We start from the raw sequence: 143857 nt of genomic DNA on the forward strand, positions 1-143857 counted from the left end.
TTGAAACGCTTCTTCTGAGCGTCAGTCATTTCAGAACGAGGAATCTTCACTCCTGAAGCATCTACTGGATCAGTATAGCCTTCAATGACCATATCCCAGAGATCTGGGTCAGTGCCAAGGAAATAACATTCTATTCTATCTTTCCAGTACTCAAACTTTTCACCATCAAAGATTGGTGCCCTGAGTTGATTGTTGTTGTTGTTGTCAGCGGAAGTATTGGCTTGGGCCATTGCTTGTTTTTCACACGAGGTTCTGGATCACTGAACACTGTTAGGTGTTAAAATCAGAACCGGAGCTCTGATACCAATTGAAGGTGCGAAAAACACTAGAAAGGGGGGGTTTGAATAGAGTTTTTGAATCTTGGGTATATTTTTGTAGCTTTTTCAAAACTCAAGGATAACAACTAAGTGCTGAATAATAGGAAGTAAAGCACACGAGTATTTTATCCTGGTTCACTTGAGATAAAAGCTCAAGCTAATCCAGTCCACCTGTGAAGGTGATTTCTTCCTTCTTCTGATGAAGGCAATTCACTAAGATCAATGAGTGTTACAACTGCACTTGCAACCTACAAGTGACTAACAATACAAAGACCTTCTCACTAGTATCCTCTCAAGAAGCTGATCTACTAATCCTCTCAAGACTAGCTTATCACTGAATCAACCTTGATTCAGTCCTCTCAAGATCTGACCAACCTTGGTCTCTTAAGGAATTACAATAAGATTGTAGTAGGTTTGTGTTTACAAATGAATGCTTCTGATAAGCAGGGTAAACTTAGAATTGTAAGCGTATGAAGAATATTGCTTGGGAGCTTTGTAAGTATGTTTGCTAAATTCGTGCAATGCTTCTTACTTTCTTCATCTTGATGCAGCGTTCTTATACTTCTGGATTCGAAGAATGTTACCGTTGTAGGATCTGCTTTTGCAGAGACCGGTTGTAGTGGAATACAGAGAATAAGGAATATTGTGCTGCCCAAGGTAGGAGCGTCATCGAGAATAAACATCCATGTCCAGGATATTCTATTCTATGACCACTTGTCTTAGTGCCCGACAATACCAGTGGTCACTTAATCATTATCTAAGACTTTAGATGTTCACGCGTGAAGACAAATGATTAGTGAGTTTCTGAAAGCTTGTAGCTGCTGATGATAGCTTCCAGTGGATCTTCTGAACTATGTACAGTAGCTTCTGAACCGTTCCTCAAAACTTCTGGTCTTCAGAACTTCTGACCTTGGTTCTTCTGAGCCAACTTCTTGAGTCTTCAGAACTTTGAGTCCTCTGCTTCTGGACCGTTCCATCTGAACTATCTGGTCCTCAGAACTTCTGACTCCGGTTCTTCATAACTTCAAGTTGTCTTGATCCATATCAATGCTTTCTTGTAGCTTCAGATCTTCTGAAGGATTTGTCACTGTTCTGAACGAACATGATAGGTTGATAAACTCTCATTTTAGTAACCCTTGATTCTTCTTCTTCTGAACGAGTAGGCTTGGGTCAGATTCAGAACCTGTTTGTCACATCTTTAAAAGACAAACGTTAGGGTACCACAATTGTTCATCATCACACACCTTAATTGTAATCATCAAAACATAGAGATGCAACCACTGATCAAATCTTGATCTTACAACTTTTTCCTCAGATCTTGTATCTCAGAACGCTTCAGCTCATGGCACTTCAGAATGCTAATGAGTTCCTCTAAACTCATATTCTCGACATCTCTTGTGAGCTCAATTAATGTCACTAAAGGCATCCAGCTTTCAGGAAGACACCTGATAACCCTTATGACATGATCTTTTGTTGTGTAGCTCTTGTTGAGAGGTCGTATGCCAGCTACAAGCAATTGAAATCTGGAGAACATTTCTTCAATGGACTCATTTGGCTCCATGATGAAGGATTCATACTTTTGGATCAAAGACAATGCCTTTGATTCTTTGACTTTCTTGTTTCCTTCATGAGACATCTTCAGAGATTCAAAAATGCCTTTTGCAAACTCACGATCTGTAATCTTCTGGTACTCTTCATATGAAATAGCACTTAGAAGAATTGCTCTTGCTTTGTGATGTTGTGAGTACAGCTTCTTTTGATCTGCAGTCATCTCTGACCTTGGGATTTTCTTGCCATCTGCATCAACTGGACGCTCATAGCCATCCACGATAATATCCCAGAGATCTGCATCAAAACCCAGAAAGAAACTTTCGAGTCTATCTTTCCAATACTCGAACCTTTGACCATCGAACATAGGAGGCTTTGCGTTGTATCCATCTTTCTGTGGTTCATTGGTGGTAGCCATTGTTTTTCACACCGGCCCGGATCACTGAACACTGTTAGGTGTGGTAATCAGAACTTGCGCTCTGATACCAATTGAAGGTATGAAAAACGGTAGAAAGGGGGGGTTTGAATAACGTTTTCAAGATAAAACTTCCACCTTAAAGATTTAGACAAATCTTTCGAGAACTTAAGTGCTAAGATGAAGAGATGGAAAAGCACACAAGGATTTTTATCCTGGTTCACTTGATAAATCACTCAAGCTACTCCAGTCCACCCGTTAAGGTGATTTCTTCCTTCTTAGAATGAAGGCAATCCACTAATCAGGTAAAGTGTTACAACTGCACTTGAAACCTACAAGTGACTAATAATTACACTGACTTAGCTCACACTAAGATTCACTCTCTTAGTCTTCTCTAGGATCCGATCAACCTTGATCTCCTAAAGGAACTAAACAAACTGTTTATCAAAGAAATGTTTACAAGAGATTTGCTTCTGAAAAGCTAATAGTAAACACAATGAATTTCAAGTGAAAGAAAGCTTAGAAGAATTTGAATATGTCTTGCGCGTATGTAATGCTTCTAGCCGCTTCTTTCAATCTTCAGCCTCTATTTATACTCCAAGGATTAGGGTTGAACGTTGCATGGGAAATGCTACCGTTGGAGGGCAGTTCTGGAAATTCCAGCTTCTGTTGTGGCTGAGAACATTAGGTAGGTCGTCAGGAAGGTACAGTTGCTTTTGTACTTGGATAGTGACTTGACCTTTAAACCTAGGAGACTTCTGATCAGGGTTATGCTTCATGTTGGAACTTGTGAAGGCGGTTGATCAGAGTCAGAGGGAAAGCACAGATCCTCTGACCGTTGTATCTTCTGATTCTGAACTCAGAGGGAAGTACATGGTCTTCAGAGTTTCTTGCTTCTGGACATCAGAGTTTCCACTATTCAGCTTCTGGATCTTCAGAGTCTTCTACACCATCAGAACATCTGAACCTTCAGTGTTTCTTGGTTATCAGACTTTTCGGATCTTCAGAACTTCTAGTGACTGAGTCCACATCAGAGTTTGTATAACTTCAGAACTTCTGAAGCTTTTCCACTGTTCATACTGAACATGGTGAATGCGAAAGCGTTGCTTGGGACACTCTTTAAGCACAGTGCTTCTGATTTGTGTGAGATTGAATAGAGGTCAGAGCCTGTAAATAGCACACTCAGAAAAACACGTTAGAGTACCACAATTGTTCATATCAAAAGGTTAACTTGTAATCATCAAAACATAGAGTTGTACTACTAGATCAAAACTTGATCTTACATGGTCATATAAAGCCCTTCTGTTACAGGTTATATGGTTATCCTCAGATGCACGATAAAAAGCCTGATCAGATGAGGAAGCAATGGAAGCCCAAGGGTGAAGTCAGATGTCAGGTAGCCTACACGTCTTTCAGAGCATCATCAAAGGAAGATTGGTATTTTGATAGTGACTGCTCAAAGCACATGACAGGAAACAAGAGCTTCTTGCAAGACATCAGAAGTCACTCCACCAACTATGTTACTTTTGGAGATGGAGCTAAAGGAAAGATCAAGGGAGTAGGAAGGCTTGTTAGCACAAAATATCCTAACTTGAACAATGTGTTACTTGTAAATGGTTTAACTGCCAACCTAATCAGCATAAGCCAACTGTGTGATCAAGGGTATGATGTGAAGTTCAATAAGATAGAATGTGTGGTGACTACTGATGATGAGAGAGTTGTGATGAGAGGAGTCAGATCAAAAGACAACTATTATATGTGGACATCAAAAGAAAAAGCTCATGTTTCCAGATGTTTGTTAACTAAAGAGGATGAAGTGAATGTATGGCATCAAAGACTAGGACATCTCAACTACAGGAGCATGCAAAAGATTATTGCAGATGAAGCAATAAGGGGATTGCCCAATTTGAGCTTGGGAGAAGGAAAACTATGTGGAGAATGTCAGATTGGTAAGCAAACCAAGGTGCCACACAAGATGCTCCAGCATCAGACCACGACAAAGGTTCTGGAATTGCTTCACATGGATCTCATGGGTCCCATGCAGGTTGAAAGCTTGGGAGGAAAAAGGTATGTGTTTGTCTGTGTAGATGATTTTTCAAGGTATACATGGGTTGAATTTATGAGAGAAAAATCAGAGACTTTTGAAATATTCAAGAATCTATGTATGAGACTTCATAATGAGAAGGACTGTGTGATTGTTAGAATCAGAAGTGATCATGGAAGGGAGTTTGAGAATTCAAAATTCTTGGAGTTCTGTGGAATAGAAGGTATTAGCCATGAATTTTCTGCCCCCGTCACTCCACAGCAGAATGGAATTGTTGAAAGGAAAAATAGAACTCTCCAGGAATCAGCTAGAGTAATGTTACATGCTAAGAAGATTCCACACCAGTTCTGGGCTGAAGCTATGAGTACTGCCTGTTACATACATAATAGAGTCACCATCAGGGCAGGGACATCCTCTACACAGTATGAGCTATGGAAAGGTAGAAAGCCGTCTGTAAAATACTTTCACATATTCGGAAGTAAATGTTATATCCTTGGAAATCGTGATCCTAAGAGGAAGCTTGATCCTAGAAGTGATGAAAGAATTTTCATGGGGTATTCTATGAACAGCAAAGCTTATAGAGTTTTTAACTCTCGCACAAGGACCATGATGGAATCTGTGAATGTGACTGTGGATGATGAACCAAGCAAGAAGGAAGAAACAGTTTTGAATGAAGATGATAATGGTGCTGATGTTCCAGCCGATGCTCCAGCAACCGCCCTCGACAATGAGTCAGAAACAAGTGCTGACGAAAAGGAAGACAAAGATATCACATCAAACAAAGCTCCATCAATCAGGGTTCAGAAGAATCATCCTCAAGAAAACATTATTGGGAATCTTCAAGAAGGGGTGACTACCAGATCCAGAAGTATGATTGCTCACAGTTGTTTCATCTCTATGATAGAACCCAATAATGTAAATGAAGCTCTCACTGATGAATACTGGATAAATGCTATGCAAGAGGAGCTAGAGCAGTTCAGGAGAAATGAAGTATGGGAGTTAGTGCCTAGGCCTGAAGAAGTAAACATCATTGGCACTAAGTGGATATTCAAGAACAAATCAGATGAAACTAGAACAGTCGCAAGGAATAAAGCAAGGCTAGTTGCTCAAGGATATACTCAGATAGAAGGAGTTGATTTTGATGAAACCTTTGCTCCAGTAGCTAGACTGGAATCTATAAGACTCTTGTTAGGTGTTGCTTGTCTCTTGAAGTTCAGAATTTATCAGATGGATGTGAAGAGTGCTTTTCTGAATGACTATTTGAGTGAAGAAGTATATGTTGAACAACCTAAAGGGTTTATAGGTCCACACCATCCAGATCATGTGTACAAACTGAGGAAAGCATTGTATGGCTTGAAGCAAGCACCTAGGGCTTGGTATGAAAGGTTAACTGAGTTTCTTGTAGGCAATGGTTACTGCAAGGGAGGAATTGATAAAACTCTGTTCGTGAAGAATGACAAAGGAAAGCTCATGATAGCACAGATCTATGTGGATGACATTGTGTTTGGAGGAATGTCGAACTCAATGGTGGAGCATTTCGTTCAACAAATGAAATTTGAATTTGAGATGAGCTTAGTTGGTGAATTGAATTATTTTCTAGGACTACAAGTCAAGCAAATGGAGGATTCTATGTTCATATCTCAGAGTAAGTATGCTAAAGGTTTAGTCAAGAAATTTGGCCTTGAAAAGGCTGGTCACAAGAGAACTCCTGCTGCTACACACATCAAAATGTCCAAGGATGAGCAAGGAGAAGATGTTGATCAAAGTCTCTATAGAAGTATGATTGGAAGCTTGTTATACCTTACTGCTAGCAGACCAAACATCACCTTTGTTGTCGGTGTATGTGCAAGATATCAAGCAGCTCCTAAGGCTAGTCATCTGCTACAAGTCAAGAGAATTATCAAGTACATCAATGGCACGAGTGACTATGGTATTCTCTAAACTCATGATACAAATTCTTCTTTAGTTGGTTTCTGTGATGCAGATTGGGCAGGTAGTGCAGATGATAGAAAGAGCACATCTGGTGGATGTTTCTTCCTGGGGAATAATCTGATTTCATGGTTTAGCAAGAAGCAGAATTGTGTCTCATTGTCTACAGCTGAAGCAGAGTATATTGCAGCTGGAAGTAGTTGTACTCAACTCATGTGGATGAAGCAAATGTTGAAGGAGTATGATGTTGAACAGGATGTCATGACATTGTACTGCGACAATCTCAGTGCAATCAATATTTCCAAGAATCCCATACAGCATAGCAGGACCAAGCATATTGACATTAGACATCATTTTATTAGAGACTTGGTGGAGGATAAAATTGTCAATTTGGAGCATGTTACAACTGACAAGCAATTGGCTGATATTTTCACAAAACCCCTTGATGCAATCACTTTTGAAAAATTAAGAGGCAGTCTAGGGATTTGTTTTTCTGATGCATAGCAATCAGCGTGTCCCCTTGTGTTATCGTGTCCCCTTGTTTTAACGGCTAGTTTATTTTTGGTCATCATTAACTGCCGTTGTGACATCAGCAGAGAAAAGGTTGCCTTATGGTTCACTCATCCTATAACTACCTCCAACGGGCAGATTGTGTTCTCTCAACCGCTTGTGCATCTATCTTCTTCAAGACTCATTCTCTCTCGTGTATAATTTTTCTTCATTGATCTGTGCTCTGGTTGTGTTTGCTCTCGATTCATCATGTCTCAAAGTTCAGGAAAGAAGGAATCTGTCAAGGCCAAGATTGAAAGAACTGCTAAAGGTGTCAAGTGTATGGGTTTGAAGAGTGATTCTTCTCAACCATCTTCTGTGTCCAAGAAAGCTCCCAAGAAGATGAGATCAAGAAACCCAACGTGTAAGGTCTACAAATCACAGGTCAAGAACAACAAACCCACAAATGTTCCTATCCTTGAAGAAGTTACTGATGAAGAGAAAATCAATGATGAAGATTCTCCTGTGAAATCGCCCCCTGATGTTGTGCCTGATGTTGAGACATCTGGGTCTAAGGAAAGTTCTGCTCAAGAAAATCCTGGAAAGGATTCCACTTCTCATGAAGATTCAGGCGATGCTACCCAGCCTGATATCTCTGTTTCATCCTCTTCGAAGGATGCTGATCCAAAGAATGATAACTCTGAGGGTATCAATTCTGAAGAGCCAATCCAGGCTCCAGCCTCTGTTCAGGACATCTCTGATGATGGTTCTGATGATGTTCCTCTGACTGAGTCCTTTGTTGATAGTGTTGCTGCGAGGATGAAGAAGAAAAGAAGGGGTTCTTCTTCTGAAGTCACTCCTACTCCATCAAAGAAATCTAAGTCTTCACCTATAACCTACAAGTCACGACAGGCCAGTGTGAAGAGTAAGGGAAAGCAAAAGGAAGACAAGACTCCCAGTGAGAAGAAGAAGAGGAAGATTCCATTTGAAGACTCTGAGTCAGATGTTGAAGTCGATGTCCAGGACATTCGATCTTCTGAGAAAAGGAAGTTTTCTGGTAAGCGTATTCCTCAGAATGTTCCTGCTGTTCCTATTGATAGAGTATCTTTTCACTTAGAAGAGAATGTTCAGAAGTGGAAGTATGTTTGCAAGAGGAGAATGGCCAAGGAAAGGGAAGTTGGCTCTGATGTTCTTGAATGCAGAGATGTTATTGCACTTATTGAGAAAGCAGGTCTGATGAAAACTATTCAGAATATTGGTAGGTGCTATGAGAAGCTTGTGAGAGAGTTCTTGGTGAATCTCTCTGTTGATGTGGGACTTCCTGATAGTGCAGAATTCAGGAAAGTCTATGTGAGGGCTGAATGTGTTGTGTTCTCACCTGCTGTGATCAATCAAGCACTTGGAAGAGGTGCTATTGAATTTGTTGATGAAGAAGTGTCCATGGATGATGTCGCCAAGGAGCTTACTACAGGTCATGTGAAGAAGTGGCCCAGCAAGAAGTTGTTGTCTACAGGAAATCTCAGTGTGAAGTATGCTATCCTTAACAGGATTGGTGCTGTGAATTGGGTTCCTACTCAGCATACCTCTGGTGTTTCTGCAACACTTGCCAAATTGATTTATAGGATTGGCAAGTCTATTGCTTTTGATTTTGGAACTTTTGTGTTTGAGCAGACATTGAAGCATGCTGATACCTGTGCTGTGAAGCTGCCTGTTTCATTTCCTTTACTTCTTACTGAGATCATTCTAAAGCAGCATCCTCAGATACTTAGGGCTGATGATGCGGTTGTGTCTCGTGGAGTTCCAATCACCTTATATCAACGCTTGTTTATGGAACCACATGTTCTAGACATTGCCTTGCCAACCAGCAGAACATCTGCCCCTCCTGTGACTGAAGCTGGAACTCAGGCCATAATTGCTGAACTACAGGAAGTCTCCAAGGCTTTGCAGGAGACCATCAGGGTGAGCACTGCTAGGAAGCTCAAGGTTGATGCTTTGTTAATCAAGCTGCAGGAAGCAGAACGCCAAGAAGGTGAGCAAAGTGCTGCTGCTACAGCTGCTCAGGAGGAAGGATCTGACGATAGTGCAGAGGAAAGTGCAGATGGGTCTGGGGAGGAGTCCGGTTCTGAAGACTAGTTTGCTATGTTCTTTTGCTCTTTTCGTTTGTTTATGGATGTATTCGTGCACCCTTTGCAAATTTGTGCTAAAAAGGGGGAGTAGTTTGAGATTGAAGATTCTTTTGATATTGAAGATTCTATCTGCTATGTGGTCTGTAATATTTTGTGGTACTGCTGTGAAGACCTATGTTACTACTGTGAAGTTGCTTTGCTTCTGTGAAGATTATGTGTGTTTTGCTAGTGTTAGCTTTGTTCTGAAGACAAGTTCAAGACAATGGCTTTGTTTGTTTGAAGTTGCATCTTCTGGTTTTATGTGGCTAGCTTAGCTTAGCATTATGAGGCTAGCTTATGTGCAAGTAACTTCTGTTAGTTTTCTGGTTTGTTGAAGTTCAGCTGATCAACTGTGAAGTCATCATATGCTAAGGATTGATAGTACTTCTGTTAGTGTTTTTGTTGCTAAGTGTTTTGTTCCGAGTATGCTAAGTTGTTGGTATGGATACATCATGTGAGGGGGAGCAATGTTTAAGGGGGAGAATTGATTCTCGAGTTTTTATCCTCTCTGGTTGTGAGTTGTTTTAGACAAAATTTGACAAAGGAGGAGATTGTTGGAACATGTTGCCATGCATTTTGTCAAAACAACCGATTGTCGAAGCAGATGTCGTGGCATCTGATTCCGTGAAGCTAGGGCATCAGTCCTCAGCTTGTGTTTATGATGTGGGCCCTCTGAAGATTTACTGAAGATATGTTTTTGAGTTACTTGAGGAGCAAGTAGCTATTCCAGAAGGGTTTTATTTGTTGGGTTGTTATTTGTTGAAACAATCTTTGTTAAAAGATTGATTTCTATCTTTACTTGTGCAATAAGAAACCAAATCTATCAAGATTGCGTTTTGAATTGCTGTTACTGCAATCTGTTTCTTCAGCCCGTGCCAACCCTAAAGCCCATGCTACCGCTGCTGAAGTCTATAAAAGGATGAAGACCTAAAACATGAAGACGGCTGAAGCTAATAGAGAGAGATCAAGTGTTTTAGGATTTGTGTTTGTGCTTTGTCCTTTGTTTAGTTGTGAATCTGTCTTTGCTCACTAATTCTATAAAGCAAAGAGAGATTGTGTGTTTGATTGCGTTCAAACTCTACTTGTTCATTGTGTTCACCAATCACTGTGGCAGTGATTGAGAGAAAGTGAGAGGGGCTCTCATACTTAGGTTGAGATTCTAAGTAGAAATACACTGGGTAGATTAGGAAGTGAACTATGAACTGAGTTGTTCATGAGTGTCTGTAATTCCTGAATCTTGAGATAGTGGATTTCCTTTCTTTGGGTGCAAACCCTCCAGACGTATGTGAAAGTTTTTCACTGAACTGGGTTAACAATTACTGTGTGTTATTGTCTCTGTTGTTAAGTTTTGTTTTACTGTTAAGTGGTTGTCAAACCTCTTGTTTCAGCATCGTGCAGGACAATCGTATCAGAGGGAACCTGAATTACATTTTTGTTTGAATAAAGCGTTATTCTTTACATTTGCTATTTACCCTTTTATTTCTTTTAATATTTGGGTATCAGTGTGATTGATTTCCTTCCTTTATAAGCTAAGCTAACTTAGCAAATTATTGTACGTTAACTAAATTGATATATCTTCATTGTTATTGATTTCCTAAGCACAGATTTCTCTAAAGTATGATTGTTATATAATTCTCTTCCTTGCCCCAAATATTCATAAGTCATGGATTCTAATTTTTAAATTGTTTGAAATCAATCTTATTTAACCACAAGTGTGCTAATAATATCCTTAAGAGTTCATGTTTAATAATATACTATGAGTTTAAATTTAAATCACCGGTAGAAAAAACTTTTACGACCGTGTAATGGGACCTGGTTGAGAGTCACTCATCTTAGTCAGTATATAATTGCTGCGACTGTTTTATCAGGAATCAGACTGAGTAAAACTCAGTACATTCCAAGGATAACCTTAACGCCTTCTGACTCTGGTCTTCCCTTCAAGTTCTCTCGAAGGCAATTCCCGGTGACTTTATGCTTTGCGATGACTATAAACAAGAGTCAAGGCCAGTCCCTTTCTCATGTCGGTTTTCCAAGGCCTGTGTTTACTCATGGACAGCTGTATGTCGCTCTCTCAAGGGTGAAGTCTAGAAAGGGCTGAAGGTGCTCATTGTGGATGAGCAAGGGGTGGTTTCGAGCTCCACGCGCAATGTTGTATACAAAATCTTTTTTGACAACGTATGAGCAGAAACTAACGCGCATAATCGCGGTCACTGCAGATTCACTCAACTACTGTTTATTAGACACTGTAAAACCGTCCCCTTATATGTTTGGGAGAATTTGAGGTTTCGTTAACCAATCTTCTTAATTATTAGTTAATCAATCATTTGCTTCATATTTCAGACACTTCTATTTCATCTTTGTTTATTATTTATTCAACCGCATGAATTTCAAACAAGTGTTTCAATTTAAAACTTTTCCGCCACTATGCTCAGCGTATCAGACACTTCAATTTCATTTGTTGTTTAATATATTTTAAATAATCAACGTATTGACTTACGTATAAAAAAAACCGTATTGATTGATGTATCAAATACAATAAATTTGTCCCCTTATATGTTTTGTAGAATTTGAGATTTCGGTAACCAATCTTTTTATTAGTTAATCAATCGTTTACATCGCATTTTAGACTCTTATATTTCATCTTTGTTTATTATATTTTAAAAAATCAACGTATTAATTTACGTATAAAATACGACATATGTATTCCCCGTGCATCGCACGGGTAAAAAAAACACTAGTATATTAGTAAAGAGGAACTTCCATCAGACAGATTTAGTGACGTGTCGTTCTCACGTTAATTCTTAGTGACGTGTCATTCTCACGTTAATTCTCATAAAAAAAATTCACGTGTCATTCTCAGGTTAATTCTCATAAAAAAAATACATTTTTAAATTTAAGATTTGATTAGGATTTAGATTTTTTATTTCTTGATTTTATCTTAATTTATTTTTGATTTATTTTTAGAGTATTAATTAATTTTTATGGTATTTTTTATTGAATTTTTGGATTTTTAATTAATTCAGGATTTTATGAGTTTTGATTGTGATTTGATAGTTTTTATCTATATTTATTTAGCACATTTTTAAATTTTAGATTTGATTAGGATTTATGTTGTTTATTTCTTGATTTCATCTTAATTTATCTTATTATTTATTTTTAGAATATTGATTAATTTTTATGGTATTTTTATTGAATTTTCGGATTTTTAATTAATTCATGATTTTATGAGTTTTTATTGTAATTTGCTAGATTTTGATAGTTTTTATCTATATTTATTTAGTACATTTTTAAATTTTAGATTTGATTATGGTTTATGTTGTTTATTTCATGATTTTATGTTAATATAAAATCTGTGATAAGTGATTTAAATCAATAATACATCTCATCAGGAAAAAACCTCTTAAAACCCTGCCTACCTCCACCATCTCCTCCATGGAATTCATCTCCTCTATGCAATTCTCATCCCATCTCTCCACCGAACGGAACCACCCCCACAAAATTGTCTCATCCTTGGACTGATTGGGAAGGTTACAGATGGAGGTTTCAAATTATTTTCTTCCTTTACTTGCATAATATGTTATGGTTTTTTTGCAATTTTATTTTACGTTACCTTTAACTTTCATTCACTCATGTTTGACTTCAAGGTCAATTTCGTTCATCACTTGCCATGCTAATTTAAATTCTTTTCTTCAGGTTTTTTTTTATAGATATTCCACCAAAAGAGATTCTTTGGAAGCCATGGATGGTGAGTCCATTTTATATTCTATATGGAATTTTGCAATATTTTGATTTGTTTTTTATGTTTTCTGATTCTCCTTTGTATGTGATTCTATTTTATTCGTTTTTCTTAATTTGCATCTAAAATTTGTGTTCTATGTTATAGGAGGTGAAACATTGATATGTGTATGTTTTGATTAACCTAATCATTGTCAGTGAAGTGGATTGAGGGAGTGAAAGAATTGAGGGGAGTGAAAGGAGAAGTTGTAGATTTTTTTCCTCGCTACTTTTTTATTTGGTAATTTTTTCTTTTTGCCTGCTTCTTGCACCGAGGAAATAAATTATTATTGTTGGTGCTTGTCGTTACAACCACAGAACTACATATCATGGATGAGATTTTACGGCTTATCTTTGTTCGCTCAAGCTATACTATTGAGGTTAGGCTTTTAAAACTGGTGCTATCCTTTCTAATATGCTAAACGCCTAAACCAATGTTCTAACAATAAATTGATTTTCTTGGCTTCCCTAGAAACATTTGACATGAATTTATCCGTAGGTACAGAACGGCAATGAGGTGCATACCTCTTTCTGACTACACTCTCTGATGCTCAGCTAGCTGACGATGAAACACGATTGATGACTCAAGATCTTATCTTGCTCTCATTTCAAGTAAGTCACGATACATGTGAGACCAGTACTCATGGAGGTTTTTCTCGGTCCATTATATGTATATATTCACCAGATACGAGATAGAGATGTGTGTTTGGTGTTGCACTACTGTGATGCATATGTATATATTCACCAGATAAGAGATAGAGATGTGTGTTTGATGTTGCACTACTGTGATGCATATATAGTTTTGCTGACTTAGTTCATCAATTCTACATCTATCTATCATCATTACATATATTAAAAGTCACTTTTCAAAGGAAATATTAGATTTTATAATTAATCATTGTTCTACTATGGTTCAATTAATCAAACTTTAGTGTGATTGGAAGTCTTGCTTGCATGAGTGTGTAATTATCACATTACGATTTAGTATCAGCATATTGATGACCCAGGATTTAGAGCTATTTTCCTAGTTTATTGTCATTTAGTTTAAATATTTTTTAGGATATTTCAATCATTTTATGACACTTTAGGCTTATTTCATGCATTTTATTATTTTTGCTTGGTTTTAGTATTTTTCTACATTTTATATTATTTTTCAAGATATTATTAGGTTTTATTATTTTAATTTAGAATTAGATAAGTTTATTTTAAGTTTTTATCTTATTTTATCTTCTATTGATTTTATTTTATTATCTTTTAATTATTTTTTCCTATTTTTATTGTTATTTTAGGAGAAGATTTGGAAAAGATGGAGAAAATATGGAATTTAATTAAAAATTATGAGTCTGTGATCATGTACCGCGCGACCGCGCGAGTTTTCCATGCACCTGCCGCCCGATCGCGCCACTTGTCAGCTCACTGGAAAAGGACGCACCAGATTCCGCACCATTTAGGCTTACCGCGCGTACAACCGCACCAGATTATTCCCAACGGAGAAAAGGACAAAACGTGGCTCTGATTCCCTGCTGCGCGCACATGCTGTTACGGTGTACGTAACCCATGTGCACCACCAGATTGGAATCAACGCCAGGAATTGCGAGGGTGCATGTTCTTACGCTGCACCCTGCCACACTGGATCTCAGCCCCACCAGAACGTAAAAAAACACTATAAATAGTGTTTTAAACCTAATTTTTCATGTTCTTTGCACCCTTGGACGAATTTGAGCAAGCCAGAGACCCAATTTTGGTTCTTGAAGGAATTTTTCTAGGTTTTCTTTGATCTTCTATGTGTTTCTTTTTAGATTCTGAATTATTCCTCATGTCTATGAGGAACTAATTCTCTTTTAGCACTTGGGATGCCTAGTCCTTTGGATCTTATGCTTTAATTTGTACTTTGGTTGTGTGATGGATTTCTATTATGATTTATGAATTTTGTTTCAGTTATAATTTTATTTGATTGCAAGCAATTACCTTACTAATTTCTGTGAGACTTGGAAGAGTGATTAGAAATTAAGGATTTAAGGAAACAGAATTTATTAACTTTTCTCTACGACCTTAGGAATGAGGGTAGGAGTTAATAGTGGTGGTCGGAATTATAATTTTATCTTTAATCTGTTGGTTTAGGTGCCCGTAACACAGACTTAATATTCAGATTAAAAGTCTTTCTTGTTTAAGGAATTAGCAAGTTCAGAACTTAGGCTAGATCACCATAGAGAGTAATTTTTATTTCACACAAACAAGGTTGATTAGGCATAAGTGATAATTGGCGAAGCTAATCCAGGTGCTATTTTTCCAAATTAAGTTTCACAAATTCTATTAACTTTCTCATATTTCCTTGCAATTGAAAAATTAAATCAAATCCCCCAATCTTATTTTACTTTTGCTTACTAAATCATAGAACTAGTCTTAATCAATAATTGAACACAATCCCTTGGGTACGATATCTTTTATATTACTACGGGCAAATCTGTATACTTGCAGATTGGCTTATCACATATGTTTTTGATTTGGTTATTGTACTTTCAACAACAGTGCTACATAAAGCACAGAGTTGTTTTAGTCATTCAACAAATATAATGGGTCTAAAATTTCTAGAGGGGTTTTCTTTCATTCATCTTCTTTAGTAGCATGTGATTAGTTTCCCCTCACCAATAGATGTGATTGGTTATGGAAACCACTGGAAGGCCATAGTCAAAAAGTGGCTTCAATTCATTCTTTGGCTTTCATATCTGTCTGTAAATTTGATTGCTATCTTTGCACTATCATAGCTAGATTGATGTTGCACATATTCCTATTATGTTTGGTGGTCTTTAGTCTATCCTACTCTAACATGTCTATCAATCTCACTTCATGAGTTCTTGATTTTCTGTGACTTAGAATGCAGAGACGGCTGGAAGCTGCTGATTTGGAAGCAAGTTTCATTTGAATTAGCATGAGTTCATATTAATTCATGTTAAAGTTGGACAACAATCAGGAATAGCACCTAGGATTGCTGCTGATTTGGAAGCAAGTTTCATTTGATTTTTTTATTAGAAATAAATATTTTAATGATTTAAATTCAAAATGTGATACCTTCCTATTTTATGAAGTACTTTTTTATGCCAAAGAACAGACTCCGGTTCCAGTGAAAACAAAATTTGCATATGATGTTAGGTACTGTGTGAAATTTGTGAGTGTGTTTGTGGATAATTTATAAGAAAAGCGGTGGTGATAGTGAGGTAGAGAAATCTGAGAGAGATTTTGATGTAAATGGAGATTTTTCTTTCTTATGAGATTGGACTTTTAATCCTTATCCACACCATTCGAAATTTTCATTATTAATACTATTACTTTTGACACTTATGTCACTGACAAATAATAATTAGGTTCTGATGTAATGTATATTCTTCGTAATGGAGAATTAAGTAGTTGTTTTTAAGAGTCTTTTATATATAATTCAGATGCAAACAGTATGCACTCAGCTATCACTTGAGCACTAGATCAAGTAAAGGGAGCATACTACGACTGCTTTACTATTCTGAATTTTTTTATTTGTGACAGCGTGTTACTTCTTTGAGACTTGACAATGTTGGTATTTCAATGTCCATTTGGGTAACAGTTGATGAGTTAAGTTTTTCCTGTTGGTGGCTAAATGTATTAGAAAGAGCCTAAAAGCTTTTATATATAGGAGGAATATTTTACATGAAAATAGTTCTACATAAAAATAAATGTCAATAAGATTTCATCGGAATTTTTTTTGTTACAAGAAAAACATAATATAATATAGTTTGATGTTAATTTTTACTACATAATAATATAGTCCACTTTAATTTTTTTGTACAAATTATTATAGGAGTTAAATTCTCCTACGGGAAGAAATATATTTTAACAAGAAAGTACCTTCATTAAGTATTATTTAATGTATCAAATACAATAACAAATTTCACGGTACATTCTTTTTTTTTCTAAGATTAATATGTGTTCTGAATGCTTTATTGGTGATTCTTCATATCTATAATTTGTGTTATTGTCTTTAGGCTCATGAAAAATGTGAAACGACTTCATGTTGATATGGGTCAAACTTAGTTTATTTTATTGTGTAAAAAATGAACTCGCATATTCACGTACATAAAGAATCTTTTCTCTTTTTTTCATTGTAGATTAAATTAGATATTGTTTATTAGCATCATTAAACCACATCCCATAATATGTTTTGCATAATTTGAGATTTGGTTAACCAATCTTTTTATTAGTTATTCAATTGTACGAATTTCAATCTATGCAACAAGGGTTTTAATTTAAGACTTTTTGTCCACTTTGCTCATCATTTCATACTCTTCTATTTCATCTGTTGTTTATTATATTTTTAATGATCAAGGTATTAATTGACCTATCAAATATAATAGATGCATTCCCCGTGCAACGCGCAGGTAAAAACACTAGTATAAATTATCCCGATAAAAATAAATCCCTAGTTAAACTGTTAGCACAAAAATCCAAAATTCAAAATAATATCAACGTACGAAAATAAGGTATAAAATTATTTAGTAAAGTTCGCTCTGCACGCTTTCCATCTTTGTCGCCTCAAAGCCTCGTCACCTAGCACAAGTCATCGCTCATCCACTCTTGTCGTCAAGGACAATCAGACTTCACCACTAAACGACTCGTCATCTAAAGCGTTAAACGCCCACATAAACAAGTAGCAAACACTAAGGGTTAGCTTCGAAAAACAAAACAACCAAAAACTCGAATTCAAAATCAAGATAAGATATCCAATTTTGAATTCGAATCTCAAGACAAGATAACGACTTTTAAGTTCATCTTAAGATAACAACAAAAAAATAACAACATTAAAATTTTCATCTCTATCACTTAGCAACAACTTCACCATTTAATTTAAAGGATAGAAAATAAACAACTTATCAACAATTCAAATATGTTCATATCCCAAAATCAAAACAAGTGACCCACGACCACCCCATTGCCAAACAACATGTCGTTCTCAATTCATATGATAAGATCAAATACGACATCTTCAAGGTATATTCAACACTCAAAACATTTAAAGCATGCCATAAAACAATAATACATCAACATGACAAATTTAAGAGAATCACATAGAGATCATAAGTATCATACAACTACATTAAATCTCAACAAAGAGAGATTAGTCATCCATTTTCATGGATAACTTTACAAATAGAGATGAAGATCACGAAGAAACGAAACTGTCGTGATTCCTGGCCGCCGAATCCGACCTCCGAAGCTTCTTCTCTAGCCTCCTAAGCCTCTCCCATTGTCTCTCTTGTGTTTCTCTCAGTTTCCAAGTGATGGGTCGAAGTATATGTTGCCCAGCACCATCTGAAGGCCGCCCAGCGCCCCCTGTTTCTTCACAGGTGGGTTTCTTGAACCGCCTTGGCCTCCCGACACTCTTTGAGGGCCGCCCGACGACCTGTACACTTTTGAAACTTCATTTTCTCACCAAAACATGTATTATTTTCCGATCCAACCGTTCAAATTGAAGTTCCATGTGCTATGAACCACATATCCAAATTTTAGCTCGATCTGACAGTTAACGAATACGGGATTTCAATTTTTCTCGGACAACTTTTAACTTTATGCATCAAAAAGTTTCAAGAATTCTACTGCCCCAGGTGCATTTTCCTTTCTCATCACTCCATTTGACTTCAAAGTTTCAATCTTTTTGTGATTTCACCATGATAGAGATAAGTAAACGTGGTAAACATATATTTGTGTGAATGAGATTATAGATTGATAGTTAAGATTTAAGGTAAGATTAAGTTAAGCATATATTTGGTCTGAGAATTGCTAGTGTCATGATAAAGAGCACTGGAAAAACTGGTAAAGAAGCCGGTGGCACCTTGAGGGAACCTAGCTTGGTGTTCATTGTAGCAGCTTGTTCAACAGAGAATGTGGACAGCTGAGCCAGGCAACAGTTAAGCATAATGGTGCAGCCAAATACAGGCAGTACCTTCAATACTATCTTGACATCTTCTACTTGCTGTACAGTACATTCTAGTGATGAAAATACAGGCTTGTTTACAGCTGCTCCATTAAGAAAACTGAGGGACTCTGATGGGGTTTCAGCTGATGTGCTTGCTTTGTTAGTTTCTTCCACTGATTCTTTTCTACCTGAGTGTGGACCAAAAGGGCTTGACACCATATTCACAACAGCATTGCTAGAGTTTTTATTGGTGCAGTAGCAATTCAGTATAGCAGCAATAAGAACCTGCTCAATTTTAAAACAGGTAGTATAAATCATACTAAATTAGTCAAGTAATTGAAAATTAAGAAAGAAAGAGAATGCTGCATTTGTTTCACAATTCTTAAAAAAGGGTGGCCACTCACTCAGGCCTAGTTGATGATGCTACCAAACCACTACCTATCTCATTCCTTTGGATTGCTTTTCAGTACTTATTCCTTGGCTGGAGGAACCAGCATTTACTTAGATAAAATAATAGTGGGGTGGGAAATCTAACCCCCTTTTCTTGTTTAGGTTGTTTTTTTTATGAGAAAGGTTGTTTAAGGTTATGATATTAATAACTCATTATTATGATAAATATTTTGATTGAAATAGTTGAATTATAGTACAGTAGAAACTCTTTAAATTAATAATGTCAGGACCGGAGAAATTTATTAATTTAGAGAGTTATTAATTTATCGATATTAATTTAAAAAGTTTTTCAGTAATTATATTGTAAATACCAAACAAAAAGGCAAATTAGTCTATGCCTCTTAGAATTACGTTGCAGCGAACCTTGAGACTCAACGTAAATTAGTAACTACTGTATTCATATGCATTGGAAATCAATAATGACTTTTGAAGTACAGTAAATGTAAACAAGAGGAACAAATGTTAGAGATGAGCTCCAAATAGACTTGAACTTTAAAGAAAAACAGACAACTATTGAATCACATTTCAATTGAGTGTAATTTTTTTTTCAGTTTCTATGAATTATTAATTTATGATTTTCTTGGGACCGAAAATTATAAAGGGATCTTCCGAAAAATTATTATCTTATTATTTTATCGAGTTTTTCAATTTTTTACATTGGTCCAAGTCGGGACCGGACAAATTTATTATTTTAGAGAGTTTATTAATTTACCGAGTATTAATTTAAAGAGTTTCTACTGTACTAAGGAGAAAAAAATTTGTGACTTTTTTTTTCGAACACACAAAAAAATTGTGATTATTGGTTAAGTCCAAGTTTTGATAGGTTAACTTTTTTTTTAAGTTATGATAGGTTAAATTTGAAGGTGATAGATAAGGGATATAATATTAAATTAAGGTATAAAAAAAGTGATAAAAAAATTTTGAGTTTGTAAAACAACATACTATATTAATTTTTTTTTAAAGGACAACATACTATATTAATATATGAACTGAATGTGCTTTTTAAAAAATATTAACCATACTATTTATTAATTCGAAATATTTGAGGGTTTGCAACTTAATCGATTCGCAGCTTAACCTACTTTCATCCCTAATAATAATAATAAGAATAGTGATGCTATTATAGTGTGCAAGTTTATTGGGCTAAGCATAGCTAGCCCGATTGCTATTAATATTGAGAAACTTTACACAGACCGGGCCCATTTTGACATAATGGAAATGGAAGCTTAGTGATGATGCTGCTCGCTAAATTGTGATGTTTGGTCTTATCCTAGCCCGTTGTCCAAAAAAAAGGTCTTATCTTAGCCATTTTTATTATATGTATCTTGTTCTTATCTTAGCTCTCGAATCTCAAGCAAGAATTTTAATCACACACTCAAATGTGTATCTTAGACACACTCATATTAGATGAGGGGACGACATAAAGAGGAGTATATATTTGGGCTTGTCTCTTAATTCGTACTACTGGTCAACGTTTATTTAACTCGCACCTCATTGGACTTCTTGAAATTTACGGACGGATTTGAGTTTAAAAAAATTAGTCGGGTGAAATATTTTGGGTTGGGTGAAAGACAAGTATAACTCGTCCCAACTCATCTGACGAATACTTTTACTATGAGTGCATTTTATTGATTGTATCATGCAAATTTTAGTACAAATAGCCAAATATATGTATAGCTCAACACCGACACCGCTAAATTCTGTCACAAAATATTAAAGCGCATGGATTTTCCTTTTTTAAGAGTTGAAACAATATGCTATACTGGATAAAGCATAAAATCAAGTCCATGTTATCTATTTGAACACAACCTCTTTATGTAAACTTTGAAATTCAACATAGCGATGAATGGGGCACTTTGTGTTTAAAACTGTGATACACGAAACACGACTTCTGCTCGTCCTCTTCAATCCGAACAAACGGTTGGTAATAGGCGATTTTTAATCCAAAGAGATCATTCATGGAAAAGCCCAATGTTACGCTTGAGATGTACCAGGAAGAGGAAGATGGAGAAGAAAGAGAAACATAAATAAGTGCTAAATGAAGAGTGATAAAATTAAATTTTTTGAAATAAATAAAAATAAAATTACATAAATACCTATATTTTGAACTATTTTTAAGGAGAGAGTTGAAGTTTTTAGTCCAAATCAAAAGGTGTTGGTTGCTAACTTACTTCTTCACAAAATTAAGTGAGAGTTAGTTAGCATTCCCCTTCATTGATAAGATTAAAAGTTAGTGTTTTTACATAATAAGAAATATTTATAATTCTTTAATACTACTTGAAATTGGCATTCAGCTTGTCTTTCTGACCAATCTAAACTCATCCTTTGAAGTCCTGCCTTTTTTTTTTTGGTCCATGTCCTACCTTTCTTAAATCCACACTTCATCGAGTTTCTGAATTTAGAAACATGTTTGGGCTTAAAATTGACCAATCAATATTTAGGGTCTGATGAAAATCAAGCATAAGCTAGTCCAACCCAATCCAAAAACACCCCTAACAGTAAACGTTAGTTCAGTTAATAAAGACATATCACTTCTCATCGTAAGGTTGTATCACCAATTCCTCATACTAATGTGAGTTTTATGTTGTGGGTGATTTATAAGTACCAAGCAATCTGAGGTTCATGTCATGGCCCATGATAGTGATTGATCCAAACCCTCCAAACTTTCTAAATATAGGAAGAAGAATAATTTTGAAAAAAAAAAAAGAAAAATAGATGAGGGGAGCAGAAGCATAAGTGGTACAATTTTATCTGATAAATGGATTTTTTTTCAAGAATTAAGAAAAAAAAACATTGAGAATGCTAAAGAAGAGGTGGAGGTTGGTCGTTGTCTTATCGCAAGGAAAGATGAGGAGGGTAGTTAGTTATTTGTGTGAAGGAAACACACTTCAAATTTTCAGCTTCATACAACACCAACACTCTCTGTGGAGTGTGGAGTCATACCTCACAAGAAGCATGGCAAGACTGGTGGTACCCCAACAGAACCAACTTTCTTTCTCTCCTTTAGCTTCCTCTCTTTCTGATTTCAGCGGAATCAGACTTCAAACTCAAATACAGGTTCTTCACTTCACTCTTTCTCTATCTGTGTATATAGTTGTAACTTATAAGCATCATGACTGTGGTTTCGTGGACTAATTGTCTCTCATTTAATTTCAAAGTTAATCCCATGTGGGTGTTTGTAGAGTTATCTCCCTTAACATTTGTGTATTAAGAAGGTGGTTGTTTGTCAATGACATTGTATTCTGTATTACTAGTACCGAATTCTTGTATTTGTTCTGTTGAGTTGACTGAATTATACATTTTACACAAGCTGAGTTAACAAGTGCAAGAATATAGTACTGGTACAATAGCATGTTTGTATGGACTTCTCTATTGAGTGGTTATATTACCTACGTTATGAGTGGGCACCTGAGTCCATGATCCATTGAGTGGTTATATTACCTATGTTATTAGAAATAACATTGCTCACAAGATTGGTAGAGTGTGCTCATGCCACTGGCTTAGAAGTAGAATGAGATACTGCAGTAGGCTTCGATGCAGGAAGCAATGCAAGGAGACTCTGAAACTTTTCTGTACTCAGCTCTAGACTTGAAGTTGAAGGATCATCTTGATCATGAGAAGGAGCAGCACCTTCTGAAGTCATAGTATATGCCTTATTTGGCTTATAGCCATTTGGAAATCCAGGTGGATAGCCATGCTTAAGAAAGCATGTCTCAACAGTATGGTTTAGCCTTCCACAGTGTGTGCATTGCCTATGCACATTTGCTTTGTTTGAATTGTGCTGATAATTTGGCTTCCCCTTGTGAAATGTGGATTGCTGAGAGTGAGAACCAAAAAGGCAAAAGTGAATGAAGACGCTTCTGGGGACATAAGTGCACTGCAGTGGCAAATTCAACAGTTGAAGGTAGGATTAAGATTTTTAAAATTGTAGGATGTTTTTCTAGGCATTGTACTACAGCTTAGGGCTGACATTGATGAGGCATATATGGAATTTGCACAGGAGCAACTTTCATTTCTGATGAGAAGTAATTCTTTCTTAAGTCCGCCATCAAATTTGGAGCCAAATTCTGAAAGTTGTAGATTGCGTGAAGTGTCAGAAGTATATGACTCTCTGGGAGAAAGAGCAACAGCAGGCCACAAGCCACTCATTCCAAACAAAGAGGTAAGGCAACTATGTTCAGAACTCAGAAGTATATGTCCTTGTATTATGGCTTGTGTGAGATCGTCAGGGGATTTTATCCAATAATAATCATTATAAGTCACTGAAAGTAGGAGCTGTTACTTCTGGGCAGGTCAAATGCATGAAATCCGCTTTGGTTGGTGCCTTGAGGAGAGAAAAAATGGCTGAGACTACAATCCAGAATTTTAAGGCTGAAATTGAACGCATGAACTGCTTGGTATGTATGGTTTTGACAAAAAATTTAGCTTTCAGGATCCCACCATTTTAAGCACTATAATAAATTAGGTATAGCAGTTATATATACCCAAACAAATTTCTGGTTTGTTATGTGAGTAAGCTATGGCGTTTTCAATATCATGATCTCAAAATGCTTATATGGTATTCTCGACAGGCTCGACAAAGGGAAGATGATGCTCAAAATACGTCAATTATGCTGAGGCACTGTGAGGAAAAAGTTAACAACTTGAATTATTGGTAGAAGGTCAGCTGTCAGCTGAAAAGTATCTCATGGATGGAAACAGAACTTTACAGGAAGAGATTCAGTTGCTTAAAGCAAATATTGACAAAAATTCAGAATCATCCAGACTTGCTTTGGAGAATGATAGGCTTTTGCAATAACTGCAACAGTATGTTGAGTGGGCAGTTAATATTCTTAAATCCTAATATAGTTCTGAATGTCAATGACTCACTTTCCATCAGTGCTTAACCCAGATGCCAAAACTTCTATGAGCATGGAGAACGAGAAAGATTGCTGGCTGAAACCTCTGAATTGCGTGATCAGGTTGGCTAGATCCCAGAATTCATCCTACCTCTCCCAAAACATAAAACCTTACTTTAATGCTGTCCAGATTATGTATATTTACTATTTTGTTTTCTCTTGTGCAGCTCCTCGTCCATCTGCAAGAAAAATATACAATCTCCATGACAAATGAAAATCAGGTCAAGTTATGCTCAGTTTTTAGGGAAGCAAGTTACATGTGTATGCTTCATTGTTTTACAATCAAGTTCATCACAATCAGTTGAGACAATGTCCGTAAGAAGTGATTCTGGAGATGATATGCCATCCTGGGTGTGGGAAACTGATGATGCTTTAACAAATATAATTGAAGGAAATACTATGGGTGACTCAGTAGTGGTTGCTAAAGGTAATGAATATATCAACAACAAAGAGTTAGAGGCCAGATTGGAAAAAGTGAGCAATAATCTTGAGGAAGTGTGGTTGCTTAATGATGAATATAAAGAGAAATGGGCACCACAGTTATCTCAGAAACAGCAGATTGAAACAGTCTGTCAAGAAGTTGAGATGGAGACAACCAGCACAATTCTTCATTTGCAGGAAGAGGTTGCTAGTCTTCAGTCAGTTAGATGGGAGGCTATCCTCCATTTCTCAAGAAAATACCGAACCAAGAAATATGGTTGCAGAAAAAGAAGAGGAAATTAAGTCACACTGTATGGACTGGGAAAAGGCAATCTTGGAACTGACAACCTTCCTTCTAGAAGGATCCAGATCTCTCAATGATACCTGTGGACAAGTGAAAAACATTTCTTGTTCATTTCCTCAGGTCAATGCTTGGATTAGTGAACATGTTGGCTTGGCTGTCAAAAAGCATATTCAGAAAGAGGAAATAATTCAGCATCTACAAAGTAGTTTGGAGGATGCACAAAAGATGATATTGGACATGGAGTTGAAAATAAATTCCTTACAGGAAGCAACTGTAACGTTAAGTGCATTTCAACAGCTAGATAACCATAAAGGGACTGAAGAGATAGCTCAGTTAAGAGTGTTGTTAAATGAGAAGTCCAATATGATAATGATGCTGGAAAATGAGATAATGTTTACAAACAATCAACTTTGTATAGCATCCAAACAAGCTGATGCTGCATTCCTTGTTGCAAAATGGCTCTGTGATAGTCATAATGTAGCTCACATGAATAGTGATGTTGAAGATATTTCTGTCCCTGAACTAGATACGCAAGGCAGAGTTGGAAGTTGTACTACTTCTGAGAATCAAGACGTGGGGTATAATTTGATACTAAATAATCGTTTGGGTCAAGTTGAGTTAACAAAGCTAGAAGTAGGGGAGATGGAAAGTACTGTAAAAGCCTTTTTGGTCGATATGGAAACACAGATAGAAACTTCCCAAACTGGTGTATTGGGTCTTTCTTCTACTTACAGGTACTTCATTCAGGGCCTAGTTTAAGAAACAAAAGACATGAGGAGTTTGAAGATGCATCATAGAAGTTGTGACGGTTATACTGTTGACTCCCTGACATCAATTACAAACAAATATCAGGTGTTCACAGATCAGCATCACACCCTGCATCAGATAAAAGAGCAACTTGTTGAAAGGACTAAAAGATTGAATATCATAGAGAATTGTATTAGCACAGAAGTAGACGTGTCTAGATTTCAACTGGTGGATGAAGATCTCTTAGATTCTGATGAATTGAGCACTGATAGTTCTGATTTATCAACTGAGACTGAGAGTGTTGCTTCTGAAAGGAACTCTCATATACTTTCTCTAAGGAAAGTTCGATATGAGCTAGAGATTAAGTCAAGTCAGCTTGATGATCTACTGGTTCAAAATATAAAACTTGAAGGTTCTCTTGCTGACAATGAGAAGGCCTTAAATGCATCAAACTATGAGCTTAAGCTTGCTAAAGAATCAATTGACAATCTTTCTCATCAAAATGTAGACTTAAGGGAGCTTCCGAAAGGATTATATGCGAACAAAACCGAAGCTATAGGGAAATTGGACGAGCATAAAGTGGTGATACAAGGCTTGGAAAAAGAAATTGCTAATCTGACAGCTTCACTGGAAAACCAATCAATTTCCTTGTTTGAAAGCATTGACGATGAGCTAAATCAGATGATCATAGAGAGAGACCAACTTCTTGAAGAAGTTCGTGTCGTGAATGATAAGTTTGAGATGGCTTATTCCTTGGTTTATGAAAAGGAAACTATTGCCATGGAAGCTCGTCAGGTATCTATATGCTGACAATTGTGGTTCTTTCTTCTTTAAAATAATTATTATTAGGGGAACCACTTTTTATGGAACTGAAATTCATTTGCAGGAGTCAGAGTCTAGTAAGCTCTAAGATTCTGGAACATTCTATTGAAGAGCTCGAATCTACCCTAAATGTTTTAGAGAAAAAGGTTAGTTGCATGCATGATCCATTTGTTGTATCAGAAAACTTAGGAAGGTTATTGAAAGTGTGGTGATGTAGGGACTAGGGAATATTATTAATGCTCAGTAGTCGGTACCTCTACCGGCATGCTTGCTTGTTAAGATGGCTCAGTTAGATAATTGCACTTTTCTTTACTTTTTTGTTTTTTACTGACTAGACTGCATTGTTCATAGGGATGTATGAAATGGATGAGGAGGTAGGAAGACATCTTTCAATTAACGATTCACTAAAAAATGGAACTCCAACCTTTCAAAGGGAGGTTATCGTTAGTTGAGAATCTACCAAAAAATGCAGATTCAGAAAGTACAATTGATCAAACTGACAAGCAGATATCTTGGTTTGGGATGCTATCCTTTCCTTGATTTGTATGACTATTTATTCTTGATCAACTATATTCGTCACCGATGTCTTAGATTTAATGTAAAAATAATTTTCACACTTATAGTTGGTCAAAATTATTTTCCATGTATTGTTGATTTCTGATTTATCCACATACAGACATTTTTATTGGGGAAAAGGCTTTATGCTGTTTTTATTGTAATTGGTTTCTGATAAATTTTCTCCACTTGCCATTATATAAAAAACCCTGATGCAGGAAACAATCTATCAAAATACAGGAACTTCATGAGGCACTGAATCGTATAAAGCTTCTTGAGAAGGAAAAGGCAGAACAGGATAAGGAGGTATTGTTCTCAACTGCCAAGAGACATTTTATTATAATAAAGTCGCACTCATTTTTTCAGTCTTGAAGTCTGGCATTTTGTATATATTTTGGAAGATTAAAAAGGGCAGAGTTACATCTCTGAAATAGTATTGCACGCTGAAGCCCAAGCATTGCAGTACCAACAGAAGGTTTGATTTTTTATTTGAAAACAAAACTGTATTATCTGTTATTCTTACCATCTCTTTTGCTTCCCTATACTTGGTTAGGACAAGTGCTTGGAGTCCATGTTCCGTGAAGTCAAAACAGAAATGTCATATTCAACATCAGCAGTACCAACATCAGAGAAAATTGAGAAAAACTCAACAAGGACTAGAGGTTCGAGCTAACCATTCAGATACATTTCAACTATAGTTCAGCAGATGAATCATGAGAAAGATCAAGAATTGTCAGCGGCACGGCTTCGTGTGGAAGAAGTAGAAGCTCTTGCAGCTAGCCGACAAAAGGAGGTCTTTAATCTTTTATGGTCTGTGTCCTAGGTGTAGAACTGGAGATGCTTGGAGAGTAAAACATTGATATCATTTTCATGTCATGTTCATAAGGGTTTTGGTTAATTCATCAAAAGAAAGAGAAAAATTGAAAATGATAGCCTCAAGTATTTCATCCAAACGAAAACTAATATCTCCATTTGCTTTAACTGGAATATCTCAATTTGCTTTAAGTTGAAACTTATTGTTGTGAAATATGTGGACGAGACTATATTCAAAGTGGATCTAGCAAAAAATTAAAGTGTAGGCTACGTTTAGAATTTTAGGTGTAGGAATAGCATTCACTTCCCATATAGATTCTTTAACAGTGATGAGAAGAATTAGCACAAAAATTAGTTAATACATAATGTCCTTAAAACTTATATATTGTATCAGGTATGCATGCTACAAACAAGGCTGGCTGCTACTGAAAGCATGACTCATGATGTCATTCGGGACTTTCTTGGTGTCAAATTGGACATTACAAGCTATGCAGTAAGTTTCTGATTCATTTTCAAATTGTGAAATTTCATTGTGCTGGTTTTCTCGCGATTTTCTCATTGCCATGCATGCTTTGGTATGTTTTAGAATTTGATAGACCAAAACCAAATTGTGAAGTTAGTGGAGGAAGCTAATCGACAAAGAGAAGAGTTCTTCGCAAAGGTACTCGGAGCCAAAATGATGCCAAAGTTTCAGTGGACTATATAATGTTATAATGTGTCTATCTTATTTACCGTTTCTTTCTCATCAGGAAAAAGAGAATATCGACCTGAGAGTGCAGCTAAGTAATCTCATTGATGAAAGAGAAAGGTTAGTATACTTCCAAATCAGTCTGTTTTCCATGCGTTATTATATGTTCTAATTAATTTGTCTTCAATTGTAATTGCAATATGTCATGATTTCGTCAGTCTTTATTCTATTTTAACTACTTCTGTTAACCGTGTGTCTGGGATATTGAAAAAGATTTGAGACTTGCGTAAACAGCTGTTATATATGTTGGTTTTGTATCTTTCAATAAAATGGTTCCTCAACTGTCAGCACAATGTTGATAACAAGATATTTCAGATGGGATTCAATGTTAATAATAAGAAGAGTTATGTTCACTTTGTCTTTATGTGCGTGTAAACGTCTGTTTGCACTAACGAAACATAACCATAATAGCGTATAATCCTTCACAACTTTCATTTCTATTATTCTAACTACATTTAAGTTGATTCAGCTGCATGTTAGAACTGAAAACAAAAGAGGAAGACGTGCTACTACTCAGATAGCAGAGCAGCAACTCCAAGAGCGAGATCAGTTGCTTTCTGCACAAAATGAAATGTTGAAGGTAGGGCATTAACACATAATTGTTATCCGAGTTTCCACATCAGAATTCAAAATTTGCTGCGCTAATGGTTTGTGCTGCCTCTTCTTGTAGATGGATAAGACCAATCTCATGAAGAAAGTTGCAGAATTGGATGACATGGTGAAAACAGTACTCGGTACACGACATACTACTCGGTACACAACATACTCAAAACATCCAGCAGTCGTCAAATACTAAGGCATGTCTCTATCTTCCAATATCCATCTCTACTACAGTGAGAAAGAAATAAAAGAGAGAAAAGTGAAAGATATAATGAGAGATGTGATGGAAAAAGAAGGGATAGAATTGAGATAAAAGAGAAAAAAGACAAGGTGTGTTATTTTCCTCCTCACCTAATACCTTTATATTTTGTGGATTACAGGATAATGGCGCTGTAAATTCGGGTAACGTTGGATTCAGTAGGAGGTTGTCTCAAGCTGAACGGCTTTCTCGTGTTAATAACGAGCTTGCTCAGTATCGCAAAGCTGCTGGCAATAATTCACACGGCTAACAAGAAACAACCAAGTTTTTTGGTGTCTGATGCAGTGTGTGATTTGATGTAAACTGTACAGATACCCTTCAATTGTATAATTGATTCCACGTCTTGTACTTAAAAAGAAAATGCAAGCATAAATGTCTCCAAAAAAAAATGGTGGCATATGCCAATTTGTGGTTATTTTAAGACAACCATTTGGCATTTGCCATGATTTGATTTGAGTTTTCAGTTCATATGTGTGAGGTTTCCATCGTTTAACATCTTAGTGTGTGTTTGAGAAACACTCTAGTTAAATATACACTGACGTTAGCCCACTGGAAAAATAGCAAAAGTAAAACAAAGATAAGGCGATGAATTATTGAATGCAAATTAAGCTTCAGTAGCACTAAAAAAGGTGAAATTGTTTTATTGTTCAAATTTGATATAACAGGTTCAAATTATATTGCTGTGCTTTGCATGCTTCTAAGTTTTAACAAGTTGTGTGTATTCAGTGAGTGACAGTGATTAAAGGATTATGAAATTTGGTTCATTGTCATTATTTATAATTTGAGGATAAAAGTTTATCAAATGAATTATTTTCTTTAAGCGTCTTAGAACCCTTTTGACGAACCTACCCCGTCTCATATTAGCTCGGTTTTACCTAGACTCGAACATTATCGGATTGCTTCGTGTATAAGGACGGGTTAGAGTCAATATATTGATCCAACCAATATTCAGGGTCGGGTAAGAGTCAATCAAGACTCATCCCTTATGCACCTCTTGAACATGCTGAAATTGTAAAATAACATTAAACGACATTCTTATATATATTTTTTATATTTAACATTATTTTTTTACACATGAATACATATGCGATATTAATATTAAAAGCGTAGTATTTTAATCCAAATTATTTATCATCTTAAGAGTATAATATTATTATTTTTTATTAATTAATTAGCTCTATATTTTAATTAAATAAAATAAGCTTATATATTTTTTTTAGAATTATATATTAAAAATTGAATAGTAATTATTTCTAAATAAAAATGATTAAAAGATAATCTAAGTTTAGTGTTTTTTTTATAAACATATAAAATGACTTTAAAAAAAATATAAAATAAGTAATGATGGAATTTTGGTAAAATGATATGGATAAACAAAATAATAAATTTAATAAGCTCTAAGCTAGAAGCAACATCAGGTAGCTTATTAAGTAAAACTTTAAACTACTAAAGTAAACTCATTTACCAAAGACTTTTAAAAAGTTATTCAAATAAGTTTTAAGCTAGTCAAATAAGCAACTTAATTAAATGCTTATAACCACAAAAGCTTACGACATAAGCGCTTATTAATAAGCTATTTTAAGAAATTAATTGAAATAAATATAAAATAAGCTATATATAAGCATACGCTTTTTTTCATAACTTACTTTGGATAGCCTATAAAAATAAGCTCAAAATAGTTTATAGGTAGGTCATATGCTACTTACATAAGCTCTTCCAAACATTAGTATAAATGTTTATGCTATAAGATAAACTCAAATAAGTTGTTCAAACGGGAAAATGCATAGATAATTCCTCAATGCTTTAGGAATATTAGAATTTATAACTTTAAATTGAATTGAAACGTACATGTTTTTTTAAAAATTGAATTCATATATACTAAAACTGAATTCAATTGTAATTAGACGTTAACACCAAAAGAAAAAAAATCAGAACTTATTAAATAAAGTAAAATAATACAATAAGATTAGAGGTTCCCACTAGGGTGGACCTTTTAAAAATTGGTCCACCGGTGCACCCAAGGCTATATCAGTAATTCATAATATATTAAAATATATCCAAAAAATTAAAGATGTTGATTCTAGTGGTAGAGCAGCTTTGTCTTCATCGCACCACCGCGACAACCTTCATGCGCGGCCGCCGCCGAGGTACGACTGTGTCGCTATGCCTTCAATCTCTCTTACCTTCATCTCTCTCCCTCTTTCTCTCGTATGTTTCCCCCTTTCAGAGTTCGGGGTCCTTTTATTATTTTTTTATTTCTGGAACTTCAAGCTGTCACCAGTCATCACCGTTCTTAGCTTCAAGATGCAGATCCATCAACAAAATCAAATCTCTCATTTTACACAAATTTGAAATCCAGAGGTAGGCATGCGTGGACCACATCTTCCATATTTCAAATATATGAACTTGGATGTCAACTCCAGATTTATCATGCTGTGGAAACCAAAGCTTCGATCTCATCCTTTTCCTTTTTATGGTGGACTCAAAGGACAATCAAATGAATTTGCAGATCCATTAAATTTAAGAACATCACGTGCAAAGCTTTCAACATGCAAGTAGTGACGCACTGAAGCAGAGCGGTGGGAGTAGATCTCGATTGAGTGATTCAAACCCAGTTCTGAAGGGAGGAGTTAATCAAACACAGATCTGAAACCACCGATGCAGTTCCTTTTCCTTGAACATGTTCAGTTTTTGAGGGTGTAGGACGATTCTCTTGTTGCAATAGAACTTGTCGACGTGGTTGATGCCGAAGAGGAAGATGAACGAGAGCTGCAGCAAGAATGGGTGTGGAAGAGGATGGTCAATTTACATTTGTACCCTTTTCTTGTTCACTCAATCTTAACCATCAATTTGAAGAATATTCTAAGAATCTTAGATCTAACGGTATTGAATCAATGGTGCACCGGTGGATCATTTTGATACTTGCCCACCCTAGTGGGCACCAAGATTAGAGACAATCTTCCAATGGTAAACATGCTATGGTGATGTGGCTACCAATCGTAAGAAATGTTAGATAAAACAGTCTGAACATCTTTTTAGGGGACAAGTCAGCTTGAAATCCGAGCAAGAAAGCTATCAATCACATCACATTCGTGTGTATAACATTTCAATTGCAAAATTATCACAAACATAACACCCACAAACACCCTAATTTTCTCTCTATTTGTCACTATCAATCACATCACATTGAATATTTTAAATTTCACATTCATTATTTCTCTCTTTTTTCTTCTTTTTTTCTATTTAAGTGTCTACTAGATGTGTATGAATCATAACTATATCACAAAAACACAAATGCCAAGAATCATGAATTGGAGAGAACATTTGCAGAATGTAACTGAAAATGACTGATATAATCCAAAAACCGTAGGATAGGAGTACACTGAAGTGCACCAACATACATGAAGAAACATCATGTCAGAAACATATTTAAATGACAATGGACCATATTAAAATTCTCCAGAGAAGAGAATTCCACAACAGTTAGTTATGTCTCACAACATCCATATCGAAAAAGACTATAAAAGCTATATACTATTGTATTCCTTTCAATTTTTTCAGTAAAGGGTAATCACTTGAGAATGGTATTATGTACTGTTGCAGAGTGAACCCTGCCACGGATCTGCCTTGCTGAACCCCAATCGCACGCCACTCAATCTGTAAGATTAAATCAAAAGAAAGAACTTAGTTAGGCAATCAATTAACAAACAATTAGTGAAAATAATTGCATAAGAGAACATGAAAACAAATACCTCCATGCTGCTCTGCCTCTCCAATTGCTGCAGGCCCTGTCTTCTTATGCCATTCTCTAGGTTTAACTCGGTACTCGTCCCCATTTGCATCAGTTTTAAGAATCTCTTCAATCTTAGAAGGAGGCTGAATCTGCGGGACTAAATAATAGGGATCCATAGCCAAATGTAAACTCCAATCTTTTGAAGCTTTAGAACCAGCAAAATGTGGTGATTCTTCTGAATCTCTAGCCCAATCTGCCAGTTGATCACTGGCTTGATTTCCTTCCCTTAGTGTATGAGCAACAAAGAAATTATCAAAGTAATCTTTGTTGTTCATAAGCTCTCTTATCTCCTTGATTTCTTTGACAAACCTTGACTTCTCCAAGGTTTTTGGGTTTTTTCCATTGATTAAGCCCGAAACTCTGTCGTTGTCGGTATAGGATGCAACATTCTTTATTCCTAAATCCCTAGCAATTCTGGCAATCTCTACTTGAACCATTACTTCACCTTTAAAGCTATCATAGGGTGGTTCTATTTTCTTTGTGAAGCCAAGAATATATTTGCCATCATAATCCCTTATTATAATAGAAACAAAACCGTCCTTGTTGGCATCCCCATTCACACACATGTATCCCGGAGGTGGTTTGATCCAAGGGGTGTATCTAGCAGCATTCCCATGACAAAGTCTTCCAAAACTAAAGCTATTAGTGTGAGCCAAATAGTGTAAACTACACCCAACGTTAAATCTCGGATTGATTGAAAACCTATTCCGAATCACATCTACAAAATGTATAAGCCAAAAAATATATCAAAGGGGAAGAAAAACAACAGTAGTACTGTGAATCCAAACCCCACAGAACCACAACCCACCCTCAACAATACACAATACAAATATTGATTGCAGTAACAAGAACCTCAACAATACACAATAAGCAAGGGATAACAGTGAAGCAAATATTGAATGCAGTTACAAGAACCTCAACAATACACAATAAGCAAGGGATAACAGTGAAGCAAATGTTGAATCCAGTAACAACAACCTCAACAATACACAATAAGCAAGGGATCACAGTGAAGCAAATATTGAATCCAGTAACAAGAACCTCAACAATACACAATAAGCAAGGGATCACAGTGAAGCAAATATTGAATCCAGTAACAAGAACCTCAACAATGCACAATAAGCAAGGGATAACAGTGAAGCAAATGTTGAATCCAGTAACAACAACCTCAACAATGCACAATACACTAGGGATAACTTGAATCAGTATAAATTGCACAGTTGTCTTGATCATAAACCTAATTTTGAACCGATTCTATTCTGTAAATTCCAGTGGTTTTTGAAATGTTGAATCACTCGCACATTCAAGTAGAAAATCAAAAGGAGCGAGAGAGGATATACCTCTTATGAGAGCAACAACGTTGAAGCCAGCATTCACCATCTTCAACCTTCTTCTGCTCTGCTCAGCTCAGATGGGAACGAAGGTGCTCAGAGCCTCAGACTCAGAAAATGCGTGAACGAAGAAGAAGAATGGAACGACGCTGTTTATAGAGTTTCTAATTATGAATTTTTTTAAGTAATAAATTAAAAAGCCAGCTCAGCGAAGCTTTCCCGCGTTTTCCCCCTCTTCCCATCGTCCCGTTCCATCGCTTCCCTTAAAAAATGTGAAAGCAAACTCTTATTGTTAACATACTAATATTTGAGGCATAAAAATATTTGCACACTTTGTTTTATCACACTCTTGATGGAGCCATGGAGGATATGGAATTCATAATTTTACTTGTAGATACATATCTTCACATTGATGGAAACCCAATACCTTTTTTTAGAAGTGACTGAATCAATATCATATTGTATGGTATGAATTATGATACATATCTCATATCTATATCTGACATTTTTCCTTTTTTTAATCAAGTTTCATATATTATTCTTATAATTTAAAAAAATTCCAACATTTTTCGCATATCTCATTTATATTATAGATTTCATACTACCACTACAATAAAAAAAAGTGAGTGTCATATATTATGATTTAACTATGACATCAATTACTATAATTATTAATATAGAATGGAACTCCAATTGTATAACTTATGCCCTTTTACAATTCACTTGCAAACTTCACCCAAATACCATGTAAATGACATTGTTTCAGGTTCTATGACTCATATAAATTCAAAAAGGTTCCTCCATACTTTACCTTTGGAGCAACTAATATATATTGAACGATGAAAATATTCATGAACTAAGTTGTGGCCTAGAGGTTGTTTGTCCTTACAATAATTGAGGCGTAGCGGGTTCAACTCCTACTAATCCCTTTTTTTGAAAGTTTCTAATTCTTTTACGACTTAATAGCTCTGAAGGCCCCTGAAATTGTACCCCGTACGAAAATAAGTCCCCAAAAAAAATTTCTGATTCTGGGTCCTTGAATTTTTTTTTTAATTTAAATAGGTCACTGCGCGTGTTTTAAGCCTATGTGTCACAAATTTTACCATGTCATCATGTCCAGGTGGCTTTTTATATATCCTAGTCATTTTTTTAATTCCACAACTTACTAAATACTCAAAAATTAAAAATTAAAAATTCAGAACATTCTTCATCTTCTTCTAACATCTTCATCATCATCTTAACAAAAAAATTCAGAAAAAACCAAAAAATAAAAAACCAATCCCCTCTTCCCATTTCTTAACAGCATCCCCATTTGATGCTTTAATTCTCCTCTCTTCCATTCTCCATTCATCAACCTCTCTCCCTCGAATCCCTCTCCCTTCCTTCCAAAGTAAATCCTTTTCTTTGCTCATTACAACACAAAAGCGGAAAACCAGAGAAAGAGAGGAAGACAAGAACAAGATCTGCAAAGGGGAAGATAAACCCTCCAACCAGAAATCTGCAAGATGGGTGTGGGTTGTGGGAGCACTGCGGAAGCCGCCACCACCAGAGCCTCCTGGACCCCCAAACCCGTCACCGTCGCACACCACCACCGAACCCATACTCAGTTTGGTCGCTCTGCATGTTCTCATTTTTCTTCTTATGTGATGCTGCAGCTTTTTCTTTAAGGAAGAACTGCTTCAACTTCTCATCACTCCACTCGTCCATCATCTCCATCAAGAATGCATCATTCTTCTCAATTTGCTTTGGCTTCAGGTCAAATATGGTGAAAGTGATTTTCTCATCAGCTACCCTTAAAGATATTGTTCCTTTTCCCACATTTATTTTCGCTTGTGAAGTGGCTTGGAACGGTCTTCCCAGAATCAATGGTATTTTAGAGTCCTCGTCCATATCAATTATTACAAAATCCACCGGGAACTCAAACTCTCCTACTCTCACTAGCACATCTTCAACAACTCACCAAGGAGTCACCATGGAGCGGTCTGCTAGTTGAAGCATCATCATTTTTTGCTTCAGCTCTCCAATATTAAGTCGCTCGAACATTGATAGGGGCATTAAGTTGGCGCTTGCCCCTAAATCACATAAAGCTCTTACTTCCTTTGAAGCCCCAAAATTAACAGGCAGAGTGAAACTACCTGGATCCTTTTGTTTAGGTGGAAGTTTCTTTTGCAGAATAGCGCTACACTCCTTAGTAAGCTCAACGATGTCATTCTCTTCACTCAACTTCCTTTTCTTAGAAAGCATCTCCTTCATGAACTTGGCATATTGAGGCATCTTTTCTAAAACTTCAGAGAATGGGAGATTACACGCAACTTTTTAAACATCGAAACAAACTTGGAGAATTGCTTCTCCAACCTTCTCTTTGCTATGTTAGTGGGGGAAGGGGGAAAATGAACTTTTGTAAACTTATTATTTTTTAACTCTACTTTTCTCTCTTCCTTTTCTTTCTCTTTCTGCTCTTTCTTTTCCTCAATGCTCTCTTTTTTCTCTTTTTCATTATTCTCATCCCCTTTTTCTTTTCTCTCGCTCAAAGTTGTTCCACTCTTTAATGTAATAGGAGAACAATTTTCCTTGGGGTTAGGCACAATGTTACTAGGAAACAATGCTTGGAGGTCTTTCAACGAGTTGTTGGGAGATTTGACCGACCTGGTTCTCTAGATTTTTAATTGAAGCCTCTTGGTTCTTGAAATTATTGCGAGACTCATTAATGAAACTCTTGGTGGTTTGAGCCAATTCCCCCACAATGTCTTCCAAACTCTTGTTTCCAGCTCATTCATCTTGTTGAGGTGGTTGCCTTTGCTCTTGATATTGACCCCGCTGGTTGGAACATTGTCTTGAATCTCCTGATTGAGTCGACTTATTTTGCCCCCCCAAGAGGACTTGGGGTGATTCCTCCAACCTGCATTATAAGTATTGGAATATGGATTATTTTGGGGGTTAGTCAGTATTTTTACCTCCTCATTGAATTTTGCGTCATCATTGCCCACATGGCAGTCATCCAAACGCTTCACTGTGGCATCTATTTTCTGAGACAACTTATTTGAGGCTAGAACGACATCATATGTCTCTACTTCTTGAACACTTTTCCTGTTCTGCCTGTCGTTGTTGGAATGCATAGCTCTGGTTGTCAGATTATTAATTATCTCTAAAGCTTCACTAGTGGGCAAAACATCAAAAACTCCACCTAGAGCTGCAGTATCTAATTTGTCCCTGGAATAGTCATTCAATGAGGTATAAAAAATTACTACCTGATCAGTGAGAGAAATATTATGGCTTGGGCATTTCCTTAGAAGCTCATTGAACCGTTCCCATGCCTCATATAAGTTCTCTTGATCCATTTGGAGGAAGGAGTTGATCTGTTGCTTTAACTTCCTCGTGCGGGTTGCTGGAAAAAACTTTGACGTAAATTTCTTGGCTAGGTCATCCCATGATACAATACTGTGTGGAGGTTGAGACCTCAACCAAGATGCAGCAGAATCCCTTAAGGAAAAAGGAAACAACAACAACCTTACTATGACTAGACTGATTCCCTGTTTCTTCAATGGGGTGCACTGCTCTGTGAATGTAGCCATATGAGCATAGGGGTCTTCGAGTATACTCCCTCCAAATTGGTGCTGGCTTACTAGGTGCATGAAGTGAGTTGGAATCTGGAAATTTTCTAGAACATCAGTAGGTGGAACAATACTTCCCTCAAATTCAAAGCTTATGTCAGGGGTAGTTATTTCCCTAATGGATCTCCTGGCATTATGTTCTTCTAACTCTCTGTCTCGCTGAATTCTCCGGGTTTCATAATTTGCATCATATCGCCCTTTAAATTCAGCTCGAATCCTCACCTCAATCTGTTCCGGTGTCTCAGCCACTGTTTTTGCTTTCTCTGTTGAGCTTGATTCTTCCGAGCAGTCTTCTCGATCTCAGGATCAAAAAGAAGGGAATTACAATCAACGGTACCTCGCATACACTAGCAAACCAATATTAGTAACACCAGCACAATAAAAGTAAACAAAAAAATAAAAATAAAGTAAAGTCTTAAAAGTAAGAAATAAGTTCTATTATTTTAGACTAAAGCGCAATCCCCGGCAACAGCGCCAAAAACTTGATAACTCCTAGGAAAGTGTACCTATTCGTTAAGAAGTAATAAATTATTGAACTCAAGGAATGCGGTCCCTAAATCAACTTAACCTATTAAACAACTAAAAAGACTAAGGAAAAAGGTTTGGGGGTGAATAATTGTTGTTGAGACGAACTTAATTAATTGCAAAGTAAAGTGAAAAACAAACACTGGTATTAAAAATAATAAAAAAGGGAAGTACTTGGGGTAGAATTTCATCAATTCAACTTATGTTCTTAATAAACTAATTAACTCATGAATTTTCTAACTTATTTATGGTGCTTGGGTTAACTCCAGGGAAGAAGGCTCAAGCTGCTCTCAATATTCCAGTCCAATTTCACGTCCCCCTTGTTGTTATTTGTTATACTAGTGTTTTTGTACCCGTGCGATGCACGGGGAATATGTCTGCCTTCGAGAGAATTTGAAGGGAAAACCTGAGTCAGAAGGTGTTAAGGTTATCCTTAGAATGTACTCTGTTTTACCCAACCTGATTTCTGATAAAACAGTTTCAACAATTATATATTGAGTAAGATGAGTGACTCTCAACCGGGTTCCATTACACAAACCAGTTGCTTGGTCTATGTTTCGAAGAAGCCTCATCAGAACTCCAACTTTCAATATCAGTCTGTGGTTTGGAATTTCCGAGCACTTAACGTCGTTTAAAAACTTAGAGGTGAACCATTCTGCATCAACCTCAAAATCTTCATCGAATTTACATGGGGTATCATAGCTCAAATACTCTCTCTCTCAACACCAGGAAGCTTTGAGAACATGTAGTTGTTGACTTGCTCAACACTCTCGAGGGTTGCGGTGAGAATTGCTCTTTCTTGGAATTATGAATCATTTTCCAAGTTCGCCACTAAGTTCAAATAAAACAAATTAATCAATTCAAGAAGAGGATCAGGATCTTGTCTAATCAACAAATCTGACGGAATCTCAATTGTGGTTTCAACCTCGTCAATGGTGTTAAATGTTCTGTCGCCCACCTTAATTAAGAATCCAAAGAAAAAAATTGAGGTTCGAGTAAAACTTATTCTAAAATTTATTCTCCGCTTAGTTCTAAAACTGAAAGATTTTTATGTAAAAATTCCATCCCGTGTCAGTTTCTATAATTATTGTCGGTTTGAATGACTGTATGAATGATTTATTTGTGATTTCTTATATCTATGCTTTGTGTTATTGTCTTCATGTTCATGAAGAATGTGAAACGATTTTCTATTAATCTAGATCAAGCTTAGTTTATTTTACTGTGTGAAAATGAACTTGCATAATCACATTCATAAAGAATATTTATCTTTTTTTCATTGTAAACTTTTTAACATAGAGTTCTAGATTGCAAGGTAGTTAAAAGAGAAAACAAATGTGGAAACTAATCAAAAGCCTAAACCATATAGGCTACGTTCATATCCATGATTCATGTTTTCAATTAATATTATCAACATGTTCAAAAAATAAAAATAAAATGAAATACTACCTATCTTGGACGAATTATCAAAGGAAGGTAGAGTCTAAATCTTTGTCGTGCATGATCATGTTGCTTTTGAAAGACAAATATCTGGTATGAGATCTGTCATGGTTGGTGGAAGGGAGAAGTAAAGTTGTGATAGTATGAGAGAATATTTGAGTTGGAAATGTAAGAGTGATATTTTTAGACTGTAAATTTTTTAAAAAACATTTATGGAAATATTAGATTTTGAATTTGGCTATGTTTTTTAGAGTTGAAGATGGACCCATATATGACCGCATTAAAAAATTTGATATTTATTTCTCAAAAACTTTGGTATAACCTAATTCTTAACTTAAAAAGTAAAACAAAAAGCTGCGTGGGAATGGAATTATTAAATTAGTTTAAAAATTCATTTCAAATTAACAAATTTAACTAACATATTTAAAAAAAAATTCCTAAAATGATTGTGCGTGAGTTTAAATTGATGTTTTACTATTTTGTGAGTTCTCTGTTAATTTTAACATGAAATTATTTGTGTTTCAGAAAAAAAAAATGAAATTATTTATAAAGTAAATATTAAAAGAATATAACAAACTTGGTTGATAAATAGTCTTATGAGAATTTCTATCTAATTTGTTTTCCGAGGCTCAAAAAAAAAAAAGAATTTCTATCTAATTTTTTATTGAATATGTACAAATAAAATAAAATTAAGTTAGACAACAATTTAAATATTAATATGATAATGATTTGTTTTAAATTTTTGTGGCTTAGATATGTTGGAGGTCCCTTTAAAATAGGGGTCCTTTGGTTAAGACCCCTACGGATTTTTTTGGGTGGAATAAGCCCCTAATGTGAAAATAATATATAGTGATAAGCCCCTGCCGTGAGGTTCCGTTTAATTTCTAATGATTCTGCAAACGGCGCTGATATGGATTATATTTTGTGAAAATTATTCAATTAAAGAGGGTGTCACGTAACTAAATGAGGGTTGAAAAAAATAAAATTAAAATAAAAACCCAAAGTAAAAAACCCAAGTACGTTTGGGGATTTTACTTGGGTTTTTTACTTTGTGTTTTTATTTTTTCAACCCTAATTTACTTACGTGACATCCTAATAATTTTCAAAAAATATAATCCACTTCGCCGCCATTTGCAGAATCATCAAAAATTAAACGGAACCTCACGGCAGGGACTTATCACTATATATTATTTTCACATTAGGGGCTTATTCCACCCAAAAAATTTTGTAGGAGCCTTAACCAAATGACCCCTATTTTAGAGGGACCTCCAACATATTTAAGCCAATTTTTGTACATATGTGATCATTATTGACCTTTTATACTTTATAAAGTAATAAATTTTCAATAGAAACTTATTCAACCTCCATTTGTTGGTTTTTTTTTTTTTTTAAATCAGAGAGATAAATTACACTTGCTCATAATTGATCCCTGACCTTCCCTTCCTCAATCTATATGTCACCCAACTCTTACCACTTAGCTATCCTATGTGACTTGTTGGTTTTTCTAAATGTGAAGATGAAAGATGAGAGAAAAAGCTAATGAAAGGCTTTTTATTGATAGAATTTTTCTTTTAAAATACAACAGTTGACTAACAAACTAATCTAAAAATATGTTCAGAATCTGTAAAAAATTTAAACTAACAGAAATGTAGCTCTAAACAGATTTAAACATAATCTGATTAACATTCTAACAAATTTCATCAATATTCTATCTTAATAAGGCTTGAGACAATTTAAATTTGAAATTAAATTGGCTACAAATTACAAAACTTGACACTCACTTATCTTGTCTTCCATAGCATGTGTTTGACGCACCATTATCAAACCTCAATATGTAAATTTAGTAGTATATTAGCAAATTAAATTGAAATCATAATACAAAGTTACACTAAATCTAGAAGATAGAAATGAATACAAAATATACTCATAGATTTATGTGAAATATTTTTCTGATATGAAAACGAATTCAGGTGAGATCCTTTTTCTCAATACTGGCCCCGACAATTATCCTCTTGTAAACAAAAAAAAAATACCGGCCCCAACAACAAAAAGCTTAAAACTATCCCTAAATTCATTCATAGAAGAAGAGACATTAGGCAATAGACATACAAATTTGTAAAATGAAAGAACACATTACCGTTGATAAAAGCTGTATTGTTAAAATAAGAATTGGTATCACAAAAAAATAATCATGAATGCAATAAAATACATACTGAAAGGATTCAATAGGAAGAAATAAAAATTACCTAATATCTTCATTATAAATTTATCATAAAAGGAATCGACCTTCAAATAAGCTCTTATCTTCGTCTACCTGTAAAAGAAATGCAGATAAATATTGTTGAAATAACAAACATAACAATGGGAAAAATAAATATGATGTTCATCTCTCAATATTAATTTTTTTATCAACAAACACATCAATACATGAACATTACAAATCAATAATGAAACATAGAATGGGTTAAAACATGCTTTTGCGAACAAAAGACACTAAATTCTACTTCTAGAATTACATGAAAGAATCATTAAAATTGAAGAAAAAGGACTACCAGAGATATGAGGAAATGATATGTCTTTGGGTTATAACAATTCTTAGTCTACAAAGCCACAAAGCATTGTTTTTGACATACCTGGAACAAAGAGGCTGAAGCAAGAAGTAGAAACTCGTTTTTGAGTTTGAAGAACATGCACTCTCAAATCTCAATTGTGATTTCCCTTTGTAACAAAAAAAAAATCTCAATTGTGATGGGGATAAATTTATAATGGAAAATTTAACTGAAGTGAAGGACCATGTTGCTTTTGAAGCATTTCTGATATTAATGTTTCAGGCAAGTTAGAAGCCAACAATGATCCTTCAATTCAAACAGGGCTAATGCTTCTGATATTAACTCCTTTGGTACAGTTATTAACATTGAGCCTGTGTGAATCTGATTAATGCTCCTTCATAAAAAGGTTATGCAGATGTGCAACTCTTGGAACGCTACCTTCACTCCGTGGGAAATTCTAATATGGACTCACATGCATTGTATATAACAAAAAATAGAACACTAACTTACATTGAAGTCTTCAGTCTTAGTGCGACTTTTTCTCATTAGAACAATCCAATGTGCAGAGTTTACTCACTATATATAGTACCAAGGGAAGTTAAATTATTCATTTAGATTATAACTCCACCACCATGATCATAATTGAGATGAGAATATATTATGCATTGAGTATAAGAGAATTATAAACCAAGAGTTGCAGCAACAACAAAGTAGATGGGAAAGAAATAACCACCTGATCATATTAGCATTCAACGACATAAACAAAACTCTACAAATCCTTTAAATTGACTTGGTCTGAAGTTCAAATTAAGTGATACTTGCCTCTGCAATTTCACATCATGTGCAAGTTATGCAGTTAAAATATTTGCTTAAATAGGCACCAGAGAAGGCTATATTCATAGACAATAGTGTGTAAAGAGGATGAACATAATTTCCAATCGCATAACCATAATAAGCAGGGCTGGTCCCGACATTTTGGAGGCCCTGGACAAATAATAAAAATAGACCCCTAATAATATTTTTTTAAAGAACATTATCTATTTAAATTGTAAATATCATCAACAACTTAAAAAATGTGACTAACATAAACAAAACGTCATATCCACTTATCTAGTGAATTAGGTAGAAGATCCCAAGGAAACCTTCACACCTTCAATAGAGAAGTACAGAACTGGTCTTAAATGCAACTACTTTTTTTTTTTGGAAAACTTAAGATTTTTTTTCTGAATAATGTAAAAAAATATATTTATTTAGCAAAAAGGGGTGGGAAAAAAATTATTTAGCAAAATATGCTAGTTTTTGGAGAAAAGGCCACGGGCGCGGTGCCCCAGTCAAAAAACTGTGGCCAGAAGTCTGAAAAGGCAACGTTCCCTCTTATTGTGGTGGAACCCATATCTCATGAAAAGCTACAGTTTTTAAACTGTTGCCTAAAGGTTTTAGGCAACAATTTAGAAACCGTAGCCTTTGGAATTTTTTTTTTATGGGCCCCTCTTTTTGGAGGCCATATTTTTAGAGAAGCTAACATAGTGGCGGATTCCTTTGGAAAAAAATGGACTCTCCTTGCTCATGAATATGAGGATTTATGATGTTCTTCCTTCTTTTTGTATTGTTCCTTATATCTCTAATGCTTGTAATACTCTCTATGTGAGAGTATAGTTTTAGGTTTAGACCCTGTATGTAATATAAAAAAATTAAAATCTTGGCTTCGAGTAGGAATGAGCTTGGGTTGATTCTCGGGTCACCCAACCCAATCCATCCCAAATAAATAAATTAAAAATAATAAATACTAATATTATGTCGTCCACGTTAAAAATAGTAATGATTTCATTACTATCTGTAGCCTAATTTTCTTTTTTAAGATTTTTTTAATTTCTTTGTTGTAGATACATAGTGCTTAGTTCTCGTAGGATAGCTCAAGTGGTAGGAGCTGGGGGGACATATGGGTTGGGTAGGGGTCCAGAAATCGATCTCTGGAGAATGAAATTTATCTTTCCGATGTACCAAAAAGATACATAGTGCTTATTACATTTTATTACAATTCAAGGTCAAAGATACTGTCATGACAACATGGCAAACTAAGTGTATGTTGAGAAAACTCAACAAGTAGCAATTAAAATTTTAAGCAAAACTGATTCTACTTCGATTTAAGGAGGACCATTTGACTTGTTTCCATGAAGATGCATAAATATGAACAACCCCATCTCTTCTTTTATCAACTTGTACCACACCGCAAGTTGCATTTAATTCACCGGTTTTAGTCCTAAGGAAAAATAGCAAAAGTGAAATTTGTGTTTGTTTTGGTAGATGTTTTAGCAAATAATCAGAGCATTGAGCTTTTTAAAAATTGCATCCCTCAAATATGTCAATCTTGAAAATTTTCAGTTATTGTTAAAATATTTAGTGTCCTTCAGGTCAATCCGGTCCTGTCTTATATAGACCCGAGCATTATCGGGTCTAAGGAGGGTTATTGTCCATAAACTGGCCCGGTCCATATTTAAGGCCGGGTGAGGGACAACTATAACTCGTCTCGCGTACACCCCTAAGCAAGATTTTGGGTTCGAGTCTTGTGGATGGAAAAAAACTTTGTTGAGAGAGTTAGCCCCACTATAATATGAATGTTCCCGGCTCGAACAAGATTGATTCCGAATGAGGACACCTATCTTACACACAAAAAAAATCAATGGGTGATAACTTTTTCTGACGTATGTAGAGGCCAAAGAGCCGGTAACTTGAGATCAGCCTAAGATCGAGGTAAAAACTGAGATTGAGAAAGTGTACGGTGGTGGAATACCACTACCAGGACATTAAATCTAGCCACTAATGACGGTGAACAATACTAATATTACATGAAAACTTTTGTTTGTTAACTGTTTCCAAAACAGTTTTCAGTTTTTAAAAAAACTTGTTTGGTAAGACCTGTTTTCAAAAACAGTTTTTGAAAACAGTTCTCATTTTCAGTTTTTAAAACTAAAAAACTAAAACAACTAAAAGATGTTTTCAATTTCAGTTTTTAGTTTTCAGATATTAGTTTTTTAAATGTTTGAAAACATGTCATTCAAACTGTTTTCTTCTTCTGAAAACTGTTTTTAAGAATTGTTTCTGAAAACTGTTTTAAAAACTGAAAACTAGAACTGTCATCAAACATGCCCTTAATCTCGAATCTTTTCATAGATCAACCACTGATCCATGTTAGACTTTCAACTAAGTTGGTGCTCTGTGCCTCCATCTTCACTTTCTTAGCAAACTAGGATTTTTTTTTCAACAAGCCCGACTCTACAAGACATTGATCGACTTCCGTAATAGCACTTTTAGACCCTGGCTAAGGGTAGTTTCATGATTTATACAATGTAACCGGTCTTTGACCAGAGGCCCTTACCTATTGAAGGAAAAAGTGCAAGTCAAGCACTTTGCTTTGCTTTGTCCCCCTCAGCTCACATTTGTAGTTGCTTGTAGTTCACTTTTTTCTGAGATTGACTTGGTCTTAAGTGTACTGCTTGTGTAGCTAATGCGAAACGAACAAGCACAGGATTGAGTTGTGGGATCTTTGGAACATAGTTTTATTAGTTGCGTCCTCACCATCTAATTAAAACTCATTACTGAATGCAACAACCATTTCCGGGAAAGAAGAAGGAACCAAACCTTCTAAATTTTTCCAATCTTGAGGGCAACCCATTTCTGAAGGAATCTGTACCTTGTACCTTGTACCTTGTCGTATGGAGCCACCTTCTTCGCCTGCATGCTTCTCTCAGGGATTTTACTATCCTCGAGGGAGAATTCCTGTCGATCCTCCAAGTGACCCTCTCAATGGAAGTCCATAACCAACTCCCAAAAGAAGGCAGTTAAACACTACCACTTTCTTCTGGCCTGATTGGCTCTCCTAGCGGGGATCCCAACCATCATCCATATTCGTTTACTCTACGTGCTATTGGTAGTCCTTCCACATACTACTAACTTTGTTGAGGGAGATGGAGGTATTGTGCTTGTACTATCAAAGCCAAAAAATGACTACTTTCAAGCGGTATTCTTTGAAATGAAAAGAACTGAATAGTAATGCCGCATTCATATATGTGTGGGTTAATAAACAATGCTTCTTCTAGATCGTCTAAGGCACTAAGATCTATATCTATCATACCACCAGGAAGCCTGGCAGCTTTTTTTTATCAGTGACAAAACACTATGAAAATAAAATTTTGCCTATCAATTCTTTTTCACAGCTTCAGTAAACTATCTTTGATCTAGCCCAGAGTCTGGAAAAGCAAAAATCGATCTACTATACGATAGTGGAAAGGAAATTCTTGATAAATCTAAAGTCTTTGTTCCCTTTTGTTAAGTGCAACGTGCCAGGAGTGGAGATAATTTTACTTAAGAAAATAAAAAAGATAACCATAACATCAGTGTATGTATTATATATATCAAGACAAGAAAAATGAGAGGTCATTCCAACTTCTCTTCTGAATCGCATTTGCTTCAACCACTTCATTGGACAACTAGAGCGACATCAAAATGGTTAATCATACATACTATGTTCCTTATGTACATGATGAGTAGGCTACGTACTTCGCCAGATACAGATTTTCACCACATATAGATTTTCAGGCACAGTATACAAAGGAGTTTAAACACAATAACTAACAACTCAGGGAAGCTCGAGTAGATGGCAAAATATCATGCCGGTAACAGAAGACAGATTTTCTACCGGCATGAATATCCAAAGTAGCCTATAGCACACATAGACAATATATATAATAGTCTTCCCCACCAGTGAAACATCATATGAAGTTCATAGCACACCAATCTAAGTCATCATCTTCGTCCTCCTCCTCTTCATCTTGGCGGTCCTCCTGTACAATCAGAAAATGGTAAGGAAACCAAAGTCATCAAATTGAGAGTGAATGGCGATGTTAATTTTTGAATCGTGGATCGATTCAAAATTCAAAAGCACAAGAAAAAAATAGTTCAAATATATCATATAAATGATTAATAGTGCTTGGTGTAGTAATTTTAAGTTATGTTATTGACAAAGCAAGTTAACCATAAGCCTCAAAATCAAATTCTGTTATGTCACAAGTCAATGAAAAATGGAGCAAAAGTAATCAAATAAGGTCTGTAATCACGTGATGCTCCTATGTGAGCAAGTGATTGAATGGCTATGTGAAGCTCCTGTTTTACAAGAATGAGAACAAAGAAATGAAATAACTAAATAAGTGCATTCAGTAGTATTTTTTTAGTTTCTCGTCATTTGACAATTTGAGCGTATTTGACATCATTTGACAATTTCAGCTTATTAAACATCATTTGATCTATGTGCCTTACTCCAGTCAGTGGAAAAAAATACCTTGCTTGTTAGATGAGAAAAAACAGCAATCATCAAATATCATTTAGTCAATTATGAGAGTTTTCCTTCACATTTTCCATTTGAGGTAGATGTAGAACCCAAAGAAACCAAACCACCTCCATATGTAGCAATTGTCAACAATATTCCAAGCCTTTTCTATGATGATCAAAGTTATTACATGGTAACATCAAAATAAAAGTACAAGAAACAGGGAAGTGCGAGATTACCGTTCCCCTGGCTTCATCCTCTTCAACATTTATTTCAGATTTGGACTTGTTGATTCCTCGTCTCCATCATCTGATGGACTTGCCTGGAAATATTATATCATATGAAGCATATAAACAAGAAAATCAATGCACAAGACAACAGAACAACTAGTACAGGGTGCTTACCTGTTTATTATAAGCATTAATAAGTTTTTCATATTCAGCTTTCCTTTTTACAGCCTTCGCTTCATATGGAGCTTTCTCCTTTCCAGTTGAAACAGAAGAGATAGAATAAGTAACAGAATAAAGCCCTTCTTCAATACAATGGGTAAATGCAAATATATTGATATAGTGGAATTCAGTAGAAGTAACATTTTCTTACAGTAGATAAACGACTTTTACTTATAACATTCCTGCTTATATTTATTTTTTTCGAAAGCAAAAGGATATATATATATATATATATATATATATATATATATATATATATATAGTGTTGAGAACAATCCCTCTCAACATGGGTATAACATAAAGTTGATAAAAACCTGCCGCTATAGCAAAAACCTCGAGAAAACCCTGAAGCATGAAAACATGCTTAAAACCAATCCAAATACCTAGCATCTGCCCCTAGGAAAAAATTCAAATTGAAATCGAAAAACGACGGAACAAGTCGCTCGATACCCGCAAACATGGACCCAATCGAATCAAGCAGATTAAAGATCCAAAAAAAAACCCAAACTAAGCGCTATACGGCAGGGACCCAGGAACTAAGCAAAAAACATAAAGATAAACAACGGAAGAAGCCAACGACAGCCGCCAACAACGACAACGCCTTTAGATCCTCAACGAAACCATCAGAACTGCAAACGCCCCATCAAAGATCTCAGGGAGAAGAAAAAATACGGCTAGAGCTCCTTCCAAGCTTTCCAGAATTGCAATGCTTACAGCCTTAGTCAAGGATTTCCATTTTTCTCCTCCAGTCCAGCTTTCCCAATCTTCAATCAATGTTATATAAAAAGAACTTTGATGCATATTCAAAAAGGATACATCAGCACACAGAGCGGAACAGTTTAATATGTAACTTACAGCTGAACCAGCCTTCACATTAGGATTTTCAGCATTAAAAGTCTTTCTGAACTCCTCGCTATGACAGAGTAGGAGATAAGTCAGCTAATTATATAAAGGAACTATAACAGAAAGGGACAAAGGCAGATATACAAACATAGGAACTAACCAGTCATCAACTGGTTTCAATACTTCCTTTGAAGCCCTTCCAGCTTTCTTGCCCTTTGTCATGTTCTAATAATTTCCCTACGGTTTGAAGAAAACAAAAAAAGACAAAGGAATCAGCAAATTCACTATTAAGAGAGAGAAGCCAAGATTAGCCCAATCCATGACACAAGATTAGATCCCAGACAAAAATGGGATAAATGCATCGATTAGGGATCCCAGACAAAAGTGTGACATATCCACCTAGCTTAGCTACACACAACCTATATCAATTTTTCGTGTTTTGGTATTTGTGGTCACATCATAAATCATAAATTCATACAAACACATCACACACTTTTCACATGACTTTCCCTTCAAAATTCATATATCAGAATATTGAGGTCATAATCACAAAAAAGAGGTATTATTCTGAATAACTACATGAATAGACATCACATAATCCTCAACTCAGATATTTGACCAATAAATAAACCCTTCCCTTGACAAACACACACAAACAGAGAATCCTGGTAACAGCAGATACCAATTACAGCCAGTTTTTTTTCATATATTCCTAACTTATCAATATTTCATTTTGATGTCCTAAAAAACATAATCCAAACACACACACAAAAAAACCAACAGAGTTGATATGTTGGGATTTTCTGATTAACCAAACAGATATTGAAGCAGAGAAAAACTAGAGGAAAAGGGTTTACCTTCCGAAGGATGAAGGAAGGAGCAGAGAAGAACTTCAACACGCATGCGAAGCAGAACCAAACACATGCTCTGGAGAATCCAAGCGAGAAATGGTAGGAACAGAACAAGAGGATTCAAGTACAACCGAGTGCGACCGGACAAGCCGGTAAGGTATGGAGATAGACTTTGCCGCAACATGAGTCAACCGAGCCCAAAGGGATTTTTACCTGCAATAGCAAGTTGCCATTGAAGAAAGATACTGTTTTGAAGATCTCCATTGTCCTATTCCCTCTTTATTAATATATATATATATATATATATATATTTATTTGGACTTCCAAAAAAAATAATGATTTTAATTACAACTTTCCAATAATTAGGTAAATAATAATGATAATAATAATATTTTTGCAAAGACAACCTGATCAGGATTAATTCACAGGCACTTGGCATTGGTGCGCGTGTGAATGAAACGATCAGAGAGAGTGTGAGCTGCGATCGAATGTCACCTACATCCGTCAGGTATCACCGTGAAATATGTAACGTTACGTGAGTGGGTGTACGTTGAAAAAAATCTACAGAATCAAAAATAATAACCCTGTACTCGTGGCAATATGACGACGAGCTGACACGTGTTTTTTTCATTATTGATTATTAATTAAAAAGGGATACTCGAGTACTTGGATCACATTGGAAAAGTTTGGTCCAGCTTATTAGGATTTTTATACAAGTTTTGATTCAATTCACACTCCTGTTTCTCTCTCATCTCATTTTTCACTCATTTTCTTTTTCTATCACATCAACAATTATATCTCTCATTTCTTAATCTCTATGGTGGAGGTGATATTGAAGTGTTAAAATAAGTTTTTCATTTTCGCAGCTGCTTAAAATATTCAAAAGATTGAATGAAACATCTAGATATTACCACTCTTTCTATTTGCTAGTAGATTTACTGGTGCGATGCACCCGTCAAAATTTTGTTAGACAATATTTTAATGTAATGTATTTTATGATGATAATATCATTTGTTATTATTATTATGAAAAATAAACAATCCAATAATAGTATTACTTTAGTAATGAGAGCAACAACAAAAGCCTTATCCCACCAAGTGAGGTCGGCCATATGGATCACACTAAGCCATTGAGCTCGATCAAAAACTAAGTTATGAGGGATGCTATTGATAATGAGATTTTCCGTCAACTTTTCCACGATAGGCGTCATTCCAATATCTTCTCTAATCCGCTTATTGACTTTAGATATGAGAAGTTGTAACAAAAAAAAAAAAAGTCTTGGTCGGATGTTCCTACCCGTTTTCCAACGGTAGCTATCCTTCCCAACAAATATATTTCCCATGGATCGAACTTGAGTCCTTACGGGGGCCTAGCTTGCTTACCACTAGACCAACACTTTGTTGGTAAAAAGAAAAGGGGGCTAATCAGAGGGTTCTCGAAAGGATATGGATTGTTGGGAGTTCAAGTTACCCCTTGCGAACCCAAGGGTATAAGCGCAATAACTCCCAATGGTAAATAGCCACCTGTAACCTCCAAAGAGCAATTATTACCGCATTTAACATGTAATAAGACACATAATGTTAGAGAAACACCAAACAACCCAAGAGACAAGAAAATAGTCTATAAGAAGACAGAAAGAACTTGAGAAATACATCTCCACTAACGCTAATCCTGGACTTGAGCTTAAAGATTTACCCTCTAAGCTTGGGACCCCAGGAGTTTATGGAGAACAGATTCAACTTTTATCATTCAAGTGAAATAATAAATGGCAGATCATGTCAGATAAATACTTTCTTGATTTAAGCAACCCTCACTCAAAATTATTGAAATTCATAAAACATGATTCCCAACAACCTCAAAGTAAATTATAAACAGTAAGAATTTGATTTAAAAAACACAGAGAAAACAATTTCTACTTATGATTGAAAGCACGTTACTTCATACTTGACAATTTAAATAATGATCTAAATGACCTGGTCTAGAAGGTGGTCTTTGATAGCCGTAGAGTTCCACTTAAAGATGATAATCTGCTTTCCTAGCAAGGGAGAGCTTTCCATGTTGCAAGTCTCCAAGCCAAAGCAAGCTAGATGCAAGCCGGAAGGGTCAGCTCAAGGTTTATGGTAACAGAGTTCAACAAGCAAAACCGAAGATATTAGGTTCTTGCTGAGGCATATGAACACTTTCCACCATCAAGTAACAGGCCATCCATGGCAATTTCAGCTAGTACATCCAAAAGAGCATTAATTTTACATTTCGGGAAGTCAATTTCATTAAGTACTTTAGGTAGCTCAAACTCATTGAGATTACAGCTCCTCAATGTGTTTTGAATTACCCAACTCATCTCATTCTGCCTTCCGCAATAATGTAGAGCCTTAATAAGAGCAAGTGCAGAGAACATATGAGGAACAAAACCATAATGCACCATCTCCATGTACATATTATAGGCCTTACGAACATTAAGGCATCTACAATGATCAAATATTAATAAATTATAAACTGCTCCATCTGGCTTATAATTCCCTTCGAGCATTGTGTCATGAGCTCTGGCTGCTTTACTCACTAAACCCCTCTTGCTGAAGCCTTTGACAAGCCCTACCACGCTCTTAAATTCATCATTACTGCAGTTCTCTATCAGGGTATCATATATTATATAAGTTGGAAATCGCGAACACCAATCAAAAATCTTGCGCAGAAGAATCCACTTAGCTTCGCTTGTCCTAGCTTTCTTGTTAAGTCCATTCAAAAACACACTCATGGTAACACAAGGTAGCATGTAACGATCGTGATCCACTTCAACTTCCAACTGATAAGCCTTTTCCAAGTTACCTTGAGCAAAATATTCATTCATCAAACTAGAATAAGTATCCTCATCCGACAGTTGTTCCATAAGTGATTCATTGGTGTCTTCATCCAACGGACCGATGCTCTTTTCATCCATCTCAAACTTCAAATCAAAGGCCTTCCCCGGCTCCCGGATTCGGCATAACGCGGATATAACAGGGTTATAACTAACACCATCAGGGGACAATCCCATCTGAGGCATGCCCCTCAAAATCCCCAGCGCCTCCTGAAGCCTCCCGAGAAAGCAATAGCCATGAATAAGTGCATTGTATGTAACAAGAGATGGCGAAAAGGCAGAAACAAAATCAGCATTGTGTAGTAACAGTTGATGATGGATTTGAAAAGCCTTACTGAATTGTCCTTGAAGACAATAAGCATTGATCAAAGTATTATAAGTGCGGTCACGCGGCAACAGACCCCTGCGCAGCATCTCGCAGAAGAGATGAAAGGCTTGAGACAGTCTTTGAAGCGGGCACAGGGCGTGAATAAGCGTCTCATACGTGTAAAGATTAGGCAAGATGCCATTGTTGAGCATCTCCGCCTTGATTTGAAAGGCCTTGTCGAGGTCGTGGAGTTTGCAAAACTGATGAATTATAATGTCATAAGTAAGAGCATCAGGTGTGTGAGGCATGGTTCTCAAAATCCCCAGAGCCTCATGAACCCTCTTATGAGCGCAATAGCCATGAATGATGTGGTTGTATGTAGCAACCGAGGGAGAAACCCCAGTATCAATCATTTGACTCAAAATCCCCAGAGCCTCATGAAACCTGTTATCACGGCAATAGCCATGAATAATGTGGTTGTATGTATCAACCGAGGGAGAAAACCCAGTATCAATCATTTGACTCAAAACCTTATGAGCCTCATCTACACGCTCCTGGCTGCATCTCCATAGAATCCGAGCCGCGTAAGCCTTCGATTCTGATTCTGATTCTGAGTTCCCAGAGAAGCCGCGGATCATTACGACGTTGTAAGTGTTAACGCTCGGCCGCCGCAACACGCCGTTGAATGAAAGACGGAGGAGGAGCTTCATGCTTCGCAACAAGGGTTTTCTTTTTCTTTTTCTTTTAATTAACTAGTTCCACTTTTCCTTCCTTGTGAAGCTAGTTTGTTAGTTACTTGTACTTGTACAACTACAACCTGCGGCCTTCATTTAGTCAACATGTTGACCCGTTGAATTGGGCTGAATGGGACTTTTTTGGGTTTAGGCATGATTACCCATATTTTAATTTCTAACCCAATGCTCACTGCCACCTTCTCCTTCTCCTTGCCGAGGCTTGGCCATAAAAGAGATGGATGAAGAAGCTTGCTGGGAACCGAGGAAAGACCCCGTTTGGAATAATTTAATCAACTCAATTTGTGAAGATTTTACTTAGAAAATTATAATTTGAGAATTTTAAGCTTGATAAGATTGATTAGCTGACTTAGTTGTAATGATTTAAGAACTTAAGGGGCTAAATTTGCTCTAAAAAATTCCTAATATGGACCAAAATCACACAATCACTTAAGTGTGTCCATGTGGTGATTTACATTTTGTGACTTAGTCTACTGCTTAAGGTGATGTTCACTTTGGAAATGATGTCTCGTTCAAGCTCGTTGGTGGGTCGATTGATTCAGGTGTATCGATCAAGCCATGTGACTTAGGGAAAACCCCTCGATCAAGGTATGTGGTGAGTCGTTTGTGAGGGTACAACATGCCAAATTAATGGGTCGAGGAGAATCTCAAAGAAAAGTACAAACCTAGTTGTGATCAATCAATGATATCTCTTGTCAGAAACATGAAAGGTTTACGAGGATGGAATATGTTAGAGTATCCATAACAATGGACAATGGTCCCTAGTTGTTGCTTTTCAACGAAGTTGTGGGTTGGAGCTACATTAAGTGTCTAAGGGATGAACCCTTCGAAGATATCTGAAATAATAGTCTCTTAGTTGTGGCTCATCATCAAAGTCATTTGTGAGAGCTATGAAAAGGATCTAAAGTGTGAATCCATAAGAGATGTTAGGAATCATAAAAGATGTCAGGAATAGTAGTACCTTACTCATGGTTGGAGCTGCATAAAGTGTCTAAGGGATGAATCTGTCGGAGATATGTAATATATGACGTGATATGATTAAAGAAATTGGAGAAAAATGTAGTATGTGAAAGATATCAAACTCTATTATTAGAAATTAGAAATATCCTAGCAAGTCAACTTCCTGAATTTATTACATTTCCGTACGAAATCGACAAGCAAAAATAATGTCCCCAAATTGATTGGAACTTTCTAGTTTCTACTATTTTTATTCGGTCACTGCACTCACTCCTGCTCTGTTTCTGATCACAACCACATTCACACCTTGAGCAGCTGCAAGTTGTTCAAGAAAGCAAGAGCAATCCAGTCCATCCCCACCGGGGACCAACGCACGTGATTGATTTCCGCCGGCGACCCATACCACATCGCGGGCTCCACCACCTCACCACCGATCACCGTTGATCCGTACCCCGGGGGGTCCACCACCTCCCATATCAGAGCCGTAGCATCATCACTGACAGAACACAGATTCCGACCATAACCTGGGGACCACGACACTGCATTAACACACGTCCTATGTTTGCTTAGCTCCATCAATGGCGTGGTTGGTAGCCTAATATCCAAGATTACCACCTTGTTGCTGTTTATCCCCACGGTAGCCATAAACCTTGCATCGCTTTTATTCCATTCCAGTCGAAGCAGAGGACAATCCTGGACTGGATTCTCATAGATTATAGTAGATTTTTCCTTGTCCCGTAAATCAAAAACTCTGACAGAACCATCGCCGGAGACAGAAGCAAACACATTGAATCCACCCCATGAGATATCATACACTTCTTTATCATGAGCAACCAACTGTGCATTCATGACTTCCCTTTCAATATCCCAGATGGTGCAAGTTGTGTCCACGCTAGAAGAAGCAATGAGATTGGTGTCAAATTCAGCCCAATCGAATGATGTTATGGCAGAGTGGTCACTCACTTTGTTGCCGATTAACGAGGACTTTAGTTGAATCTTGTCTTCTTGGATTTCCCATAGTCTTATGATGTCTCCTGATGTGGCGATGAGGTCTGGATTTGTGGTGTCTTCGGAGGGGAAGAACATTGTGTTTGTTGGTGCGTAAGGGTGGTCGAGAATCAGACGAGGGTCGGTGGTGAAATTGGATGTTGTATCGTCGTGGTTGAAGTGGACTAGTTCTACCTTGTTGGCGTAGTCTTCTAAGTAGCTTCCGATGGCGAGTCGCGGGGTTTTGTCGCGGCGGAGTGACCATGCTATGGAGAAAATTGGCCACTGAGCTGCATAAGTGTGGATGCCTTCTTGGCTTTTCTCTGTTTGGCTTTGCATGCTGAAGGTTGCTTCCATGGATTCCATCTGCATTGGATTGCAGGGTCAAAAACTCTGTTTTGATTGTATAAAAGTTTCTCTTTGAATATCCGTTAAACTCAACGTTAATCAATATGGCAAAATCTTATTTATGGTATCATTGAAAAATGTTATAGACATACACACATATGTCAGGTAGCCTATTTTCATGCACAATCAATGTGTTGACGGTTGTGTAAGGAAACCCTGAAATTTCTTATCCGGCTCGATGGAATCTAATAAAGCATTTAGTGCTTGTTTGGAAATTTTTCTATAATTGATTCTAAAACTAGAATCGATAATGATTTTGGAGGGAAGTTTCTTGAGTAGGTAATGAGTTTCATAATTGATTATGAAGACATAAAAGCCAATCCAAACATATAAAAAACCTTTGTCTCATCGAGTCTCTAGACTTTCTGTGATAGAATTTTTGAAGAAGATATCAATATAAGGAACTAATGAATTTTGCAATATATGAGAATTTCTAATAGATGATTCTTTTGAGTTTTGACTGGATGATAACAGAAACTGAGGTACACATATGGCTGAAAAGGTGATTAGTTGTATAGAACTATAAAGGATATAGATGATCATGTATATGTATTTATGTATATGTATATGCATAGAGGAGACAGAAAGATTGAAACAAGTGTAGGTGTGAATATGTCTCTCTTAAAAGAGAATTTAGAAAGGGGGCTTACATTACTGAGATTCCAAAGCCTCCGGTGTTATCTTCGTGCAGTGCAGAGTACAATTAGAATGGCCCTGTGATGAAGGGTCAATGGCAAAGGAAATAAATATGAGAGGGCAAAGCATGCACCACCAGTTTTTTTCCCAAGAGTAAGGAAAAGGAAGGGAAGGTGAAACTAATGGTCAATCATTTTTTCTCTTCATAGTTCGCTCAGCTTTTTTTGGATTTTTTTTTTCTATTCACAACCATTCATAATTCACAATCATATTGGAACTTCAGTCACGTTGTTAAAATCAATTGACCCTGTCTGAGGATACATCTAGAGCTGTGGGACATAAAGAATATCTGAGGTTTTTTTGGGCCAGGTATCTGAGGTTAAAAGCTACAAAGCAGTATGTTATTTTTGTGAAGCAGTAAATTTGGGTGCTGAAATGTGTAATATCATATGTTATTCATTAATGATTTGATTTATCTGTGATGGAAAATTGTTTTTTGGTAGATATCTGTGATGGAAATTAGAAGAGATGGTTGACTAGGAACAATTCTTAATTTATCCTAGTTACTAGCTACCAGTCTGTATTTATATTCCTCAGAAAATGTTATTGCTGAACTGCAAGACCAAAATCTAGAAGCTAAATTTTCTTATATACAGTGTTCTATTCAAAAGTTGACACGTGCTAATTTTGAATCTTGACAAGGTATATAAAATCTTTCATCTCTTCTATTTTTGTTTTGAACTTTTGATAGTACATGAATTAGGTATATGTCTTTCGTCGTCACAGTACACTCCATTGTTTGTCTTCAATCTCAACGTATTTATGCAGTGCTAAATTTTTAGCTATCAAGAGTCACATACTGTCACTGACATGTATCGTTCACAACATGTGAATCTTTATACATGGGAATTCCAAGTGTCACCATGGTTGGTTATGTACAACATGCACAAATTGTTTGTATCACTCTTCTTAGAAAGCTGGTAAGAACTCTAAAACACTTGCGTCAAAGTGAATTATATAATGGATACCACCAGCCAGTCAGCCACATAACGTTCAAATCCTGTAGCATGGCTGCATTATAATGCAAAAATGACACTGAAAAAACAATTGACTCAATATTCATAATTCTTATAGGGCTCACATGCTGGAAGGCAGAAACACTTCTCTAAGGATTTTACATTTTGCAATCAAAAGTAAAATAGCACCACAGCTCAACCAAATACATATCAGATTCAAGTTTCTTTCATTGCAAGAAATATAGTCCCAAAATGCCAAAAAAATTAAGGTCAAGAACATGGTTTAATGTCTTCAGTGTGTCAGTGACTAGTACAGAAAAATACAGTTCTTATGCTTTAACCATGAAGCCTGATTAAGCCTTGACATTCGGTAATAACTCTGTCAGGAATTGATAATAAAACTACATTTTCTCCACATCGTAGATATCATGCAGCTGATCTCAATCCTTGACTGATGTCCGTAGTATCTTCACATCATGGATGGGTCTGAATAAATGGAAAATGAAGCAATGCTTGATAAGTTTTCAATAAGATCATAAGAGAAGATCAAAGAAGTTTTTGTTTAAGTTTAATATGTCAATTAGACGTTTTTCATAAAATTCTGTTTCATGGAAGCCCCGTCATAACATAATCTTATAGTAAAAACTACACAGATGGTCATTTTATGTTTTCAATTCATATACCCTAATAGGTGTTCATTTGCCAAAACCATTCCCTGCAACTGTAATAACTTATTTAAGGAAAACCATGGAAACAAATTGTGACAATGCAGGGGCAATCCCTAATTGCTTATAGCTATTCCACATATGACAGAAAAATAAGATGTAAATTGTATCATTCTTCAGGACACCTAGCATATCACTAACCCAATATCAGCAGGTTTATGATCCTAGTGCCCCAAGTCATCGTTGCTTAGGTTTGGTGCTAATTTCGGAATCATTATTATAGACTAAGAAATTTGAGACAAGATTGTTGGTTTATGTATAATATCTGTTTTCAATGGTTATCTTGAAAGATATTTGACATACCTATCATTGTTATCTGTTTGGACACTGCCAAGCCTCTTGATTATTTCCATCCCCCGACAAACTCTTCCAAATATTGTGTGTTTTCCTGGTAGAAACAGAAATTGAGCATCATTAGGAATGCCAGAAATTTCATGATATGAATTAGAATGGTTGATCATAAACATATCAACCCAACTTGATCAATTTAACCATTCTAATACTAAGGCTATGACTAACGATTTAGTTGAGTTGAATATAGTAATTAATGAAAAAATAATAACTTTGCTAATTGGATGTAAATATGCCCGTTAATATCATCAGTTGATCATCTAATCTTTTTGCGTTCAGTGACCTGAAACTTCATGGTATAATGATAAAAGCTACACTAGCAGAATATTTTAGATTAATTAGTGGTCATGTGGATCAATGTCTCACCCAAAAGTCAAGAGATGAAAAGAAAACAGGAGATGAACTTCTTCCAATTACCAAACCAATTCTCTTTTTCATAGCTCACCAACCAGAAAAAAGATGACATTTCCTTATTCTGAGACAGTTTAAGTACAATGAGCATGGTGCAGTGTCACTTAACAAAGCTACATACGGCAACATGTATATACTTCCCAAGTTACTTGATTGAAAAAGTGACGGCTTAGAATCCTAACAATGCAAGCAGGCGACACAAAGCAGAACAAAATTATCTAAGCAATAATAAATTTTAACAGTGAAGGAAACACGAACTCACCATCCAGAGAAGGGCATGGTGCCAGAGTAATAAAGAACTGACTGCCATTAGTATTTGGGCCAGCATTTGCCATGGATAAGATACCAGCTCCAGTGTGCTTCAACTCTTGCCTGATCTCATCTTCAAACTTTGCACTGTGATAAAAAAATAAAATGACACAAAGTGACTAATCATCAAGTGAACTAAAAAAAGCAGGGACAAAAATATAAAGATATGATAATGCTCTTCAACTCATTATCTAAACAAGATTAAGAACCCTAAACAAGAAGAAGAAGAAGCTTAAGCATGATAGATACCCATAAATTGACTCTCCACCCCTTCCTGTTCCAGTAGGATCCCCACCTTGCACTATGAAATCCTACACAACAAACCACACAAATCTAGGTAAGAACATTGATTAATTAATACTTAATAGCAATAGGTAACGATGAAATTGGAGATAGTAACCTTGATGATCCTGTGGAATTTAACATTGTCATAGTAACCTCTGCGAGATAGTTCAATGAAGTTCCTGCTAGTTCTTGGTGCATGCTTGTAGTACAGCTAAACCCAACAAACAAAAAAATTCAAATATTTTTAGCACCCAAATTTTCATCTCATCTAGGGTTTATAGCCAGCAAGCAAAGAACACCGGAAAATTACCTCAACGGTGAAGGAACCCATGGAAGTTTCTAGAGTAACCTCCGGCGAACCACCTTCCGCCGTCGCCCACATCTTTGCTCTGAGTCTCTGAGTCTGACACCAAACCAAACAATGAAGTGAAATAAAAAGCCAAACGACTTTAACTTGGGCCGAACCGGGTCGGGTCGGACCGGGCCTCACTCACATAAGAGCTTTTGTTTCTTCTCCCTCACTTCATTTTCTCTTCCGATTTGAATGGAAACGATGCTAGACGGTGCAATCCGGCGAGCGGTTATAATCGGAAACGGCTTCGCCGGAGCTGAAAATCAGAGCATTGGTTTGATCCGTGCTCTCGGCCTCTCCAACCACCACTCGTTATACGTAACCGTTTTTCTGTTCCTCATTCCTTTCCCTTTTTCATTCAATTCGATTCTCTTCTCTGCTAATGCTGATGGATTTTGATTTTGATTTTGCTTCAGCGCGTGACGAGGCCCCGTGGAGGAATCAATCGATGGCTTCAGTGGCTACCGGTTTCTATCCACAGAAAATTGGACTCCGTTCTCAGAAGATTGTGTGGTAAACCGAATCATGTTTCTCCGTTTCACTCTCACAACATTGGTAATGCATTACTCGCTGCTTCTATTTCAATCACATTGACGTGGTGATGTGATGGTTGTTTGAATGTTTGTTGTTCTGTTCAGGTATATCTAATGTCTTGGAAGCTGATGCTCACCACATTGCAACAATGGCTCGTGAAACGTTTCACAAGTATGTATGTTGTGATTGTTTTTGCGGTTCGGAGTGATGGTTAATTGAATTGTGTATGAGCACTATTACTTTGTGTTTTTATCCATATAGCAGGGATGGCCCCTTGTTGGTGGTTGCGTCTGGACGAGACACCATTTCTGTTGCCAGCTCCATTAAACGGTTAGCTTCAGACAATGTTTTTCTTGTTCAGGTTAAACTTTTCACTTTATTTTTTCTCATGTTTTGGTCCCCTTGAAGCATATAACTTTATATCATGATTGACTGCCATAGTGCTACCAAAGTGTTGCGTCAACTCTAATAAGTCATGATTCCCACATTAAATGATCAATTTCCTCATTATTTCTCCCCATTACGTTTGATTGCCTCAGAACCTGATCAGACTTTAGGGCCTTAGTGCTAGCTACACTATGCTAACATTGGGCTAAAGATATTGGATGTTGCTTGCTTTGAAGATCTGTGATCATAAACCACAATTTCTTAATAACTCACTTGTAGGGCATTTTACTTCTTTTGAGGTTTAACATGACTTGCCTATTTCATTTTGGTGTATGTTTTAATGATTTGTCCTTTTCAATTCCATATGTGGATGGATTATGTATAATAGATGAAGGTATGCATTATTTGTATTGCAGTCTGACTTTCTTAGATGTCCAATTCAGATACAACATCCAAGATTGTACCTGAATAGGTTTGATCTTGTAATTACTCCCCGCCATGATTATTATCCCCAGACTCCTGAAGCTCAGCGGCAGATACCTTGGTTTCTTCGGAGGTGGGTCACTCCATGGGAACCTCCTGGCCGCAATGTGGTAGGTACTGTGGTTGTGCGGTAGCTCTTGATGACTCTGTCTATGGAAAAACATTTTTATTGTTCCCATATTTAAGTTGAAATGTTCTAACTAATTCTTGTCCTGTTTTGAATGTCTCTGATTTTACATTTTTCCAGGTCCTCACTGTTGGAGCACTTCATCAAGCTGATTCTGCTGCTCTAAGGGTTGCCGCTTCTGCTTGGCATGATAAGTTAGCAGCTTTGCCAAAGCCCTTGCTTGTGGTTAATGTTGGAGGACCTACAGGTATTTTCTTTTGCATTAAGGAACTTGTAATTCTTTTCCTATTGTATTTTTTAAGGTTCTATCACCTTAATTATTATGTATGTTGTTCGATATATCTAGAAAGTCAGTATCAATATATGCTTATGCACCTGATGATTGTATAACCTTTGCCTTAAAAGGGTAAAATGTGCAGTAGTCTGGGCCCATAGGTCTCCAACTGTTTGTTTTGGTGTTTATCTTTGATTGATAAGTGTTGTGTTGTCAATGTCTTTAAGCAAAATCTGGTCAATCGTACATCATTTATGTAACACTGAAAACTCCTCTTTTCTTCTGTCTTAATTTTGATGATGCCTTCTTTATTGGACACTTTTTAATGACGCAAAAGCCTAATCTTTAAAGGTGAGAAAGGAATTGCATACCCTACATCTAATGTTAGGCTCGTTTTGAACTTTCAAATTTTTGTATTACACGGGACATAGTTGAAAAGTTAGCAAAGCTGATTAGGTCAATTTTGCATCAGTTAATGCTTATTCGATTGGAACGTTACGAAGCTGAGTTCAAAATTTAAATTTTCAAATATTTGTATTCCCTACGCTCCTACGCCTGATATTTTCTTCTTGATACTTTTAAAAGGTTTTTCAAGTCTGACTTGTATGACACCCTGTATTGTACCTTCTGTCTTGATCTTTCATATTTATTTTGTTCAGGCAATTGTCCCTACGATTTGGATCTTGTAAATAAGTTAGTGGTTATGCTTCAGAATGTTCTTTGGAGCTGTGGGACAATCAGAATATCCTGCTCTAGAAGAACTCCTGGGAAGGTATAAAAGGTTATGCTATATGTGAGAATCTTTTTGCCTTGTGCACATGGTTATAATCAGTTTTGGCTTCTACGATGAGTATCCTTATGTTTGGTGATTTGTCTGTATAACTCTGGTAGTTGATCTAGTTTTGGCTTCTATGATGTTGCTCTTCAGTTTATGTATCTTTTAATAACTTACTTTGTCTGTTTAACAAACTCAATTTCTCCATTCTTATTGCAGATCTCCAAAATTTTGGTCAAAGAATTTGCAACAAATCCTAAGGTCCAAATATGGGATGGTGAAGGTAAATTGGTTGTCATATTCTTAGATCTAGGGAGAGGAAATTCATACATGTCTAGATATTGGAGAAGTGGAGATTGATTAGTGTGATGATATTTCATTTATTAAATTTAGGTCCAAATCCACATATGGGACATCTGGCATGGGCTGATGCTTTTGTTATCACAGCTGATTCAGTTAGTATGATGAGTGAGGCCTGTAGTACCGGGTATGTATGATCAATGATGATGAGCTTACATCTCATAATAATATAAAAATCCTTGTTTATAAAAATTCCTTAAAGTGAAACCCATAGTGTCTGACTCTATATCTTTTACTACAGGAAGCCTGTGTATGTAATTGGAGCAGAACTGTGTACATGGAAATTTGCTGACTTCCAAAATTCTTTGCAGAAGCTAGGAGTTGCTCGACCATTCACTGGAATGGAGAATGTGAGTTGCCAGCTGTAATGTTGTGTTATCTTTTTTGTTGGTGTAAATTCATATCATTTTAATTCAGAATGCACTAACCATGACTCGTTTTCTCTTGATCATTATGGATAAATACACCAACCATTATTCTCTATCCAGTGTAGTTACTTTCTTTCTCTTTAATCAATTATACAAAAGTCTTTATCGCATGAATAGATCGCAAAGTTGGGTGTATAAATATTTTTCTTATGTCATGATACAATTCCAAAAGTAAACACATAGTAAAGGCTAGAAGTACTATCCAGTACCTTATCAGAATTATTATGTGGTCTGTTTTTTCTCTAGCCTCTCTGCACTGCCAGACCATGTGCATAGATGTTTTGATGAACAAATGTTGAATTTTACTTATTTGTATTTTGAAAATTCAGATAACTGAAAGCTGGAGCTATCCTCCTCTGAATGACACTGCTGAAGCTGCTAATCAAGTAATTGCTGCACTTGCTCAGCGAGGATGGACTATTCCAGCATAATGGTTTCTTAAGCCTCCCACCATTCCTTTGTAACTCTTGGAATTCATTAATGATGTGTGTGATTGAAGAGGAAACACTGTCCAATAGCGGCTGGAGTTGTGCTCAGATTCAGCGTGCTTGCTAGCTGGGGCAGTTTCCTTCTCTTGAAGAAGTCACTAGAAATACTTCTACTTTATATAGGTGAAGCTGTGAAGCAGAAGTGGGCAATGGCGGTCTCACCAATTTTGGCTTATAAAAATCTGTTTTTCCCCCCCACAATGTAGTTGTTGTAGGATTTAGTTAGGCTAAATCACACATCCCAAATCATATATTTTTTAATCTGCCAAGGAACTGTGTCATAATGAAAGTGAATTGTACTAATAAGATAAGTTTTCCCTGAAATGTGTTATTCCGGTCTCTCCTTGAGTCATTGTTTGTATATATGTTAACGATAGTCAAATTGCTTGTGCAATGTACCCAATGGCCAAAAGTAAGAATATTGGGCTGAACAAGTTATCTGTTGAGTCTGATGCACGGTACATAGGGAAGCATGGATTAGGTAAAAGATGATATTTATTGACTAATTAATTAATTTGCCCATTTTATGTTTCTTTCTATTTGAAGCAGTTCCGTTTTTCTTTTCCTTTTCATTGGACCTATTACATCAACCAAGCAAATGGCACAAGTCGTATATGCACGATACCTAAAATTAGTTTGTACATTGGTTTTAAACTCTAATTTTTTAATTTTGGTGTGCATGATTGAGTTGGATCCGCATGCTTGCTTTCACGTTTATATGTAATTTTGGTTAATTTTTAGGTGTTTGGATGTTTTCTTTCACAACGATTCTAGCTCCAAAATCTGTTCGGAATGTTCCGATGGTCCTTTCTAGGGGCCAAGGAATGTTGTGGCTTGTGGAGGAGTAGTTAGAGACCATCTTGAAGCTTTTGTTTTTGCCTTTTCAAGAAAGTCGGGTGTTTGTTCTGCACTACAAAATTATGATATGCGGGTATTCATAAGGCTGAGCTTGCTAAGGGAAAGATGTTTTACAAAAAATTGTCATTAAATCTGATTCTTCGTGTGTGATTCAGTTGTTGGATATTAGATGTTGGAGGAACCATTCTTGTACTAATATCGCTTATATTATTTGGAGATTGATCACTAGAGATACTCAAGTTTCTTAGAAACATTCGTTGAGATTTTAGATAATCAAATTTTGTGGCATAGATACTCAGGCATTATATGAGTTAACCTTGGAGAATCATGTGAGAATGTTTGGAGTTCTTCCTCTTTTTATTCAGGTCTTTTTACTTTAGATAGTGCCTAAACAATTTCTTTGTTCGCCTTTTAGCCATGTTGATTCATAAAAAATCTAATCTTGAAAACTCATATTTTCAATCCATCCACTCCTACAACCTTATATAAATCCCTCTTTGCTTTTCTTCAAATCACATGTACATTATTTAGAGTATGACCGTATTTCTATAAGAGCGCAAGTTCCCAGGATAAAAAAAAGAACTAAATAAGTAGGATAGGATAAGAGAGAAGGATGGGAAAATGCAAGGAGAGGTGATGATGAAACTTATGTGAACAATTCTGAAAATAACACAATTGCAAAATGTTGCATTAGAATTTGAGAGGAGTTGACACGTACCTTAAAATTGTTATGAAATAGATTGTGGATTACCAAATCTAACAAGTGTCTGACAAAAATGAAACAACTGTTTCAGCTGAGATTGACTATCTTGCAATATATTATTCAAAGGATCAACTATTATATTCTATTGGACCAACAAACACTAAATTAAAACAAGATATGTCCTATCTTATCACCAAATGCCCCCTAACTCTACAAATCAACTAATTTTTGCAATATAATTTTGTAATCTAGCAAATTGCTCATAGCTAGAAGCCTCCAATTTATTACTAGTCTTTCGTGAAGCCTTGAAATACCTATGGAAATCTTTTTCTAAATCTCAGGACTCGGTAGTTTAAGCTTTAAAAAGTGATTTATTAGAGAAAAAATTACAAATTAAAAAAAATCACGAATTATTTATTGTACTAATAATTTTCTTCAAAGAGAAAAAAAAGCCCACCTCCAAGTCCAAATTGTAAATAGAGTATTTTGGTCTTGTTGAATCGGGTCGACATTGAAATTTGAATTCATTGTCGTCGATTGTTCAAGTCAAGTAGATTCTTCAGAGAAGAGTGAAGAGTGAGTAAGACTCACGATTCAACTCAACTCAACTCAAGTCTTTGATCTGCGTCGGAACGAAACAACAAGCAAGTCGAAAATCTCCAGTTTTGAGGGTTCATCTGAAGAAATGTCTCAGAAGAAATTGACGCCGAATCTGGATCGCCAAAGCACCAAGGTGCTCAATCTCACGGTGCTCCGGCGAATGGATCCGTTCATCGACGAGATCCTCTTCACCGCCGCACATGTCTCTCTGTACGACTTCAACATCGAAAGCAACCAGTGGGTTCGTTCTTCGTTCTTTGTTCTTTGTTCTTTCCCTCCCTTTCTTTTCACTCTTCACTTCACCCTCTTATATTCACTTCTTCTCGTTTGCAGAGTCGCAAGAATGTTGAAGGATCTCTCTTCGTTGTCCAAAGGTAAATCAACAATACTCTCTCTCTCTCTCTGTAATCAACAATACATACATTTGGATCTTTAACCGATTTTCAAGATTTGATTTGATTTGATTTTTCAGGAACCCGCAAGTGAAACCAGAGTTTCAGTTTATCGTCATGAATCGAAGAAATACAGGTTCTGATTTGTATGTTTACTAGTAGATTGCCAGTTAGGTATAATTTATTGACAAATCTGAAGGTATAGTTTGCTACACATCTGGAAATATATATATATATATATATATATATATATATTGTATGTATGTATATATATATAATGTACTCTAGTAATGTAAATGGAAGGAAATTAGTGAAAAATACGAGCCGATAAGGAGGAGAAACCCCGAGGCATTACCCGAAAAACAGAAAGATGATATGGTGCCCTCCCTATGTGATTCTCCTCCCTTCTCTGTGTTATGAAATATCCGCCATGCCGCTGCCATGGCGGCTTTTTGGCCTTACGCCATGGCCGATATCGCACCATTTCCGCCATTATTTGTCATGTATGGTGGGATTTCGGCTTTCCACCATGACCCACCATCCGTGATTAACAACTAAAATGAGGAAGTTACTTTAGATGGTAAAGTAAGATATCACAATCATTGATTTAGATTTTTGTTGAAATTTTAAAAACACTATATTGTTATACATATGCAAGTATATGATCACAATGTCAACTGTTGATTTAAAATCAATGGTTGGTGATGATTTACTTTACCATCTAAAGTAACTTTCTCATTTTGGAGAAGTCAAACCCCTCTATTTTTGTTCATTTCCCCTTTTTCTCTTTTATGTTACTAACTCCCTTTGCTTATCCCCCCACTCCCCACTCACACTAGCCCCTTTTCCTACTTAGGACGTAGGGGAGTAAACTTGTAAGACTTAGTGGTTGGGGTAACCCTTCAATGAAAGCACATCAACTTCTTCTAAAGTACATCCACCATGCAATTTGTCTGTGATGTTATTTACTTATTTTCTTCAAATGCCTCCCTTCTTCATAATTCAAATAAGTTTTACGGGTAGTTTTTTTAATTGTTTGGAGCTAATTGTTGCTGTAAGTAACATATGCCGTTCTTGGAGATGATAAATTAATTATTGCGATATTGAAAACAGATTTATTATTTAGAGTGAGAGTGTCATGAATAACTTTCTCAAAAACTTAACTGTTATGCTTCACACATAATGGGGTTTTATAATTCTGACATATTTCTTGACAGATAACCTAAAGGAGAACCTATTGGATTTTGAGTACGAACTTAAAAAACCATACTTGTTATATAGGAATGCAAAGCAAGAAGTTAATGGTATATGGTTTTACAACCCAGATGAATGTGAAGAAGTTGGAAATCTCTTTAATAGGTATGGTGATTTTCTCCAGTCAAGTTATTTATGCAGTGTTTTTAAATGCTTGATTATGTTCAAACTTTTAGTGGCTAGATGCTTATATCTAATCTGGACTAAGACTTCCTCCTGCTTGTTTTCATGTTTTTTAGTAATGTACCGTATGTAGTTGATATTCAGGCTGCTTATCCGCAAGTAATATGTGTTCATTTTTTCCCTTCAATTTTCAGGATAATTGATGAATACCCAAAGGCACCTCCAAGTACAATAATGCCTTCTAGCAATAGGTAAGGATTTTTAGAAAGCTTATAAAATCATTTGACTTTATAAAATCTCAAAATCTTTTTTTAAAAAGCTTATAAAATCTAAATTTGTTTCTATTGTTATCTCTTTTCATGCCTTTTCGGATAACTTCTCTTTGTAAATGTTACTTTCTATCGTAGTGTGCTCTCTACATATTAATGATTCTAAACAGCGTTGCTTTTAGTATTCTGTTTGCGAAGAAACTTGTGATATCAAACTAAGATATAACCTTCTTTGATGAAGTGTTTCATTTTAAGGCCTATAACTCTCTCTCTCTCTCTCTCTCTCTCTCTCTCTATATATATATATATATATATATATATATATATATATATATCACCTTCCCCTGGTTGTAATTGCCTGTTGAGTGTGCTTGTTCAGAATTTAAACTATTTATTTTGTTATCTTATTATTCCCACTTAATTACCTCTTCTTTTTTATTAATAAGTGATTATTGTTGTGTGGCGGCATGGCTTATGCCTGATGTTTTTATGTACTGTAGTGAGTTTGAGGAGCTTGAGCCAGTGTCAATTATAAGAGAAAGCCTCCTAGAGTCATCGTCAGCTGCTGCTTCTGCAAATACTCCTGAAGATTATGTTTTCATTAACTCCTTGAACGTATGTAATTTAGTTTTATGCCACTTTTCTCTACTTTTTGATAAATACTTCTATAATGTCAATTCTGTGTTTTTGTTTCTATTGTATGATATATGTGGCTTTACAATTTTCTGAATTCAATTGTTGCAGGCATCCAAGGTTACTGGAAATTATGCTTCGAGTGTAGAAAGTTTTGGACGGCCCTACCATTCTGCAACTGTCACTTCTACTGTCCCCAATGGTTTATTCACTCCTGCACCTTCTGTACAAATACCATCTGCCTCTCATTTAGCTTCATCTGCCTCTCTTGAAACAATCAACATTGGCAATCAAGTCACTAAACTTGTTAACCCTTCTACTTTTCTTGCATCCAACTCTTCATCTTCACTGATAAGTTCTCGTATACTTTCGTCTGTGCCACCTAATGCAGCTGTTCATCATCCCCTGATACTGCCAAACCAATACGGCACTCCAGTTTTTCAACACTTTCCACCACCTAATCCTCCTCTATCTCTTAACCCTATCCCTAGTCCCACACCTAATAGACCTGTTATCAGCAGAGATAAAGTCCGTGATGCACTTCTATCACTGGTTCAGGTACTTCTTGATTTTACCATCTTTTGTTTTGTTCACTTAAGTTTATTCGCAATTAATAATTTAATTATATATTTTTTATTCAGTTTTTTTACTATTTTTGGAGGGGGTAAAATAAAGGAAAAGACAGAAGTAAAGGCTAATATGTTCTAGTGTTACCGTCAATGAGTGTTTAACATTAGCTGGTTTTATAATTCCAATATAAAATGAATCTCTACTTTGTTGGAGTGATGGCATAGCAATCTTATCACTTTAGTTTGAATTTTAAATTTGAATTTATTTGCATTTAAACTCTTTCGTATTGCTTTAAATATATGTTTATGTACATTGGATGTGTGTGGTTAAAAGTAGAACATAATTTAATACATTATTAAAACTCTTTATGGTACTGGATATTTGGAAGTCCTATTGATTCACTAGATCTTTGAAATGAGTGAGAAGTGAATTCATTTGACATTGCCTGTTTCCATTTTTGGCTCTATAGAGCTTGTGATACACATGTAGGTTCAATAAAAATTTTAAGAGGATATTTCCTGATTGTTTTAAGCTGTTTGGATTTGAATCAGCAAATATTCTCTTCAAAATTTGGTGCTGTAGCTTGATATAAGATTGCTTTGCACCCAATGAATTGGGAAGTTAAGTTCTTTGGGGAATGGGGAGAGGAGGGGATATTGTTGGAGACTTGATTTGAGGAATTTAGATTTGTAAAAATCTGAAGGAGAGAAAGTTGGATGAGATAAGGTGCATGGGTTTGGGGATGTAATTTGTGTTGATAGGTGAAAAGGTTGTTTAGATGGATGGTAGTTATTAGGTACCAGAAATTACAGAGAAAAGTGATTTTGGAGAAAAGAAAATATGTTGTATTGAATGACCAAGGATCCTGGAAATCATCAGATCCTGGAATTGAAACAATTACAAAGAGCAAAGTAAACAGCAGTAGTCAATTTCAAGAGTGCCTATTCTCTCCCAATTTTAACCCAGTTCACCTTTCCCTCTCCCCTTTTCCCATATTTATACACCCCCATTCTCTCTCAATCACAACCAATTCAGTTACAACAGGGCCTACTCTCCTGCTGCCTCCTCATCCATGTGCTGATTCAGTGCATCACACCTCTTCCTCCTTACATAAACCTTATAGTGATCTTGGGCCTTGCAATAGTGCCCATAACAGTAGTAACAAGTAAGTTAAGTAGGAAAGGTGGAAGTGGTAGATGAGATAAAGTTAAAAAAGAGTAAGGATTTGGTTTGGTCCCATGAAAGTTGACTGTTGTGAGACGAATTAAAAATTGAATTTTGAGATGCATATTGATGTGCCTTAGCCGAGAGTTCTAGAGATTTTGTAGAATGTGTCAAAGATGAGGTAGGGGAGAGGAAAAATATCTTCAACAAAAGCAATGAGAGCTGTGAGGGTGTGAAGAGAGCTTGAAAGTCGTGATACAAATAGGCACTTTGGGTTATGCTTTGCTATAGCCTACAAAATTGTATGTTGGGATTTTTTTTTTTTTAAAGTTGTGTATAGATGGCTAACAAGGGTAACAAAGATAACAAAAAATTAGGTGCACAGTAAAAGTGCCTATTAGGTGCACATTAATAAGAATTCCGTAAGCTGTCTTTATATTTATGATGAAGAAGACATCTGCAGTTTCAACTGTGTTGATATTTCCGTCCAGACTTCATAGAAACCATTATGTTCAAGAGTGTGAGGTAGAGCTGTGAAGTCTGAAATACTGTGGGTCTAAAATATGAACGCTGCTGAATGAGAGAGAGAGAGAGAGAGAGTGTGTTGTGTTTGTGTGTGTGTGTGTGTAACCCCTTCAACGTTAGATCTCTTTATACTTTACAATAGAATTGAAGATTTGAAGTAACCGAATATAACAGATAGTGAAGTGATGAATGTGTGCTTTTCATTTTTACCATTTGTGTAATGCTTGCTATTTTTAACTTTCATTATTATTAATTTGACCTTCTAAATATTTCTCTACTAATGGAATTTTCCTGTGCCAGGATGATCAATTCATTGACATGGTGTTCCAAAAGTTACTGAAGGTGAATCTTTCGTGAACAATGGAATTTCGAAGGTTGGGTGAAAAAACTGCATGTAAAATTAGTTCTGTGTATAGTAGTTACGCTTTGACACAACTAACAGGACCACAACATCACTTTTGCAACTTAGTATAGACAATCTGGCCCCTCTTGAGATCTGGCCACAACTTTACTTTATGTAGCTGTTAGCTGAGATCACTCTCAAGTGATGTCACTGGAGAGGATTTGAACCTGGTGAAATCCACAGTATACTATCAAATTACAGAGTGCATTAATACACAATATTATCTTCCACCATCGAATTCATGCATGTATATGTGGACAGTTATCAAAGAAAGCAATGATGAAGTTGATGTATTGATAACTGTCCATTTGTACACAAAATTTTATGGTGAAAACATTGTGTATTCTTACACTGCAACTCCAGTGTTGAAGAAGTAGCCATCTGTAATGGTTGAATGGCCTTGAATAAGTGCGTTGAATGTCAGTTTCCCCTTCCGCTTGAATAAGAGATTGTGTTTTTTGTACTAAGAACATGGAGGTTCAATCGATTTTCTTCGGATCAAATCTTTTATTTTGGTATTAGCTAGTGATGTTATCAGTATTGTGTGAAACTCATGCTCGGCAATCGGCATGCATTCGGATACAAATGAATGGAATTTACCTCTGATAAATTTCTTTGCTTTCTAAAACTAAATTAAGGTGGTAGGCAGTAATAATTTAAGTACTGTACCTGTGGTGGCAGTAACTTGGTTTTACTCAGATCACCTTCGAATTATGTTTTTCTAGCTTGCAAAACTAAACTACTGTGCTACCTGTATATTATACTTTATCAGAGTGGGGAAATTTTGGAAAGTGCACACAGTCAATTCTCTAGATTTTCCCCTCACAATTTGACAGGATATAAAAAATTCAAATGTGAATTTAAAGTTTCAGATTGGTTACAAGTTGACAAAATATACATGACATGAGGAAAAAAGAAAACTCACCATAAGATCTTAAGTTTTTAGATGAATTTTACTTATTTACTTATATAAACATTTAAGTTGCCTATGCTACACATGTGACATGACAATCTACGAATTTTGTGGATTAACCACATTAATAAAAATATATTATTTGTCATAACCTTTTTTTTTTTTTTGTCAAATGTTCATAGTTCATTCATAACCCAAGGGTTGCCTAACGGCACCTACAACATGCGAGAATAAATCTCAACGAGCGATATCGCAATGCAAAACATGAGCAATTTAAGTACAAGAAGCATGCACACTCAAACATAAAGCTGAAACATCCAGCATAAAACATGATGTAAAACCCTAAGGGCCATTCAAAAGTCCCTAAACCCCAAAATACCAAAGAGCCTGATTGACTTCTGAGCGGGGAGAAGTATCAATCTTCAGTTTTAACCGGCGCTCCTCAAACACAACTCACTCGGCTCTGCCGTAGTTGCAAACAGTCCGCTATCGGGAAAGCCCAAGAACGGCTTCAGCGGCACCAACAGGGGGACAATCCAGCATCTCTGAGAAGTGAGGGGATAATAGGGAAGCTTTTGTAGATCTGGAACAGGGAGTTGAAGGAGCCAACAACAAGAGTGTGAAAACAGCAAGCCAACCAGTGGAGTAAAGGAAGAGCACGCAGAGGACGACCCAAACCCTACTTCCACTTCCTCTTCAAAACAAAACAAAACCAAAGCTTTCACCTTTCAACCCAAGCTTTCACCTTACTGCCCAGATCTCTGCCTGAAAAAACGAAGAAGAGGATGGCCTCAGATCTGGGTTGCGGCGGCAGCCTGTGTTGCAGTGGCTCTTACGGCATCTGAGACATTGAGGTGGTGGTCGAACCTTCTCAGCACTGGATCTGCAGCAAGGCAAACGTTGGCAGATGGAGGTGGGAGAGGCGGCCAAGGTGGAGGGAGGGATGGCAAGGGCGGAGGCTATGGTGGCCAAGAGGATCCAAACAAAAACTAAGCAAAAACCCACTTATTTGGGTAAGCAAATCCACCTAATGTGGAGAAACACCCACCTGTTGTGGGAGAAAGACCTACCTAAAGCAGGAAAAGAGCCTCCCTAGAGGAGGAGAAGCCCCCCAAAGGGGAGAAACGGCGCACTGTTCAGTTGCAAACCCTAGCAGACAATTGCACGATCATAGGGATTTTCCGATGTAAAAAAAAAACCTGTCATAGGGCCCCGTACAGACCACAAGGCCAAATAGGCCTGGGCCTTGTCCCCAGAAAAAAAATTAGTTTCTATACTTTTTTTAAATTTTTTTATAAAAGATACAACCCAGATTTTGTTTTCAGATAAATGTAGCTCACAATTATTGAACAAAAAATATGGTTGGCCATATATTGGGCCTTGGAAAAGTTAAAAGGTTAACCCAAGACAATTCATTAATAAGACGATGCTATTATTGACCCAAAAATAAAAAAGATCGCTGCCTGCTACTTTTTTTTTAACATCCATTGCTCGTTGCTATTTGATATTCAATATTTTGGAAAGAAAAAATTTGAAGTAATTTGGAAAGTTAGAAATTCTAACGGTAATATCCAATCGCATAACAATAAATAGAACAATTTTTTTGCTTATATATAGGATTGTGAAGTTTATTATTTTTTTCATTGTTTGATTGTTCTTCTGTAAAAAAAATTAACATTTTTTCTACAATGAAGTGAATTAAAAGGAGATATTTGATATCAAAGTCGTGCAAAATCTCATTGTTTCATTTCTTGGCTTCTTGCTTTCTAGGTTCTATTGTTCGTCAATTTTATTTATTTGTAGTATTATTTTATTTTCATTTATTTATTATTTTGTTTATACATTTATATTTTTATTCTTTCCAAGAGAAATTAACAAATAAAAAGTATGAATCTGATTTTAAAAAATTGAATAAAAAAAAGTTGAAAAACTAATTGAATCTCAACGTGGTGCTCTTGATAAATTTGTTACTTTAACAGTTTTACCTTAGGCCTAAAAATACCTATACACGACCCTGACCTGTCACTTGGGATGTGCACTTCCACTTGGTCTTTAGAGAAGCCAAGAAATGTGCTGATCTTGGGCATAATATACGGCGTTTTGATTTTAGTGGTGAAAATGCTCCTCACTCTATGTTTTCTCTTTTATGAGATGATGTGAATGGAGTCTCTTACCCTAGGCTTTATTTTTCTGGGCTTGGCCCCTTAATCTATCATGAAAAAAAAAACATCAAAACTCAATAAAAATAATTTTTTTTTCTTTCATCGGAAAACTAGAGAAACTACTAATTAACTAAAGGGCAGAAAATATATATCTCAACAATAATCTGGTCAGGCCTAGTTAAACTACTACTAGAATTTACGAGCCAATCAACAACTCTATTGCAATCCCTAGGAATACATCTAACAGAAACATGTCAATCCCGTCGGAGGAAGCTTTTAATTTTTCTTACTATGGCAAGAAATCTATCTAATCCTACCTCATCCAAAGCAGCAACAAACTCTGCGTAGTCAGTTTCACACACTACCTGTCGGAAACCAAGAGCCCAAGCTTGTGAGAGACCATGGAAGAGAGCTAGAGCCTCCGCCAAGAATGGCAACCCCCTCCCCTTCCCCCCCCCCCCCTTCTCATGACCAACAAGGCTGCAAATCTAGGAACCCTTCTCATCTCTGAGCACGCAACCAAAACCCATGCTGGCAACACTCTCAAGGCGGTGACTGCCATCAATATTAAGCTTAACGTGGGAGGGGGGAGGTAGTGTCCAGCAAGAGCTCAACCGCTCCCCATCATCCGCAAATGTGTTAGCTTGAAGGAACTCAACTATCTCATCATGGTCATGACATGTACGCAGGGCCGGTCCCGACATTTTGGAGGCCCTAGGCAAATAATAAAAATAGACCCCTAATAATTTTAACGTAATTAATTAACAAATAACATGTCAAAAGCCAAAAAGTGGGATTCGAACTTGGTATATAAAAGTAACATACACAGTTACTAACCACTAGACCAACTCAAGTCATTAATAACATTTTGAACATTAATTATTATAACTAAATTTTATTTTAGGGGAAAGTTTAATGAAATTCTTTTTTGGGCCCCTTCTTTTTGGAGGCTCTGGGATGTGGGCCTGCTTGCACAGGCCCAAGATCGGCCCTACATGTACGATGTCAAGCTTCCATAGCTAACCAACAGTCATCATCGAGAGTCATGTTATTACGCCACTTCCAAGTACCCCAGAGACAAGCTATGAATATGAAATTGTTCGGAGAACCAACTTGTTCTTCCAACCACAACACCAAATTGTGAAATCTGAAGTTCTACCAGCTTAATGTACCCATCTTCATCCAAAATTCAAGGGAGTGATGGTAGTCACAACAAGCAATGGAAGGCATCTTCTATGGGAGCTAAACACGGCGAGCACATAAAAATTACTGTAAAATGATTATATCAGTTTTCAAAATTAAATGAAAAAAATAAATTCAATCAAAAATTTAATTTTTTTAATTTAATATCTATTGTAAATAATTTTTTCTCACCCGACCTATATAAATTCCAACCCTCCACTTTTACCTCCCAGGATGTTAAAGGAGTGCCAAAAATGTTGGTTGGGTGACAAATTAAACCCCTTTTTTCTACGAGCATAAATTTGTCCAATGGAAGACCGACCCACATCAAAAGAATAGTTGCTTCCAATAGAAATCTCTTCATATCTTCTCACTTTCACCCGGGGAATCGTCTTCAAACTCTTCGTTGGAGGTCTCTTTCTCTCTCTCTCTGAAACTATTAAGCATTGGGCAATTGTGATTAATGAGTGTGTGTATTCCTGGTGGATAAAATGAAATGTTTGTTTATGATTATTGAATATAATTAAATGTGAAAAATGGGAAATAAGAAAGATTGTTTTTTTCCCATGACCTGAACATGCCCTTATGTGTTTGTATTATGTGTAATTTCATTTACTTATTGGTGACTTTGTTAACTCTTTCAAGTTTCAATATCCACTCAATTTCTATGTTGCTTATATAAAAACAATCGGGTTTACCCAAAAAAGTCCCATTCAGCCCAATTCAACGGGTCAACATGTTGACTAAATGAAGGCCGCAGGTTGTAGTTGTACAAGTACAAGTAACTAACAAATTAGCTTCACAAGGAAGGAAAAGTGGAACTAGTTAATTAAAAGAAAAAGAAAAAGAAAACCCTTGTTGCGAAGCATGAAGCTCCTCCTCCGTCTTTCATTCAACGGCGTGTTGCGGCGGCCGAGCGTTAACACTTACAACGTCGTAATGATCCGCGGCTTCTCTGGGAACTCAGAATCAGAATCAGAATCGAAGGCTTACGCGGCTCGGATTCTATGGAGATGCAGCCAGGAGCGTGTAGATGAGGCTCATAAGGTTTTGAGTCAAATGATTGATACTGGGTTTTCTCCCTCGGTTGATACATACAACCACATTATTCATGGCTATTGCCGTGATAACAGGTTTCATGAGGCTCTGGGGATCTTGAGTCAAATGATTCATACTGGGGTTTCTCCCTCGGTTGCTACATACAACCACATCATTCATGGCTATTGCGCTCATAAGAGGGTTCATGAGGCTCTGGGGATTTTGAGAACCATGCCTCACACACCTGATGCTCTTACTTATAACATTATAATTCATGAGTTTTGCAAACTCCACCACCTCGACAAGGCCTTTCAAATCAAGGCGGAGATGCTCAACAATGGCATCTTGCCTAATCTTTACACGTATGAGACGCTTATTCACGCCCTGTGCCCGCTTCAAAGACTGTCTCAAGCCTTTCATCTCTTCTGCGAGATGCTGCGCAGGGGTCTGTTGCCGCGTGACCGCACTTATAATACTTTGATCAATGCTTATTGTCTTCAAGGACAATTCAGTAAGGCTTTTCAAATCCATCATCAACTGTTACTACACAATGCTGATTTTGTTTCTGCCTTTTCGCCATCTCTTGTTACATACAATGCACTTATTCATGGCTATTGCTTTCTCGGGAGGCTTCAGGAGGCGCTGGGGATTTTGAGGGGCATGCCTCAGATGGGATTGTCCCCTGATGGTGTTAGTTATAACGCTGTTATATCCGCGTTATGCCGAATCCGGGAGCTGGGGAAGGCCTTTGATTTGAAGTTTGAGATGGATGAAAAGAGCATCGGTCCGTTGGATGAAGACACCAATGAATCACTTATGGAACCACTGTCGGATGAGGATACTTATTCTAGTTTGATGAATGAATATTTTGCTCAAGGTAACTTGGAAAAGGCTTATGCGTTGGAATTTGATATGGATCACGATCGTTACATGCTACCTTGTGTTACCATGAGTGTGTTTTTGAATGGACTTAACAAGAAAGCTAGGACAAGCGAAGCTAAGTGGATTCTTCTGCGCAAGATTTTTGATTGGTGTTCGCGATTTCCAACTTATATAATATATGATACCCTGATAGAGAACTGCAGTAATGATGAATTTAAGAGCGTGGTAGGGCTTGTCAAAGGCTTCAGCAAGAGGGGTTTAGTGAGTAAAGCAGCCAGAGCTCATGACACAATGCTCGAAGGGAATTATAAGCCAGATGGAGCAGTTTATAATTTATTAATATTTGATCATTGTAGATGCCTTAATGTTCGTAAGGCCTATAATATGTACATGGAGATGGTGCATTATGGTTTTGTTCCTCATATGTTCTCTGCACTTGCTCTTATTAAGGCTCTACATTATTGCGGAAGGCAGAATGAGATGAGTTGGGTAATTCAAAACACATTGAGGAGCTGTAATCTCAATGAGTTTGAGCTACCTAAAGTACTTAATGAAATTGACTTCCCGAAATGTCAAATTAATGCTCTTTTGGATGTACTAGCTGAAATTGCCATGGATGGCCTGTTACTTGATGGTGGAAAGTGTTCATATGCCTCAGCAAGAACCTAATATCTTCGGTTTTGCTTGTTGAACTCTGTTACCATAAACCTTGAGCTGACTCTTCCAGCTTGCATCTAGCTTGCTTTGGCTTGGAGACTTGCAACATGGAAAGCTCTCCCTTGCTAGGAAAGCAGATTATCATCTTTAAGTGGAACTCTACGGCTATCAAAGACCACCTTCTAGACCAGGTCATTTAGATCATTATTTAAATTGTCAAGTATGAAGTAACGTGCTTTCAATCATAAGTAGAAATTGTTTTCTCTGTGTTTTTTAAATCAAATTCTTACTGTTTATAATTTACTTTGAGGTTGTTGGGAATCATGTTCTTTAAGTGGAACTCTACTGTTTTGCCTGATGTTTTTATGTACTGTAGTGAGTTTGAGGAGCTTGAACCAGTGTCAATTATAAGAGAAAGCCTCCTAGAGACTAGAGTCATCGTGTGCTGCTGCTTCTGCAAATACACCTGAAGATCATGTTTTTACTAAACTCCTTGAACATATATAATTTAGTTTCATGCCACTTTTCTCTACTTTCTGATGAATGCTTCAATAATGTCAATTGTAAGTTGATTTTTATTATATGATGTATGTGGCTGTACAATTTTATGAATTCAATTGTTGCAGGCATCCAAGGTTACTGGAAATTATGCGTCAAGTGTATAAAGTTTTGGACAGCCCTACCATTCTGAATTAAATTCCTTTTGCTTTCTAAAACTTCATTGAAGTGGAAGGTAGTAATGATTTAAGTACCTGTGATGGCAGTAACTTGGTTTCACTCAGATCAGATCACCTTCAAATTTTGTTTTTCTAGCTTGTAAAATTAACTTATCTCTGATGCCACTGTACATTATACTTTGTCCAGAATGGGGAAATTTTGGAAAGTGCAGTCAATTCTCTATATTTTCTCCTCATAATTTGACACGGTATTAAAAAAATGTAAGTGTGAATTTAAAATTTCAGATTGGCTACAAATTGATAAAATATGCATCACATGAGAGAAAAAACTCGTATCATCACATGAGTTCACTCTTGTGATAAGTTTGCTTATGCATTTGAATTTTACATACACGTGACAGTTTACAATTTTTCTAGATTCAAATATATTTTAAATTTCTTTTTTATTTCAATATATCTTTTTTATACATCAGAAAACTAACGACAATAAAAACGACTAAAGAACAATAATACAATCTCTCAAAATGAGGATCTCTAAGTCCATGGGCGGCGTCTCCAGCAAACACCAAGCCACAAACGGTGAAGAAGCTCCTCTCCTTGCCAACCCATCCACCGGCTTGTTGCACTCTCTCTCGATCCTACTCAACAAGACCGACCATCTTCTCACCAACAACCGGCGAATCTCATCCAAAACAAGGAGGAATTGCTTACTTTGTACATCCTCCAAGGCCTACGATAGATAGCTCGTTGCATTCGACATTGCAGACAACGTACGATCTCACAACAATTGCACAGTAATAAAAAATATATTATTTTTCATAATTTTACGATTATTTTCCTTGTCTCTTGAAATGTAATAAATAAAGAAATAATGAATCCGTCAAAACTTGATAAAAATATGATTTGAAAAAAGTCTTAATTTTTTAATTTTAATATTAAAAACTGTAAATAGGTTTATTTTTCTACTCCATTGGCAGGCCAGCCCTTATTGGGGTTTGAGCTTGGCCCATCGGTATTGTGTTGAGCCCATTTACTGCCTGACGAGGAAGTTGATCGCCCTTGTTTGCTTCATCGTCTCTGCTTCATCCATGGCGGCTATCAGAAGAATAATTGCTTCCAACAAAACCCTCTCTCCATATCTTCTCACTTTCACCAGGGGAATCGCCTTCAAACTTTTCGTTGGAGGTAACTCTCTCTCTCCCTGACCAATAGTGATTAGTGTGTGTGTGTGTATTTAGTGAATATAGTTTTCATCATTCTGTGGAAAATAAGTAGTGAACAATTGAATATGAAAATGGGAAATAAGAAATATTGCTTTTTCCCCCATGATCTGAACATGAATGAATATGCCCTCATGTTTTGTACTTTTGTATTATGTGTTATACATTTACTTCTTGGTCACTTTGTTAATTGTTAACTTTTTCTATGTTTTTCTGCTCATACCAACACTTTGCTTATACATACTTTGAATGCATTAATCCTATCCCTTTTAAGTTATTGACCATTGGAAAGGGTTTATTGATTGTTTCTTATAAAGAAAAGCGGGTTTATTCATGGTTGGAGCTGCTGTGTTTCTAATTGTTTTGCAGGACTGTCCTTCCACACCAATGAAACAACATTGTCAGATGCATTTTCCAATTACGGACAAGTTATTGATGGTAGCTTTAGCTTCTAAATGATAAATTACACTTAACAATAAGTGAATGTTTGGAAACTCGCTTGAAAACCATGATGAAGCCAAATTCACAGTAGACACAACTTCCCTTAGCTTTTGCATCTGTCCACTATGATTTTAGTTTCACCGTGGTTTGTTTTCAAACATGCACGCTGCTTTCTGTTTCATCTCCTAATCTTGTTTTCTAGCCTTTGACAATATTACTTTTCCAGCCAAAGTTGTGACAGATAGGGTGTCAGCTAGGTCTAAAGGGTTTGGTTTTGTCACCTTTGCTTCACAAGATGAGGCTGAGAATGCCATGGCAGAGATGAATGGAAAGGTCAAATTATCAAAAACTTGCAACTTTCCTGTTTGCTGTGTTATTACAAGTGATGACTGACAGAACTCTTTGCAGGCACTAAATGGACGTGTTATCTTTGTTGATTATGCAAAACCTGATACCAAAACTGGTTTTGAAATGCCAATTGCCAGAGGACCTCCTGAAGACCAGAACCAAACACAGACAGTTGATTCACCTCAGGCCATGTGATGTTAGATATAGCTCATGTTTGCTTGAGCATTGGATACCCCGGAATCACTTAAATTCCTAAGAAGCTACACCTATTAGATTTATACTTTAGTGTGGTTTCAGGTAGCATATGTGGGTTGTGGATTTTGTATCCATACATGATGCATACATGTAATGTTTTATGTAGCAAATGATGTGTTAAAAATAGCTAGAATTTCGCTTTCACCAGGTCTCCATCGCATATGGAGAACTGAGTTTTTTTGGGGATTATGATGCATACAAAAATTAGAAGCATTGCTTAGTGATAATTGAAGGATATATGTATTTGAATACTGGCATATGGAGGATTCTGTGGCTGTTAGTATATGAAAGTTTCTGCTAATAGTGATTAAAATGCTGGTTTATTCATGCCATATCCTTAACTCTAGCATTTCTCTATTTTTCACACCCTGTGATTTAACTAATATTGAAATAAAAAGAGGTGATAATAAAGCACAGCTTGTAAGAAGGAAATTCTCAACATTTGTGCAAAGAGATGTCACCGTAGAGAAACTGACTTGTGAAGGAACAACTCTTTGTTCTTGTCAATTAAAGATGAAAATGGAGTAATTTATGTCTTTCTGCTACAAAAGTTTATGGATAATTTTTTCAAGGGGAAGGAACGAAATGGCATTGTTGTTGCCACAATATAAATTAAGGGTTTAGTACACCTACAGAGCAGTTTTCTAAGTAATATTTTTGCCAGTTTGAAGCATATTTCTACCACTAGATGTGTAAAGGAAGTTCTTAATGTTAACATATAATTGAGCAAAATGTCATGGAAAAGTTATTCTTGTATTTTCTTATACTTCATAAAGTTAGACAGAGCAAGTGTGACAAACCATTTGGAATATGATGCTTGATAAGGTGGACAAATGTGCCAAGCTCTGGATTCTGGAATAACATTCTTACTCATCATTCTGGAATAACATTCTTACTCATCATTCTGGAATAACATTCTCAACATTCCTACTCAATTAAAGAAAAATCTATAGATGCTAGTTTGCAACTGCAATTCTTGCAAATGATGAAATCTCTTCAAGCAAATTCAAGGCAATTTCTTGTCTCCTAAACCTTGATAAACTATCAATCAAAACTTTGCTCAAACTAATCAACAAAAACTTATTCTTCTCACTCGCCTCATCTAAAAGTCCAGTCCTATCTAGGCTATAAATTATGGGTTAAAAGTTGAAATCCTCAGTATATTTAGGGTTACAAAAAAAAAGTTAAAAGTCTCAATTCGTTACGTTTTATATTTATTTATTTCAATGTGGAGTTCTAGACTAGAAAGTAGCAGATTACTTCCCTCTTGTAGGAAAAACAAAAGAAAACGCCGTCTGTGGGGATCGAACCCACGACCACGTGGTTAAAAGCCACGCGCTCTACCACTGAGCTAAGAAGGCAGCTGATAGAAAGTTTCAAAAGTATTTATTTATTGAATAGAATTCTGATCGAAAGGCAATTTTCCCTATTTGTCCAAGAATTTCACTACCAGTATCAAAAGTGTAGTTAACGATTTTAGTCTCTTAATATTTTTTTTTGTTTAATTTGAAAAAAAAAATTATATATGACTAAGAATTAAACTTCACATGTTTTCCGTTGCACCAAAAACGAATTACCCATTATTTTTTACATTAGTGTTCCATTGGTTTGGAATATTTTTCAAGCCCCATCCTAGTCTCAATTAAACGATAGTGCGATTACTTTAAAAATTATATATTGACAATTACAAATTTCACACAATCTTTTCGTGTCAAAGAGTGTTATATTCTTTGACCAAACAAAAGTGTTATATTCCATTCTTTAATATTTTATCATAAATTTGTTGAAAGGCAAGCATTAAATCGCAAAGTGCAAAAATTATGATTCTCACGTGAAAAGAAAAAACATAACGTGATCCCTTTGCTGGATTGAGGACCCTTTATTGTTGAAGCAAGTGTAATTCATATAGTTAGTTAGGCTCAGGAGGATTAACTAGTGTATAGTTAATGAGTGCTATATATAGTACACAATGTAACTGAGTTTGTGAGAGCAATTAATAAACAATTAATCATTTTTCTCTCAAGACTTATCTCTTTCTAGTTTTCTCTCTCTCTCTCTCTCTAGAGAACCTTCTGGTTCTAACAGTGGTATCAAGAGCTCATCAATCAGGAGCCTGTGGTGGTGCCCAGGGCGGTGCAAGGTGGTGCTGCGGCGGCGCAAGGAGTTCCAGTGGCGGAGCTCAAGGCAGAGATCAACGGGTTGAGAGAATTGAAGAGAATTCAAGAAGAATCGAAGAACAGAGGGCAATGTCAAGATCGAATTCGCTTCCGATGAATCTTCCTACTCTCGATGGGAAGAATTATGAGCATTGGAGTGTCCAGATGAAAGCAATTTTCGGATTCCAAGAGTGCCTTGAGGTTGTTGAATCTGGGTTTGAAAAAATCACTGAATCTTCTTCTGAAACCCAGAAATCTGCACACAGTGAAGCCAAGAAGAAGGATTGCAAGGCAACTTTCTTGATTCATCAGTGCGTTGATGCTGCAAATTTTGAGAAGATCTCAAAGGCAAAATCTTCAAAAGAAGCATGGGAGATATTGGAGAAAAGTCATTCTGGGTTGGCAAAGGTGAAGAAAGTTAGACTCCAGACGATGAGGAGGCAATATGAACTGCTTCAGATGGAGGAGCAAGAATCTATTGCAGAATACTTCACCAGAATCAGAAGCTTGACCAACCAAATGAAGACCTATGGTGAGAGCATGCCAGATCAAGGAATTGTTGAAAAGGTACTCAGAACCCTTACTCCCAAATTTGATCATGTAGTGGTAGCAATAGAGGAATCTAAGGACACTGAAACTCTCAAGATCGATGAGTTACAAGGATCCTTAGAGGCACATGAACAAAGATTCAAGGAGAGATCAGGTGATAGGGAATCTGAACAAGCTTTGAGTGCTCAATGGAGAGGAAAAAATAATTCTGGGCAGAATGATAAGAAGAAAGACAAGGGAAAATGGACTGGGGATAAGAGGAATGATGGTGGAGGATCCAGCTCACAAGAGCAAAGATCTCAGAAGTCAAATTCTGATTCAAGTCATGCCAAGAAAGGTGGAAACCAGAACAATGGGAAACAGAAGAAGGATAAGAGCAAGATCCAGTGTTTCAAATGCAGAAATTGGGGGCATTTTGCTTCAGAATGCAAGCAAAAGAAGGCTACCCGAGGCAAGGAAGAGGAAGCCAGATTAGCCAAAGATGATGATTCAGATTCTGATGAGGTTCTGTTGTTAGCAAGGTGTGAAAATCCAGATTTGAACACTGAAGAATCTGAGAGCAAGGTGCTAATGGTGACTACCAAGAATGACCAGAATGCTTCCAACAACTGGTATCTTGACACAGGGTGCTCCAATCATATGACTGGGCACAAGGAGTGGTTTGTATCCATCGATGATTCTGTGAAGACAAGGGTGAAATTTGCGGATGATAGCTTCATTCGTGCAGAAGGAATTGGGAGGGTGATGTTCCAGAGGCAGAATGGAAAAACTTCCTACATTGCAAATGTCTTGTATGTGCCTAAGATGAAGAACAATCTTCTCAGCCTAGGCCAGCTACTTGACAAAGGGTACAGGATGAGGTTAGAGGACAGAATGCTAAAGGTTTTCAACAAGAAGCGGGTTCTGATTCTCAAAGCACCACTCTCACAGAACAAGACATTCAAGGTTCCCCTTCACAACAAAGATCACAAGTGTTTGGAGGCAGTGGCTGATGAATCATGGAAGTGGCATCACAGATTGGGTCACCTCAACTTCAGGAGCTTGGAACAGATGAGCAAGGAAGGATTGGTGACTGGACTACCTCACATCAAATCACCAACTGAATTGTGTGATGAATGCATGACAAGTAAGCAGTCCAGAAACTCTTTTGTTTCACATATACCAACTAGAACTACTAAACCATTAGAAGTTGTATATAGTGATGTGTGTGGACCTTTTGAGGTTCAATCTATTGGAGGGAATAGATACTTTGTGACTTTCAAGGATGATTTCACAAGGAAGTTATGGGTGTATCTCATTCAGAAAAAGAGTGAAGTCTTTGGAAAATTCAGAAGCTTCAAGAGACTTGTTGAGAAACAATGTGGTGAGAAGCTGAAGCTGCTGAGAAGTGATGGAGGAGGGGAGTATGTTTCACATGAGTTTTCTGATTTCTGTGAAAAGGAAGGCATCACACATGAGGTGATTGCCCCATACACTCCTCAGCATAATGGAACTGCTGAAAGAGTCAACAGAACCATTCTCAATATGGCTAGGAGTATGCTGAAGACTAAAAAGCTTCCCAAGAAGTTTTGGGGTGAAGCAGTGGCTACTGCAGCCTACATTCTGAACAGGTGCAGTACAAAAAGGCTGAAGAACATGACACCAGAGGAGGCATGGTCAGGAAACAAGCCAAGTGTGAAGCACTTTAGGGTGTTTGGCTCAATTTGCTATAAGCATGTCCCTGATAATAAGAGGAAGAAGTTGGATGATAAGGGTGAAAGATTGATTCTCCTAGGATATCATTCAACAGGTGCTTATAAGGTGTTTGACCCTGCAACTGGTAGCAGTTCATTTAGTAGAGACTTGAGGTTTGATGAGTCTCAACAATGGGATTGGAGCTCAGATACAACAGCTTCAAGGAAAGTCTCTTATCTAGACTTTGACAGTGGTCAGGAAATTACAAGTGGTGAAGGTACTGCCACTACTACTGTAACTCAGAGACCTCAAAGGGAAAGACAATTTCCAGCTAGATTGAGGGATTATGAGGTGTTCCCTGATTCCACAATCACATCTGAAGGTGATTTTGTGCACATGGCTCTCTTAGCTGAAATGGAACCAGTGACTTTTGAGAAGGCAGCTAAGGAACCTCACTGGATTGAAGCTATGAAGGAGGAAATCAGATCCATTGAGAAGAATGGCACATGGGAACTCACTTCATTACCCACTGGGAAGAAAGCTATCTCAGTAAAGTGGGTTTATAAAGTGAAATTGAAGCCAGATGGGACAGTGGCTAAGTACAAAGCCAGGCTAGTGGCCAAAGGTTTCTTGCAAAGACCAGGGCTGGATTTTGATGAGGTTTTTGCTCCTGTGGCAAGGATAGAGACAGTAAGGCTAGTTATTGCAATTGCAAGTTCTCAGAAATGGTCTCTATACCAGATGGACGTTAAATCTGCATTCTTGAATGGTCCACTGGATGAGGAAGTGTTTGTATCTCAGCCACCTGGATTTGAAGTTTCTAACCAAGAAAAGAAGGTGTACAGATTGCATAAGGCACTCTATGGATTAAAGCAAGCTCCCAGAGCTTGGAACAAGAGGATAGATGGCTTTCTCTTGCAGCTTGGATTTCATAGATGCAAAAGTGAGCATGGTATCTACATTAAAGGTAACTCCCTGGATTCTTTGATGATCATATGCCTATATGTAGATGACCTACTGATAACTGGCAGCAAGGATGATGAGATTGAGGATTTCAAAGGAAAATTGAAATTGGAGTTTGAAATGTCAGATTTGGGGTCCCTTTCATATTTCTTAGGGATTGAGTTTTTCAGAAGTGATGATGGGATTCTAATGCATCAGAAAAAGTACATTACTGATGTACTTAGAAGGTTCAATATGCTTGAATGTAATCCGGCTTCAACTCCTGTTGAAACTGGAAATTTGTTGAGCACAGGAGTCCCTGAAGATCAAGCTGTTGATTCAACTCTCTACAAGCAGATGATAGGCTCTCTGAGGTACATTTGCAACTCCAGGCCTGACATAGCCTATGGTGTTGGCTTAGTCAGCAGATTCATGGAGGATCCTAAACATTCTCATATGCTGGCAGTAAAGAGGTTGCTTAGATACTTGAAGGGAACCATGGATCATGGGATTTTGTTCCCAGCTGAGAAGAATAAGGAGTTAAAAGTTGTGTATGGCTACACAGATGCTGACTGGTGTGGGGATAAAAGTGATAGAAAAAGCACCACTGGTTATTTGTTCAGATATGGGGATGCATCAGTGAGTTGGAGTTCAAAGAAGCAACAAGTTGTAGCCTTGTCATCATGTGAAGCTGAGTACATAGCAGCTTGCATGGGTGGATGTCAAGCTTTATGGTTGCAGTCATTGCTCAAGGAAATGGGAATGCACACTGAAGATCCTATGCTACTGCTAGTGGACAATAAGTCAGCAATCAATCTAGCCAAGAACCCTGTGTCTCATGGTCGTAGTAAACACATTGAGACCAGGTATCATTTTCTGAGAGATCAAGTAGACAAGAAGAACTTGAAGTTAGAGTTTTGCAAGTCTGAGGAACAACTTGCAGATATACTCACAAAGCCCTTGAAGAGGGACACTTTTGTAAAGCTGAAGGTGCAGCTTGGAATTGTTAGTTTAGCTAGTATGAATTAGGGAGGTGTGTTGAAGCAAGTGTAATTCATATAGTTAGTTAGGCTCAGGAGGATTAACTAGTGTATAGTTAATGAGTGCTATATATAGTACACAATGTAACTGAGTTTGTGAGAGCAATTAATAAACAATTAATCATTTTTCTCTCAAGACTTATCTCTTTCTAGTTTTCTCTCTCTCTAGAGAACCTTCTGGTTCTAACATTTATTACTTGCAATTTATATAGTAGTACTTGCCTACTTCACTACTTGGCACACTTTCTCTAATATTGGCGTTTACCATCAAACAACGCATAAATCCTGCAATATTTTTTTTCTCTTTTCCGATCACATTGTTACATTTATCACTACTTTTCATTTTCTTCTTAAATTTCTTTAGTAATTTACCTTCCATGTGAAGCAGACCAATCTTTATGAGCACACGTACCTCATCTAGCAATCAATAGTTCTTTAACTCTTTTCAAACTAACATAAAATATTGTTAAATAAACCATGAGGTGTGCATGTTGTTTTTGTCCCTTATATTCGATAATTGCCATGGAAAAGAACCACATGTTATGGTCAGCTTTTCATAGTTTCGCGTGAGCACCCACGATGAAGAGATACTATCAGTAGTAAATACTTATATCTTAGAATTTGTTTGGTACGTCGTATTTAGTATGATAATATAAGTTTATTTATTGTTTGATGCTAATATTATATTGTATAAGATCACATATCAATATCCTCTTATACATTAAAATGAAGAGTTATTTAACTTATAAATGATGGATAATGCATGATAAATGGTGATATATAAGCTACATGAAAATATTTAATCTACCGTCACCACCACCATCCACCACCGCCACCATCATCCACCAGCACTACCGCCTCCACCATCACCCTCCATCACTGCCACCGTCCACCATTACCTCCATCACCGTTAATGCTGATATCGCTGTCGCAACTGCCACCACTGTCACCACCCCCACTACTGCCACCCTCACTGCATCATCACCATCACCTTCCATTGCTGCCACCACCCTCTACCGCCACCGGCACTACATATTGCCATGACCCATACCACTACTGCCGCCACAACAACCTCTCTCCACCGCCACCACTATCATCACGCCCTCACCTTCCAATGCCACCACACCGCCGTACAACACTATCACCATACCCTCCTTCACCACCACGACCACCGACCCACCACCCTCCATTGCCATCAGCATTTCGACCACCACTATCTACCGGCATGACCCACCACCACAACTACCTCCCTTCACCGCCGCCACCACTAAATATCATCACAATCACCATCGTCCATAACTGACACTGCCATTGTTGCCACCACCGCCATTCTTACCATCACTAACATCATCCTAATTTTTATAATCTCTATCATTATTCAATATTTCACAAAACATATATTTATATTAATTTAAACAAAATGATAATTTATATGATGTATGAGTAACGATATAATATTAAATTTTTATCAGACCTAATACTATCAAACCTTAAAATATGAGACATTATACTATACAACAAATGCTTAAAAAAAACTACTAAAATTAGTCAATAATGGCAGTGATTAGATATTTATGTGTCTGATTTATCAGTTGATCAGTACCTTCAAACTTGGAAGCCTACTTTGGGGTATTATCAAAAGAAATCTACTTGGAATTGCTCGCCAAATCGCTGTCACCCCTGTCTTCTCCTATTATTCAGCCTACCATGGGAGAAGAAGACCTTCCAACCGCCACGCCCACAACCCCAACAACCGCCACCACAACCCCCAAGAAACTCACCCTCATTCCCTTAATATTCCTCATCTACTTCGAAGTCGCCGGCGGACCCTACGGCGAAGAGCCAGCGGTTCAAGCAGCAGGACCCCTTTTAGCCATTCTCGGCTTCCTCATATTCCCTTTCATCTGGAGCATCCCTGAAGCTCTCATAACCGCCGAGTTAACCACCGCACTTCCTGGCAATGGCGGTTTCGTCTTGTGGGCTGAACGCGCGTTTGGACCCTTCTGGGGTTCCCTCATGGGCACATGGAAGTTTCTCAGTGGTGTCATCAATATTGCATCGTTCCCTCTTCTCTGCATTGATTATGTCAAGAAAATCTTCCCTGTTTTGGACTCTGGTTGGCCTCGTTACGTTGCTGTTGTAGGTTCAACTCTAGCACTTTCTTTTCTTAACTACACTGGTTTGTCTATTGTTGGTTATGTTGCTGTGGTTTTAGCCATTGTTTCTCTTTCACCTTTCATATTAATGTCTCTTATTGCAATCCCCAAGATTCGTCCTCATAGGTGGCTTAGTTTGGGGCAAAAGGGTGTTAAGAAAGATTGGAACCTGTTCTTCAACACCCTTTTTTGGAACTTGAATTTCTGGGATAATGTTAGTACTTTAGCTGGGGAAGTTGATAAACCCCAGAAGACTTTTCCCATGGCACTGTTAGTTGCAGTGATTTTCACTTGTGTGTCTTATTTGATTCCTCTATTTGCTGTTACTGGAGCTGTTTTAGTAGACCAGAGTGAGTGGGAAACTGGGTTTCATGCTCAGGCTGCAGAAATCATTGCTGGGAAGTGGCTGAAAGTTTGGCTTGAGATTGGTGCAGCACTGTCTGCAATTGGGCTTTTTGAAGCACAATTAAGCAGCAGTGCTTACCAGGTTTTGGGCATGGCAGAGATAGGGATTTTACCTAAATTTTGCGGAGTTCGGTCTAAGTGGTTCAATACACCTTGGTTGGGCATTTTGGTATCTACTTTGATATCAATTGGTGTTTCTTTCATGGACTTCACAGACATTATATCCTCTGCAAATTTTTTGTACAGTTTGGGCATGCTTTTGGAATTTGCTGCATTTCTTTGGTTGCGATGGAAGTCACCAACGATAAAGCGGCCTTACCGGATTCCGGGGAGCTGGCCATTGCTTGTAGTGATGTGCTTAGTACCATCTGGTTTTCTGATATACATAATGGTTATAGCTACTAAGACTGTTTATTTGGTCAGTGGTGTTATGACGGTAGGCGGTATAGGTTTCTTCTTCTTTATAAAACTCTGCAAGATAAGGAAATGGGCAAAGTTTAGCATTAGTGGCGCTGAAGAAAATGGCGTTGAAAGTGTTGCTTTATCTTGACAACGTGAAACTGTACTCAAAAGTTGTAATGTTTCGGATCAATTTAAGATTGTAATGAAGTTCAACTGTTTTCTTCCTGATTGTTTTCATTGAATTTTTTTGTTAGTAATTTACCCTATGTTGTTGATATGCAGGATCATTATCTGCTAGTAATATGTGTACATTTTTTTTTTCTATTCAATTTCCAGGATACTTAATGCATAGCCAAAGGCACCTCCAACTCTCCAAGTACAATAATGCCTTCTAACAAATGTTAAGGATTTTTAGAAAGCTTATAAAATCTTTTTTATATGACTTTATAAAATCTCAAAATCGTTTTTTAGAAAGCTTATGAAATAAATTTGTTTCTACTGCTATGTCTTTGAATAGTAACTTTTGGGATAACTTTTCTTTCTAAATGCTACTTCCTATTGCAATGCGCTTCCTATATGTTAATGATTCTAAACAGCATTACTTTTAGTGTTCTGTTTGTGAAGAAACTTATGATTCAAACTAAGAAATAACTTTGTTTGATGAAGTGTTTCATATTAAGGTCAATATGTATATCTCCTTCACCTGGTTTTAATTCCAATTGAGCGTGCTTGCTCAGAATTTAAGTGATTATTATTGTGTGGCTTATGCAGTTATGCCAGGTGTTTTTATATACTGTAGTGAGTTTAAGGAACTTGAGGCTGTGTCAATTATAACAGAAAGCCCTCTAGAGGGTTGCTTCTGCAACTGATGCTCTTAAAGATCCCGGTTTTACAAACTTCTTCACCGTATGTAATTTAGTTGCATGCCAAATTTCTCTGTTTTTTGATGAATACTTCGGTAATGCCAATTCTAACTTTTTGTTTTTATTATATGATGTCTGTGGCTTTAAAAGTTTCTAAATTCAATGGTTGAGACATCCGAGGTTACTGGAAATTATGCTTCAAATGTAGAAAGTTTATGGTACTGGAAGTCCTCTTGATTCACTAGCTCTTGATATGAGTGAGAAATGAATTCATCAGACATTGCTTGTTTCCATTTTGGGCTCTATAGAGCTTGTGATACAGATGTATGTTCAACACAATTTTGAAGAGGATATGTTTTAAGCTGTTTGGATTTGAAAATACCATCCTTGGCACCTATAGTCATGGGAAGAGCAGAGTTTAGAGATTTCGGTATAAACATTGGTGGATTTGATATAGCAGCTTGATATGAGATTACTGTACGACCTCAATGGAATGAGGAGAGGAGGGAATATTGTTGGAGACTTGATTTGAGGAATTTAGATTTGTAAAAATCTGAAGGAGAGAAAGTTGGATGACATAAGGTGCATGGATTTTGGGAAGAAATTTGTGTTAATAGGTGAAAAGGTTGTTTAGATGGATTGACAGTGAGTGAAGTAGAGAAATTTGTGCAAATTTTTGTTATCTTTAGATGAGCGGGCACTTTGTCCTTTGGTCGTCCTAGCAGACCAGCACGATAGCCACTAGTTCGTGAGCCAAGCTTTCATCCCCAACTACCAGGAAGTTGCTAAGTTGGTGCTCTCAGTCTCTCACCACACACAGGGAGTTCAGACTATCAATTTTCTGTTTAAAGAAGAAAACTTGGCAAAGAGAATCAAGTTGTTCACATGTCATGCCGTTATTTATTTCTAAAATCAATTTCAGTTGTAGTTGAATTTAGTTGGAGGAAATATTCCATATTTGCTTCTCAACTATTCCATATTTGCGTCATTGACCATATACTTGGTGCTCACCGACTCACAACGTGGAAGGAAAAACTCATATTGTCCATTTAGTATTAGAAATGGACAAATTTGGTAGTTTGTGAATTACAGCAGCAAAATATTACAATAAGGAGCTGTTATTTAGGTATTTACATATACTTTCCTACACGGGTTTTTGAACTCCAATCCTAGATTACAGGTACAGAATCACATAAATGGTCATTCTCTTTTATCTTTGGCAATCAATTTTTTAAGAAGTTTTAATAATATCACGTTTGATGTACTTAACTTGGAAAAAAAAGGGGCTAATTTTGCAAAACCAAAACATAAGACCCCATTTCATTAACTTTTTTTTTTGTTAGAGGTAATAGGTTCATTGACTAAAGGCCCAAGACCCTAGCCCACGAAGGGAGCAAACAAAGAGAGAAGGACATTGAAAGTTCCAGAAGAGGTCAAAATCTAGACAAACACCCACTAAGGTCCCGTTTGGAAGAGCTTATTTGAGCTTATCTGATAGCATAAACGCTTATGTCAGTATTTGGGAGAGCTTATGAAAACAAGTCATAAACTGTTTTCATAAGCTATTATGAAAAAGAGCTTATGCTTATATATAGCTTATTTTCAATTTATTTCAATAAATATTTTAAAATAGATTATAAATAAGTGTTTATGTCATAAACATTTATGACCATAAATGCTTAATTAAGCTGTTTTCCCAAACAGGACCTAAATACAAAAAGAGAATCATATTATTTAGTGACGTGGTGGGACCTTAAGCACTAACTTATCTTTTAAAATTAATGTTTGCTGTATTTTTTTTTTTGAAATTAATGTTAAGGTCAAAACATTAATTTTAAATGTGGGGTTTCCTTCCGTGCTAGTGCTTAAGGTTCATACAACACACATACAACAAATGCTAATTTTAGCATTGGTTATTGATTTCACTGCTATACTCCTCTGCTAGGGTTTCCTTCTGTGTGTCAGCGTCGCCCCTTCCCCGAATGGGTGTTGTATGGACCTTAAGCCCTAGCACTTAATTAAGTTGTTTTCCCAAACAAGACCTAATGTTTGTTGAATAGACCTTAAACACTAGCACATAATGAACCCCCACGTTTATTAAATGGGTGTATGAGTACAAAACACAATAATTGAGTGTCTCAATTTATGTTTTTGAAATATTTACATTTGTATTATGATCGTACATTCATTACTTTCATTATTAGTATCTCAATTTTTTATATCAATATGACTCAGTACAATATCATATTTCATCGTGCAACGCAGGGGTAAAAATTAAGGTTTGTTGTATTGTTTTTGGTGCATAGGAAAATTAACGTTTCTTGTATTGAACAAACATGTATTTACTTTTTTTACTGAGTAAATTATTCAATTTACGTATTGGAATTTTTTTACTATTAAACAACATAACTAACACGTAAGATACATACTATCACGTTTTCTTAAAAAAGATACATACTATCACAATTTAAATAAATTTAAATTAATTAATTCATATAAAAAAATGAACAACTTAAAATTTTCGTGCAACGCACGGGTCATTACACTAGTACCATTCAATTCTCCTTAATTCTATAAGCTATGTTTTATAACTTCTATTCTGCCTATTCAAAAATGATTATGAGTCTTTTTATTTTAGTTCAAATTTATTTTTATATGAAGTAATTTGAGTCAATTAGGTTGACTTTTTTTTTTTGTTACTTTTTTTTATTTATAACAGTTGTTACTTCATCTCTTACACTATGTTTGCTTCGGTTGAAAATAGCTGGAAAGGAAAGAGAGGGGAAGGATTATGAGTAGAAAACACTGTTGATGAGTGTTTGGATGTGCCATGAAAATAGATGGAAATTGTAAAAAACACAATGGGCCCAGTTTTCTTGGCATAAGAGGCGTGAAAATGAACAGAGACGGTGAAGTAACTATCCAAGGACATATCTACCCTCTACTATGCCCAATAGTTATAAATAATACAAAATTTAGAAAACATAATCAACACATCCTTAAAAAAAAAAAAAAAAAAACATAATCAACACACGAGGCACATACCAGACATATGATAAAACCAAATTTCGGATACATGTAATTATTTTTATTTTTTCATAACCATGCTTAATTACATTTCTACCGTAAAGAGAAAATTACACTTTAGGAACGCTGTTATTTTAAAAACAAAATTTTACAAATAAAAAATAATTAATAAGATATTTTTTTGAAAATTGCATATATAATTATAATTATAAATATTCAATTTTATACAGTAATTATATTTATCAAAATATCTCATACCATATCTTAAACTAAAATATACAAATAATACAAAAAGGGGCAAATTTGTAATATCAAATCACTTTCATTTTCATTTTTATCACTTTTCCATCACTTTTCCACTCTGCTTCTCTCAATCCAAACAACTTTAAAATCACCACACTTTCCATTTATATTCTTTCCTCTTTTATTCTTTCCACTTATATTCCTTCCACTCATTTTCTTCTCTGCATCCAAACAGAGCAAGCAATAGTTGCGGGTTATTGTGAAAAAAGCTGTGGGAATACGATAGTAAAAAAAACTAAAACTATTTACTTGTAAATCACCTTAGTCTGAAATTACATGTTACTAAAATAGTTTTATGAAAATATAACATTTTAATTTTTTTAAAAATTAACCACACACATTAGTAGGGGCATACTTTTCTGTTTTGGATGAGAGCAGAACTAATCTTTCCAACAATCATGTCAAATGAATAATAGAAAATTCATTGCTTGTAAAACTAACCAACCAATGACAATTGCAGCTTACATTTCCATAGGTCATTGGCGATGCATCCACATCCACTAGGAAATAAATATTTATCTGTCTCATTTAGCAGCCATTTTTGGTCTTGTTGTTAGCTGATTGTGTGTTTTCCTTTACTAGCTTTCAGTATTTTCTCTCAGCCATGCATGATGCTGACCCGCTCACTAAATTACTTCCACTCACTTAATTACTTCCGCCACGATTGTAATGTTTTCTATAAACATTAATCATTACAATGAGTGACGTTAGATGGTGTGAGGCGGTCTCTGAAGGTTCTCAGTTTTTTTAGATATCCTCTTATCAGTGTCGGCCCAAGGGTAAAGCCACCCAAGCAAGGACTTTAGGCCTCCAATTTTTTTTGTTTTTTCTTAAGTAAAAAAGGCCTCCGATTTTTTTTTCTTAAGTAAAAAAGGCCCCCAAAATTAAAATTAACAAAATTTTATATTAGATCAAACATGTTTCAAGGTCCCCAAAATTAAAATTCGCTTTAGGCCTCATTTGGTGTTGGGCCAGCCCTGCCCCTTATGCTCCTACGAAAGAGTAGACATCAGTTAACCCTAACATGCAGCTAGTGCGCACTAGCCGATAGTCTGAATGTGATTTGATTTTTCTTTGTTCTACCAATTTTATTATCCAAGAAAAATAGATTGTCACAATGTTTTTTTATCGCTCGAGAGCACCACCCTCTATTGATGAACATTAAATCTTAATTTCAAAAAGTAAAAACTTTAATAAATATTAAATAGAATTCAAAAACGTGATACTTAACATTTTCTATTTTTTTTATTCCTCACGTTTTGTTTAGGGGCGGTTTATGTGTGTGGTCAAAAAAAAATTCAGGACTACAAGAGTCTACATCCTTACTCACATGATTAGTCTGACTTTCTTTTTTTCAAAAATTTAGTTAAAGAAAGTGTTTCCAATTTCTTAGATCAGGTTATCATAGTTGATAACGTACTTTATCTTCCCACTAGGGTGGGCTACTTATATTTTGGTCTACCGGTGGACCAAAGGATAATTTCTACTATTCCCCTTCCCTTTCCCTTCTCCCCTTTCTCCTTCACTGTACTGTGCCTCTCTCTCCTTTTTCATTCAATCTGGTTTGTGCATCGAACCCGTTCACACTTTTTCATCACCAATTCACCATCATCTTCTTCCTTTTCATTCTGGTTTCTCAGTTAATTGTTTCATATTTGACACCTCTTTCATTTCACTCCTTCAATTTCAATTTTGATTTTAGGAAAAAAATTTGCACTACCCTTTTTATTCTGCTTTCGAAAGTTTCTACCTTTTCTAACAAATTTGATTTTTTTTTCTTCTACCAGTGATCATAGCTTGTCAATTTTTCTTTTAAGCAAGCAATCAAATTCTACCATTATTTGTCCACTTTTTGGCTTTTGGGTGTTTTGTGGCTTCTGTGTCTACCTTTCGGTGCATCTGATTGGCGGCGCGGCGTCGGTGACGGAGACGAACTGGATGAAGGCGGCACCCCGGCTGAGACGCGTGACGCGGTCCTTGAGGACGGTGACGCAGACGATTTTGCCGAAGGTGGAGAAGAGGGTGTGGAGGTCGGAGTTTGTGAGGGAGAAGTCAATGGTGTTAGTGAGGACCCTGATCCCGTTTTCGATTTGGATTGGGATTGGGTTTGGGTTGGATTAGGGTTAGGGTATGAGGTGGTGGATGATGATGAAGAGTAGCGGTGGTAGAAAATGTCGTCTTTTTCATCTCTATCGCTCTGTTTCCCCCCTTTCTTCTTCTTCGATCTTCTTCCCAGCCATTCTTCTAGCTTCAGGAAACACTGATCTGATTCTGGCATCATGGGCAAAATTCAGGAATAGATCTGCATCAGAAATGTGAGGGAGAAGGAGTGGTCTATTTACACTATTACCCTTTTATCATTCATCAAATCCTAACCATTCAAATAAGGAATATTCTAAGATTCTTAAATCCAACGGTATTTTAGGACTGGTCCACCGGTGGGCCAAAATATAAGTAGCCCACCCTAGTGGGAACCCTTTATCTAATGTCGTTATCGAGCTATCAGTCACGATAACCTGTAAATAGCATTACACTTAATTAAAACAAAATGTCGAGGGTATGATGATAAAGCACTGCCTTCAATTCATGATAACTATTCTCTATTTTTCAAAGCATGATTTATTGAAGAGCTTGTTTAAGTAACGGCAGATAAAGTTTAAATTAAATCATTTTAATTTTAAGTGCACCAATTGAAGGTTTGAAAAACGACTAAAAGGGGGGGTTGAATAGCGTTTTCAATATAAAAACTTTCCCCTTAAGATTTAAAGTAAATCTTTTCGGTTTCTCTAAGATAGATGGTGCAGCGGATAAAGATAGAGAGAAGAGAGAAGCACACAAGTATTTTATCCTGGTTCACTTGATAAATCCCTCAAGCTAATCCAGTCCACCCGTTAAGGTGATTTCTTCCTTCTTAGAATGAAGGCAATCCACTAATCAGATAATTGTTACAACTGCACTTGAAACCTACAAGTGACTAACAATACACTGACTTAGCTATCACTAAGATTCACTCTCTTAGTCTTCTCTAGGATCCGATCAACCTTGATCTCCTAAAGGAATCACCACTAAGATTCACTCTCTTAGTCTTCTTAAGGATACTGACCTACCCGGTCCCTTAAGGAAAATCAAACAACTGTTTGAGGTTGGTGTTTACAAAGGTTTGCTTCTAAATAAGCTGAGTGTAAACTAAATAAGAACAGATGAAGAAAGTAGAGGCTTGAATCTTTTCTTGTATTGCAGCTCTTAGTTTTTCTCTTAGCTTTCTTCTTTTTCTTCAGCCTTTTATAGTCCAAGGTGCAAAGGATATTTCTGTTGAGAGAATATGACCGTTGGAGGGCATTTCTGGAACTTCCAGAACCTGCTGTGGCTGAACCTTGGTAGGTAGGCTTTTCAGAATAGTACACTGCTCTTGTACTTCTCGATAGAGACCTTTGCCTTTAACCAATGACTTCTGATCAGAGGAATGCTTCGTGTTGGAACTTGTGAAGCTTGGTGATCAGAGTCAGAGGGATGCTTGGATCCTCTGACCTTCGTAACTTCTGCTTCTGGACCTTCAGAGCTTCTGGACCTTCAGAGCCTCTGGTCCCTCAGAACTTCTGGTCTTCAGATCTTCTGATCCTCAGATCCTCTGATCTTCAGATCCTCTGATCTTCAGATCCTCTGATCCTCTGATCTTCTGATCCTCTGATCTTCAGAACTTCTGACGAATATATCTTCTGGTGTCAGAATCAGAGCCTGTTTGTCAAAACACTCAAGACAAACATTAGAGTATCATAGTTGTTCATCCACAAATAAATACTTGTTATCATCAAAACATAGAGTTGTACCACATGACCAAATCTTGATCTTACAATCTCCCCCTTTTTGATGATGACAAAACCATGTATTTTGATGAACAACTCTAAACAAATAAACTGAATACACTCAGAGTATAAGGTATCAGAGTTAAAACTTATCCTGATGTGTATAGTTTATCTTGCTCCTTCTGAATCCAAGACTCGTGCTTGATTCTGAGCTAAGCTCCCCCTGAATCTAATACTTAATATCAATGTTAGTAATATCTAGATTCTGAGCTAAATAAAATAGGAGTTGTCAAGATACTATAAGTTCTCCCCCTTTTTGTCATAAGTAAAAAGAATGAAGGTGGAAAAAAAATAGTAAGAGCAAAAGACGAAATACTCCCCCTCAGAAGGAATACCAAGGGATACTTGGCTTCTGATTAGCATATCTTCTGATGAGAGCAGAAGTGTGGTTCTGGTGACATCTCCGTTCTGGAAAAAATTTCATCTTCAGATACTACAGAATGAGAAGCTAGGAACCTACTCTTCTTCTGATGACGCAAGTCAGAAGTTGTAGTAGCATCTTCTGATGTTGTTGCTTCTGGTTCGACAAGTTCTGAGTCTTTGTTTCTATCTGAAACAGTCATGCTCATCTCTACAAGCTTTTTCAGCTAGCTTTGACTTGACCAAATCTTACTCTACTGATGCCTCCAAGATCAACTTCACCTTCAGGTTCAAGTTTTGGATCTTGGGACATATGCCTTTCTCCCGTCATGTGTTGCCTGCATCCACTGTCCAGGTTCCATGGTTGGAGTTTCGATGGACCTACTGAAGATATCTGCAACATATATAATCTTATCCCTAGGTACCCACTTTCTGGGTCCTTTCTTGTTAGTTAGCCCAGAAGTTCTGACAACTTTGGGTCTTTCAACAGGATAATATACAGGAATTTTTGCATGATATTTAGACATGGAGAAAATTCCTTTCTTAAGAGATGATGGAGCAACTTCAGAAGGTTTAGAATGACCAATGTCATATATTCCATTTCTGCTTACGCCATAGATCATTGAAGCCATTAAGCTTCTGTCTACGCTTTTAGCTAGGAATCTTTGAAAAGACTTTTCATACTTAGACTCATTTCTACAATCAGAGGCATCACAGGCAACAATTTCTTCTAACTTAGCAATCTGGTTCTTAAGCACAGAGTTAGAATTGATCAAAGCATGATTATCATTTTTCAAATCAGAAATAATTTTCTCATGTTCAACAGAAGTTTCAGAGGCAGCAGAGAAATTCTTTTTCAACCTTTTACGCTTAGTCAAGAGAGAGTTATATTTATCCATAATTTCAGATAAAGCATCTTTAAGTTCAGAAGTTGAGAAAGAATCAAATACCTCATTTTCATCGTCAGAGTCTGGATCTCCTTCTGATTCTGAGTCAGAGTCAACAGCTTCCTTTGACTCTGCTCCTTTGTCTTTGACAATAGCCATGAGTCCTTGGACTTCACCATCAGAGTCAACATCCTCTGATTCTGATTCATCAAAAGTCACCATCAGACTTTTCTTTGGTTTGAAATGCTTCTTTGACTTTTCGTCCTTTGATGAACCTTTGTATTTGCTCTGCCTGTGCTTCCAGATGCAGTTGAACTTTCTGGATATCAGAGTCAGCTCATCTTCATCAGAATCTTCTGATGCTTCTTCAGATTCCTCTTCTTCAGCTTGAAGAGCTTTTGACTTCTCAGCCTTAGCCTTTTCAGATTTAGATTTCAAGGCTATGGACTTTTTCTTCTGATCCTGATGTTCAGCACGCTTTAGTTCATGACACTTCAGTATGCTTATGAGTTCTTCCAAACTCATCTGCTCAACATCTCTAGTTAGCTCCAAGGAAGTTATCAAAGGCATCCAGCTTTCAGGAAGACCTCTAAGGATCCTCATGACATGATCCACAGTGGTGTAGCTATTGCTGAGGGGTCTTATTCCAGCAATAATCAACTGGAATCTGGAAAACATATCTTCAATGGATTCGTCAGTTTCCATTTGGAAGGATTCATATTTCTGGATCAAAGACAGTGCCTTTGATTCTTTCACTTTCTTGTTTCCTTCATGAGACATCTTCAAGGATTCAAAGATGCCCTTGGCGGAATCACGATCAGTAATTTTCTCATATTCTTCATATGAAATGGCACTTTGCAGAATAGCTCTTGATCGGTGATGATCTCTGAACTCCTTCTTTTGATCTTCACTCATCTTCTCCCTTGGGATCTTTACACCATGTTCATCGACAGGAGGGGTGTAGCCATCAACAACAAAATCCCAGAGATCAGGATCAAAGCCAAGAAAGAAGCTTTTGATTCTATCTTTCCAGAAATCAAATCTCTGACCATCAAAGATAGGTGGTCTTGCACTGTATTGATATTTGCTTGTAGTAGTGGTGGAATCCATGAGTTTTTCACACTGGCCCGGATCTACTGAACACTGTTAAGTGTGGTAATCAGAACTTGCGCTCTGATATCAATTGAAGGTTTGAAAAACGACTAAAAGGGGGGGTTGAATAGCGTTTTCAATATAAAAACTTTCCCCTTAAGATTTAAAGTAAATCTTTTCGGTTTCTCTAAGATAGATGGTGCAGCGGATAAAGATAGAGAGAAGAGAGAAGCACACAAGTATTTTATCCTGGTTCACTTGATAAATCCCTCAAGCTAATCCAGTCCACCCGTTAAGGTGATTTCTTCCTTCTTAGAATGAAGGCAATCCACTAATCAGATAATTGTTACAACTGCACTTGAAACCTACAAGTGACTAACAATACACTGACTTAGCTATCACTAAGATTCACTCTCTTAGTCTTCTCTAGGATCCGATCAACCTTGATCTCCTAAAGGAATCACCACTAAGATTCACTCTCTTAGTCTTCTTAAGGATACTGACCTACCCGGTCCCTTAAGGAAAATCAAACAACTGTTTGAGGTTGGTGTTTACAAAGGTTTGCTTCTAAATAAGCTGAGTGTAAACTAAATAAGAACAGATGAAGAAAGTAGAGGCTTGAATCTTTTCTTGTATTGCAGCTCTTAGTTTTTCTCTTAGCTTTCTTCTTTTTCTTCAGCCTTTTATAGTCCAAGGTGCAAAGGATATTTCTGTTGAGAGAATATGACCGTTGGAGGGCATTTCTGGAACTTCCAGAACCTGCTGTGGCTGAACCTTGGTAGGTAGGCTTTTCAGAATAGTACACTGCTCTTGTACTTCTCGATAGAGACCTTTGCCTTTAACCAATGACTTCTGATCAGAGGAATGCTTCGTGTTGGAACTTGTGAAGCTTGGTGATCAGAGTCAGAGGGATGCTTGGATCCTCTGACCTTCGTAACTTCTGCTTCTGGACCTTCAGAGCTTCTGGACCTTCAGAGCCTCTGGTCCCTCAGAACTTCTGGTCTTCAGATCTTCTGATCTTCAGATCCTCTGATCTTCAGATCCTCTGATCTTCAGATCTTCTGATCCTCTGATCTTCTGATCCTCTGATCTTCTGATCCTCTGACGAATATATCTTCTGGTGTCAGAATCAGAGCCTGTTTGTCAAAACACTCAAGACAAACATTAGAGTATCATAGTTGTTCATCCACAAATAAATACTTGTTATCATCAAAACATAGAGTTGTACCACATGACCAAATCTTGATCTTACACCAATGACATCAAAGATAAATTGGTTCACCTAATAAGAATAAGTGATTTCTCAAACTTTAATGAAAATCAATCTAACAATAATAGTAACTACTAGCATTGATAAAACAGAACAGTAATACCAATCTATTTACTTGTTACAGCTAAAAGATTTTGGGAAGAAAAAAAAACCACTTTTACTAGTCATAACAGTTTCTCTATTTACATTTTTTTTTATCGCATTCTGCTTCCTTTTTCTATCTAGAGTATATATATATATTATTTTCTAAAACTCTTTCATGACTCCTTTGTTTTGTGTTTAGAACTGGAAAATAAATGTAAATTCTAATCAGAAGAGAAAGAAAGTGGAAACCGCCACAAAGGAGAAGGCAGCAACACCCACGCAAAGAATATCCAACCTTCTTTCAGCCCTCACTTTCCTCTCTTTCCTCTCCTCCTTCCTCTTCATGAATTCCATGTACCCATTTCTCCTTCCTTCTTCTCTCAATTTCCCCCTTTTACCCTCCAACAACCTCTGCAAAATCCCCAAACTATCCCTCCCACTCAATTGCATCCCATCCATGTCCTCCATCTGAAAACTCACCTCCTTCACCTGCATTTCCCAGCCAAACGTCACTGTCACACTGCACAACGCCGCCTCCTTCGCCGACCCAATCTCCCCTCCTCCCACCACCGTCGCGAACCTCGCCTGCACCTCCCCGCTCAGCCAGTGCCGCCGCACCGTCACCGCCTCCCCGCTCGACACGTTCACCGCGCGTCCCCCGTTCGGGTCAATCACAATCCAGCTCAGCCTCAGCTCCTCCTTCAGATCACCACACGCCTCCTCGCTCCTCGGGTACTCCACCCCCGTCTCCACCGTATCCTTCGGGTCCAGCAAGTCAACGCGAAACGGCGAGCACCGGAACCAGCCGCTCTCCGTCTCGGTCTCCACCACCCGCGACAAGACGAGCCGGTCGCCGTGGAAGATGTCCACGGCGGAGATCAGCTCCGGCGTGCGATCGAGATTGACGGTTTTGGATTCGGTTGTTGCGGTTGCGGTTGCGGCGGGGAAAGAATCGGCGAAGAAAGAGCGAGAGGCGTTGGGAAGCGTGGAAATGAAGTGGCGGACGCGTGGATTGTTGGTGGTGGGCCACGTGGTGCGGCAAATATTGGCCCAGAGGTGGGCTTGAACTGAGAGGGCTTTAAGGTGGGTGCACGTGCTGGCCACCGAGGCAAGCCCAGGCCCGTCGAGGCCCGTCAGAATATGGGCTTCGATTATGTCTGCGTGTATGTCACTGATGTTAGTAGTAGTAGTGGAAGCCATGTTGTGAATTCAATTCAGTTCAAAATTACAGGAAGAGGAAGAAGAAGAAGAAGAAAGTAAAACTAAAACACACTATGATTATGAATTTGATGATGGAGGAAAAGAAATGGTTGTAGTGAAATATATATATATGAACAACACAGGCGGTGGGAAGGTAGGGGTCTAGGGGAATTGGACCGAACAAATGCGATGGAGGGGTCAAGAGGATAATATAATAATTAATGTTACAAATTAATGCCCTGCAGTTTTGTGTTAATTACATCACTGACTAAAACCTTGGTTGACTCTCATACCAACATTAACTTTGACTTGTTACACTTACAGCCGATTCACCATTCATTAGTCATCGCATGCAGCAGCAGTGCCTACACGGTGTGTTTATTTCATCAACATATTAAAAAAGTCAAGTATAAATAATTCATACTATATAATAATATTAGGTAAAATCACTTAATTTAAATAATGACTTACGATTTTACTCAAGGTTACCTTGAATGATTTAAACAATTCTAATAAAATACATTGAATTCACAACAATTCACAATACTTAATCTATAAACACTACAAAGGGAGAAGTTTCTTGCTACTGTTCAGTAGGAGAGTTTTATAGCATGTGTGTTGGTGCACCATAAGATCATGATTTGGGGTACTTTTTGTTGCTTTATCTGATTTTTTAGCCCTTTTTTTCTACTTTCCTGAGCATGAATGCGTTGGTTTTTAAACTTTATTTGCCTTTTAACTGCTTTTTTACTTTTCAGATTACTTTTCATGTTTTTTCCATCTTCTCTGGTATCTAATGTTACTTTTGGAGGAAAACTGAACTTTTGAGCATACTTTTGATAGTTTTAACCCATTATAATTCTTCTTCTCCATCTATTTAATCCCTCCAACCACCCACATTCGAAGCTTTTGGTTCATCTATTTACACAACCACCCACCTGAAACTTTCTCTGCTCTCTCAGGTAAGATGATTTTTCCAGCTTCAACAATGGTGTTTTCGACTTTTCGGTTGGCAATCGCCTCATTCTTGCTCCTCTCCTTTAATCTTTCACATCTGGTTCGTGATTTATGTTCTCTGATTTGGTATCTGGTTCTGGTTTTCAACGCTGCCTCCAGGTTCTCACAGATTTTTGATTTCTGGTTCTGGTTTTTGCCTCTTCTCCACTTTGTGATTTCGGATTTCTCTCTTGAGATAGTATTATTACGAGAAACAAAACTTGACCAATCCAGAGAGAAGTCATTGAGGAATTTTGCATCTTCAGTATGAAATGGAGTTTGTTCATTCGTTAGGAACTGCTGGGGGTCTCGTGACTCTTTGGAAAGCTTCTGCATTCTCATTGGAGGAGATAGTTAAAGGGGATAGATTCATCTTTATCTTTGTCAAGGTAATTCATAATAATTTAAACTGTGTAATTTATAATAATATAAACAGGTTTGGTATGCATAGTTGTCAAATGTCAAGCAAGTTTGTTTTTGACATTCATTTGATTTTAGTAGAGTACAAGAGGGTTGTAGTGGTAGTATTCCAGCAAGTTTCTTTCTGGCATCCAATTCAATTCAATTTAATTTTAATTTATTTAATTCAATTCAAATGTCCTAGATTTTTCACTTGCAGAGTTGCAGTTGTCTATAAATAGTTAAATATTGTCATTTTGTGATCTTCTTGCTGCTCATAACCCTTTTCTTTTTCTATTTCTACATAACTGATAATTTTCTTTGATTGTGATTGACTCACAGGTTCGTGTTCTTTGATGCCTTGCAAATGGAAGACATCACTGTGTCATATGACGAGGGTGATTCTTTTGATTCTATGGTTGGTTCTTTTGGCTTATATAAAGTATTGCTTTTGAGTTTTTAAATTAAACTACTCAATGGATTTACCATATTGTTCTATGCATTGCCTATTTGTTCTTCAATGCTATCTAAGAAAAACCATGTTTGTGCTATGCTATCTACTGATTCCAGGTACATATAGTCACGTACCAAGGATTTCTGAAGGGACACTTAATTGTTTTATGGAATTATTCTCATTTTCTGTTGGTTTTATGCTCACCATGATTTAGTTAATGCTCAGTAAGTTCATTTTTGTTTGAAGGACTTCGTCACTTCGCAAAGAAAACAAGTTTAGAGAGAAAAAACAGAAACTTCTAATCCAGTTTACCTCCTGAAAGGTCTTCTCAATAATAATGATGCCTTGCTGTGGAACTGGAATGAAGCATTCCAAATAGAGCCCTTGTCTGGGCATGCTTTCTTCATTTCGGTTCGACCACTGATTTAATTATCTTATTGGGGGGGTGGAGGATTGAAAAATATGTGTTAGCTAAATTTTCAAGATTTGGCAGCTTACTCACTTACTAGATCATACCAACATGCTTTCTTCTTTAGCCAACTTTTTCTTTCTCACATCTGGTTATCTTTTTCTGGTTTTGGTTTGTTCATTGGATATTGATTTTTGTTATATGGTTCTTATAAATTGACCCTCGGTTGTGTTGTTGTTCATCCAGTGGTTAGTTCAGCAGAGAGAACAAACACGATGGAGTCTTCTCGTGCAGTTTCAATGTCGTTCTCAGGCGGGTGAGTCTCTTCCTCATTCATCACCACTCTCATATCATGTGAACCACATTCAATCATTCACAGAATCACTCAAAATCTCAACTTTATTTAATATTGTGCTTCTTTCTTTCTATTTTTTTAAAAGAAAACTACTCTGCCTTCTTCCTTTTAATGTTGCTTCCTCCTTCTCTTCTATTCACAGAATTAGTAAAAATCTTAACTTTATTATACTGAAGAAAGATTGGTTGACTGTGTCTATTCATGATTGAGTTCTTTAATTATAATGGTAGAGCTATGCTAATCAAAGCTATTAGCAAAATGTGAATTTCCTTTATCTTACCTCTTCATGTAAGCCATCATTAGTTGTTAAAAATTCTTTATTATATTTATGTGCTTTCTTTGGCCAAGCAAAATTATAATGCCAAAACAAATGCCAAAATTGAACTAACCATATCTGTGTGCATGAGGACAGAAACGAGGATTCTGTCCTACACTTCATTTGTCCTTCAATTAATGACTACATTGCATAAATAATTTCTAGAGTGTAGTTTACAGTTTACTTATTTCACACAATCTAATGCTGAACAAGTATGATTGATCATTTCTACTCTTCTAATATTTTGTATGAAATCACTTATTTAAGGAGATTGGAGAAGAGTAACTCGAGAAAGAGGTGATGTTTGGGGATTATTTTGAATGATCAGGGATGCAGAATTTTGTCACTATGTCATGTGCTTCTTTAATTGATATTGGGAGTGTTTGAGATTTCATCACAATGACGTATGTTTCTTCAATTGAGTTTGGGTTAGGTGACAATGAGTTGGATTAGGGTTAGTTTATTGAAGGAGATTGGGGAAGTAGTGATGATTCTCTGTTGTCAGAAAAAGAGCAAAATGAGAAAGAGTTCATGTTTGTTCGTCTGCTGAAGCTTCCCTAGATGTCAGGTTAGTACAAGAGGGTTGGGATCCATTTTGATCCAGCCTGTATGTATTTTTTGTTCATTTAAATAGATTATTGAAGGAGATGGTGAAAATTCTCACTGTTTGTTGTCAGGAGAAGAGCAAAATCACAAGCCAAAGACGTCCTTTACTCAGCTGATGCTTTCCCGTCAGTTGAGTACAAGAGGGGTTCATCGTGGTCCAGCAGGTTTGTTTCTTCCATTCAATTGTCATTGATTTTCCCTTTTCACTTGTCTATAAATACTGTCATACTCATAGCCATTGCCATTGTTTGTTGTTTATGTCGTTCCTGCTCATTCCTCATTTTTTTTTTGTTTCTCTTCATCTATCTGGGATTTATGAATTTGTTCTTATCTGTTCTGCAAAATATTTCATCTGCTTACCATTTCCTGCCTTTACTGATTTCTTTTTTCTTTTTCTCTCATATGTGTACCCTGGAGCTCTACTTTCGCACATCAACGGTTATGCTGCTATGTTGGTATGCTATAATCAAAGGCTTCTAATCAATGTATTTGTCTATTCTCAATGTATTGGTAAGTGGATCGTTGAAACTAATGTGCTCTCGTTGTCTCATTTCTATGTTTACCTTTTTATTTTCTGTACTTACCTTGACCTCAAGGTATTAATTTCTGGCTGGATTTGTTTTTAAATTTGAATACTTGAGGATGTCAATGACTTGTGCTGTTTGTGAAGGCAAGAGGAGTGTATTTATAGTTTTTTAGGGTTTTTGGAAACTCAATTCTAAGTGAAATAGTTGTTGAATGATGGAGTAAACACCAATGAGATATCAGGTGGTGTTGTCTTAAGATTGTATTGTACCCTACCTCCTGTAACAATGACCAGTATAAATTTTTTTTTCATGGATTAATTGGTACTCCATATTGAATCTTATTATATTCGATAGAATGGATACGTATTTATTTTGAGTTAGTGGATATGCACTGTCAGTGTAAAATTCTTATACGTATAACACATTATAGCATGTTACATAAGTGAAATAATTAATTTAGTTAAAGTTTTAATTAAAATCATGCACATGTTATTTTTTTGATTTGTTGGAATTCAATTTGGTGATTGTATAAACAATGTTACACTGACGACACATACACATTAATTTCTTTGGTTTTAGTACGAAACAAAATCAAATATGTGCACTAATTTACGTATATTTGATTTTTAGCTTACATGTTATAATATAATTATTAAATAAATAAATAATTGGCAACCGTGCATCACACGGGATACTACCTAGTAGAGATACATGCTTGACGATGATTTTTATTAAACCCCAACTAAACAAGTGCGTTTCTAAATTCAAATTTTGTGATGATTCAAAACTCTCATTAAACGTGTGTTATGTTTTTCTTTTTACATTTTATGTTTAGCTGTGGTTAAAAACATTCATTAAACGCACATCTAAGTGTTAATTAATACAAGAAAATTCTCGTGATTCTGCAAATTTTGCAACAGATTTGTTAGGGCAGTGTGAAAATGTATGTGGGTGACACTAAAATCAAAATTCAATTAATAATAATAAAAGTACTTGTGAAACTATTACTATAATATTACTATTTTTCAAAAACCGTACAAGCAAGTGTATATATACAAAACAAATTTGAAGGTCGTTCTGTCTGTTTAGAGTAATTTAATTATCATTAGTGGATCCAATTAGAATATTAGTCTACGTAATCCTTCTAGATTTTATTTTTTGTCTGCATCAAAGTCCAAAGATATCCAGGATAGCTAGAAGATTAATAGACAGATCATATTTCCTGGAAACGCGACAAAGCATTGCCGTCTGAGTTCTGACCAATTTTTTTCTCCTTTCTCGAATCACCTTTCATGTAAAATATTTTAGATATAGTAATAATGACTAATCAGGATCGATCCGATCGAGCCTGATGGCATAATAAATTCACTTGCCTGTCCAAGAGTCAATGATCAAAGTTGTTGTAAAAATAAAAACTAGGTCAATGCACCATATTAATTACTACAGCACTCTAGTTTAATGTTTAGGGAAAAACTCATCATGAGATTACATCATTGTCCGTTAAATGCTTTTCACGCTTATAAAATACTAAATGCATTGATTTTTTATTAAATAGTTTCTTATCCTAAAATCTAAAAAATGAGAAACTACTAAATGAAAATTAATCTATTTGATATTTTGTAAGTGTAAAAAATATTTAATTAATTTTTTAATTAAATATATAAGGAGATTACACCATATGATGAAGTACAAGCATACAGTTTTACTCTTAGATATATATCATATATTATATTTGACATGCCGCTTTTATTTTGAATATTTTTGTGCACGAGGCACACGAGGTGTCTGGCATAACGCAATTTTTAGGCCTCCTAGAACAATCAATTAGATATTTGGGCACATATAATATTTAGCAGCTTGCAGCCTCCAAGATATGAAGAAAAAATACAGGGAATGAATCACTTTAAAAGAATCATGCATCATGTGTGTGTTTAGAACTACATTGTAAAACTACTTGTATATGCTTGTTCATAACTAATTCTCTTGATTGGAAGTTCTTAATTTAATTATCCCCATGGCTATAGTTCATGTTCTCAACACATGCATAAATGTGTTGTTGGAGATTTCATATTGAGCTACCAAAGGCCATACTATACTTATGTAGTTATGTACACTAATAATCATCTGGTTACGGCTATCCAAGTCATTCTTGGTTGATTTGGACCGTTTGGAACAACTTATTTGAGCATATCTGATAGTATAAGCGCTTATGTAAGTGTTTGAGAGAGCTTATGCAAACAGCTTATGACCTACCATAAGCTGTTTTGAGCTTATTTTCATCAGCTATTCAGGATAGCTTATGAAAAAGAGATTATGCATATATATAGCTTATTTTCAATAAACTTTTTAAAATAACTTATGAATAAGCGTTTATGTCATAAGCGCTTAATTAAGCTGTTTTCTCAAATGGGGCATTGGTCAACATTCATACCCAATTGATGTTTTTGTTAGAGTCTCACATTGTCAGAGATGTGGCCAAGCAATTGCTTATATATGGTTGTGCAAACCTTAACTCTTAAGCTAGCTTTTGTGGTTGAGTATAGGCATCCTTCAGTTTTTGTCACGTTTCTTTCACATCCTTCAAAATAATTATCGGCCTCACCGATATTTCATATGCCATTTATCTTTTCGAAATAAACAAATCATATTAAAATCCAGAAACAAATGAAAAAATTCACTAAAATCTAAGCATTATGTATCACATAGGTGTTTTGTTGTCCCCAAATGATAGCTCAAGTGGTAAAAGTTAGAGACATAAGTGTTGAGTGTGATGAAGAATGAAGAGTCATGATTCGAAACTTGAGGAAGACTAATTTACTACTCCCTCCGTTCCAGAAAGTTTGTTGTATTGCACAATTTTTCAATATCCCAAAATGTTTGTTGTTTTAGAAAACCAATGCATTTTTTGCTAATTTTTTCCACTTCTACCCTTATTTAATACATTTTCTCTCACTTATCACCTTTCATATTAACCAACTACAACTCTTGTCTATTAATTACATTCTTCTCTATATATCTAAGTACTCCCTCCGTTCCTATTTATAAGTTCATTTTACCCAATTCTCTTAGATTAAGAAAAGTAGTTACAAGTAATAAATTTGTAAAAAAATTTATTCACTTTCCTAGATTAACCTTATTTAATTTCTTATAAATTTCTCTCTCCAAGTTATTATTTCAAAATCTCATTATCTCTTTCATATTAAATATGAGGATAATTTTGGGAATAAATAATTAATGCTCCATTGATATTGTAAATGAACTTATATTTAGAAACAAGAAAACACTCAAAATTGGCCTTATAATAAGGAACGGAGGGAGTATAATTTAATAGTTGCACATCATATTAGTAAAATTAAATAAGGGCAACAATCTAGTCAAATTATGCTATCAATAATTGTTTTTTTACTCTTTGTGCCACAACCTTAAACTACAAACTTTCTGGAACGGAGAGAATAACAACTAACATTTGCCTATAAAAAACATAGGTGTTTTGTTTATGCCTGACCTTCATGCAGTCCATCATTGTCTTGAGGCTAAATAAGTAAAATAACCATGACAATGTCAACACCTATTCCACCTTAATTATCTAACTGTGGTTCCTTGATGTCTTCATACAAAGGTCTCCAAGCTTGATCTTCAAGCCAACAGTTACCTTGAGCTCTATCACGAACTATCTTTATGTTCGTTCATTGATTTTATTTTTTCAAAACTTAACAAATCATATTGATTGAAAAGTTGTTGCTTCATGCTGAATTGGGAACATACATAGAAAATGGAATTTAGATGAATGACGATTGCATTATTGTCATGAATGACATAATAGATTAAGATTTGAAGTTTTTTCACATATATAGCACATTCATCCCTGATAAAAGAGTTAATTTCTCTCAAGCAAAAGAATTGCATACGACCTACACCATTGGTAATTTACTAATAGAAATGGTCATAAATAAGTTATCGATGAAAATGATTGTTGAAAATTTATCGATGGGGCATAGAACGTCAAAAACTTTTACCGACAAGACTTGTACCTATAGAAAATAACTTGTCGTTAAGCCAACGTAAAATGTCTATTACCGATACTTTTCAGGCTTTATCACTGACTTTTGATTGTCACTAATACCCAATTTTATTGTAGTTTATATGTGATTGATTATTATTAAGGTGCATGAAAATCGATTTTATGATATGTAGAAGCAATCCATTGTAGCGTTTTGTCAAACTCAATTTGAAAGTTGAAACTGAATAATGCATGTCAAAATCAAACCTCTTTAAAAATTGTGAATCCATCCAAGTTTCCCTCAGCTAGCACACACAATGTCGAAGCACTGTAGTGCCTAACCAAACATATTCTAAATAATAGGATTTCACTAATTTCTTTTTGAATTTAATTTAATTTAGTTATGATGTGGTAAAAATAAAAGAGTGGACCCTAATTAAAATTTGGTATATATGGTTTAGTAGTGTACCTTAAAAAAGTGCAGATTAGCCTAATAAGCAATTATCCACCCCTGTTGTTTCGTTTTGCCCTCTTGCAATCTCAGTGCTGCTTGTTGCTACCAACTCCATTCGCAATTTGGAGCGGTGAAATGAAACTTACGACTACATGCGCTGATATCTATGATCTCAAAGAAACTGCATTATATTTCCCTCATCTTCGTCCAACCCTCCTCACGTCAAATTGACCTCGGAGGAGCGTATCTAACCTAGGTATGGCCATTTGATGATGTTTTATCTTTGGATTTTCAATCCTAGTTCGTTTTGGATGCAACATTTCAGTACAGTTTTGTTCACCCCACATTCAAGTGGGCAATTGTTACTTTTTTATTTCATCTTGTTGACATGAGCATATTACATATAGTTTATTTTATCAATGTTGTTTGTGCATGAAAATGCAGTATTGGAGATGCTGAATTGTTGTTAAAATTGTGAGGATTAGCTGTTAGTAATTTAAATTGTATAGAAACATTCAGCCTTCTGGTTTTGAAAAAGGCTGCTAGGTGTTAATGTACATTTGATTTCACTGAACAGATATAGTCGAATATTCAAAAATAGTGTACTTGGGCTACTAAGCATCCAATGGTAGTACTGAATTTTGTTTGTGCAATTCGTTTTTTACCTAGTTTTAAGTCTTGTGTGCTTATTAGTGATATCAGTGGTATGTTTGTTCAGCAAATGTACCATTAGCACATGTTGATGACATGCTTCTTTAATAACTATAGCAAAGTGTATATCATGTATTTGGATTTCCCCCCTAATGGTGTATAGTTCCCTAAATTTCAATGATGAAAATGTCACGATTATATGTTTCTCTTAGAGATACATGAATGCCCCAGCACAAAGATGATCAGGTGAGCTTTGTAAATGATTGTTTTTGGATCAGGCTGTATAGTATCCTTGGCTAATGCTAATTACTGTAGGTAGTCTTATCATTTCTTATAGCCAGAATTAATTTGGCATTGTACAAGATTTTCTAGCTACAAGTGGGCTGAATTATCAACCTGAGACTGTGAGGTAGCCCTTCTACTATGGGATTCAATCTTTTGCTTTGGAAACATGTATATGGCAGACAAATTAGGTCATGAGATGCCAGGTTGAATAGTTATGGTTTCATTGTGTATGTAGAGATGACTGAAGTTACTTGCATAATGCGAAATATAAGACACAAATTAAGGCCCACATAATATTATTGACTCCAGCCTTTGCATGATAAGCCTGCTATACTGGCTTTTCCTTATGAAGCTTGCATCTATAGTCTGTTCTAAATTATTGGGGATTAGTTCTTACTATTTTAGGTATGAGAAATTACTTCAAAACTGTTTATAGATAGGTTCATCTGTAATATAACATGATGGGTGAAGATTTTATTTATCACTCTTGCCTAACAGCTAAGTTGCTGGGAATCTCTTAAAACATGAGTTTTGGATCATTAGTACTATGACATTGAAGGCATAATCTACACTATGACAAATATATTTTGCTATTATGCAATGAGAATTGATTTGAAAGGATGGACATTATAGGCTTTCCATTAATCCATTTGAAAGGATGCATGAAAGAGTGTTGCTTTGTGATTGGTTTTATTTTTAGTTGTACCTATGCTGAATACTGTTGCCTCGGATTGGCTTTGGATTGCATATACTCTGGATGATGCTATCAAATTCAAACAAATAGCTTGACACTTGACACACAATTTTTGGAGGTTGCTAATCTTGTTATAGGATGATGCGATCAACTCCAGACTAAGCTGCTCATATGTTCACAGTCGTGTGCTTGCTACTGCTGGATCAAGTTACATCTACAGGGTTATATTAGAATTCTTAATGAATTGGAGCTGCCTAGGAGATAATTAATTGTTGTTTTCCTAGAGTTCAGATTTGCAGATCTCGCACTGTCCTTCAAAGTAATTAGGGTGCAGCAACTTTTATGGCCTTCGCTTAATTTCAAGCAGCCTATACTGTATTTGGTTTAGCATCGAGTTATACTGTGGCAACAGCTCAAACATCACATGAAGGTAGCTGCGAATCACCAAATTCTACAAGTTATGTTTTAAGCCAGGTTTCAAGTTTGGTATTATATAAGATAGGGTCGTTGTTTTATGATGGTGTATCTCTTGGAGTTGGCTGGCAGCAAGTTCTTCCAGCAGTTTAAACAATTGGCTCTTTTTAATGTTCAGGACCATAGTCTAATGTGCTGTATTTAGGTTTCCCCTGCCATATGCCTCTTTTTGCTGGACCATTATTCCTCTGCAAGGCTCTTTAGGATTTTCACAAGCTGTACTTGTCTAGAGGTTCTGTTACTGTTTTTTTACTGTATGCTTAGGCAGTCTCTATTTGTACATAAACCATCTGAACTTTCTAGGGTTCACCATGTAGTCATGTACTCTAATTCTTTGTAATGAAATTCATTTTGCGTATAAATAAAAGACCTGACAACTCAGGTTTCTGAGATTCAAAGTGAGATTGTGTTGGTGCTGGTGCTGATATTGATATGGTGCATTTTTCTTCAACAAGAAATTCAATTCTCAATTTGGTGCTCGTTATTCTACAGTATGTTTTAAAGGAGGAGCAGGGTGAGATTCATCCCCTATATGAGTGAAATGAAGATATACACGCACATAGTATTTCTCCTGTTTTTCCCTTTTATATGATCTGTACTGCACTAATGCTTGACTCTCACTTCCACAGGTCAAATCATTTCATTTCTTGTTTGACCATATGCGGAGGCTAATGATAAATAGTTAAATACCATACATCCTAGGACCCTCCTAGTTGAAGAGCCACCGAGAGATATTAGAAGCAGAGTTGAATGGGCCTCCAGTGGAAATATTTATGGGCCCCTAATGATCCATGACACAGTATTTGATTGCCCATAAAGGTGTTGTGCACTCCTCTCCTTCTTTTTCATAATTATTTTGCATTAATTTGTTTGAAAGTTGTATCAATCATGTTGATTGAAGCTAAAGGCTTTGATGAAGCCACTGTTTAAGCAGTAACACAGTGACTAGTTAAAGCTCTTTCTCTCATGGGTCCTAAAAAATTGGATCATTATTCTTTTTCTTCTTCCTCTGTGGGAGGGGACAAGTGCAAAGACTTGTAGAAGTTGGATTGGGGTTTTGGTAATTCAGTGCGATAAATCATTGATCAAAACTCAAGCACTTCACTGAAGGGTCACATCCTCATTTCTGCAACCCCTACTTGTCGTTTGTACAAGCAGTTTGGTTGTTCAACAACTAAAATTTCAGGAGTAATGATATATACACACCTCATTTTTTAAACACTTCATTTCCATCGCCTTTTGTTTCTATCTCTCTCATCTTATCATCTATCACATCTCATACTTTCTCTCTCTTACTTTTTCTTTTCTTCCTATCTCTCTCTTCATTCCACCTCTTCCACCTCAAATGAGAGGTGTGTAAGTAACATTATTGAAATTTCAGTCAGTAAAAAGTGTCCTTCACCTGAAAATACCTAAGACCATTTACAATGGTTTGTTTAGTTTACCCCCCCTCTCAACACCAATTTTTCTCTTCCCAACACTCCACATCATCTTCTCTCTCAAATTCAACACTCTCTCAACAATTACCTACTCCAATGATTTTCTCTCAACACCCTACCCCATGACTCACCCTACCCCACCACTTTTTTATTCCATATTTTTATTTTATTTAATTTTATATTTTTATTATTTACATAAAATTACAATTATTATTTTAAATTAAATTAAACAATAAACACTTAACAATTTAATTTTTTTTAAATATAGAAAATAATTTATTCTATTTCCTTAACTTAAAAATGGAAGACAACAAACTAAGCACACAATAATTTATTTTATTTTCTTAACTTAAAATGCAAGAAAATAAAAATGAAGAATAGAGGAAAAAAAAGTTATGAATTTTGGTTAAAAATGGTGAAAAACTTGATTTTTTTTTCTGTTTCCAAATCAAACGAACCAAGTATCTATTTATAGAGGAAAAAAAGTTATGAATTTTGGTTAATTTTTTTTTCAAATTTTTTTTTTCAACAAGATAATTCACTTTAAAATTTATAAAAACAAAAAATCATACGGACCAATCAGACAGCGCCACGCGGCTCCTCATTATCCACATCGGATTCTCTCTCTTCCATCCTTGCTACGCATGCCCCTTGTCCGCGCGTGTGGTGCACGCGCCTAGGTGTGCCCACTCACGTGCTGACACGTGTCACCTCCGGCCACTCTCAACAATGTTTACCATCCTCAACATTTCTCCCCTCCACCTCATCCTTAACAAAACCTCAACAACCACTACAACCCTTCAACAAACTTCAACACCACTTTCAACCAACCATTGCAAATGGTCTAATAAGTGTTGTAACTGAAAGGAAATTTTTCAAATCTGGTTAGAGAGTATTAGAATTTAGGTTCAGCATAACTCTACTCCCAAAGCTAGCTTAGAGGTAAGGGTTGCTCTATTCTTTATAATGACTTATTGGTTATATCTTGAGACAATGTGAAACTTTCAACACATCATCTCATGCCCAGACTGGACATATGTAGCGTGGAATTTACTAGAAGGAATGGTGGTCCTTATATGGGCAACACAAGGATGCTCTTGAGCTCTAAGGAGACAAAGATGTAGCTCTAATACCATCTTAGAACTTAATTTTATCCTAAAAGCTAGCTTAGGGTTGAATAAAAATCACAAAAGAAAATAACATTTACAGCGTCTGTGGAATTATGGACTTAGGAGAGAGGTTCAGGGGTGGAAATCTATCAAATCTGGCGAACCAAAACAGACCCCTTCACTCACTCGTCTCACCCCATTAATCAGTCATAATTACCTTGATTAATAGTTGTTGAGAAGTGAGAACTTGTTGTGAATCAAATCCTTTAGAATCTAATAACATTTAAAGATCATTCAATGCCTTACTGCATTACCTTGAGTAACATACTGTGTATTTGCTAGCTATTTAGGGTCATTTCTTCTTGGTTTTTGTTCCTATTTTTCAATGTTTCTATCTTTGCTTAAACATTTTACCCGAGTCAGTTATATTGTAAACGCTCTTCTGTCTTCCCCTTTTCTTTCATTGCGTGTTGTTTGTAGTTTTCAACAACTTACAACAGCACAGAACAGACCATAAAAAACAAGTCTGGCCTCAACATGGTGGGGGACCATGGCCTGTTGACATGCCTGAATTTAATTGTCTCGAGCTTCTCCATTTTTACTTGATTTTCATCCATAGGTTTCAAACGCTGTTGAGTGATAAAAAAAATAAAATGAGTAGCACATAACCACTTCCCTTGTCAGTACTTGAAAACATGCATTAAGAGTCAACTTGCTGAAAAATGTAGAGATACAAAAATTTGAATTATTGTATCGGTAGGCTGTAGCAGCAAACCTATCAAATGTAATGCTGGAAGACAAAATCAATTATCGGGAGAAGCTTTTATGAGTAATTTTTTGATTTCAAAATTGATTATCGTAAAAGAGTACTTAGTGCAAACCTGCTATAAGAGATGGAAGCAGGTGGCATGTGGTTTTTGCTGCTAAACTAGAAGTAGATTGAGAGGGGAGTGGTCTTAGAAGTAGTACATCTTGAGTTGTGTTATCTATCAAGTCAAGTCCACATACAAACCCATTCACCTAAACCTTACCCACCACCAAAGCCAAATAGAGTACACCATCACTGGCACCATACCTTATGATGAGCCCATGTGAAAAATCTTCAGGCAGAATCCCAACAGTAGCAAATTGATTCCACATTTATAATTTCCGATGACCTAAATCCTCCATTTAGCAATGGGATGACGTCACCTTGATTTCTTAGTGGCCCCATACCTTACCCTCTCTGTTTGGCTGCAGTCTCATTTCTTTCCTCATTAACTTTGGGGCATTAGTTTTGGTATCATTTAAATAGCTTTTCTCGCCCCCTAATCTATTGTAGTTATGTTTGTGGGAACTAATTACATATATTGTAGAGTATAATTTATACATTCTGCAATTATCAATATGAAAAAATGCTAAAAGATTGTATGAAAATGTAAAAGGGTGGTGGTACCAATAATAATGCCCTTAACTTTGATATATTCACATTATTTCTTACTTTCACCTTAATTTCACTCACTTTTTTATTTTTATTTCTCTATTTTTTTTCTCATCGTATACAAATTATATTTCTCATTTTTTTTTCTTTTATTCATATCTATATGTACTTTTAGGTAAAATTAGTATGGACATATAACATTTTCCTTTCCCATCACTACTCAGGTTACCCACCAACCTTTGGTTTACTCACTCCTACTCTTTTTGGTGTGAAAGTTTGGTATGAAATTCAGGGATTTTCTCCCTCCTAGTCTCTTTCTACTCTCTCCCCCTTTATTTCCCTTTCCTTTTTAGGCAGGGTTTGAGGGATGGAACCTGACAAGTTGGTTAATTGGGTCAATTCTGGGATGTCGCATCTATCTGTCCTTATCTTGCGATTTCTCATCTTACTTGCAATCACATATCCACACTGTTAATTCCTGCTACTTTATTCACTACATATCTCAAATTTTTTATGTATTCATGACACATACCCCATGAAAAGTGGGACTTTTGCTAAAAGTGAACTCTCAGGTCTAAAGAAAATTAGTAATTAACATCATTTACTTATCACTTGCGTATTGCATTTTTTGTTTTTTATGAAATTTCCATTAATTACTTTTTAAAACTAGTAAAAAGCAAGTAAGGTCACTGATCTGAGTAAATGAAAAAGGGAAAAAGTTGATTAGTTGATGTGAAAAAATATTGTGTATAAGTAACATTTTTAGTTTTATCGTGATGTTGTGGATATTTTGGTTTCTTTCTGAGTTTTTTCTTACACGTATTGACTGTTACGCTAATTCTTGTTTATATTACTGCGAGTATAGTTTTTAGTGTCATGGAAGGAGGTATACAAATTTAGCTGGGAACTTTTGTACAAAAGAATTTAGGTAACAAGTAAATGAACTTTTGTTCCTGGATACAGATATAAATCCCTGAAACTCAGGAAGCCACACAATGTCGTGATTCTGTAGAGCGATTACCTACTGGAGCCTGACCTGAAGAGAAACTGAGTACAAGTAATTAGATAGAATACCTTCACCATAATGGAAAAGCCTTAACCTCGTTGGTTGACAACGATTTCACACTCATTTGTTGAGTTTGCTTCATGAAAAGTTTTATATTGAGTTCAGCAATTTGTTGGAAAAGGTAGCCTTTAAACATAGCATTCATTATGGTTAATGATGATGCATGTTCACAATGTTTTTGAGGCCCACAACCAAAGAAGTTTTTTCTTTCTTAACCAAGTTATTTTTGTGAAACTAATCTTTTGCATCACAATCAGCACATTAAGTGGTATAAGGCTTATAAAAAGTTTTTTTCTATTCACCAGTTGGAACTCAATCTTCCAATCAATTGCTTAAGTGATAGTGTTGAACTTGTACGCTAATGCATTTTATTGTTCCCGCTTGAAGTTTATATGTATCATTAGTTTTACTTATTTTAAAAATAGACTCACATCGCTTTCACACTATGCCTTCCTAAAATAAATATTTAATCAAGAACAAAACCTCATCGAAAACATGTCCCTTCTGGCGTTCACACCTTAGTTGATGATTAATATATGCTTGACCGACAGGGAACAAGAAAATCTCACAAAACAAATAAACAATTTATTTGCACCTACATGCATCTCCCTGAATTTAAGACAAGAAAGATCCTCTACAATCTTGAACACGAACTTAAACTAATTATACTTAAAATAATTAAAAAAAACAGTTGATCTTTTCATGTTAATGACAAGGTCATTGATTACAATTAATTAAGGAGATACCACCTTAACCTGAAGCTTGGGATTGGGATTAAAAAAAGGGAATCTAGTTAGGAGAAGTGGGAGGTTCTTAGAAGCTGCTGCTAATATGGTTGTTGACGTAGCATGTGATGGTGAGTGTTATTGGGAGAAGAATAAGAAGAGGGTTGTTGATGATGGTGGTGGTAGAATTGTTGTGTTTGGGAATCAGGTAGTTGGCATTCCATGTTCACCCCAAATAGCCTCAGCACCTTTGAACCGGAACTGTTTCCTCCCGGTGCGCTCTCCTCCTTATGATTCTGACCTTGGGACCCTCCACCTGTAACATTACAACACGTGCAAATGCCCATACTTCATTTTTCAATCAAAAAAAATTTGAACCATAAATATATACCAACAAAATAACGCTTTCAAATTCAGATACGCAAAGCTACCTCAGGCTATCAACATGAAAGACACACTCAAATCAAACACAACTCTTGTGATTGGTTTGGTTTTTGAATACTCAAATACTTTTCTCATTTCGTATAGTATTGTCTTGTCTTTCAAAAAAATAAACCAACCACAAAATTATGTTGGATATTTGGAGTATGTTATTAGTGAATCCTGTTTTTACCATGATAAATTCAAGGAAAAGGGGCGCGTGTGTTGCACTCACCCATGTTAGAATGAGCAGTTAGTTAATTTGAGCAATCTGAATTCTGTGCAATAAAACCCAAACTACACTCCTTTCTACAAAAACATAACCACACACCACACCACTCCCAAATCCAGTTACTTTCACTTTTGGGTGAAAATCTCATTGGTAATTATGATAAGTAAAAATTCTTAAAATTTTCATAGAGAAAAAACTTTATCTGATGTGGACAAAAAATAGCATGATTCACGAGTTGGAAAAAAGTTTCACCCTAAATTAATTTTAACACATAAAGAACATATTATATAAATAATCGTGGATCAATAGAAAAAAATGCAAAAAATATATGAATGAAAAATTGGTAATTATGATAAGATAATTTGAAATGTATGATATAGAGGCAATACCTGTATGAAGATGAGGGTGGTATGTGAAGGGGTGAGGAGCCGGAGGATAGAAGGCAGCGGCGGCATTGGGTGCTGGTTGGGCGTTTCTCCGCCGGCAGGTGATGAAGAAGCGGTGAGGGTGAGCGCGGTGTCTGTGGAACAAAACGACGTCGCCGGCGTCGAGGCGTTTGTCCTTGACGTAACGGCTCCATCCTTTTGTCAAGACATAGCTCTGGCTGCTGTTCCAGTAGGAGTAACGGAATCGCCACAACTTCCCTGACTCGTCCTCGAAACTCAGCAACATCCCCTTGCTCTCCGCCGAGTCAAGAGGGAAGTGCTTCTCCGCGTGCTGCTTTGGGATGACGAGGCGGTTCAGCTTCCCAACATCACTCGGTGTCAATGGCTTCTCGAACATTCCTTCCATCTCTTCCTCTGCTGGCTCTTCATCTTCTTTATTCCTTGACCTGGTGATGGAGTAGTCCTGTTCTTCTTGGTCTAATTCTCCGTCTTCGCGCCGGTGAGTGGAGGAAGAAGAAGGAGAAGGAGAAGGAGAAGAAGAAAGTGGGTTGTGAAACTGGGGGTGAATGAGATTTTGCTGCTGGTGCTGGGTCCACCATAGCTGCTGCTGGTTTATGGACATTTTGTTATATCAGAAATGGAGATAGATAGATAAAGAGATAGAGAAAGGAGCAAGTAGTGTGTTTGAAAATGATGATTATGGGAGAAGAGGGAATTCAATTCCTATTGTGATGGAGTTGGATCAGAAGATATGACAATGAAAGAGAGAGAGAGCAGAGAGAATACTGTGTCCCACCCCATGTGTGCTATCTGAGAAGAAAAATATGTGTATATATAATGTTTCAGAAAAATATATTATATATTTTTTTATATTAAAATATTATATTTTATATATAATCTTATCCTATTCATATTTTATATTCCTATTTTTTATACACATTCATAAAATTTAATAAAGTTTTATCTATAAAAAAAATAAAAGATGATAAAATTGTTCATTGTGTTGAAATTTTAACATGAGATGATCCATGCATCTATCTTAACTTTAATTATATATACTCCATCTTAGTGTGTAAAGTCAATGGTGTTTCTCGGTTGCTTCTCAGTGAAATACAGTATAGTAATTAAAATATGATTAGTGAAATAATTAATGATTAAAGTGTGATGAGTTCACGAGAGGTGTACACTTGTAGAGCTTCTCATGCTCAGATTATATATGAACGTCAAAGTATAATTGAATTGGACCGAAAATTTTGTGTTTAATTATGAATTAATATTGGGAAAGAATGAGAGATTCTACAGGTGAATGGTTTTGTATGATTTAGCGAGGGACATCTCATGTGAGTTATAAATTGGCTAACTAATTAAGTGATGGGGTCATCACACTATATGAAGGAGTAATGATATATACACACCTCCTTATTTATACACTTTATTTTCACCTATTTTTATTTGTATCTCTCTCCTCTTATCATCTATCACATCTTATATTTTCTCTCTCTTACTTTTTCTTTTCTTTCTATCTCTCTCCTCCTCCACCTCTTTTCACCTCAATTTAGAGGTGTGGACAAATAATTATTGTATATGAAGTCGTCATATATAATCTGTTTCAGTCCCAAGTCCCATTTAAAGGTCAGCCGGCATACCTACAGTGCCACTTGTTTTGCAGAAGTGAATGATTGTATTTCGAGCTAAATTTAACATGGTTCCACGTTGAATTTAACGTGTTAATTTTCTTTTAGTTCACATTATTAATCTGTTAAATTTCTATTTGGACTTGAATCTTATATAAATGCGGCCCAAATTATGTACATTCTTCCTATGTAGATGATGTATAGCTCGTTAGGGGTGTGAGTGAGTACGGTCCGATCAGCGAATTTGATCCGAACCGAACACATTATGATGGGTTAGATTGGATCATCGGTTCGGTTCGATTCGAATTATTTTTACTGCATTCGATCGCCATCGGTTCGGGTATCGGATTTGGGGATTGAAAAACCAATCAATCTGAACCAACCCAATGAAATGAGAATTGTTTTTATAGTCAGCCCAAACACTGCAGCCCATTACATTGCCTATTTAAATTTTAATTGGAGATGTTGATTTTATTTGGATTATATGGAATATGTCATTATCGAATATTTTGTTCTTTAGAAATGTTGGATTTTTCTCTGTATTTTATAATTTTTCATGCTTTTATAATAATTTTCGTGCAAATTTCTAAATAATATTTTTTTATTTCAAATTCGACCATAACGGGTTAGTTTGATTCGAATTTAGAAGCAAAAATCAGGAAATTCGAACCAATCCAAACCGAATATGATTGATTGGTTCGGACATTTAAATGCCCTAAATCCAAACCAATGCGGTTCGATTACACCCCTATAGCTCGCCCAATAGAGTCAAGTTATAGCCAATTAAGGAAAATCCTAAACTACTCGAAATGTTGAGGACTTGCTACTTGACAAGATGACTCATCACTTGGTAGGATGGTTCGCCATTTGTGAAATCTCTTGACGGGCCTTGACCAAACATCCCTAGACTTTAACGCTATGTTGGTTTGAGATCGGATGCAAGAGAGAGAGATAGGAGAGAGATTGATAAAACATCTTTGTTTGGTTGATGAGTACTTTAGATAAGCGAGAGATAGAAGGTGAGATTTTCTTACTTTTTTTTCTTCTTCACTTTTTGCAAAGAGATGAGACAGTCTTTTTAATTTTTTTCCTATTCTTGCAGATAGTGGTGGTTCTATACTGCCACTACTTGCTTCTGACCCAATAAATTATACCTCTCGTTTAAAAAATGTTTTTTTAATCAAAATTTATTTTTTATTCTCTCTTTCACCTCATTATTTTTCATCTCTCTCATTTGATTTTTTTCAAACAACTTATAAATCTTAGAGTATATATGTTTTTCACATATTCCTCTCTACTCAAATTTTTTCTTTTCTTTTTCTGTTCTCTTTTGTACCAAATGGAGTGTAAATTTTGATCATATTAGAGGGCATTCAAAGGAAGAGAGCCTAATTTGGATACTAATTGAGCGGGCATTTAGTTGGATGACACCTGCGTAGTTTAAACACAAATTCGCGTTAACATGTGAAAATCTTATTTTATTCAATTCACAAAATTTTGAAATACATAAAAATTACATCTGCGTTTTACAGCATTGATTCAGCCTTTATACTATCACAACTAGTAGTAATAATAGTATTTACTTTTTGTTTTGTGATAAAATTAATCTCATGACAGCATTCCACCTTCCTTTATTTCTTAATAAGCATGTTGCAATTTGTAGTTTCCCATGTCTAAGGATTTTCATTTTAATCTGTCGTTTGCCCCGTTCTTTCGAGAAAATTAACAGAGCTAAAAGGGTGGTCCAGGTTCTTCTTTGTCTTGTTTTGTTTAATTTGCATCTGTACGGTGGACATCTATTTGAATGTATTCAATTATCTCCAAAATGTGTTTACCTTCAACTTGAGGGAACACCATTTTGTGTCACGTGCGTACGTGACTTCATTATTGGAGTAATTAATTTGGCCATTCCTCAAATGTTAAAGCAACTTACCAAATTTAAATTCAATAAGGTGTCGACATTTATAGCTTAGCTATAGATATTTAGGATCAGGAGATCAATAATCCATGAAACAAACAACAAAATTATAGGCTGAGGAAGATTCTTTTTTTTTGTTGTTAAGATTAATTTCTACATTATGCCTTCTCCTTAGCAAAGAGGGTAAATGAGACTAGATTTTTCCATTTAAACAACACACAAAAATCTAAGTAATTGTGTTTGATGAATACTCTCACTCACCTACTAACATGCTTGGATTACTCGTATTTTCTCGTTATTAATTTTGAATGTGAAGAAATTTCTCTTTATAATATATTTTAATTTTATAATCAATTGTAGAAAAATATCCAAACATACATATAATCCATGTGATGTGGATAATTACAAGCATATATAGATACACATCCTTAATTTATGTTTTATGTAAAGTTCTAGTATATAGTTTCTTTAAATAGATTGTACATGTCTTTTGTGTGAGCTAGCTGGAGACAAAACAAAACCAACCTAAGTTTCCAGATAGATTCAGACACTCATTTTCTGGCCTACAAAAGGTTGAACTAGTTTGTCTTAGTTTAAGTACATGTTGGAGACACAAGCTATAATTATAGAGGTTGGTGGGGTTTGATATTTATTTTTCACGTTCTAATACAAACAACAATCCTTGTTCTAATACTCCAGGTGTGTGTGTATTTAATTATATCATGTCACCAACATTTGGATCGGCCCACAGAAAAATGCGTACGGCAATTAATTCCTCACTTGACAAATTGTTGAAAATTACCAAGTTTTCTGCAATGCTGAATTGCTTACATATGTATGTAAATGCCGAAATCTGAATTTTTTTTATTACTCTGCTGTGAAAGGTGTTGCTTGGCTAAGTGCAGGAATCCTTGACCTTGAAGAAAGACACAGACTGTGGGCAGGCAGAGATTCTGCGATGCTAGCTAATTCATTGGTTGTATTTTGAAAAATAGTATTTTTTTTTATGTAAAGTGATTAGTAGACATTTTTCAGAGTGTGAATGTAAGAGAAGTAATAAAAGGATCATTAAAGCCTATCAAAATAAATAAATAAATAAAAGGATCATTAAAAAGAATCTGAGTAGTAAAAGTATGTGTTTTTATAGCCCATTTGGTAAAAAATACTCTCATTTGTGTTTCACATTGCTAAATATCCTCACATGAGTAGTAAAAGTATGTAGTTTTTAATGACCCCTTTGATAAAAATTACTCTCACTTGTGTCCTCTTTCGTAAAAAAATGTCATCACTTCTAATATATATATATATATATATATATATATATATATATATGTTAATTTTTTTTTTGGAATTAATATGTATATATTATCCTTACAACATTAAATTTATGAATCTGTCCATGTTTAAGAGCTTTAGTATCTAGTGTCTAACTCTTTTCCATATTACACTGGTCTATTTATAGTACTAGAATTCAAATGAATAACCTGGCCTAACCCTATGGACAAGATTACAAGTAAAAGAAACTGCCTAATCTAAATCGTTCCCTCGGCATAACTAGTTCCCAATCAAACTATTATCTCGAGGTTCGGTTTCTTGCATTAGCTCGATCCTAGCATACTCACGTTCTGATAATTGTCTTTATCGTGGGAGTGTGATACTTTGTGTGCAAATTTTCCAGATACATGAGATCATGGGCTCTAAAAGATCATGGATCTTTGGAGCAGGTGATTCAGGTCGACATAGGACTTCAAATTTCCACATTTGAGCACGTGGCTCGGACTCTCGGTTTGCCTCAAACAATTTCAACTTACTTTGACAATATTTGTCCAAGTGTACGTTGAGCTTGAACTCTCTAAATTGTGCAGCAATTTGACAATCTTCTTGTTCGAACTTAGCTTGATCGAAACAATTCTAACACTTGCTATTATAGAGTTTTTCTCTAACCATGACACCAAGCTCCATATCTCATCAAGATGTTTGCTAAGCCATTGGAGTTCGATCCTCAACTTCCAGCTTCGAAACTTGGGCTACTTTGAATTCAGAATTGCCCACCAATCTCGCCCTAAGCCCTAACCTCTTTCATCATTCTCAATTGCGCATTGGTGGTGTCTTTCAGATTCATCTCTCCTAGTCTCTCCCTAAGCCTTCATCGTTCTCACTTTTATTTTCTAAATTTCTTACAATGTTGTTGGATATACGAGTGATGATGCAAGCATCCACATTGTCAAGTCAGCACTTAAAAAAGTCATTAGTAAAAAAAAAGTCATTAGCGATAGTGATTATTTTCATTTATTTTCATATAGAATAACTTTGTGTGGCACGACTAGATCAATGCACACCACGCATGACTAGTGCATTTGTAACCCATTTATGTTTTATTATATTCATTTTGAAATGTGATTTTTAATTTTCAAACAATTAAACAATAAGATGTTTTTTATAGGCAAATGTTAGTGTTAGTAAATTAATTCATTCGCTAGGGTTTAAACTATGTCATTCACCCTTCAATACCGTTCATTTATGCGCTGTGCATGAAAGCTTCATACTTTAACACATCTCTTTCATATATTTCGTTAATGTTTGGTGACTTTTGATCTATAAATAAAACTTTTTAAGGATAATTTCATAATTTCAATTTGATCATATTTTACATGGTCTAAAAAGTAAAAATACATTTAACCCAGATTTTTTATTTATTGCTTATAATGTAACATAAATTTAAGAAATTGCCTGCGAGATTTATTTTTCTATTATATTTTGGGTGTTCCTCATTCCCAAGGCAATATCATACGTAATAAAAGGGCTTCGCAAGATCTGTTCTAAATTAAATACTAAATACTAAATAGTGAGAATTGAGCTGGTGACTAAAGTCTATGGTCTTGGCCAGCAGTGGAATTTCTGTGTCTTGTTTTTATCTGTCTATTTCGGTGAACAAAGTAAGCCAGCAAGCATGGTTTCGTAAGAGAGATAGTATGATTGGTTTAACTATAAATTTTGTCATATGTACGTGGGAGAGATCAGTGAGACTGTGAGAGTGTTCTAGATAGTATAGTATGAGCTAGCTAGTTCATTGCACGCAGCACTATCATCATATTAATTCCAAAAGCAACTTGTTAACATAGGTCAAGAACGATGTATGTTTGCACGATCGATGTGCAATCTACTTGATGTATATGCGTTAATGCGTTATACACCTGAGTTTTATCGTACAAGAAAATTAATGAACAACTTGAGTTATGAGGTCAATGCACTGGTTTCATGAGTGTATTTAAAAATTAAATAAAACATAGATCTCAATTTATTTGTTAGTATATATTGATTGAAAAGGTTATTCTTATTCTAACGTCAATAATGGTACGTACGGGAAATGAAAAATATCCACGTGAGGGGAGGGAACCTTATACGTATATATATGAGGAAAGTATGAAATTTGAAGGAGTTTGCATCAAGTTGAACTAATTAAATAATCACTGCCCAAATATCAAACATCATAAGAGACAAAAAATATTAATATATTCCCCAAGAGAATATATACCTAGTAACGTAGCACCATTTTTCTCCAAAATAACGTAGGCAGCTATGTTATGTAATCAATCCAAAGTCCAAACAACCGATCAATATCTGGCAAGATGGAATCTCAGCCTAAAACACACAGGCTATACCTGGCCACAGCAAGAAATCAACTTACAGAAACATGCATGTGTAGTGTGATGACAATGAATAAATTGAACAAACACCCAAATAACAATTTCCCGGGCCAAAAGAATATCACCTCTACAAAGATCAAAGAACTTCACACATCTGAGAGATATGAAAAATCTTTTTTATATGGATTTGATTAATTATAAATAATTTTTACACATCTGAGGGCAAATCAGGTCTAATATCATTTGAGGCAGACTAAAGGTTTCACAATTAAGACCTTATTTGATTGCAGTTTTTAAAAACGAATTGGCCAACCAAGATTACTAGAAATGAATTTTAAGGATCTATTTGACTACGGTTTTTAAAAACAATAGTTTTTAAATATAATTTTCAAAAACTACAATCAAGAAGCCTAAGTTATCTCATCCAATTAATAGTTGAGCTAATTTGAGCTGATATTTTCATAACAATTGAAGGTTGCCTACCAGCAATCATTATATCGGAAGCAGTGGCGGAGCCACTTCAATGTGAGGGGGTTCATGAGGGGGTTCACCTGAACCCTCTGAGTTCAGATGAACGTCTTCAAAAAACAATTTGCATTTATCCTCCTATATAATATTTTTTTTGAACCCCTGGAAATTTTAAATTATACTAGTAAACCAAGTTTTGCACCTATTTGCACCAAAGACTCAACTCACTTACTTCTCTTACACTCTCACACATGCGCACTCAATCAATCACCCTCTTTCTCTCGCTACCCTAAGTGTCACCTAACTGAGAAGTGAGAATTGTTTCAAATTAATTACTTAGTTCTTGAAGACAATCAAATTATTCATTTATCTAATCTTTACTGAATTGGAAACGTTCAATGAGAATAATATATGTTTCTGGTGTTTTCAGTTTAGATTTCTCACCTCAGTTGGTCAATTTAAACTAAGATCTCATATTTTACAAAATGCTGACTGAGGATAAGTGAAGTAATTTGCATTAAAATCATCATCATGACATGTAATCTCCACTGAAGGAGTGAATACCTTTTTACTACATGTAGCCAATTTGAAGCACAACGGTTAATATCCCTATTTGACTATTCTAATTGCTTGGTTAACAAAATTGTTCAACATTTTCTGCATACTTTTTATATTATTATGTAGTCAATAGATAGCTTATTTTTATGACAAATGATTCATTCTCTTGCAATACTCAACGGTTACCAGAAGTGGTTCTTTTTGCAAAGTTTTTCATAACTGAATTTTCAAACTTGGTAATTTCATTTGTAGGCAACCAATAACATAAACAGAACGAATGAGTATCAATTTAGTATAGCAAATAGAAGTTCAATTACACTCCCTAGAAGTCTAAAAAATAATTATTAAATGTCAATAAATCATACATACATATGCATGTGCATATATACATAAATATTTGCAGATACAAATTTCAAGTGACAGATACGTTTTCCTCTATTTTTACTTATTTGTCTGTTATTTTCGTTAGTAAGTAAAATGATAAGAGAAAGTTGTTTTTCTATTTTTCTGCAAGTTTTATGTAAGATTTAACTTTATTCAGTGTTCCCTCGATTAGGGGAGAAAATGATAGCTAGTGTTAGTGTAAGTTGATCAACGATTTCAGAATATGACATCACGTAGGAGACAACTATGGCTTGTATAATTTCTGATGTATAAACATATTAAAGTTGTTTTTAACTATATTTTTACCGATGTGTTCATTTGAAAAATTTGAACCCCCTGACCCCGGATCCTGGATCCGCCACTGATCGGAAGTCTTACAAATATAAAGACTTTATTAGGGTTCAACGCCTCGAGTATGACTTTTACCACATCTTTAAATACAAGTTTGATCGTTCATTTACATATGTATTTGTAATTTGTTAACTCATTATTTTTCTAACGATTCGAGCTTCTTTATCAATACTCTCATATTAAGCGTCAGAGTGTGTTTATAAGGTGTAACGCCCCAATTTCTCAACTGAGAAGTCACATTAGTAACCTAACAAAGTCTAAGGACTGTTTTGTAATCCTAAGAAAACACGATATATTTTTTTCTTTTCAAAACAACTAAACATAGTTGAATACATAACATAGTCTTAATTAAACAACCCGTTCCCGACATATAATAATAGTGTCTTACAATATCATAAGCAAGTTTTCAAAATAAGTACGCACACTTAAACAGTGGCGAAAACAGAGTTTTAGTAGAAGGGTTTTCAGATAACGAAGAAGACTCAAAGCATAAACTAATAAGAGGAAACTATACAGCTTCTTCCATCCTTGCTCCGTCGGTTACTATCTCTCCTCCATCTCAGCATGGCTAAGCATCGTCGGAAGGCTCTCCATCGCTTAATAGCGTTAAGCGCCCAAACAACAAGTAGCAAATAGAAAGGGTTAACTCCATACAACTACCACATATAAAGGAGAAAAACATGCTATTCAAATTTGATTACTTAGCATGGTAAATAAACTAGCAACTTAACTCAAATTAGATGACAACTCATCCTATCGATCATGAAATCAAATCATGTATTTAACAGAATCAAACGATATGGTTTTAAAACATATATCTACAAAACTTAACAACATAAATTAACTCAGGAACCAATAACTCAAAAGCATAGATTAATTCAGATAACGATAACTTCAACAGTATAGATGTGTAGATCAAATTTCAACAAAACCAACAATACAAATCAACTCATATATCAACAAAACCCACAATATAAATCAAATCAGATATCGTCAAGATAAACCAACCCAGATATCAATAGAACCAACAATATAATCAACTCAGATATCAATAACATCAACAATATCAATCAAACAATAACGTCTCGAAAGACGGGACAATCTCGTGGGACAAACCCACCTCATCGCCACTTTAGCGTCTCAAAAGACGGGACAATCGTGTGGGACAAATCCACCTCATTGCCACTTTATAACGCCTCAAAAGACGGGACAATCTCGTGGGACAAACCCACCTTATCGCCACTTCAAGCAAACCAAAACATATCATCCAACTCAGTGGTCACTCAAACAAAAATCTCAAATTCAATAATCAAATTAACATAATCACATGTTATTCATATTATCAACAAACATACGTCTCATCAAAATGCATACTAACTCAGCTCACTATTTCAACATAACAACAATCAAGGTATCAACAATAACCATCTCTTATCCACTAGAAAGCGGTAATGACAGAAACCAAAAAACGGCCGAAGCCTCTCAGAAAACGGAGACACACGTCTCAATAAGTTCAATCGGCCGAAGCATCTAGAAAACATTTGGTACAAGCCTCAGAAAACATTCAATATAAGCAAGCATACAACATTGCAAAACATGCAAATATTTCAATCAATTGGCAATCAAATTAAACATCTTCATCTCAAACGCATGCAGTGCGATTAAAGCATGCAAGACTCAAAGACACGCTAAAACTGAGTTACCCTTACCTTCGTGAGTAGAAGTTGTGCATGGAAGTTGCGAACCTAGAACAAGGAAACACAATCATCAACACAAGCCCTACTAGAAGCAACACTATCTAATAACACTAATCGAAACTGTAACGCCCCAATTTCTCAACTGAGGAGTCACATTAGTAACCTAACAAAGTCTAAGGACTATTTCGTAATCCTAATAAAACACGATAATTTTTTTCCTTTTTAAAACGACTAAACACAGTTTAATACATAACGTAGTCTTAATTAAACAACCCGTTCCCGACATATAATAATAATGTCTTACAATAGCATAAGTAAGTTTCCAAAATAAGTACGCACACTTAAACAGTGGTGAAAACAGGGTTTTAGTAACAGAGTCTTCAGGTAGCGAAGAAGACTCAAAGCATAAACTACTAAGAGGAAACTATATAGCTTCTGCCATCCTTGCTCCGCCAGTTACTATCCCTCCTCCATCTCAGCGTGGCTAAGGATCGCCAGAAGGCTCTTCATCGCCTAATAGCGTTAAGCGCCCAAACAACAAATAGCAAACAGAAAGGGTTAACTCCATGCAATTACCATGTATAAAAGAGAAAATCATGCTATCCAAATTTAATTACCTAGCATAGTAAACAACCTAGCAACATAACTCAACTCATATATCAACATCTTAACATAGATTAACTCAGATAATAATAACCTCAACAATGTAACATCAAATCAGATATCAATAACCCAAATAACTAAAATCCAACAACATAGGGTCAGGTGTTAGTTCCCTATAATGCAACTATATGTTGCTATCAAAATGGATCGATCAATAACGTCTCGCAAGATGGGACAATCACGCGGGACCACACCCCACCTCATCGCCACTGTATAACGTCTCGAAAGACGGGACAATCACGCGGGACCACACCTCACCTCATCGCCACTTTATAACGTCTCGAAAGACAGGACAATCACGTGGGACCACACTCCACCTCATCGCCACTTTATAACGTCTCGAAAGATGGGACAATCACGCGGGACCACACCCTACCTCATCGCCACTTTATAACGTCTCGAAAGATGGGACAATCAACAACAATGCCCAAACCAATGATTTATTCGGAGTAACCACATGTTATTCCTATTATCAACGAACATAATTCAATTCGATTGCATACCAACTCAGTTCAATGACAGAAACCAGTAAACGGCCGAAGCCTCTCAGAAAACGGAGACACACGTCTCAATAAGTTCACTCGGCCGAAGCCTTCAGAAAACATTTGGCACAAGCCTCAGAAACAGTCAATATAAGCAAGCATACAACATTGCAAGCATAATAATCATAATCAAATGCCGATCAATATAAATATCTTCATCTCAAACGCAGGCAGTGCGATAAAAGCAGGCAAGACTCAAAGACACTCTAAAACCGAGTTACCCTTACCTTCGTGAGTAGAAGTTGGGCATGGAAGTTGTGAACCTAAAACAAGGAAACACAATCATCAACACAAGCCTCACTGGAAGCAACACAATCTAATAATACTAATCGAAATCGTAAAGAACGCTTTTAAAGCTTCAGAGTTCCTATTTAGGCACGAATTGACAACGGTGACTTCGTTCGCTAAAACGAGCATAACTCGAGCTACAGAACTCGGAATGACACGAAATCAGCGCCAAAATTTCGAAAATCGAAAGAGCTACGCAATGGCTCAGGTCATAGAGACCCAAGAAATATTTTTGGACACGGTACCCTAACAAATAGGTTTCGGCCACTATGGAAAATAGGGTTTATGAACTTTTTCTTCGATTTAAATCAATTCCTAGGTATTCTTAGGCGATATCTAGGCTAGGGAAACTCTCAAAAAAATTATCGGATCGAAAACTGTCGCAGGGGTATTTTGGTCAATATTTTTAGCTCGGAAACTTAAAATAAGAATTTCGAAAAACAAATTAGATGGGGTCGACACCAACGACGATTATGACGACTAATCCTACTGACGCTAAGCTCAGTCGAGAGTTTTTTACTCAAAAAGCGGAACCTTTGTCAGAAATGGGTATTTTGAGCAGAATTGAAGTTCGGCGGCGATTCGGCGAGATTCGGTGAAATGTAATCCGCTAAACATGCTCAGGGGCTCGCAGGGAATAAGTTTAGACAGAGGAATTAAGTTATTTGGACAGTTTTACAAAAAGCTCAGAACTTTGAGTACATAAAAACATAGAGAAAAGCTACAGAATTTACGATCAGAGGTAAGGAAAAGCATCAGTACCTCGAGGCCTACGCGTAGCAACGAACTGTGAGACGATCAGGCATGAATCGGCAAAATCACTTTTCTCCTCCTCCTCCTCTTGAAGCCACGGCCGTGTGTGTGTGTGTTGTGATTTTTTGATTTTTTTTTTCATTTTCTTGCTATTTATAGGTTTTGGAAAATGCGGAAAAATGAAAATTTCGCGATTCCGATTTTTCCTGCGCATTCCTCTGTGAATTCTAAGATAGGTTCTGGCGACAGAATTCCAGAACTCAAAACAGGTTTCTTGGAATTAAATCAAACGATCCAAAGTCGGTGTAAATCGATTTTACCCAAAAAACTACTTTTTGCAGTTGATGTCGGATGAGAAAACTTCGTTCTGAAGAAAGATTGGAAACATCAAGATAAATGGGTGTACGCGTGTGGAATCTTCATTTGAAGCTCCGAATAGAAAAAGTCTTCGTCGTCGGTTGATTTTAGGTTTCTTGAACTATTAGTGATTTAGTTTCGGCAAACCTCCGAGAATTAGAATCGGACGTTCGTACATTCCAGGATTTCGTTTCGAAACGCTTGTTATGGAAAGGAATAAGAGAAATTCTAACATTTCTCTGGTGATTTTTGGAATTAGTTTCCATCGTGTCTTTAAGTGTAAATTAGTCGTTTACTAACGTTTTCGCCCTAAGGCGGAATTGAATGAAACTCGTGCTATAACCTATAGTGACTATATAATTATTCTTAACCATTTCCTGAACTTTCTTCTTCATAGCGGTAATCCAACCATTAAACACGAGTCAAGTTCCTCTCACGCTTACACATACTCCTATGCGTGAGTTGGAAATTAATTATTCATTTAATTCAAAAACCTGGGTCTTACAGAAACCGGAAAGAAAGCCTTTAAAGCTTCAGAGTTCCTATTTAGGCACAAATTGACAACAGAACTTCGTTTGCTAAAACGCGCATAACTCGAGCTACAGAACTTGGAATGACACGAAACCAACGCAAAAAATTCGACAACGGAGAGGGCTACGCTATGGCTCAGGCCATACAAACCCAAAAATTATCTTTGAACACGGTAATGCTCCAAAAATTTTCGGCCACTTTAGAAAATAGGGTTTCCGAACTTTTTCTTCGGTCTAATTTAATTCCTAGGTATTCGTAGGTGATATCTAGGCCAGGGAAACTCTTAGCAAAATTTAACGACTGAAAATACGATTTAGGAGTATTTTTGTCAGTGTTTTTAGCTCGAAAATTCAAAATTGGAATTTCGAAAAATAAATTTGATAAGCTTGATCCTAACGACATTTATAACAACTAACCCTACTGGCGCTAAGCTCAATCGAGAGTTTTCGATCCAAAAAGCAAGGCTTTCTCATAAAAATGGGTATTTCTACAGAATTTTATCTCTGCGGAGATTCGGCGAGATTCAGCGGAAAACAACTGGATATTCATGTTCTTGGGCATGCAGGGAATAAGTTTAGACAGAAAAATCAAGTTATTTGGACACTTTTATAGAAAGCTCGAAACTTTGAGCACAGAAAGACATAGAGAAAAGCGACAGAATTTACGATCAGAGGTAAGGAAAAGCATCAGTACCTCGAGGCCTACGTATAGCAACTGTCAGTGCGACGATCAGGCAAGAAACGACGAAAATCTTCCACTCCCTCCTTCCTCTTGAGCTCGCGGCCTTGGTGGAGAAAATGGTGAGGATTTTGAGTTTTTATGCTATTTATAGGAGATGGAAAACGCAGAGAAATGAAAATTTCGCGATTCCGATTTTTCCTGTGCGTTCTTCGGTGAATTATAAGATAGAATCCGGCGACAGAACTCCAGAACTCGAACTAGGTTTCTTGGAATTTGAGCAAACGATTCACTAACGGTGTTAATCGATTAACCCGAAAAGTTATTTTTTGCAGTTGATGTCGGAAGAGAAAACTTCCTTCTGAAGAAAGATTGGAAACATCGAAAGAAATGAGTGTATGCGTGTGGAATCTTCATATGAAGCTCCGAATAGAAAAAAATCTCCATCGACAATTTACTTTAAAATTCTTGAGCTATCAGAGATTTAGTTTTGGCAAATTTCCGAGAATTGAAATCGGTCATTCGTACAGTCCAGAGTTTCGTGTCGAAACACTTGTCAAGGAAAGGAATAAGAGAAATTCTTATATTCCTCTGAATATTTTTGAATATCGTTTCTACAGTGCTTTAAGAGCATATTAGTCATTTACTAACGTTTTTGCCATAAGGCGGAAGTGAATAAGACTCGTGCTATAACCTATAGCGACTATAGAACTATTCTTAGTCATTCCCTAAACTTTCTTTCTCATAATACTAATCCAAACATCAAATATAAGTCCAGTTCCTCTCACGCTTACACAGAATCCTATGCGTGAGGTGGAAATTAATTAATTTATTTTAATTCTAAAATCATGGGTCTTACTTGAGGCACCACCTTGTTATGTTGATATCTTACCATCTTGCTAGAGAATGTATTAGGATTGTGCACCACTACAAAAGATCAAGAGCATTCATTAACTGTTGATACCTAATAGTGAGAAAGTAAATCAACTCTCATTGTACGTAATAGTTCAACACTCATCTTTTGTCGGTTGATCGCCTTGGTGTTTTTCACTTGAGGCCTTAGTTTTTTCTATTTTTAGTGTCATCTACACGAAAAAAAAATTATATTCAACTTTCAATATACATCCACTTATTATTAATTATTTCATTGTTTAATGCATTTAATACTTAGAACATATTTAACCATGATACTCACTAAAGTATTTACATTCTACTTTTTACAACTTCCAACAATGTCACATCATCTACATCTTTTTATTAATTTTTACTCCAACCCAACAATTCTTAAAAGTTTATATAAAAAATTATTTTATTAATTGCAAGTTTTATTTAAACCTTTTACATTAAGCAATAATAAATGCAAACACACTTTTCATAACTAAATTGAGTATCTACACTCACATACTCTCACTAGCTATGTTGGAATTAAAAATTTGTTCCAATGGTAATAGATATTGGTGAGAGTATGTATTTGACATTACATACTCCCATTGGAGATGCTCTTATAGCTCAAGTGAGCTTTTATATATATATATATATATATATATATATATATATATATATAGAACACAATAGCTTATAGAAAAAAAAGTTGAACCCAATAATTATTGATAATGAAAGTGGAAAAATATGATTGATGATAGTATGCATGTAAGAATAAGTATTAATCTTAAAATAAAAATCATGTCTATCCAATGGAGCTTGGAACTTGGAAGTCTGAAGTTACAAATTCAAAAAGTGGAAGGATGTGAGAAAATCTCTCTTTTCATTTAATTTTTTTAATTGACATGTCACATCCTTGAAATCTGATTGGTTGACGGTGTAAAAAAACTTTACACCGTCGGTGCATCAAAATTAAACTCAAACTCTAGAGAAAAAGTTTGATGCACCGATGGTATAATTTTTTTTACACCATCAACCAATCAGATTTCAAGGATGTGAGAAAATCTCTCTTTTCATTTAATTTCTTTAATTGACATGTCACATCCTTGAAATCTGATTGGTTGACGATGTAAAAAAACTTTACACCGTCGGTGCATCAAAATTAAACTCAAACTCTAGAGAAAAAGTTTGATGCACCGACGGTATAAAGTTTTTTTACACCATCAACCAATCAGATTTCCAAGATGTGAGAAAATCTCTCTTTTCATTTAATTTCTTTAATTGACATGTCACATCTTGAAATCTGATTGGTTGACGGTGTAAAAAATTTTACACCACCGGTGCATCAAAATTAAACTCTAAACTCTAATGATAGAGAAATTTAAATATTTGTATAAGTTGAACTATAGGTCGTGAATGTTTACCTTTTTCCAGTTGAAGATCAATGCTATCACTAATTTCTCATACGTGAGCATTTTTTTTTTTTTTGGTAACAACAAGGAAAAACATACATGAGTTTATCATGTCATGTGAAATAATCAAAGTAAAGAAATTAAATAAGAGCATATATTGCATAAAAAAAGTTGGAGTCATTGCTTCCTGGATATGCAAACTATATAACCCATACTACTATTTAAAAAAAAAACTATTTTTTAATTATTTAAAATTGAAATTTGTCCTTGAACAAAAAATAAAATAGATCTTTGTTTTTTTATGTCTGTGAACTGAAAAGATATATATTTGTTATTTTTTTTTTAATTTGGTAAAAGAAGTTTGATCAAAAACCGAAAGAGGGCACGTCTCTCTTTTTGTGGCCTGAATTTATTTTGTGACCCGTCGGGGGAAGCATGCGGGGTGTTGGCCCACAATATCAATGTATGTGGGCCCACACCAGTATTCTCCTTTCATTTTCCTACTCATTTACATGTCAAAAGAGTCAAAATCATGCATGTTCATTATTCTTTGTTACTGTTTGTGTGGCTGAGAATGGTATCGTGTGTAAACTGCAACAAAAAGAGTCGCAGAAGACGGTGATATGGAATCAGGTAAACGGCACGTGCTACTGTATATAGGAATAGAATAGTGGGGTTAATCTACACATACACTTGCCACCATGCATGTATGTATGTGTGTCTATAGAGTTTAGACTTTGGCTCAATAGAATGGTCCAGATCACCAATTGCTTGTTTTTCAGGTCTCGTTTAACTCGAGGGAGATGCATCATGCATGACACACCTCTTGGTTGTCTCTTGTAACCAACAACATTAACTTTGACTTGCCTTTTAAAGGCAATCTAAATGACAACGTGTGAAATTCTCTATCAAGTTCTTTTGAAGAACCAATAAGAAAAGCTACTGATAAAATCTATCAGCAATGTTCAAATTCTTGGAGCATTCTCAATTATAAAAGCTATTGTTTATTGTTTGTGGTTATCACGAAGAATGAGATAACTCTACATGTGACACCATCTAAATTAATTTAGGAAAGCTATTAATGGGTTGATCTAATGGAGCATGATCCGGTCTCTGACTTAACTGGTCGCAGGTTGACTTTGAACTAATTAACACATCATTTCATGGCTCTAACTTTCATTTTTTCTTTTTAGGTCAAATTGCCTTCATCGAAAAATCAGTAAAGCTAGCAAAAAATGTAGTCCTTCAGCCCATACGTGGGCCTTTGCTTGAGATGGCCCAATAATCTGCTCTCGTTACCTTTTTTATTGTTTTTTGTAAAAAAAGGCGGAGGAGGATCCAAGAGAGAAGATGGTCCAACTTCAATAAAACGAAATGGGCCAGGCCTAAATTCAAGAAGATTAATCAAACATAGTAACATACACATATTCTACCAACATTTACTTACCGTCCGTGGCTCAAAATAAATAAGCAATGGTAAAAGTTTTAAAAAAATTGTGAGTTATTTTTCGAATTTAAAAATATATAGTTTTTTTTTAAAAGTAAATATATAGTTGCTAATTAAACCGCACCATATTTGTGCCTTTTATTCTCGGTAATCTTAATTTATTGTTGCATGTGACAATAATTATTAATTACACAGTTCCTTCCTCCAATATAAAAATCACATAATAATGAGAATCCCTTAATTATTTGTTCAAAAAAAAATCATCCCCTTAATTATTATAGGAATGTCAATCTTGATGGTATTGTGAGATCCAACTTGCTATGATTTGGACCTCTTTTTTCCTTACATCTTTGAGCCACTTTGGATCCTCCTTAGTTGAGTACCTTAGATCTGTATGATGAGCCCCTGCAGTTCACAAAACACCCAAATAATTATAAATAAAGAGAAACAGGACAAAAACAAAACAGATTATATTTTCATAATTTGTCCACTAACCTTCTTTTGCAACTATAGCAACTAAAGTTTTGGATATATTCTTCAACACTCTGTAAGAAATATCCAATGAAAAGATATATTAGTGATAATAATTCGGGTGGGGTAATGAGAGGATAAAAGTAAAATTAGAGGGGTGAATATGTTATACCCTCCACCACTCCAAGGGTCTCTTAAACCATTATAGAAGATAATGTTGCTTGTCGACCTTTTCAAAACTTTCTCAATATCCTATAGAAAACAAAATATGTAGATCAACATTATGAACACTGAATTCGCTTAGTGCAAATGCATAAGAATGTTTGGTAATCATGTACCTATTTAAAAATATTGAAATTTTTTACATAAAATTTAAATTAGTACATGTTTGATTTCTTAAGCCTTTAATCACCTATGAGTAGAAGCTTCTGACAGTCACAATTGATTTTTAAAAAATAAAAAGAAATTGATTCAAACGTACTATTAATAGATGATACTCACATGGCCGCCAAACTCAGTTGTAATCCAGTGTGGTCTCGGCTTAACGTCGTAGTGAAATTTGCAGTAAGTAAATCTATCTTCGAATGACCACTCGGATTCGGGGAACAGACTCTCATTATTTGCACCTAATGGCATTATCATCTCTGTACATGCCTGCATGCACAATTTCATTATCAATTCTCTACCCACTTTCAAATTTGCAATTAGTGGTAAAAGATACATAAATGATATGAATTTAGTTGCTCAGATTAAAGGGTGTTAGGTTTTGTGGGTGTTGGAGGAAGTACCCAACTTTTTCCCTTGTCATTGATCCTGCCAGTTGTAACTTGCATAACTAATATGGTTGTGTTGTTTGGTCATGACTAATAAAGTTAGTATTAAGATTATACAAATTAAAATATTTCATAACTCTTTTAACTTACATATTTACTTAATTAAAAAACGCCCTAATTTATCATTCTAATTTACACAACCTTTTTTTTAAAGCTAAGGGAGAAATGCATTAAAAAAAGCACAAGGGCTAGTTTATACAAACCTTATATCTCTATTTATAAAAATCAGGGGTGAATCTCGGTTACTAAATGCTATATGATCTATTTAATAGGGATAGAAGATGGGACACCATTTAGGAACAGATGATTTTTATCTATTCTAAAGTTGCTTTAGCTTTGGAATGAAACTTGATTAAGAGCCGTGATGGAGAAACAATTTTAATAATAATTAGAAAAATCAGATAAGTAGTATAGTAAATTTATGATTTGGCATGGTTTAAAACAAATGGTTGGGTTAGGGAAAGTAGAAACAATGTATTCAAGTATATATTCAACCTAACTTTTATACACTCACATTACTAAAAAAAATTCATCTATCTATTATCATGCAAGTGAGGCTTGACTCATCTGTGCTAGACTGTCACATGGACGCACGTTTTTTTTTGGATTGTATCATACGCTACATATGATAATAGGCTTTTTATTTTGATGCAAACTTAAGCAAGTGTTTCCTCACTATGGCAGTTTTGATGTGGCGGTCAAGAAAAACCGTCACTATTTTACGTATATTACGACGCTTTTCAATTTATTATGTCAAATAATTAATCACCTCTAAAACTTAAAGCTATTAGGTAGGGTCGTATGAAAGTTTTATACTATTATTTCTAACATGCATTATCACGCATTATCAAGCTTTGCATGGGGCAAGTTAGACCTTCATTCTAATTTTATTGTCCAAGTCTAACTTGTAACCTCTCACATACCAAATTTTAATGCATATTATAATGTTTTAGACGGTCTGACCTAGTTGTGGGTTAGCGGGTTAATAAACTTGCTCACTGTTTCTACATATCATTACATTTTCATTTATATTATTAATAACAATAATAACCTCAAAAAATTATTAATAAAAATAATATTATTTAACGGGTTAGTCTATTTGAGCAAGCATATTTTTTTTAGTCAAATTTTTTACTTAATAAAAAAAATGTCAAAATTGGGCCAGGCTATGCCGCATCTTTGACGGGTCAGGTTGTAGGCCTTGAACTACTTTCATCCCTAATGGAAGTGAGAAAGGGAAGGGAATAAAATTGAACCTGCCATTGCCATCCTCCAAGATCATGAGGATCTGAATCATCATCCAAGTTGAAACAGGTAGCAGTACCAGTGTAGTTGTAGTAGATATTCGCTACTTCATACAACTTGTTCAATGTGCTCTTTTCTCTCACTGACTTGCTGTCAATCGCCTCGCACATCTAAATTGGCCCAATTTTCAATCAAAAGTCAAGGTCAAAATATTCTTATTCTTTCGTAACTAAAAACAGATCAATAATTAAGATCAGTAATTTTTCATTTATTTAAATGTTTTATGAAATATTTTCCATTCATTTACTTTAATTAACAAGAGAAGAATTTTTAATATATCAATTTCAAAACGATAAGGTAAGCACCTTTCTGACTGGATATGCTGGCAAGGGATTGAGGAAATTGGATGGTGTTGGATAATCTGTCATGGCCGTATAAATCAACGCTGTCTGGAACCAACCTTCCAAATTACCTGCGCTCACATCACTATTGCAGGAAATAAATTAATATAGATCAGCTGAAATAATTACTAGTTAATCAAGCACTATATTAAACTTTAATTTCTATTAATTTTATGTATGCAGTACTCACTTGCATAATCTAAATGTTTTCCGTAGTGTTTCCTTTCCACCGTGTTTGCTTGCCGTGTCTTCTATCAGTTTCCAAGACCCTTTCAACACTTTGTAACAATTCTCACTCTCACTCTAAGCAAAACAAAATCATTCATAAAAGTAATGTTAATCTTCAATAATCCTGGTTACAGTGATGATGTGCACGTGTGAGATTTTTGTTAATTGTTTGGCTATGTTGACAAATTAATTGTACATATATATATATGCTGAACCATTCACATGTATTTATTAAAAAAAGACTATGTTCACGTGTCTTGGTTAACTTAAAAAGTTAAAAAATTGATCCAATTGGGAATCAGAGAAAAGGAACCTTGAAGTCTTGAGTGGCGATGTTAAAGAAAGCATATGGTGAAACCAAATCCATAAAATTGAGGATTGGAGCAGAGGATGCTAAAGCTCCAATGGCCACGTGAGGGTACTTCATTCTGAACCACGCAGCAAGCACTGCAAAAACCATATATGTTTTATATTATTCCCAATTAGGTTGTATATAGAGTGAAAAATTACAATGAAGTCAAAATTATAGTGAACAATCGCAAAGAAAATCGCTTCTATTCACTATTATTCTAGTTTCACCGTAATTTTTTACTCTCTATCAATCCTACACGAAATTGAAATTAAATTAAAGAAGAAAAGTGAACATGAAGCTAATAATTAGTCCTTTTATATAGGAAATTAAATTATATTATACTTCCTCCATAGGATCCTCCAAAGACCACAACAGGGGAATCAGTAGCTGACAGATTCTTCTTCAGATCAATGATGAGTGTGGCATAATCAGCTAATGCCTGAGTGGAACTCAAATATCCAAGTGTGCTGCTATTTGCATATGCAACCTTCTTGTTTCCTCCAAATGGAATTGATTTTCCATAGAATCTATGCTGCACAGTTTCATTTTTTATGCATGAAAGCATGAAACAGTTAAAATTAAACAGTCCAATGTTGAGACTTGAGTGAGATCTCACATATTTGAATCAACTTCTATTTAGCCAAAATCAATTCTTGATCCAATAAAGTATTTTCATAGAAGTTTTTCACCCGAATTTATTTTGACTTTAGAATTAATTGTGAAATGCATGTTCTAATGACAAAGTCAATGTTGTGAAGAAATTAAACTCTTATGAAGAAGGCATACCTCAATAAAAACCAAAAGGGCATTGAAATGGGGTGCAATCTCAAACATAAACCCTGTGTTCTGAGTGAACCACTCTATGTTCCCTTCATTTCCTGTGTAAACAAAGATTGGAGCTTTCTTCTTGGCACCACCCCAATGGGTATCATTGATGAGATACCTTTGTTGAAACGTTTGATAGCTCCTGGGGGTAAAATCGAAGTGGTCAAGTATCTG

The 143857-nt window shown here is 36.0% G+C and overlaps 12 protein-coding genes, 1 long non-coding RNA gene, 2 other non-coding genes and 2 pseudogenes across 17 annotated transcripts in view; 8 read left to right on the plus strand and 9 right to left on the minus strand.

Annotated features, from left to right (window-relative positions):
• Positions 1–18454: 18454 nt before the first annotated feature.
• On the minus strand, positions 18455–22715 carry LOC130725732 (protein NRT1/ PTR FAMILY 4.6-like). Its single transcript, XM_057576938.1, has 2 exons — positions 22566–22715; positions 18455–18907 (listed from the first exon to the last, which is right to left on the minus strand). The coding sequence occupies exons 1-2, from the start codon at positions 22713–22715 to the stop codon at positions 18455–18457; spliced, it is 603 nt and encodes a 200-aa protein (XP_057432921.1).
• Positions 22716–22847: 132 nt separating this feature from the next.
• LOC130725748 (kinesin-like protein KIN-12C) lies at positions 22848–29706 on the plus strand (annotated as a pseudogene).
• A 7920-nt stretch (positions 29707–37626) lies between these two features.
• Positions 37627–37733, plus strand: LOC130734895 (small nucleolar RNA R71). Its single transcript, XR_009018231.1, has one exon. It is a non-coding gene; the product is annotated as a small nucleolar RNA R71 (small nucleolar RNA).
• Positions 37734–47253: 9520 nt separating this feature from the next.
• Positions 47254–52063, minus strand: LOC130725767 (high mobility group B protein 1-like; annotated as a pseudogene).
• A 39-nt stretch (positions 52064–52102) lies between these two features.
• LOC130725774 (pentatricopeptide repeat-containing protein At5g39710-like) lies at positions 52103–53824 on the minus strand. Its single transcript, XM_057576967.1, has one exon. It carries the CDS (start codon positions 53822–53824, stop codon positions 52103–52105), a length of 1722 nt encoding a protein of 573 aa, XP_057432950.1.
• A 1049-nt stretch (positions 53825–54873) lies between these two features.
• On the minus strand, positions 54874–56962 carry LOC130730774 (WD repeat-containing protein LWD2-like). Its single transcript, XM_057582872.1, has 2 exons — positions 56869–56962; positions 54874–56176 (listed from the first exon to the last, which is right to left on the minus strand). The coding sequence occupies exon 2, from the start codon at positions 56174–56176 to the stop codon at positions 55124–55126; it is 1053 nt and encodes a 350-aa protein (XP_057438855.1). The 5' UTR covers positions 56869–56962; the 3' UTR covers positions 54874–55123.
• A 1112-nt stretch (positions 56963–58074) lies between these two features.
• On the minus strand, positions 58075–60415 carry LOC130730776 (peptidyl-prolyl cis-trans isomerase CYP18-2). The gene is made up of 6 exons (XM_057582876.1): positions 60262–60415; positions 60067–60162; positions 59916–59977; positions 59620–59753; positions 58899–58983; positions 58075–58356 (listed from the first exon to the last, which is right to left on the minus strand). The coding sequence occupies exons 1-6, from the start codon at positions 60331–60333 to the stop codon at positions 58311–58313; spliced, it is 495 nt and encodes a 164-aa protein (XP_057438859.1). The 5' UTR covers positions 60334–60415; the 3' UTR covers positions 58075–58310.
• Positions 60416–60456: 41 nt separating this feature from the next.
• Positions 60457–64698, plus strand: LOC130730775 (mitochondrial fission protein ELM1-like). 2 transcript variants are annotated; one of them, XM_057582873.1, is made up of 11 exons: positions 60457–60621; positions 60720–60858; positions 60942–61008; positions 61099–61198; positions 61668–61817; positions 61955–62081; positions 62768–62880; positions 63103–63166; positions 63277–63370; positions 63485–63593; positions 64001–64698. In XM_057582873.1, the coding sequence occupies exons 1-11, from the start codon at positions 60496–60498 to the stop codon at positions 64100–64102; spliced, it is 1191 nt and encodes a 396-aa protein (XP_057438856.1). In that variant the 5' UTR covers positions 60457–60495; the 3' UTR covers positions 64103–64698. The 2 variants fall into 2 exon arrangements, with proteins under 2 accessions (XP_057438856.1, XP_057438857.1); XM_057582874.1 differs by having other exon boundaries at positions 60458–60621; positions 61102–61198.
• Positions 64699–66212: 1514 nt separating this feature from the next.
• Positions 66213–72156, plus strand: LOC130730777 (mRNA-decapping enzyme-like protein). The gene is made up of 8 exons (XM_057582877.1): positions 66213–66561; positions 66654–66694; positions 66793–66848; positions 67930–68071; positions 68284–68340; positions 68859–68973; positions 69103–69549; positions 71551–72156. Exons 1-8 carry the CDS (start codon positions 66406–66408, stop codon positions 71605–71607), a joined length of 1071 nt encoding a protein of 356 aa, XP_057438860.1. The 5' UTR covers positions 66213–66405; the 3' UTR covers positions 71608–72156.
• Positions 72157–76721: 4565 nt separating this feature from the next.
• LOC130730778 (pentatricopeptide repeat-containing protein At5g39710-like) lies at positions 76722–79387 on the plus strand. 2 transcript variants are annotated; one of them, XM_057582878.1, is made up of 2 exons: positions 76722–78678; positions 78864–79387. In XM_057582878.1, exon 1 carries the CDS (start codon positions 76778–76780, stop codon positions 78497–78499), a length of 1722 nt encoding a protein of 573 aa, XP_057438861.1. In that variant the 5' UTR covers positions 76722–76777; the 3' UTR covers positions 78500–78678; positions 78864–79387. The 2 variants fall into 2 exon arrangements, with proteins under 2 accessions (XP_057438861.1, XP_057438862.1); XM_057582879.1 differs by having other exon boundaries at positions 79114–79387.
• A 778-nt stretch (positions 79388–80165) lies between these two features.
• Positions 80166–81760, plus strand: LOC130732691 (small RNA-binding protein 11, chloroplastic-like). The gene is made up of 4 exons (XM_057584688.1): positions 80166–80349; positions 80754–80822; positions 81052–81158; positions 81234–81760. Exons 1-4 carry the CDS (start codon positions 80253–80255, stop codon positions 81366–81368), a joined length of 408 nt encoding a protein of 135 aa, XP_057440671.1. The 5' UTR covers positions 80166–80252; the 3' UTR covers positions 81369–81760.
• Positions 81761–82717: 957 nt separating this feature from the next.
• TRNAK-UUU (transfer RNA lysine (anticodon UUU)) lies at positions 82718–82789 on the minus strand. The gene has a single exon. It is a non-coding gene; the product is annotated as a tRNA-Lys (tRNA).
• A 6589-nt stretch (positions 82790–89378) lies between these two features.
• Positions 89379–90977, plus strand: LOC130730779 (probable polyamine transporter At3g13620). Its single transcript, XM_057582880.1, has one exon. The coding sequence runs from the start codon at positions 89497–89499 to the stop codon at positions 90898–90900; it is 1404 nt and encodes a 467-aa protein (XP_057438863.1). The 5' UTR covers positions 89379–89496; the 3' UTR covers positions 90901–90977.
• An 11496-nt stretch (positions 90978–102473) lies between these two features.
• On the minus strand, positions 102474–103863 carry LOC130730780 (probable F-box protein At2g36090). The gene has a single exon (XM_057582881.1). It carries the CDS (start codon positions 103699–103701, stop codon positions 102727–102729), a length of 975 nt encoding a protein of 324 aa, XP_057438864.1. The 5' UTR covers positions 103702–103863; the 3' UTR covers positions 102474–102726.
• Positions 103864–112257: 8394 nt separating this feature from the next.
• On the plus strand, positions 112258–114719 carry LOC130730781 (uncharacterized). The gene is made up of 2 exons (XR_009016466.1): positions 112258–112473; positions 113854–114719. It is a non-coding gene; the product is annotated as an uncharacterized LOC130730781 (long non-coding RNA).
• Positions 114720–119920: 5201 nt separating this feature from the next.
• On the minus strand, positions 119921–121908 carry LOC130732693 (B3 domain-containing protein At2g36080). Its single transcript, XM_057584689.1, has 2 exons — positions 121122–121908; positions 119921–120396 (listed from the first exon to the last, which is right to left on the minus strand). The coding sequence occupies exons 1-2, from the start codon at positions 121738–121740 to the stop codon at positions 120182–120184; spliced, it is 834 nt and encodes a 277-aa protein (XP_057440672.1). The 5' UTR covers positions 121741–121908; the 3' UTR covers positions 119921–120181.
• Positions 121909–139438: 17530 nt separating this feature from the next.
• LOC130730782 (uncharacterized) overlaps positions 139439–143857 on the minus strand; it is a 4695-nt gene continuing 276 nt past the window's right edge. Inside the window, exons 1-10 of the mRNA XM_057582883.1 lie at positions 143645–143857; positions 143201–143390; positions 142820–142953; positions 142469–142581; positions 142243–142363; positions 141889–142047; positions 140301–140453; positions 139972–140051; positions 139824–139873; positions 139439–139733 (exon numbers count right to left, since the gene is read on the minus strand). The exon at positions 143645–143857 is cut by the window's right edge and continues 276 nt beyond it. Of these exons, the coding sequence (XP_057438866.1) occupies positions 139615–139733; positions 139824–139873; positions 139972–140051; positions 140301–140453; positions 141889–142047; positions 142243–142363; positions 142469–142581; positions 142820–142953; positions 143201–143390; positions 143645–143857 (1332 nt within the window). The 3' untranslated portion in view covers positions 139439–139614. The remainder of the gene's footprint in view (positions 139734–139823; positions 139874–139971; positions 140052–140300; positions 140454–141888; positions 142048–142242; positions 142364–142468; positions 142582–142819; positions 142954–143200; positions 143391–143644) is intronic.

This window comes from Lotus japonicus, chromosome 1 (assembly GCF_012489685.1).
Source record: "Lotus japonicus ecotype B-129 chromosome 1, LjGifu_v1.2".
NCBI classification, from domain to species: domain Eukaryota; kingdom Viridiplantae; phylum Streptophyta; class Magnoliopsida; order Fabales; family Fabaceae; genus Lotus; species Lotus japonicus.

Coding starts and splice junctions, on each gene's coding strand:
- LOC130732691 (XM_057584688.1), top strand. CDS start 80,253: ATGGCGGCTATCAGAAGAATAATTGCTTCCAACAAAACCCTCTCTCCA. Junction 80,350..80,753: donor CTTCAAACTTTTCGTTGGAG/GTAACTCTCTCT, acceptor ATTGTTTTGCAG/GACTGTCCTTCCACACCAAT. Junction 80,823..81,051: donor TTACGGACAAGTTATTGATG/GTAGCTTTAGCT, acceptor TTACTTTTCCAG/CCAAAGTTGTGACAGATAGG.
- LOC130725774 (XM_057576967.1), bottom strand. CDS start 53,824: ATGAAGCTCCTCCTCCGTCTTTCATTCAACGGCGTGTTGCGGCGGCCG.
- LOC130725732 (XM_057576938.1), bottom strand. CDS start 22,715: ATGACTTCAGAAGGTGCTGCTCCTTCTCATGATCAAGATGATCCTTCA. Junction 18,908..22,565: donor ATTCTACTTCTAAGCCAGTG/GCATGAGCACAC, acceptor AAAATTGAGCAG/GTTCTTATTGCTGCTATACT.
- LOC130732693 (XM_057584689.1), bottom strand. CDS start 121,740: ATGTCCATAAACCAGCAGCAGCTATGGTGGACCCAGCACCAGCAGCAA. Junction 120,397..121,121: donor CCACCCTCATCTTCATACAG/GTATTGCCTCTA, acceptor GTAATGTTACAG/GTGGAGGGTCCCAAGGTCAG.
- LOC130730775 (XM_057582873.1), top strand. CDS start 60,496: ATGGAAACGATGCTAGACGGTGCAATCCGGCGAGCGGTTATAATCGGA. Junction 61,199..61,667: donor ACAATGTTTTTCTTGTTCAG/GTTAAACTTTTC, acceptor TGTCCAATTCAG/ATACAACATCCAAGATTGTA. Junction 62,881..63,102: donor CTAGAAGAACTCCTGGGAAG/GTATAAAAGGTT, acceptor TTCTTATTGCAG/ATCTCCAAAATTTTGGTCAA.
- LOC130730780 (XM_057582881.1), bottom strand. CDS start 103,701: ATGGCTTCCACTACTACTACTAACATCAGTGACATACACGCAGACATA.
- LOC130730777 (XM_057582877.1), top strand. CDS start 66,406: ATGTCTCAGAAGAAATTGACGCCGAATCTGGATCGCCAAAGCACCAAG. Junction 66,695..66,792: donor TCTCTCTTCGTTGTCCAAAG/GTAAATCAACAA, acceptor TTGATTTTTCAG/GAACCCGCAAGTGAAACCAG. Junction 69,550..71,550: donor CACTTCTATCACTGGTTCAG/GTACTTCTTGAT, acceptor TTCCTGTGCCAG/GATGATCAATTCATTGACAT.
- LOC130730774 (XM_057582872.1), bottom strand. CDS start 56,176: ATGGAATCCATGGAAGCAACCTTCAGCATGCAAAGCCAAACAGAGAAA.
- LOC130730779 (XM_057582880.1), top strand. CDS start 89,497: ATGGGAGAAGAAGACCTTCCAACCGCCACGCCCACAACCCCAACAACC.
- LOC130730778 (XM_057582878.1), top strand. CDS start 76,778: ATGAAGCTCCTCCTCCGTCTTTCATTCAACGGCGTGTTGCGGCGGCCG.
- LOC130730776 (XM_057582876.1), bottom strand. CDS start 60,333: ATGTGGGCGACGGCGGAAGGTGGTTCGCCGGAGGTTACTCTAGAAACT. Junction 59,754..59,915: donor GGTGGAGAGTCAATTTATGG/GTATCTATCATG, acceptor TTTTTATCACAG/TGCAAAGTTTGAAGATGAGA. Junction 58,984..59,619: donor ACCATGCCCTTCTCTGGATG/GTGAGTTCGTGT, acceptor TGTTTCTACCAG/GAAAACACACAATATTTGGA.